General features: G+C 38.3%; 17 protein-coding genes across 26 annotated transcripts; 9 read left to right on the forward strand and 8 right to left on the reverse strand.

The window, feature by feature from the left end:
• Positions 1-4,276: 4,276 nt before the first annotated feature.
• Positions 4,277-8,922, reverse strand: LOC126793374 (uncharacterized). Of its 2 annotated transcripts, XR_007672057.1 has the most exons (11): positions 8,641-8,922; positions 8,443-8,563; positions 8,081-8,208; positions 7,717-7,856; positions 7,516-7,584; positions 7,269-7,404; positions 7,055-7,117; positions 6,934-6,977; positions 6,449-6,550; positions 6,313-6,366; positions 4,277-5,325 (listed from the first exon to the last, which is right to left on the reverse strand). XR_007672057.1 is itself a non-coding variant. In XM_050519875.1 (10 exons), exons 1-9 carry the CDS (start codon positions 8,738-8,740, stop codon positions 6,464-6,466), a joined length of 897 nt encoding a protein of 298 aa, XP_050375832.1. In that variant the 5' UTR covers positions 8,741-8,922; the 3' UTR covers positions 4,277-4,478; positions 6,449-6,463. The 2 variants fall into 2 exon arrangements, 1 of the variants encoding a protein (XP_050375832.1); XM_050519875.1 differs by lacking the exon at positions 6,313-6,366 and having other exon boundaries at positions 4,277-4,478; positions 8,443-8,572.
• Positions 8,923-9,033: 111 nt separating this feature from the next.
• On the reverse strand, positions 9,034-11,913 carry LOC126793375 (uncharacterized). The gene is made up of 5 exons (XM_050519876.1): positions 11,800-11,913; positions 11,036-11,278; positions 10,154-10,285; positions 9,937-10,053; positions 9,034-9,577 (listed from the first exon to the last, which is right to left on the reverse strand). The coding sequence occupies exons 2-5, from the start codon at positions 11,276-11,278 to the stop codon at positions 9,236-9,238; spliced, it is 834 nt and encodes a 277-aa protein (XP_050375833.1). The 5' UTR covers positions 11,800-11,913; the 3' UTR covers positions 9,034-9,235.
• A 656-nt stretch (positions 11,914-12,569) lies between these two features.
• Positions 12,570-19,553, forward strand: LOC126794636 (methyl-CpG-binding domain-containing protein 13-like). 2 transcript variants are annotated; one of them, XM_050521398.1, is made up of 8 exons: positions 12,570-12,761; positions 13,622-13,759; positions 13,840-13,941; positions 14,383-14,490; positions 15,626-15,721; positions 15,840-15,986; positions 16,824-16,887; positions 17,008-19,553. In XM_050521398.1, the coding sequence occupies exons 1-8, from the start codon at positions 12,678-12,680 to the stop codon at positions 19,293-19,295; spliced, it is 3,027 nt and encodes a 1,008-aa protein (XP_050377355.1). In that variant the 5' UTR covers positions 12,570-12,677; the 3' UTR covers positions 19,296-19,553. The 2 variants fall into 2 exon arrangements, with proteins under 2 accessions (XP_050377355.1, XP_050377354.1); XM_050521397.1 differs by having other exon boundaries at positions 14,383-14,553; positions 17,008-19,552.
• A 561-nt stretch (positions 19,554-20,114) lies between these two features.
• On the forward strand, positions 20,115-22,141 carry LOC126794712 (cytochrome c oxidase assembly protein COX11, mitochondrial-like). Its single transcript, XM_050521482.1, has 2 exons — positions 20,115-20,219; positions 21,270-22,141. Exon 2 carries the CDS (start codon positions 21,317-21,319, stop codon positions 22,115-22,117), a length of 801 nt encoding a protein of 266 aa, XP_050377439.1. The 5' UTR covers positions 20,115-20,219; positions 21,270-21,316; the 3' UTR covers positions 22,118-22,141.
• Positions 22,142-30,432: 8,291 nt separating this feature from the next.
• Positions 30,433-46,878, reverse strand: LOC126795433 (uncharacterized). The gene is made up of 4 exons (XM_050522273.1): positions 46,689-46,878; positions 30,929-31,059; positions 30,573-30,743; positions 30,433-30,441 (listed from the first exon to the last, which is right to left on the reverse strand). The coding sequence occupies exons 1-4, from the start codon at positions 46,876-46,878 to the stop codon at positions 30,433-30,435; spliced, it is 501 nt and encodes a 166-aa protein (XP_050378230.1).
• Positions 46,879-48,859: 1,981 nt separating this feature from the next.
• LOC126795434 (elicitor-responsive protein 3-like) lies at positions 48,860-51,876 on the reverse strand. Its single transcript, XM_050522274.1, has 5 exons — positions 51,744-51,876; positions 51,529-51,655; positions 51,243-51,357; positions 49,073-49,144; positions 48,860-48,937 (listed from the first exon to the last, which is right to left on the reverse strand). The coding sequence occupies exons 1-5, from the start codon at positions 51,874-51,876 to the stop codon at positions 48,860-48,862; spliced, it is 525 nt and encodes a 174-aa protein (XP_050378231.1).
• Positions 51,877-52,810: 934 nt separating this feature from the next.
• LOC126794587 (thaumatin-like protein 1) lies at positions 52,811-53,744 on the reverse strand. Its single transcript, XM_050521343.1, has one exon. The coding sequence runs from the start codon at positions 53,694-53,696 to the stop codon at positions 52,953-52,955; it is 744 nt and encodes a 247-aa protein (XP_050377300.1). The 5' UTR covers positions 53,697-53,744; the 3' UTR covers positions 52,811-52,952.
• A 4,525-nt stretch (positions 53,745-58,269) lies between these two features.
• LOC126794625 (thaumatin-like protein) lies at positions 58,270-59,134 on the reverse strand. The gene has a single exon (XM_050521386.1). It carries the CDS (start codon positions 59,117-59,119, stop codon positions 58,430-58,432), a length of 690 nt encoding a protein of 229 aa, XP_050377343.1. The 5' UTR covers positions 59,120-59,134; the 3' UTR covers positions 58,270-58,429.
• Positions 59,135-68,491: 9,357 nt separating this feature from the next.
• On the forward strand, positions 68,492-71,139 carry LOC126795435 (transcription factor MYB3R-5-like). The gene is given in 7 exon segments (XM_050522275.1): positions 68,492-68,607; positions 68,771-68,822; positions 69,021-69,078; positions 69,548-69,642; positions 69,733-69,836; positions 70,026-70,154; positions 70,308-71,139. Coding segments are annotated over 7 exon segments (1,347 nt in total). The 3' UTR covers positions 71,101-71,139.
• Positions 71,140-72,202: 1,063 nt separating this feature from the next.
• Positions 72,203-74,941, forward strand: LOC126793582 (bifunctional UDP-glucose 4-epimerase and UDP-xylose 4-epimerase 1). The gene is made up of 9 exons (XM_050520143.1): positions 72,203-72,457; positions 72,829-72,878; positions 72,958-73,093; positions 73,363-73,464; positions 73,608-73,835; positions 74,038-74,119; positions 74,295-74,377; positions 74,459-74,550; positions 74,640-74,941. The coding sequence occupies exons 1-9, from the start codon at positions 72,263-72,265 to the stop codon at positions 74,728-74,730; spliced, it is 1,059 nt and encodes a 352-aa protein (XP_050376100.1). The 5' UTR covers positions 72,203-72,262; the 3' UTR covers positions 74,731-74,941.
• Positions 74,942-82,208: 7,267 nt separating this feature from the next.
• Positions 82,209-84,510, forward strand: LOC126793899 (heat stress transcription factor B-2b). Its single transcript, XM_050520530.1, has 3 exons — positions 82,209-82,537; positions 82,784-83,123; positions 83,202-84,510. Exons 2-3 carry the CDS (start codon positions 82,866-82,868, stop codon positions 83,988-83,990), a joined length of 1,047 nt encoding a protein of 348 aa, XP_050376487.1. The 5' UTR covers positions 82,209-82,537; positions 82,784-82,865; the 3' UTR covers positions 83,991-84,510.
• A 17,353-nt stretch (positions 84,511-101,863) lies between these two features.
• Positions 101,864-102,745, forward strand: LOC126795219 (uncharacterized). Its single transcript, XM_050522064.1, has one exon. It carries the CDS (start codon positions 102,058-102,060, stop codon positions 102,700-102,702), a length of 645 nt encoding a protein of 214 aa, XP_050378021.1. The 5' UTR covers positions 101,864-102,057; the 3' UTR covers positions 102,703-102,745.
• A 2,102-nt stretch (positions 102,746-104,847) lies between these two features.
• Positions 104,848-116,288, reverse strand: LOC126796329 (protein unc-13 homolog). 5 transcript variants are annotated; one of them, XM_050523128.1, is made up of 26 exons: positions 116,088-116,288; positions 115,931-115,991; positions 115,450-115,699; positions 115,194-115,260; positions 114,918-115,068; positions 114,636-114,803; positions 114,074-114,172; positions 113,763-113,969; positions 113,570-113,671; positions 112,089-112,319; positions 111,793-111,873; positions 111,418-111,501; positions 111,123-111,308; positions 110,890-111,030; positions 110,167-110,259; positions 109,695-109,766; positions 109,231-109,348; positions 108,479-108,651; positions 107,847-107,931; positions 107,394-107,516; positions 106,806-106,912; positions 106,624-106,701; positions 106,452-106,547; positions 106,143-106,238; positions 105,879-106,062; positions 104,848-105,270 (listed from the first exon to the last, which is right to left on the reverse strand). In XM_050523128.1, exons 1-26 carry the CDS (start codon positions 116,234-116,236, stop codon positions 105,104-105,106), a joined length of 3,369 nt encoding a protein of 1,122 aa, XP_050379085.1. In that variant the 5' UTR covers positions 116,237-116,288; the 3' UTR covers positions 104,848-105,103. The 5 variants fall into 5 exon arrangements, 4 of the variants coding, with proteins under 4 accessions (XP_050379085.1, XP_050379086.1, XP_050379087.1 ...); XM_050523129.1 differs by having other exon boundaries at positions 104,849-105,270; positions 115,931-115,995; positions 116,092-116,288; XM_050523130.1 differs by lacking the exon at positions 116,088-116,288 and having other exon boundaries at positions 104,849-105,270; positions 115,450-115,810; positions 115,931-115,974.
• A 446-nt stretch (positions 116,289-116,734) lies between these two features.
• LOC126796331 (E3 ubiquitin-protein ligase At1g12760) lies at positions 116,735-119,903 on the reverse strand. 4 transcript variants are annotated; one of them, XM_050523135.1, is made up of 5 exons: positions 119,140-119,903; positions 118,636-118,755; positions 118,411-118,543; positions 117,507-117,671; positions 116,735-117,312 (listed from the first exon to the last, which is right to left on the reverse strand). In XM_050523135.1, the coding sequence occupies exons 1-5, from the start codon at positions 119,697-119,699 to the stop codon at positions 117,139-117,141; spliced, it is 1,152 nt and encodes a 383-aa protein (XP_050379092.1). In that variant the 5' UTR covers positions 119,700-119,903; the 3' UTR covers positions 116,735-117,138. The 4 variants fall into 4 exon arrangements, with proteins under 4 accessions (XP_050379092.1, XP_050379093.1, XP_050379090.1 ...); XM_050523136.1 differs by having other exon boundaries at positions 117,507-117,668; positions 119,140-119,901; XM_050523133.1 differs by having other exon boundaries at positions 118,636-118,758; positions 119,140-119,901.
• Positions 119,904-122,640: 2,737 nt separating this feature from the next.
• On the forward strand, positions 122,641-125,876 carry LOC126796332 (replication factor C subunit 2). Its single transcript, XM_050523137.1, has 7 exons — positions 122,641-122,894; positions 123,721-123,827; positions 123,920-124,021; positions 124,173-124,368; positions 124,916-125,044; positions 125,155-125,349; positions 125,433-125,876. The coding sequence occupies exons 1-7, from the start codon at positions 122,736-122,738 to the stop codon at positions 125,541-125,543; spliced, it is 999 nt and encodes a 332-aa protein (XP_050379094.1). The 5' UTR covers positions 122,641-122,735; the 3' UTR covers positions 125,544-125,876.
• An 891-nt stretch (positions 125,877-126,767) lies between these two features.
• On the forward strand, positions 126,768-127,920 carry LOC126794299 (60S ribosomal protein L24). The gene is made up of 4 exons (XM_050520974.1): positions 126,768-126,935; positions 127,032-127,133; positions 127,231-127,379; positions 127,596-127,920. The coding sequence occupies exons 1-4, from the start codon at positions 126,849-126,851 to the stop codon at positions 127,747-127,749; spliced, it is 492 nt and encodes a 163-aa protein (XP_050376931.1). The 5' UTR covers positions 126,768-126,848; the 3' UTR covers positions 127,750-127,920.
• A 7,275-nt stretch (positions 127,921-135,195) lies between these two features.
• On the forward strand, positions 135,196-137,895 carry LOC126796459 (RHOMBOID-like protein 2). Its single transcript, XM_050523284.1, has 5 exons — positions 135,196-135,730; positions 136,193-136,356; positions 136,811-136,980; positions 137,064-137,314; positions 137,545-137,895. Exons 1-5 carry the CDS (start codon positions 135,441-135,443, stop codon positions 137,660-137,662), a joined length of 993 nt encoding a protein of 330 aa, XP_050379241.1. The 5' UTR covers positions 135,196-135,440; the 3' UTR covers positions 137,663-137,895.
• Positions 137,896-140,645: the final 2,750 nt, after the last annotated feature.

Raw genomic sequence — 140,645 nt, forward strand, 5'->3', positions numbered from 1 at the left:
GGTTCAGGGAGAGGCCGTCCTCAATGCGTCTACTGTGGAGAGCCTGGTCATTGGGTTCAGACATGTTTTGAACTGATTGGCTATCCCCCAGGTCACCCAAAGGCGAAGCAAAATCAGCAGACTTTCAATCCCAAGCCGAATTCCAACGCTGGTTTTAGAGTTCCCTATGCCAACAACGTTTCTAGTACTCATTCTGGACCTTCAGTCACTCTATCCGAAGCCCAATTCAATCAATTTCTGGCTGCCGTTAACGTTATGCCTACAAGCTCCAACTCTCAGGCCAATGCAACTTCTAAAGCTCATGCCGTAACTAAACCAGGTTTGTCCAAGGTTGTTTCCCGCAATTGGATCATCGATAGCGGGGCCACTGATCATATTTCATCATCCACTGCATTATTTCATGCTGATAATCGATGTTCCTTGCCTCCGGTCTTATTACCAAGTGGGGATAAAGTTGCTATTGTTGCAAAAGGATCACTACCATTAAGTTTCAATTTTTACCTTCATGATGTGTTATATGTGCCAAAGTTTAAAGTTGATTTGATGTCAGTTAGTCGTTTGACAAGAGGTATGAATTGTTCAGTGACATTTTATCCTTATTGGTGCGTATTGCAGGATCTGGCTACGAGAAGGATGATTGGTTTGGGTGAACAACGTGATGGATTATACTATTTGGTGGCATTAGCGACGGAGAAGTCAACAAACCAAACTACCTCCACCACCAAACGGCCTACCTGCAACCTCTCCATTTCCTCAACTGATCTCTGGCACAATAGGCTCGGACATGTGTCTTCGCCATGCTTAGGTTTCATTGTTAAACATTTTCTGAATTTTCCCATTCAATCAAATAAAGCTTGCCATATCTGTCCTTTGGCAAAGCAGAGTCGCTTGCCTTTCTATAATAGCAAAATTTCCTCCAATAAACCTTTTGAAATTATTCATTGTGACATTTGGGGTCGTTATCAACATCCTTCACTTTCTGGTGCCCATTATTTTCTCACAATAGTTGATGACTATTCACGTTTTACTTGGATTTTTTTAATGCGACATAAGAATGAAGCACAACCTCTCATAAATCGTTTTTTCACCTATGCTCTTACACAATTTGACTCTCGCATTAAAATTTTTCGTAGTGACAATGGTGCTGAATTTATCTCACTCTGTTCTTTCTTTTCTGATAATGGAGTTGTTTTCCACCATTCTTGCGTTTACACGCCTCAACAGAATGGGGTTGTGGAACGTAAGCATCGTTATATCATCCAAGTTGCTCGGGCATTAAAATTTCAGGCTCATCTTCCCAAACAATTTTGGGGTGATTGTGCCCTTACAGCTGTTCACATCATCAATAGGTTACCCACACCACTTCTCTCTTGCAAAACTCCATTTGAACTACTTTACTTCAAACCTCCTTCCTTTTCTCATCTCCGTGTTTTTGGGTGTCTCGCTTATGCCACAAATGTTCATCCTTCCCATAAATTCGACCAACGCGCTACTCCATCCATTTTTATTGGGTATCCAGTCGGTCAAAAGGCTTTTAAACTATATGATTTGTCCACAAAAAAAGTTTTTACCAGTCGGGATGTCATATTCCATGAAGATATCTTTCCTTATGCAGCCAAGGACCCTCTGGGCCACCAACCAGGCCCGATTTTTTCCCCAGTGCCTGACCCCGCCCCAGTCATTTCTTCCTCTGATCTCGATGGCTTCACGTTCGATCTGTCCATGCCTGAGCCACCATCACCTCTTTCACCCCGACCCTTATCACCCCACTCATCACCACCTCCCTCTCCTCTCTGCCCCACCACGACAGCACTGCCCCTTCCATTCTCTTCCCCGCCATTACCTCCGCCTCCACCACCTCCGTTCCGCACATACTCTCGCCGTCCTCCACAACAATCCTCCACCCAGACTCAGCCAACAGATCCACTCGTTCCAGCCACACCAGTCGCCCCACCCACCACTGAACCCATCCCTCTTCGTCGCTCCAGCCGCCAGTCGAACCCACCGGACCGCCTCACTTACAATGTTCGCTCCGTTCACTCAGACCCATCGTCCTTCTTGTTGCCTGGTCCAACTAAAGGAACTCGTTACCCGTTGGCTGGCTATCTCTCTTACCATCGGTGCTTGCCCCCACATCAGGCTTTCTTGACTCAGATCAGTCATGTTACAGAGCCACGCACCTATTCTGAGGCAGTTGTTCATCCGGAATGGCAGCAAGCTATGTTTTCTGAGTTGCAAGCCCTCGAGGCTAATGGCACATGGACTCTAACCACACTTCCGGCCGGCAAAGTTCCCATTGGTTGTCGTTGGGTATATAAGATCAAACATAAAGCAGACGGTTCTGTTGAACGCTATAAAGCACGGCTGGTTGCAAAGGGTTTCACTCAGTTAGAAGGTGTGGATTATCAAGAGACTTTTTCCCCTACTGCTAAAATTACTACTGTTCGGTGTCTCTTAGCTTTAGCAGCTGCTCGTCATTGGAAATTACACCAACTGGATGTGAATAATGCTTTTCTTCATGGTGATTTATCAGAGGAAATCTATATGTCTCCTCCGCCGGGTCTTCGGCGACAGGGGGAGGAGAATCTGGTATGTCGGTTGTATAAGTCTCTATATGGTTTGAAGCAAGCTTCAAGGCAGTGGTTTGAAAAGTTTTCTGATGCAGTAAAGACAGCCGGGTATGTTCAATCTAAAGCTGATTATTCATTGTTCACTAAGAAGAAAGGGAATTCATTTACTACACTTTTGATTTACGTTGATGATATTGTGATTACTGGGAATTGACTTGGAGACAATTGTTGCACTTAAGACTTTCTTGCATAGTCAATTTCGTCTCAAGGATCTTGGAGACTTAAAGTATTTTCTTGGCATCGAAGTTTCAACTTCGAAACGTGGTATCTTTATCAGTCAACGTAAATATGCCTTGGAGATTATTGAAGATGCAGGATTGTAAGGGGCTGCTCCGACAGATACTCCCATGGAAAAAGGCTTGAAATTGTCGGAGCGTAGTGATCTGCTCAAAGATCCTGAAAAATACAGGAGGTTGATTGAGCGTCTCATATATCTCACTGTATCCCGTCCCGATATTACCTATGTTGTCCATGTCCTTAGTAGGTTCATGAATCAACCTAGAAAGACTCATTGGGAAGCAGCACTAAGGGTGGTACGTTACTTGAAAGGTGCTCCAGGTCAAGGTTTATTCTTCTCTTCCATCAGTGATTTAAGGTTGAGAGCCTATTGTGATTCTGATTGGGCAGGATGTCCAGTCACAAGGAGATCTACAACTGGATACTTTGTCTTCCTTGGTCTCTTGGAAGTCTAAGCGCCAAAAGACAGTGTCTTTATCTTCAGCAGAGGCTGAATATCGTGCTATGACATGCACATGTTGTGAGTTGACTTGGTTACGTTGTTTACTTAAGGATTTGAGCATTTTGCTTCATGAACCAACTTTGTTATTCTGTGACAACAAGGCTGCGCTCCACATTGCGGCCAATCCTGTTTTTCATGAGCGAACGAGACACATTGAGATAGACTGCCACTATATCAGAGACAAAATCTTAGATGGTTCTGTGGTCACAAGACATGTTAGTTCCGCCTATCAACTAGCTGATGTTCTCACTAAACCATTGGGGAAAAACATTTTTATTCCTATGATTCGCAAGTTGGGAGTGCAAGACATCCACTCTCCAACTTGAGGGGGAGTGTTGAGAAACATCTGTCATTGATGATGACTATGCTGTGTATAAGTTGTAAAGTTTCTTTATGTATATTATAGGATTTATAGCTGTAAAACAGATTCCTTCTCATGTATAAAGCTCTCATTGAGCAATATCAATCTATATCACTTTCAACCCATTCTCTTCTTCTTTTCTACAAATGGCAATCAACCATTAATGTTTCTGAGACTGGGAAATGGGAATAGTGTTTAGGTCCTCCTACCCATGATTGAAAGATTGAAGGAGTGATGAGGGATCAGTTGGTGCCCACATTTGGGTTTTACATGTTTGTGACTTAATTGTGTCTACATGCTACAACCTCAAATTATTGATAATCATGCAGGAAGATACTTAATCAATCATCTAATGGCCATCCCTTAACACCCAACTAGAACAATATCAATGGCTTAGAACAAGAACATGGGATGTGATGCATGCCAAAAATGAGTGCCACTTGTATGTGGGATCTCGCATCAAGTCTCAACCAATAATTATAGCACGTTCACAGTAAAATTATCAAGCTAATTGAGCATTAGAAAGAAACAAACCATTCCAAAGTCTAACTTTTAAACCGTTTTTCAAATGAGCACTCCATTGGGTGATAGTAATTCATGTAAAGGACCAGATTAGCCTCTAACTTCTGGTGTATTTGAAGCCTCAAATGTATAAGTAATTACAGAACTAAAACAAAAGAGCTGGATCAGAGAGTCAAATTCTGAAAGCTTTCTGAAGCATCCAAAGAGCATGATCCTGCATAATGACCTGCATCACAGATCAGTCTTAGTTCTTAACTGCAGGCGAAAAGCCGAAAATATCACCACTATGCATAAAGCTGCAGAATGGGTAGTAAGTGCAAGATAGTTTTCCTAAGGTTATGCAATCATTGCAATGTGAATAGTTAAATGATGCCTTCAGAAAATTTAGGGCGAAAACTGGGCATTTGTGTCATTTGATAGAATTAATTGTGAGTTTTGGCTCTATCTTTGCCACAAGTTTCCTGATTCCCCATATTAATAAGACTCCAAAACCTGCTTGCATATCAGAACTAAAACAATCTCAGTTTTCAATTTGCCCCCTTATTTCTCTGTAAGAATTTTAAAGTTTCATCATCTCATGGGACTTCAGAGTCTCACACTTCCACTTGTGATGTTCATGATCATGCTCATGATCAGTCAGCAATCGGATTCTCGTCAGCTCCACATAAAGATAAGTGAAGGAGAGAACCAAAGAGAGAAATCTGAATCCAATTCCGACTTTTCATGGCATTTCTCTGCACAAGCTCCAGAGGCATCCCACGGAGTTGAGATCGACCCGGTGGTTAGTAATGTTTCTCTACGCGCAGTTCCAGCAGGACCAAACCCACTTCACAACTGATTAGCTGTCTGGCTACTATGTATATTTAGTCATACAAAATTTTGCTTTAAATCATTTTCCCATTTGCTTTTCGTTTCTTTTACTCAAAGATATGTAGTAGTCTTACAGATACAGTCAAAAAATGTGTGCAACTAGCTTGTGAAGAAAGTGCAAGTCAGTACCAGTGTATTGAATGGTAGAATCTACAAAAGCTGCTCTGATACAATTGAACATCATGTGTTGATTTCCAGATAATCTGTATACCACAGCTGTTATGCATACACATGTTGTCTACTATCTTAGACGGTGACTATGTGAGTATATAGGAAATAGATTGATCTGAACAATCTCCGACTGGGATGATTTTGTGCAAGGAAAATTATTGAAAATAAATCAATTATCCAAACAATGAACAGTTTTGATGATTCTATATATAGTCAGCTGCTCGAATAAGGTGGTTCTCAGTTTCTTTTAATAGAATAAGGCATCCTCTCTAGATGGGAACTCTTACCTATTATATCCTAGACAATTAGAGATAGCAAAGAGTTCAAAATAAGGAAAAAGTTTCAGAATCTACAGAAAGATTTTGCTGGAAAGGATTAAGGTACAAAAAGATGAGCATTGGAGTACATCACCAACAAGAAGTATGCAACTTTAAAAAAGGAGCTGCAGGCTGTATGTAAACACTGAACAAGTCAAAACACATACGCATCTATTTGATTTTAGGCTTCATGGTGGGGGCCGAACTTTTGGCTCTTATGGGTATGGGGTATTAAATAATTATATATAAAATATTCATAGTCTGCTTGAACATTTATGTTTGTTTTAAAGTATTTGGCAATGAGGTCAAACAATACATTTGGAAGGTTTCTGTGATGTAACTCCCATGTGAATTAGGACAAATGAGAAGGTAGAACATGTTCGATATGCCAATGAAATATATGCAGAAAACAAGGTTTTTTATTCACAAAGAGAGAAAGAACTGTGGAAGCTTTTCAGTCAGATATGCCCTGTAAACAGATCACGATTACCATACAGAATTTTCACATCGATCTGCAAATAGTAGTCAATTTCCTCTTAGAATTACTAACAATTAGGTTGATTGTATTGCTTAAATTTCCTAGTATGGCATTCAAGAAACGGATTCGACATCTTTTCATTTAGACAAGAGAGAGAGTTTGTAAACAAGTATTTTATACAGATTACTTAAATCAATGCACTGAATAAAAGGAGATCAACTGACCTGCACATGCACGTTAATATCAGAAGAAAGTGAGCAAGAATGCCTGTTGAAACCCTGCATTGAATTTATGTATAATATAATACACAAGATTAAGCGATCTGTTCGAACATGGCAACAGAATATATAGTAAACAAACCTCATGAGATCCTCGCTACATGATTTCACTACCCACTGGTTGAATAAGAAAATGAACAGAAAGTGTTTTCTGAGTGATTTTCTCGAACTTTGACTTCCATAACTGTAATGTGATTGAATTTCAAATGGTTAAAAGGAATGTTGGTTTACTGATGTAACAGAGAAAAAATTCGGGAGCTATAATTAAAATGTATCTTAACCACAAATTATTCGGGAATTAGAAGATTTCTGGACTTAGAACTATAAGATGGTAAAACCGTATAAGAGAAGTGCTGAAAAAAAAAAAGCGAAGACCAGATAGCTTAAACTCTAGATACACAAATATTATAACGGAATCTCTATGTTTCTAGATAAGAATCTAACATATCAATATTGATTGTAAGTGCGAGATCCAAAAGCAAGGCCACAGTCAAGTTGATGGGTAGGAGGGGATAAGAAAATAGAATTTACATGAACAATTAGTAGGACAACACTTTGGCTACTTACGTCTTTGTATTCTGAGCTTCCAAAAAATATCCCAAAAGCATCAACTACAATATATTTCAAAGAATGACGGTCAACAAAATGAAAGCAGCATTTATCAGAATTTACACAATCGAGAGCTCACATGACCGAAATCTGATCACTACTCCATGTGTATACTCCTTGCTGCTCGTGTTAAAATTCATACCTGACAATGAAATACCAGTTATTTCATCTTCCTACCATACCATCAGATGAATAGTTATTGCTTAACTAGAGCGCCAAAGCAAAACAAGATAGAATACGGGAAATGTACTAATGAACTGTCAGTAGCACATTGGCATTTAGCTCAATCAAACCTCGAGTAGATTGGACAATCAAGGATGGGAATCCCATCAGCAGCCCTTCAAAAGAAACCAATGCATTTTCCGCCTGATCAGATGCATTATCGAGGAAGGAAATCAGAAGCACAAACTCCACACCAAAGTTGAATTCCTGAATGCAAGAATTATTCAGACCTTTAGAAATAACTTTGGAATTCCATCAGTCATATAGAAATATTAGAACCAGAAAGATATTTCAAATTAAAATGGAAGTTCCTCAAACCTCTCCTTTTCGAAATATAGGAAGGATATCATCTTCTACTTCAGATTCGTAATCTACATTAAGCAATTCCTGTTTTTGCACAAATACCAGTCCTTTAAGTTGAAAACTTATTTGCATTAATTAGGTTCAAAACAAAGCTGATCTAGCAGATAAGTATAAAAAGGAAGACAAGAGTGTCGGTGTTTACATGTCAGGGCATACATGGCAGTAAGGCGATATGTGATCCTTGAGAACTCCCAAGTAAAAAGGGTGCTGGTAAAACTTTACAACGTCTTCTTTTCTCTGGAAACGCAAGTAGAAAGCGTAGCTATACTTGTCCGGATTTTGATTACCAATACGCCCTTCAGAAGTGTTTGAGCATACAAATCAAAAGAAAGTCTATTAAGATATACATGTATAAATATAGCCAAGCATGAGCATATGGAACTTTTCTCAGTTTCTCAATAGGTTCAGTATATAATCCCATGCTTTGTGCAAATCAGACAACAGAAACAAGTGTTTGAGTCTTGCTGTTTTTTCCATTTACAAAAATTTATAAGGCTCAACGCATGCACATAAAGCTCACCTAATGATATTGCGACAATGCCTCTCATTTGATACTGAGTTGTATACAGATAATCCAGCATATCCTTCTCTTGCTCATCAGATAAATCCTCCCTCGATTTAAGCAAACATATGTGTTCGACGATCTTTCTATGTACAACAGAAATTACAGCAACATTATCACAGAACCATGTTTCATACAGAACTACAAACACAGACTAATGCTTGACGGATCACAGTGGTAAACACATAGCATCACATATCCTAAGTTCCTAACCCAATTTATACCAACATAATTTGGTGAAAAAATATCTATGATCCTAAACCCTCGGTCAGAAACAAGAAAAATCAAAAGAATTGATTTATGAGAAATGGAGTATTAACCTTCGCTTTGACAAACTGGGGCCTGAGCTCTGCTCCACAGAAGCAGAAACTATCGCTCCCTTATTCTTCTTCCTCCCCAACCACGAACTCCCACCTCCTATCTTCAATTGATAAACTGAACCTGAAACTCCTAAAAACATCAGAAACAAAACAAAGGAGCAGGGCAAGAAGATTGCACGTTTGAAATGCATAGTTTACCGTTGAAAGGAGCAGGGCGGGAGATGATGGGGAATTGGCGGTTGGGGTTTGCGAGAGAAATGGGAGAGAGTGGGGAGCAGAAAGCTTGAATGAGCATCATGTGAAGCTGTTCTGGGTTTCTTGGTGTATCTCTCTGTGAGTGTGTGTGCAGTGATTTATATCAGAATTTGGTGGACGATCTGCTCCGGTGTAAAATGGGTGGACAAGGAAAATAACCGACTTTTAAATTTGTGGGTTTAATTTGGCGCTTAACTCATTCAAATTACGGAATCACCCTTCGAATGGATTATAGTGTTTTGAACTTTTGATCTAGTGCATCAATTAGGATCTGTAGAGGTTACTGGGTCAAAAGCTCAGAGTTATCCAGAGGCTCGATGGGCCAAAACACGAGACTTCCAGTGAATTGTGCATTCGTGATACAAATATGTAAGCTGACACAGCAACTGTTCGCGATCTTCCTCAGTCAACAACATTTTCTGCTATACAAAGAAATAGGAAACATCAATTTCAACCGACAAAATCTGTCTCGACTTTGTTTCTCTCTTTCCAGATGGTCAAATTTCACATAAGAGTGTGCATGCATGATCAAATGGCTTCAGCCTTTCAAGTCCTTGAAGAGCTCCGGAAGATGAGCGTTTGTCAGTTTGGTCCTCTTGCTGATCTCATTCTTCTTCTTCTTGGGCTTGGATTTGGCCTGAATGCCTTGACTCTGGGCCACAGCCCTCCTCTTTGCAGTATCTGTGGCCGGCTTCATACCATTCTTCTGCAGATCCCTCTCGATGTCCAGCATATCACGAGGCAGTTCAATCTCCCTGAAGAAAGCTTTGAGCTCATCATCAACCTTTGTGGAAGGCAACCTGGGGTCATTTGGATAAGCAATGTCCTCTTGTGAATCGTAGTTCGAAAGTAGCCATATGTCACCCGAGGCCTTCAAAGCCTGGAAATAGTTGAAATTCAGAGCTTTTTTTTGTAAGACTAGTAATCCAAAAGAACACTTGTAACTCACACCAGTGTGGATGAAAAAAAGTTGCACGACATTTTCCTCCATAAACAAAAAGAAACTTTAATTGAGGAATAAACACAACAAGACAGCCTTACTGAGACGTCCCCATCTTCAAATATAACATTGGGAACATTTTTCACACTTATCTACTTGCACACACACGCACACAAGCACAGGCACCTAATCTTTTCTGATGCAATTTACTGAGATCCCCAACACTAAATGATATATAAGCTCTAATTGAAGTACTTCAATTTTCATGACAGTTGAATTATAATACAAATAACATATACCTGCAAGTCCTCCATCACAGTTGGATAAGAGTCCTTCAAATCAATGACAGGTATTCCCTCCATAAATTTCCGTACTAAGTTCCGCAGTTGAGTTTTATCCTTCAGAGCATGCTTGGACTGTACATATAACATACTAGTCAATTTAATTCTTATATCAAACATCCAAAAACCAATCTGGACTAGCTTTTACATGCAGGTGGATACAGTCCAACGTTACCTTATATGAAAAACGCTTCCCATCGTAGTGAACTTTGGGATTATTCCTCAGACTGTCAAAGACAGCTTTGTTGGCATTCACATCAACATAACACGCTTCATTAATTTGCTCTGGAGTAAAGGCATGCCTTGTCTACAAAAATCGTAAACATAACAACTCATAGTCATCAGATGGTGACCATTCTAAACTGGTTCTAGAAAACTACCGTATAACTTGCTGGAAAAAGCTCAAATCAAGAAAAATAAGACAAGAGGAAGAAAATGTCAGGAGAAGGGAGGGAGCAGAAAAGGTCTAAGCAGTTGAATGAGTTACCACCTCCTTTCATAATCTACCAATTCTAACACATTCCAAGAAATATTAGTATTATAATAGACCCCGAATTGCTTTATTACATAATATTCTTGAGGAATCTGTTTCCCTCCTAACACTTTATATAAAAGTAAAAAAGAATGTTAAAAACAAAAACTGAGATCTCAACTAGAGAAATACTCTATCATTTGGCCTCCATACCATATGAAAGAACATATACCTATCATAAGCATCTCTCAGATATGAAGCAACTTACATCTGTTTACAAAACATGTTATAAAGAAACATATGTGTAGGCAGTCATCTACAGTTCTATATCTATCATTGCATACATACCTTCAACAGAATATAATCAGTTTCTTCTACGGACCAGAAAATTACAATTTTATTCTGTTTCTAAGCCTAAGTGTGTGGTGTGGGGGATGGCAAGGGATGAGGCCTATCCCTACAGGTGGGACATACTACTGGATGTAGCAATTTATCAACAGAAAACGCACGGGAGAGTTGCAAATCAGATATAATACAAATCACTTGCATCAATAAAAAGAGAAAATATTTGGGTTTAATGTCAACCTCTAGAAGCAGATCTATCACACGTTTTATCTGAGCTCCAACAGGCCCCTTCCTGATGCTGTTAATGTGCTGGAGCCTCTCTGTGTCATTAGAGAACTTAACGGCAGGAGCGGGAGCTTTAGAAGCTGCTATGGGAACAGCTCTGGGGTTTGCTGCAGTCTTTTTATCGGAAATGCTTCTCAGGGTTGACTGGCATTTCTCTTGCTGCTTCTTAAATCTATCTAATTGCTCTTGCAATGCCATCTGCAATTACCAATGTCTAGTTAGAGGCCATATACAACCAATATGGATTTGTACTTAAAAAAAAAAACCAACCATTGTAAAGTAACAGGTACAACTTCAAAGATGCATTTTTATCCGACAATCTCCAAATCCACAACCTACTTCTAGAAACCTGTAAGATCACGACATCCCAGCCTCATCGACATTCTGTCAACAATAATGCATGATTATCTAGTTCCTTTTAGCCCAAATGAACATCATAATTCACCCGAATATCGAAAACTTGGATAACAAGTTCATCCTTTACTGAATTAGAATGCCACAATATCATCTTCTAACTCAAATAAGCATGAGAAATCAAGCAAGCACCATAATCCAAACCAAAATCGGTAAATTGAACCTAAAAAGATATAAATTTCAAAGCCGACGCTGATTCCCCAAGTTCAGGCTATACTTAAAAATCAATCAACGATAAAATTGAAGCCGGAAACCCTAACAAATTAAGAGCCGATTAAAAGAGACGGACATTTGGAAGCACTAACCTGGCGGGAGCAAGCCTTCGATGAAAGGAGAGAGAGGATTTAATATGGATTTAGGGTTTCGAACACAGTGAGTAAGAATTTGGGGAAGAATACAAGCTCCCTGATATTGGCTTCTTTATCTTTTATCGGCCCAAATAGACAAACTCGGTCTAAATAGCCAGAAAATGATGCCATTGACGAAAATCGCCTTATACGTTTGTATGTGTGACTTGTGTGTTAGTGTGTATGCAGCGTAACAATTCTTGAAGGGCTAATGTCGTAATTACAGTATATAGTTATGTGGAAAATAAACCGTATTTCTTATTTATGTTTTTGGAAATTATGGCACATGATTTATCCAAATTTTATGGATGCGACCTAAATATTCAGAACTCGGTTCACAAATACGTACACACATTCTTATCCGCGCATAATTCACGACGTGTAGTGTATATCTGTACGTGATAAGATTAAATTATTGGTTATGTCTCCGTATTAAATCTAAGCAAGTAAATGTGTTGCTCTTGTCGATTTGATATTCACGTGAACAGTACAACCGTACAACTTAATATTACGGTGATTACTAATATCTACATTTGAGATGTGGCATGTATAAAGTATAATACACCAAATAACCATACGGTTAAACTCCAAGTCCAAGTACACTTAACCACACCTGTGGTTAGTTCAAACCCTGTTGACTAATCCCAATCTGGATAAATGAACGCAAATTTACTAGTTAATATATTCCTATTTTGGCCTCCGTTTACTTGTTTCAGCCTCAGAGAGAGAAAAATAGAGCAGCTGAGAAAATAAAGACCCGAGCTTTAATCTCAGGCATAACTCCAACCGTTCGATTCTGGCGATTTCTCGCCGGCAAGGTTTAGATTCCGGCTGAAATGATGGCCGCGAGCTCGCCGGACTGGCTCCCCGCCGGCTGGACCGTCCAATTCCGAGCGCAGAACCGGGGTCGCAGTAGTGTGGTATGCGTTTGATGTTTCTGTCTTTGCTGCTTATTCTAGCTTTCTAGGGTTTCAATTACCAGCATTTGGTCTTGGATTTCAGTTGTTAAAGGTTAAAGTCTGGCTGTTTGAGTCGGTCAAGTGTTGCAGAGAGTCTGGGATTCAGTCTTTGAAATGCTCTGTGGTTTTTGATTGAGTTCGTCTTTGACTTTAGCACCGTGTGGTTTTTCTTAGCTAGCTGCATGTTGAATTGTGAGGATGAATCAGTGATGATCATGGTGACTTCTGTCGGTGTGGAAATGTGTGCTTGAGTGAAGAAATGGGATTGCATGTTGGTGAAACTGTCGGGTAGTTTCGACTTGGTAGATTTAGGTGTTTGAGGAGGTTGGTTGTTTCACAGTAATGAATGTGCGTTAGAATGGTGTTGATACAGTTACTTATGTGCTCGGGGACAAAAGCGTAGTTTGTGAAGGAAGAGTCTTGTTTTCAGGGTTTCGGAAGCTTTTGAATCTGTAGTAGTTCTGTGTGCATCAAGGCACTCATGGAACTGGTTTCGATAAGTGGAAAGAGTGCTGGGACTAAAGCTTTATCTTTTCGCCGTCTCATATTTTCCTTTTTCATTCAAACTCGCATATGCTAGTGTATATGATTATCTTTCAGATAAAGGGAAACAAGCAAAATTGGTGAATAATTTTATCCTCTATCTTGTCATTTCCAGTCTATGTGACGTATTAGGCTTTGCAATTTGCAAATAAAATAGGTGACATTAGAAATAGAAAAATCAATCACATTCCATAGTAAGTTGAAGCAAGAAAAATATTGTTGAACATCTATGGAAACTATCCTCTGGTGTTAACACCATGCACTCATATTATTTGCAGATTTACATCGATTTGGAAACTGGGAAAAAGTTATATTCCAAAGACGATGTTATACGCTATGCTAAAAAGGCCACCGATGGTGGGGAACAGCCTTGGCCTACAGATACCAAATCCCCCTCAAATAAAAGTCATTCGCAAGTAAGTCTTTAGTGGCCTTTTCGTCAAAAATCCAAATTTTTACTGAATCTATATAGTTGGTCATTATCTTCTATCAACAGCTGGCAGCAAACAGAGATGAATATCCTGAATGGTTGCCAAATGGATGGAAAGTCGAATTGAGAACTCGACAATCTGGCGTGCAAGCTGGAAGGGAGTACAAGGTAACATATTTGCATATTTGAAGTTACCACTTTGGGTATATTCCCATTGTTGTCTGCTGAAAATGTCTTATCATCAGTATTATTTTCGTTTTTGTTATATTGTTCTCATTAGCAGCCGTCTCTTTTAATTGACCATAGGACTCCTATAATCCATCTTGGAATATTGTACTTAGTTTGACCCCTAACTTTCTAGTTTCTAGTTTCATCATCCCTGCATTAAGTGCTTGTAATACTTTCTTTCTAAAATTTGGGGGTTCAATAATATTTTGTGTGATATTGCAAATGAAAGAAAGAGAAAAGGTGTGCCTATTTGATGCTGCTAAATACTATTTTACTATTAAGTTGATCGTGGCTTTTGAAGAAAGTTTGAGGATTCGCTCTAGTTATATGATGACTTAAGAAGTTAAGCATGACCCATATTCTCTTTGTTTCTAATTGCAGTGTTACATTGATCCGTCGACACAATGTACATTTTATTCCAAGCCAGAGGTATTTCGACACCTGAGAACTGTAAAATGCAAGAGCTGCAAATCCAGAAGTCACAAAATGGTAAACCGCAAGAGATGTATAATCAAAACGAAGACTGTCACTCCCATGCAGTTCCCAAGCAAAGTTTGTTCCCTTTGATATTATGGTTATTAGCGTGTTTACTTCATTGTTTGAATGAAAAATAATAATTTAAAACACAAGGATTAATAAGTTATCCACAAGAAGATATTTTTACCATGCAAGAATTATGAATTAGGATACTGCATCTGAAAGAAAAATAAGAAATAGCTGATCTAAGCAGTTTTCTTTGAACGCATGTTAGTGAAGAACAAGTGTAAGTAGTAAACACTTGCATTCTATGTGATATATTTTAAGGATATTTTAAAAGTATATGCAAGGCTTGATTAAATAATCTGCATTTTTCTTTGCTGCAATATCATTTCACACTTTGATGGATATAAAGTTTACACGTTGAAACTAGAAAATAAATCATTCGAAGTTTATCCTATTCTAACTTCTCATATGATTAAGTTCTTTGCTCAAGCTATTAGAGCTTGGTCCTCAAATGTATATAAACCAAAAGCAAATGTTATAGAAAAGTCATAAGTGGATTGAGACGGGTATCTGATGAACTACTAGCTTTACGAGATTGCTGGAGATAGATATATGCGTTTTGAGAATTTACGTCATCTTCCACCCTTCTGCGGTTATCCTGAACACTAGTCCAACATGCTACTTCACAATTAGAGCCTACTAGTGATTTTGGTGATTGATTTCAGAGTCCATCATCTCAAGCATCCAATTGCTGCAATTGGTCCATCTCCTTGTTCCTACATAGATTTGTTTTGTAGCACTTCTGTTTCAATCAGGAAGTCCTGTACACTGAGAATGCTTTAGTTGGTCAACTTATGGGTTGTTTTCTGCAAGCAAGTTTTAGATATTCCATGCCAATTGACTATATACATACATATACCTTTTTTTTTAACTGAGACGATAAATTTGGAAACTCTATTTAGAAATCTTAAACTGGCCTTTAATTGACGACAAATCACTTTCATAACATATGTAGGTATTAGTGTTAGGGCATCACTTGATTGCAAATGTTTCTACCATGCTGATGCTTCAAAATATATAATTTCTGTATGTAGAAATTTTTAGATTAGGTGTCATATTCTGATTATTAATGTTTATTTAGGTTGTTGTTGAGAAGCATAATGTGGAAGATTTACCGCCAGGATGGATTTTGGAGATCAAAGTTAGAAAGGTTTCAAATCGAATTAGAAGGGATCCGGTATTATATAGTTACTCTGATACATATTACAGTTAACTTTAATTATGCTCCTGCTATGTTGATTTATTTGTCAGTTAACAATTACATATTAATTTTTGTTGGTCCATTGCGTATACAGTATTACACTGATCCAGTGCATGGATATGTCTTCCGTTCCAAAAAGGACGTTATCCGCTACCTACAAACTGGAAAGACTAGTAAACATACAATCAAACCAAAGGGCATATGCACCAATGATCCAAAGTTGACAGAAGATGAAATTGCAGTAAGTGCAAATTTCTTTTTCTAGTATCTTTAGTGTTCTCTTTGATCTAGCTTACTGTTCACTAATAACATCACCAGTATGTTCTCTACTGGTTTTCTGAATGTATCAGTTTTGGAAGTTACACCGTGGCGGCAATCAGAATAGGATTATTGTATTCCTTGACAACCTATGTTGAAAAACATATGAACATGTAATTACTTGAATGACTAAAATGTCTTGAAACATTTGAAAACCTGCTATAAGACAAAATAGAGTGCTGTTAGAAAGTTGGTTGCATAATGAGTTCTCTATATATTATTCTGATATTCATGGTTCTCTAGACTATTAGTTATGATGCTGAACATATAAAACTCTTCATCTACTGCAAAGTTGGCGCTGACAATTTCTTACATTCTGGGGCTTTCTATGTGCTGATCCTGCTGCAAACATATATACTTATCAGTTCTACTTTATTTAGGAACATTGGTCCTGCTTTCCTAACACTGTTTGATGTTTACAGGGTCAAGTTCATACATGCATACTTATCAGCCCTACACGAAAGAATTACGACAACCATAATTAAACCTATTGGGCTACCTTTTAATTCACACTTTTTTTTCATTTCCTTCGGGATCCATAGAATAATTTTGGTAAATGTCCTCAATAAATACCCTTAATGAATGAAATAATGACCTCATCACCATAACTGTCTCTATAACCAGATTAATGTGGCAGCTTCAGAGAATGTTCTTTTGTTGGTTCTCATTAAATTGTGCACTTGGTAAATGACTTTAAATGGCACTTGGTTGGCTTTGCATCATTTTTTACTATTTTATTTCTTCTTTGTTATTATTTTAGCTGTCGTCTGCAACTAAAAGGCGAAAATTGGAGAACCCTGTCACCAGGCGGCAGCATGCTGAAGGTGAGATGTCAACAGATAACGTAATGTGGAAAAAATTGTCTCATCATGCTTGACTCCCATAAAAAGGGAAATATTACAATCCCCTGATATCTAACTATAGTTGTGAACTTATCACTGCAGCTAAAAGGAGTTCTGAATTAAGTGGCCTAGACTTACAAGAGATAAAAAGCTCCAAATTGCAAGAAAAGAGACCGACTGAAATCGTATGTGCTTTGGCTTCAATTACTGCAGTGTTCCCAAAGAAGCAATCTACTGAGAATCTGGTTGAAGAATGTGTAGAAACTAAGGGAGAATGTTCCCCAAGCGGGTCGTCACATCCAAAAGCTGAAGCCTCTAGCAAACATGTGGGCAAAAGGTCATCACAACGACTAGCTGCACTCTCTAACAAACATGAGGCTAAAAGGTCCAAGTTGCAAGACAAGAAGGTAGATGTTGCTTCGGCTCCGACAGCTGAGGCCATCCCACATAAGCATCTAAGTGAGATTGTGGTTGTAAATTGTTCCAAAACCAAGGACGATTATTCTCCAATCAAGTTATTGCAGCCAAATGCTAAAATCTCCAACAAGTGTGAAGAAAAAACTGCATTGAATGATGGTTCCTTGTCAGATCCTGGCAAAGTGATTATTTCGGAAGATGACCCTGCTTTGACTCCTGCTGCTAACTCCTTAGATAAGGAGAACTCACATATGAGTCGGATAGAAAGGAGCAGCTCTGGGAGGTCCCAAACAGATGGAAGAAGATCAAGAAAGAAGGAAAACCTCAATTTGCCTCGTCGGTCCTCAAAACGACTTGCTGGGCTTGAACCAGAGCCAGTAAAAAGTCTGGTTTCCACTGTAAAGGCTCTTCAAGTTGCAACTAGAAAGTCTTGTAAAGGTGATGGCAGTCCAGATGCAGGTTTGGCTTCAGATTATTTTGTAAATATAGCATCTCAGCAGCTTGGGGATACATCAGAAACACAGGTTGCACATCATACTATGACCAAGATAATATCTACCGTACAAGAGGAATCAGTGAGCAAGGTCAAGAGGACATTTGATGGTCTTGAGCTGCCTGCAGATTCCTTGTTTTCCAGTGAACAAACTCTTCACTTTGCACCTAGGAAGACTAGTGAAGGTGATGGCAGTCGAGATGTGGGTTTGGCTTCAGATGTTTGTATCAATGCGGTTATGATGCCGGATATTGCATCAGAACCGGAGGCTGCACATGGTACGTTTACTGATACCAACTCTACATCACAAGGAGAGTCATTAAACAAGGGCAAGACAACTCTTGATGACGAAGCAGTTCCTAAAGAGCAACATCATAAGCTGGAACCTGAGACAATGAATCCTGAGAAGCCTGGACCAGAGCTCTGCTTTCTGTTTGGATCAGACCCATGCTTAGAATTTGCCTTCAAAACCCTTACTGGGGAATTGCCAATAGCTGAAGCTGAAAATAATGAACCTATCATGAAACATGCATCTGATATGGTGCCAAAGGAGAACTCACTGGAAACTGGGAGCTGCAGTAGCAAAACAAGGGCAATTTCAAACAAATCTAAGAATGCTAAACAGCTTAAGTTGCCTTGTCGGACTTCAAAACGGCTGGCTGGGGTTGAACCTGAGCTGCTGGTCAAGCCTATGTCCAGTGAAAGAGGTCTTCAAAATGCAAAAGCAAAGTCCTGTAGATGTAAGACCCTCCCGGCTGTAGATTCTGCACATGAAGCATCTCAGCAGTTTCAGGCAGGCCAAGAGAACAAGGTTGCTCTAGCAACGTGTACTATTTTAGACCCTTCACTTCATGAGGAACCCTCGAAGAAGATTGAGAAATCTCTCAATGACCAAGTCGTTCCTGAGGATAAACCCCAGAAGTTGGAGACTGAGAAGGCAGCTGTCGAGAATCCAGTGTCACAGTTTTCATTCCCTTTCCTGGATACTTGGTCTGATCCCTGCCTTGAATTTGCATTCAAGACCCTTACAGGTGAAATTCCAATCTCGGATGATTTCTTTCAGGGTTACTTTCAGGAAAACCTTGTCACCTCTCACAACCAGAGAGATAGCTCGACACTGCCAGATTTTGGCTCGCCTAACTTTTTCCAAAGTGACGTATCACCTCAGTTCAATGCGCCAGAACAATCTATTTTGGGTCGATTTCCCACAAATACTTCATTGCCACCTGCCGGAAATGTGAGCTTGCCAGATTGCAATGGGGTGGGATTCGGCCAACAATTGTCCATGAGTTCTTCATTTCTGCCTGTGGGAAATATGAGAATTTCAAGTGGCAATGGGGTTGGTTCCAGCCAACATTCATCTGTAAATTCGTCGTTCGCGCCTGCCGGAAATGTGGGCGTGCCAAATTGGAGTAGGGTTGGTACACAGAACCCTTGTATAGGAGCCAAAAAGGATTTTCATGGAAAGGTGAAGTCCTAAATGAAAGGTAGCTCCTGTCAGCTTCTAATCCTTATACCTTTAGAAACTTGTTAGTTGTATGTCTCCACTCTTTTGTGATGTAGTTTATAAGCTCAGATCAGAATGTAACTCTATTTTGTAGTATGTGTCGGTACCGGGTTTTGCTATGCATGTAAAACTGAACTGATGTAGGTACTGACTGATAGATGAATCCTGGTGCTGTTGATCAAAACCTTTTATAACTGTTGGGAGTATCTGATCAAATGCTAGTTATATGCTACCATCCTTAGCCCACCTCTACAAACTGAAATCATGTCATTCTAATCTGAAGGGTCTTGGCACAAATTGCATTTCTGAATTGGTGCAAAGATCCAAATTTTCAAATTTGAAGTTCAGCACCTATGGAACATTTCCCTTTTTCTCAGCTTCTTCGTTGTTGTTACTTTTAGTAGCAGCAGGGTGCCATTTATCAAGAACAGAATAAGGTCTGAATGACATATGATTGAGAACCAAATCAACCAATACAAAAATGCACGGTCCTTGCTCCTCGTTCTCATCAATCTTCTGGCGAGGTGTTCTCTCTTCTCTCACCGTTCCTTCGCTAAGCCAAATCAAGATGTTGAATCATAACAACTACAAGTGCTCGAGTTTGTAAGAGATTCATCTTCCCGCAATGCTAGTTAGTTAGAGTCAAATCTTAATTTATTTTCAGTAAAAATTAGTATCAGTCTTTTAAATATCGTCATTGATTTTTATACATGAAGTCAGACAAACAAATAACTCTATATATAAAGGAAAAAAAAAAAAAACAAAGAGTGAATCAGCCACTAACTCTATATAAACGAAGTCGTTTTGAACAAGTATATATTGGAACCACCAGTCTCCCAACCTTCCTCGACTCTCTGCTGCCCGCGTCTCCAGGATTCAAGCTCTCATCTTCATCAGGTACTCCATTTCCCCGATCCCAAATTCATAATCGTTCCTCGAAATTCTGAACTCTTCATGGGTCTAGATCAATATGATGTTGGAATAGTAAAAGCTCGTGTATGTATGTCATTTGAAATCCCAAGAGGGCTCTAGACTGCTCTCAGCATTCTCGGTGTAGCTTAATCTGATCCACTGTCTGCCATCACAGTTGTTGCCTTGATTAAATATCTCCATGATTTTGATAGTCGTTGATTGTGTGCTCGTATGAGCTTCTGTTTGTTGCACTAGGTTGTTATAGTTGTTGTTTCTACTAGGTATAAGTGGATTGGTAGTTCACAGAATATCCTGATGTCGGGGAAGTTAGTGTCCCTAGAACCGTGTTAATGATGGCGAAGCTGTCTGAGTGAATTCAGTGAATGTTAAGTTCGATAGTTGGTAGTATTCAACAGTGAAAGTGAATCTAGTTCAGAGAGGAATTTCACAAGAAAGCAGGAACTGGAAATTTTATTCTTTGTACTGAGGCTCGTTGCACTTGCACTATCCGCAGGCACTTTTCGTAATCATTGCGATGAGCGAACTATATTGTCTGCAGTCCTTGCGTATGCTAGGCTTTTTGGTTCCTAAACAATTCGATTTTGTTTACTTAATATGCCTGTGTTTTGGTGACTTGGTAGTGGTTATTGATATAAGTGTTCTATGCTTTAACTATGATTATTAGACACCGGCAATTCGTGTTTATGATCGATGAGGGATGTTTGGCATAGGCTGTGCAGACATCAACCTTTGGCTAATATTTGGTTTTGACAATAAATTTGCTTCTTCTTTTTTTGTCAATGGCATTGCTTAAAACCCTCTTTGTATATATTCATATATTACTTTCATACTTGTAACCAGGAATCACATAGGTTGCAGGAAAGCATTAAAAATTTGGGTTTTGTTTAGTAGTATTTACCTTAGTTTGGATGGTATCTAAAGATTCTTTTTCTTGGTTCATGAAATTACCAATTTTTATTTAGCTTAAAGGTTGTGTTTAATGATGGTTGTCTACTGCTTCTGTGGTCATTGCAGTTATGCTGCCGGTACTGAATGTGAACTGACTTCTTCTCTCTTCAAACATGTCATTATCACGGCTTTGTAGAAGAGCCATTCCTTTGCTCAAGAGCTCACAGCATTTACCTCTCGAGTCCAGATGCATTACCCAGTATCATTTAAATTGCAGTAGTACTGTATACCAGAGGCATTTTGGCCATGATGGCATGTCACACCCCAAATTAGGCTCAATTAACAAGCGTGCTCAGCATCAATCCTTTGCTGCTCAATCTCTGTTGAAAATCCAGCGACTCTATTCTACTCAGGCCGCCACACAAGAGAAATCACGCAAAACGCTAGTGTACCTAATGGGATTGGTTTTTGCAATGGTTGCAGCCAGTTATGCAGCAGTTCCTCTCTACAGAAGATTCTGCCAAGCTACTGGGTATGGTGGCACTATACAACGCCGTGAGAGTGTTGAACAGAAGATCGCACGACATGCCAAGGATGGCACAGTCACCAAAAGAGAGATTGTGGTACAATTCAATGCTGATGTGGCTGATGGAATGCAATGGAAGTTTATTCCTACGCAAAGAGAGGTAAGGGTCAAACCTGGTGAAAGTGCACTAGCTTTTTACACCGCTGAAAATCGAAGTTCAACTCCAATAGTTGGCGTGTCTACATACAATGTTACACCCATGAAGGCCGCAGTTTACTTCAATAAAATACAGTGCTTTTGCTTTGAGGAGCAGCGCCTTCTTCCTGGGGAGCAGATTGATATGCCTGTGTTCTTTTATATCGACCCCGAGTTTGAAACAGATCCACGAATGGATGGTATCAATAACATAATTTTGTCCTATACCTTCTTCAAGGTTTCGGAGGGATAAAACTTAACATCCTTCATACTATTGTGAAGATGATTTGTAATAACCCTAAATTTCAAGCAATTTTAAGTTTGATTTGAATTCTATAAAATTTGGAATTTTAATATGAATGAATGTGATTGGTCGCGATGTTATAAAACGAGCGACGGATACGTTCTCGGAACGTTTAATTTGAAAAACGTTACGTTTCCGCAACGTATATATCGACTTTTATTCCGTCGATCGGTTGCGAAAACTTCCTTCACGAAAGTTGTAGAGCTCGTCAATACGAGTTCGAGAGTATGTGACACGTTATAATCGGACGACGTATGTAAAAGTTATTAACGACGGAAGTTAGTTTCCGATTTTGGTGGGAGATACCGCCGCCTAGAGGCGGCGCGTGAGGAGGCTAGGGATAGCCTAGGGGTAGGCGGAGGCCGTAGGAAGATAGAGGAGGAGGAGGGGGAGAGTTTAGGCACGGCGGTGGCATCACACGCGCCTTGGTTGGCGTCGGCGCGTGGGCCCCACGCGCGGCCGGCCGGAGGCGGCGCGTGTGCCACACACGCCGTCGTGTGCGGCGGTGTGCTCAGTTTTGACAGAAGGGTATTTTTGTAATTTACTTAAATGTAAATTTTATTTACGACGGTAAATGTAATTAAATTTTACCTTCGGTAAATGTAAATATAAATTACTTTCAGTAAATGTAAAAAGTAATTTGTAAAAGGGTAATTTAGTAAATTTTATTTACTGAGATTGTATTTACTTTTAAACAGTACGTATACGTACAGAAATACGTATATAATATTTATACGTACAGAAATACGTATATAAAATTTATACGTACAGAAATACATATATAATATTTATACATACAGAAATACGTACATAATATTTATACGCACAGAAATACGTATATAATATTTATACGCACAGAAATACGTATATAATATTTATACGTACAGAAATACGTATTAATGGTATATTTGTGCAGTAACTGTGAATAGTAACAGTGAACAGTAACCCTGAACAGTAACTTCGTAAAACCAAACATTTGCTGAACAGTAACCGATTATTACTGTTTTGGCATTTAAAGGTTTACGAAACGATTCTAAATTCTTTTCTTATCTTTTCAAGGTGATCGTTAAATCGAGGAAATGAATTATCATCGGGAATTGTGGAATTACGCTCGAGTCAATAAGGTGAGTAAAATCTCACATATTTACGAATCTACCCCGCGGTGATTCAAGATTTTGCAAGAGTATTAATTAATGAATTACAACATGTATACAATTTAGTGGATTACATATATACTGTATAATGGTAATAAGTACATATATATATATAATTCATTATATTATATACTGTTATTAATTCATTAGAAATGGTCATTCGATGACGGAAGTTTGTGTATTGAGCATGTGTGGTGAAATATGACATGTATAAGATATAGTGGACTATATATGTATTGTATAAATGGTAAATAAGTACGAATATATATAGTTTACTATATAATATACTGTTATGATTTTATTGTGATTATATTGAGCATGTGATTTGAATTGTACAATATGATGTGAGATTATTGTACGTGATTTTTAACATTGAGATTGTTAAAATGTGAATTGTCTTCGGACCTGATTTTTGGTACAATATGATGTGAGATTATTATACGTGTTTGGCAAGTCGAAACCTAGCCTTTGGCCGGGCGAAAGTTACGATACAGTTAGAGCTCTAGTCTGTCTGCCTTAGTACTGCATGTGAGGTAACGGGTGGTTATCTGCTCATGGGTACTCAGTTTATTTTGGATGTTGGGTAGCGGGTGGCTATCCAATATCAGCGGTGTATTACGAGAGGGGTAACAGATGTGTACCAGCGTTCTTGGTACCCGTATTATAAATGCATTGGGTAACCAGAAGGGTTACTTAATTTTCTCATGAGCGCTTCATTTCATTTTTCTTTGGGATAACCAGATGGGCTGTCCATTGACTCATGAGGGCATTTATATTTGTTGTTTTGTGATATTTCGTATATTTTGATATGCGAATTATATTTGATTTTTACTCATACGAGCTATAAGCTTACCGGGTTTGTGTTTACAATCCCGGTGCACCAACTCGATGGTGTAGGGGATAATTCCGCATGTGCTGATTAGTGGAGGTTGAGTGACGACTACAGAGGCTTGAAGTCGTTCGCATCCTACTGTGGTGAGGTTTTAGCGTGATTTGTGTGCGAGATTGTGTAATTTTATTTTGAGATTTGTGAGTGATTTGTGAGGATTATTACATTTCCATTTTATGTATGGATTATAAATTTTGGTTGTAATAATTGGTTTTCTGAGTTGTATTGAGAACTCAGAATTGATCCGCTGATACACTTAATGATTTCGATTTATTTGAGATTATTTTGTGTTTAACGACTTTAGAATTTGGAGTTTTTTTTTAGCTCGAAATTTTGGGGTCGTTACAGTTGGTATCAGAGCCTAAGTGCGTATTTGGCGATTATCAATATCATCCGGGAGCGATGATCCGACTGCAGGCGGGCACCCATCACATGCTCCTCGGTATTGATATGTCGTTGGGTACGCGAGAGTGTTTTAGGAGCCATACCTAATGGTTTGGTCCTCCGAGAAGTGTCGTGATGATACTTCGATGATTCATCTTATCCTGAAATTTCATGTTAATACCTATTGAATCTGTTTTAGTTGAATTCGAGATTTCACAAGTGTTGACTAAGTGTTTCGTTGTTTGAAGGTGATGAACGCTGATAAGGGCCGGGGACAGGGCCGAGGACGGGCGAGAAGCCGAGGTCGAGGTAGGACCACAGGCCGAGTCCGCAACGTGGAGAACCTTTATGAGGAGGCTGCTCCACAGGAAGAGCAGGTAAGCCGAGGTCGAGGTAGGACCACAGGTCGAGTCCGCAACGTGGAGAACCTTTATGAGGAGGCTGCTCCACAGGAGGAGCAGGTTGAGCCAGCTCCTGCGGTTAGAGATGACGGTCGAGTGTTGAAGCTGATCAAGGATATTAGTGCACTGTCAGCGCCGACCTTTCATGGGGGACTAGATCATATGGTAGCTGACCATTGGATCGAGGGTATGGAGACTTATTTTGAGATGATAGAGTGCACAGAGATTGAGAAGAGAAAGATAGCTACATTCTTTCTCAAGGGTGATGCTCTAGATTGGTGGAAGAGCATGAGACAGACTGTGGATGTGTCTACGTTCACATGGGGAGGTTTCACCACCATATTTCGAGAGAAGTATTTTCCAGCCTCAGTACAGGAGGACTTAGAGTTGGAGTTTCTGGCATTGGTACAGGGAGACATGACCATTAGAGAGTATGATGCTCGATTCTCGCAGCTGTATCGGTATGTCAAGCCTATGGGTACGACTGCTTTAGCTCAGAAGTATCTACGTGGGCTGAAACAAGAGTACAAGACCATGATATCAGTCCTTTGCTTGACTACTAGGGAGCAGATATTTGAGAGTGCTATGAGCTTGGAGCAAGCAGAGAAGACTCAAGCAGGTGATGTGGGGAACAGAGATGCAAAGGGGAAAGGCAAGGCAATCTATACAGGCAGCGAGCGCTCAGGGCCGAAGGATAGGTCAAGGAAGAGGCCAAGACCCCACTATCAGGCCCCGACCAGGGCACCACCCCTAGCTATCAGGGCAGCACCAGTCAGACCATTAGCAGCAGTGAGGTGTTATGGCTGCAATGAGATGGGACATTACGCCTCAGCATGTCCGAAACCGAAGAGAGCAGGCTGCCGCCGGTGCGGGCAGGTGGGACACATAGCTCGAGATTGTACTCGACCACTTCCGGTTAGACAGGAACGGCCGCAGAGACAGCTACCAGCGGGCCAAGCTAGAGTGTTCGCAGTGGGTCAGCGAGACACAGGGGTGGAAGGTACATTATCACTTTTTGACTACCTTGCTAGAGTATTGTTCGATACGGGAGCATCGCATTCATTCATTGCTAGTTCGGTAGTAGAGATGCTAGGATTGATCCCTACACCTCTTGGGGACGCCTTATGTGTCACTTCACCCCTTGGAGTGTCACTTGAGTTAGAGACAATCTGCGAAGCTTGTCCTATTTTGATTGGAAGTAGAGAGTTCTCTGCTTCGTTGATTGTGATTCCGGACCACACTTATGATGTGATCTTGGGGATTGATTGGTTGAGACCACAGCATGCTGTGATTGATTGTTTTGACATGGTGGTGTCCTTTCATAGACCCGGAGAGCCAGTGTTTCGTTATCGTTGCCTCAAGTCTGATAACGCCATGAGATCAGGAGTTTTGGCACATGTGGAGTCAGTGGATCAGAAAGTATCTATCGCAGACATTGTGGTAGTATCTGAGTTTGGTGAAGTGTTCCAAGAGATACCGGGGCTACCTCCTCGAAGAGTGGTAGATTTCTGCATTGATGTAGTACCCGGTACATCACCTGTGTCAAAGGCGCCATATAGAATGGGGCAGAATGAACTTAAGGAGCTGAAGGTGCAGATCGATGAGCTATTAGACCAAGGGTTCATTAGACCTAGTGTTTCACCTTGGGGAGCACCTGTTTTGTTCGTAAAGAAGAAAGATGGTTCTCTGCGGTTATGTGTGGACTACAGAGAGCTGAACAAGGTGACCATCAAGAATAGGTATCCCTTACCTAGGATTGATGACTTGTTCGATCAGCTCAAAGGTGCTACGGTGTTCTCTAAGATTGATTTGAGATCCGGTTATCATCAACTCAGAGTGAAGGAAGAAGATATATCGAAGACAGCCTTCAGGACCCGGTATGGACATTATGAGTTTGTCGTCATGCCATTTGGTCTAACGAATGCACCAGCTGTCTTCATGAGTTTGATGAACCAAGTGTTTAGTCCGTACTTGGATGAGTTCGTAGTGGTGTTTGTGGATGACATTCTGATATACTCCAAGACACAAGAAGAACATGTGGAGCATCTGAGAACAGTGTTGCAGACCTTAAAGGAGGCGAGACTGTATGCCAAGCTAGAGAAGTGTGAGTTCTGGAAAGAAGAGGTCAAATTCCTTGGTCATGTTGTCTCAAAAGATGGAGTACTAGTGGACCCATCAAAGGTAGAGGCAGTAAAGAATTGGAGTCGTCCAAAGAACCCTACAGAGATACGTAGTTTCCTCGGTTTGGCAGGATACTACAGGAGGTTTATCGAGGGGTTTTCTAGTATTGCATCTTCATTGACCAAGTTGACCAAGAAAGATACTCCGTTCGTGTGGACGGATGCATGTGAGGAAGCATTCAGCAAACTAAAGACTAAACTGACCACAGCTCCAGTGTTGACAATTCCTTCTAGTGGTGGTGGCTATGTCATTTACAGTGATGCTTCGCTCCAAGGTTTGGGTTGTGTGTTGATGCAGCATGGAGGAGTTGTTGCTTATGGCTCGAGACAATTGAAGATTCATGAGAGGAATTATCCGACACACGACCTAGAGCTTGCGGCAGTTGTATTTGCCCTGAAGATTTGGAGACATTACTTGTATGGTGAGAAATTTCAACTCTTTTCAGATCATAAGAGTTTGAAGTACTTGTTCTCACAGAAGGAGCTGAATATGAGGCAGAGGAGATGGATGGAACTCCTCAAGGACTATGACTTCACATTAGAGTACCACCCAGGGAAGGCAAATGTGGTGGCCGATGCCTTGAGCAGGAAACCGAGAGGCGTGGTGGCCTCACTTATGGTCTAGGAATGGTTCATGCTCGAAACTGCATCGGAGTTTGATTTAGTACCATCGGGAGGAGAACCAAGGGTTTTCCTTGGTAGTGTCACGGTGCAACCCACTTTGATCACGAGGATCATACAGGCTCAGGCTCGGGATCGACTCTCTCAAGCTAAGTTGGCAGATCTTGTACTTGATACGCTTGATGAGTGCCCTTCTGAGTGGTGAGTTGGACCCGATGGAGGGTTGAGGTTTGGGGCAAGATTGTGTGTTCCAGATTGTGATGATCTCCGGGAAGAGGTCCTTCGTACGGCACATCGATCACGTTATACCGTTCATCCATGGAACAACAAGATGTACAAGGACCTTTGCAGACAATTCTGGTGGAACGGTATGAAGAAGGATGTAGCGGAGTTTGTATCGAAGTGCCTTACATGTCAGCAAGTGAAAGCAGAACATCAACGACCAGCTGGCATGTTGAAACCACTGACTATTCCCCTTTGGAAGTGGGAGCAGATATCTATGGATTTTGTGACCGGATTGCCTAGATCGAAGAAGGGTCACGATGCCATATGGGTGATTGTCGATCGGTTGACGAAGTCGGCTCATTTTCTCCCAGTGTCGATGAAGTACTCAGTGGACGTGCTTGGGAAACTATATGTGGATGAGGTAGTGAGACTCACAGAAATACGTATATAATATTTATACGCACAGAAATACGTATATAATATTTATACGTACAGAAATACGTATTAATGGTATATTTGTGCAGTAACTGTGAATAGTAACAGTGAACAGTAACCCTGAACAGTAACTTCGTAAAATCAAAAATTTGCTGAACAGTAACCGATTATTACTGTTTTGGCACTTAAAGGTTTACGAAACGATTCTAAATTCTTTTCTTATCTTTTCAAGGTGATCGTTAAATCGAGGAAAGGAATTATCATCGGGAATTGTGGAATTACGCTCGAGTCGATAAGGTGAGTAAAATCTCACATATTTACGAATCTACCCCGCGGTGATTCAAGATTTTGCAAGAGTATTAATTAATGAATTACAACATGTATACAATTTAGTGGATTACATATATACTGTATAATGGTAATAAGTACATATATATATATATATAATTCATTATATTATATACTGTTATTAATTCATTAGAAATGGTCATTCGATGACGGAAGTTTGTGTATTGAGCATGTGTGGTGAAATATGACATGTATAAGATATAGTGGACTATATATGTATTGTATAAATGGTAAATAAGTACGAATATATAGTTTACTATATAATATACTGTTATGATTTTATTGTGATTATATTGAGCATGTGATTTGAATTGTACAATATGATGTGAGATTATTGTACGTGATTTTTAACATTGAGATTGTTAAAATGTGAATTGTCTTCGGACCTGATTTTTGGTACAATATGATGTGAGATTATTGTACGTGTTTGGCAAGTCGAAACCTAGCCTTTGGCCGGGCGAAAGTTACGATACAGTTAGAGCTCTAGTCTGTCTGCCTTAATACTGCATGTGAGGTAACGGGTGGTTATCTGCTCATGGGTACTCAGTTTATTTTGGATGTTGGGTAGTGGGTGGCTATCCAATATCAGCGGTGTATTACGAGAGGGGTAACAGATGTGTACCAGCGTTCTTGGTACCCGTATTATAAATGCATTGGGTAACCAGAAGGGTTACTTAATTTTCTCATGAGCGCTTCATTTCATTTTTCTTTGGGACAACCAGATGGGCTGTCCATTGACTCATGAGGTCATTTATATTTGTTGTTTTGTGATATTTCGTATATTTTGATATGCGAATTATATTTGATTTTTACTCATACGAGCTATAAGCTTACCGGGTTTGTGTTTACAATCCCGGTGCACCAACTCGATGGTGTAGGGGATAATTCCGCATGTGCTGATTAGTGGAGGTTGAGTGACGACTACAGAGGCTTGAAGTCGTTCGCATCCTACTGTGGTGAGGTTTTAACGTGATTTGTGTGCGAGATTGTGTAATTTTATTTTTGAGATTTGTGAGTGATTTGTGAGGATTATTACATTTCCATTTTATGTATGGATTATAAATTTTGGTTGTAATAATTGGTTTTCTGAGTTGTATTGAGAACTCAGAATTGATCCGCTGATACACTTAATGATTTCGATTTATTTGAGATTATTTTGTGTTTAACGACTTTAGAATTTGGAGTTTTTTTTTAGCTCGAAATTTTGGGGTCGTTACATGATTCTCATAAGATTGTTGTTAATGACTGAACTTGTAATAATTAACTGAATATTTGCCGAACTTTTTGACAATATGATAAAATGTCTGTATAATACGTACACGTATTATATATACACGTCAAGACGTCCGGCAGTTAACTGTGATAAATACAATGCTTAAGCACAGTGGAAGCTCAGAAAAGAATAATAGACTTGTTATTACAATGTATTGGTGATGCAACGCACAGCTGAATTCTCCAAAACCAGAAAAGCTGAAATCTTCATATATTAATCAGTGTTCTATTTTTCACTCCTTAGTTTTATTCCATTTCCATAACACATGCATATACTAGTAGTATCATCGGACCACGAAGTAATCAGTACTGGTCTGCATACTTATTTTTCCCATCCACCAGATCATGATTATCATTACTCGTCCTGAAAAACAAGGAGAATAAATATGTAAACTACTGCCATTGCCATAGCGAAATAGAGAATAGGAACTTAGGAAGTAAAGAAGCCGATTAATTAAGGACATGCTGATTGCTAAACCATCAATCCAAAATTACCGCTGAACGAAAAGAGAGGGCAACAATAATTTGTCCATAGGCTTCATCATTCCTCCATACATCATATTCAGTCGCTTCTATTTGCGCTTCGTCCCCCGTCTCAAGTTGACCCTCTAATGCATGATTTACTGCATTAATTGTTAAAACAAGAAACTTAGAATGAAAATCATTCTTTAATATTAAAGGAAAAAAAAAAGAGAGAGTTAAAATAACAACAGTATACACACACACATCTCTGCCGTTCAGTTTCTAGAACATAATGTATAAACAGTACTTCCTGCAAATTTTCAGCCTTAACATGCATATCGAAACAACATATATAAATATTTGTATGTATGTACGTGTAATTTATATACAACATACTCGCAAATTCCAACTTCCTCTTCTGTAACATAATCCCCGTCATGTACCCGAACCCGAAGATTTTCAATACCATCATCTATCTCCAACTGAAGTTGTTCATGCCACTCTGGATTAGGCCCATCACCTGCAGAAATGTTCTTTTATTTTGGATATACTCATATATCGTAGCAATAGGTCAATTACTGGTATTTATTCTCCAAACAAAAGGGAAAAGACGTACGAATATTATTAGTAAGTACAATTTTAGCAGGATGTGCTCGAGCTCACACGGTTTAATTTCCCCAAAGACGTTTTACACCCAGCAACTAATCATAGAATGAAAGAAACTAGCAGGAGAGACCTTTGTACGTAGTACAACACAAAGAGGATAACTTACAGTATACGGCTTTGGTCCTCTGCTGCTGATTTTTGTAGTAGACGATGACACATACTTTTCGTATCCCATATACAGAAGATGCATCATGTATATATGTTTTGTTCCCAAAATGGGTTAATTAAATATTATATATTAAAGATGAGCATGTGAAACAACATAACACACCAACAAATAAGTCACACCAATAATAACACACAATCCTTGACATACAAGCACAATACCACACAATTCTTGACATACAAGTCTACAAGTTTTTACCATTGACAAAACTATCAATGTGTTCAATGTATTAATAAATTCTCAATTGTATATTAGTAGAATAGTTGTACTATCATCTCTATATAAGAACATCACCATAAGTTTGTAATAGATAGTCAAATATCAAATATATACACCAATTCTGGTTTTAATCTCTCTTGATTTCATCTAGTTTAACTTAGTATCAGAGCAAAGATCCGAGAGGACTTTGTCTCTTGTCTCTCTTTTCTAATTTCCTGGAATTTAAGAAATCCAATCATTAGAGTTCATCATCGTCACCTGTTGGAATCCATCAACGTCGTATTCTATTACTAGAACGACGGTCCTCTCTCTCTCTCTCTCTCTCTCTCTCTCTCTCTCTCTCTCTCTCTCTCTCTCTCTCTCTCATGTCCGCAGTGCATCTCCAGTTCGGCATTCTCATTTCGGCATCTTCTGCGCATCTCCAGCACCTAGTCCCTCCTCCACTAGCGTCTCAAGCCCGGGTTCTTCATTCCGGCGTCACTCCGTTTACAAATCTAATGTCATCTTCAACAACCCGACCCGCATCGGTCACTCATCATTTCCGTAAATTTTAGTTTTTTTTTGATAGATTGTTAATTAAAACGTCTATAATTAACCCTGTAAAATGTTATCGTTAGTATAAAATAAGCAGGGATCATTCAGTCCGGGGAATTAAAGGGAACTCTAAACTTTTAGTGTTAACAAATAATGAGGGGGGGGTTTGAGATTAATTATTAACTACTAAAATAAAACCTAAATTACTATTTACATGATCGACTTATCTTTAACAAACTTAACCAAATTCACCACTACACCACATAATTACAAGTTCGAACCTATCATGCATTCTAATTCGACTAATTACATCCTTTTTAGACACCAACACAATTAGAGCCTTAAGAGATCATCTAATCATGCAAGAATTCAATTAACATTTAGATTGACTTAGGGCCTAATCTAAATTTGCATGCAATCGAATTCAATAACACTTAGAGTAGAAATCAAACAAGACTACATTTAAGCACTAAATCTTTGTTGGAGACATGCTTTATGTATGACGTCACCCACCATGGTTTCACATGCAAATTTCTAGAATTTTTACCACTTTTAATCAACACAAACCGAACCTACTTAGGGCATGATTTGATTTGTGTCAATATGGTTGATGAATCTAGCACTCAAACACAATCTTAGGGACTGCATCCAAGCACTAAATTCATATGCACATATCTGAAAATTATCTAAAAGTATGAGAAAGATGGTTAGAACACAACAATAGAAATACAAACTCATTAATTATAGGAAACCATCAATTTAGCAAAGATCCAAAAATCCAATTAAACAATCTAAAAATTTCGATTCTTAATACAAAACAATAATCCCACACAAACATCATACTACAATCTTCATAGACAAAGTATTGTAGAAAATCAAAAACGAACAAACTCATGGAGATGAGTTGCGGGAATCACACGTTGTAGGAACCTTGGAGGTGTGTCTTCAATGGTGATTTCAGTGGAGATGGAATTGAAATATGGGGGAGAACGGTTTGCTGTTTTGGTGAAGGATGTTTTGAGGTAGTATTTTGGCTCTTGAATGCAAATGAGAAGTGATGTTATTAGAGAGGTGAAACCATGTATATATAGAGGAAAAAGGGAGGGTTTAGACTTGCCTCTTTCTTCCTATAATAATGTCATGTTTTATCTCCTTAAATCATGTCATGCTTTATTGCCTAAATCATGCCATGCTTTATTCATTTAATAATCATTTTCTATTTAATTGTTGCATGACTTGTTGATGATAGGATTTCATGTGCATGGCTTCTCCTTGTTTTCCTATAGTATTATCTCTTAAATCCAATCTGAAAATAAGAAAATAAAATCATAAGTAAGAGATACTTAGTTTCAAAACCTAACAAGGATTCCTAGCGCAAGAAGGACTGTCAAAATATCGCCAATGCGACCAAAACCTAGAAAGATGAAGACTCCCAATCCAACAAGGCTTCCTAGTTCTACAAGGATTCCTACTCAAACTAGGACTCTAGACCAATTATGTGTTTTAAATTCACGTAAGCACAAAAATGCATCCAATACCGCCCAAGACTCTTACTACGACTCAATGACTTAATAGTACAACAATAAGAGCTAAACAAAGTACAAATTGAGGTAAAAAGATGTTAAGAACGTCGCACAAAGTGCTCTTACCAACTACCCCACACTTGGCTTTTGCTAGTCCCTTAGCAAAACTAAACAAAACATTATTGCCCCTAAATGATTGCCTCAGAATCTCAAAACACATAGCTTTCAAGTTTAAGCATTTGAATGTAAGCACATAAATTCCAAGTTGCATAAACATGCTTCATAGTATGAATAAGTTAGATACGAGACAATAAGCATTTAATATGTTTTGTCAATCTAATCCTCATCACAAGGCATACTCTCTTCTTTTCACTCAGATTCATGGTTATCATTCACACACAAGTATATGCAAGAGAAAGGATATTAAGGCATCAAATAACTTGCATATTTCAAAAAATGAAAGCACTTTGTGAATAACAGAGGAAAACCTCATTTAACAACTAAGTGCACAAATTGACCAAAACCATATGCTCAACTCTTGTGATCATCTCCACAAACAAGATTTGCTCATTTTAAAAATCATTAGGATCATTAGATAAGATAAATTTTTAGGCTTAGCTAAAGGCATGGAATATCAAGGAATCACAAAGGTAATCTTATAGACTTAACAGAGTAAACATCATCCTTATGACACCACACACCATTAAGGGCCGAATATAACAAGTTGGGCATAATCATCATTCTAACCACAAAGTGGACATGGACAAATGTCAAGTAAAAATTTTTAGACATTCAATTACAACTCAACTCCAAATCACAAATGGAAGACAACATATCATTTTTTTTCTTTTCTTACCGAGTTCATCATTCTTTTTATTTTCTTGTTTTTTTTTCTCGGCAATGCTTGCTTAAAAACTTGTTGATTTTTTTCAAATGTCTTCCACCCACACTTATTTTTTGCATCAACTCAACAAGAATTCTGCCAAGTTTATAGGACAAGGTAGATGTAACTATACTAAGCATGAAGATAACATAGGTGATGAAGAAAAAGCTCAATGTAGGCTCAAATGGGGTTCAATTAAGGGGTCCCAAACATGACACATAAAAGGATACATGACTGTTTGGCTAAAGTGGTGGTATTCTTAGAAATTATCCAAAAATTCTTTTCAAAATTAGAGCATTTTATGACTTAAAAGTTTCAACAATCACAAAAGTGAGTTCTAGTAAATTCTAGAGTCAATTAAAAGTTATAACACATAGTTATTGAATATGCAAAGAATAGTGAGTTTCATGAACAACCACGAAATTTCATATTACATTTCATGAATAAAGTACATATAGGCTCAAAAACTCACAGGTTGTTATGGACTTTAAACTGACCAAAACATGTATGTCATAATCAATCAATCCAAATCTCACATGTTCATACCAAATCCACATCATCAATGAAACTACAATTTAATTCATATGAAATGCAAAACCATCATCTATGCATTTAGAGACATAATCATCATAGACTTTAGGGGCATCCTAAGACTCAATAAAGCAATACAATTTTTTTTAATTTATTTTTTTTCTTTATATCATGACACAAACAATAAATCAAAGTAAAAGCAAACAATCAATGATCTTGCAACCCTACCCCACACTTAGAAAATTACATCGTCCTCAATATAAGCTCAATAGTAAGAATATAATTCACAAGCATAGAATAAGATCACATATTAACACATATACAATTCAACCATAAGAGTGAATGGATTAGAAAATTCAAACTCCCGTAAACGACTCATCCACAGATACGGTTGAAAAGAGTTGCCTCAGATGCAGCGCTTCAGTTTTATAGTCTCTCAGCCTATACTCTCTCATGTTCATTCTCCGTTAGGCGCATCTCTCACAATTGTTTCCTCATACGTGTGCTCCTCAAATGGCTCATAGTAGGGCTTAAGTCGATGCTCATTCACCTTGAATGTCTTCTCTATTGTATCACTTTGAATCTCAACTGCACCATGAGCAAATACGTTAGTAACAACAAATGGGTCAACTCAACGCGAACGAAGTTTCTCTGGAAACAACATAAGCATCGAATGGAATAACAGAACTTTCTCGCCTACTTGGAACTTCTTTCCTCTAATCATTTTGTCATGGTAAGCACGAGTTTTCTCCTTGTAAATCCACGAAGCATCGTAAGCCTCATTCCTAATCTCCTTAAGCTCATTGAGCTGCAACTTTCGATGTAGACCTGCTTCATCCAAGCTCATGTTGAACTTCTTCACCGCTCACCATGCTCTGTGTTCTAACTCCACTGGAAGGTGACATGCCTTCCCATACTCCAATCCTTCCTTGTTGGACCTACAGTTTTCTCCAGAATTCCCTTGATATCTCTGTTGGACACTTCTGCCATGCCATTTGTATGAGGATGATATGGTGTCGAAACTTTGTGGGTCACTTCATACTTCTTGAGCAACGCCTCAATTGTCCGGTTGCAGAAATGAGAACCCCCATCACTTATCAAAACACGTGGTACTCCAAACCTGCAAAATATGTTAGTTCTCAAGAAACCTGCAACAACTTTTGAATCATTAGTCCTGGTGGCCTTTGCCTCCACCCACTTTGACATATAATCAATAGCCAATAAGATATATAAGAAACCTCTAGATGAAGAAAATGGACCATGAAATCTATACCCCACACATCAAAAATTTAGACAGTAATAATAGGAGTAAGGGGCATTTGATCTCTCGGACCAATCTTACGTATCCGTTGATACCTATCACAAGAAACACAAAACATGTATGCATCCTTGAAAATAGTAGGCCAAATCCACATTCCAACACCTTCAAAGCTGTTCTACGATGCCCAAAATGACCTCCACATGCCTCATTATGACAGAAGTTAAGAATTGACCTATGCTCATTTTTTGGGACACATCTCCTAATGACTTGGTCACTACATTGTTTCCATAAATACGGTTTATCCCACATATAATGTCTAGCCATTTTCTTCAATTTAGCCTTATTAGCATGCAAAAGTGTACTAGAAAAATTCTTAGTAACTAAATAATTGACAATGTCTGCATACCAAGGCACACTTACCTTCATCCCAAAGAGTTGCTCATCTCGGAAAGTCTCACGTAGTGGCTCTCTATCCTCATCTCGCACGATCCTACTCAAATGATCAGCCACCACATTCTCACTTCCCTTCTTATCTCGAATCTCAAGGTCAAATTCTTGAATCAATAGTATCCACCGGATCAACCTGGGCTTAGCATCTTTTTTAGTCATCAAATATTTTAAGGCTGCATGGTCAGAATACACAATAACTTTATAATGCAAAAGATATGATCGAAATTTTTCTAAAGCAAAGATTACAGCCAAAAGCTCATTTTCCGTAGTCAAATAATTTATTTGGGCCTCATTAAGAGTCATAGATGCATAGTTAATCACTGCATGCTTCTTTTCTCTTCTTTGGCCCAACACTACCCCAATTACATAGTCTAAAGCATCACACATCAATTCGAAGGGCAAGTTCTAATCCGGAGGACAAATGATGGGTGCACTAGTCAACAACTCTTTCAATTTCACAAACGCTTTCTCACATGTATCATTCCATATGAACAACACCTCCTTCTGCAATATGAAAAATCCTTGATGAATCTCCTATAAAATCATGCATGACCAAGGAAAGAACGAACCTCTCTCACAGTTGTGGGAGAGAGTAAGTGACGCACAATATCAACCTTAGCCTTGTCTACCTCAATACCCTTAGCAGATACAATATGTCCCAAAACTATCCCTTGATCACCATGAAATGACACTTTTCCCAATTAAGCACAAGGTTAGTTTCTACACACCTTCTCAAGATTAACTCTAAGTTCTCTAAACATGCATCAAAGTCTTTGCCATAAATACTAAAACATCCATAAAGACCTCAATGATATTTTCGATAAAGTCGGAGAAAATAGCAAGTATACATCGTTGAAATGTACCTGGTGCGTTGCACAACCCAAAAGGCATGCGTCGATAGGCAAAAGTGCCAAATGGACATGTAAATGTCGTCTTAGCCTGATCCTCCGGATGAATGCATATCTGGTTGTACCCACTGTACCCATCTAGAAAACAATAGAACTCGTGTCCAGCTAATCTCTCCAACATTTTGTTCATGAACGGAAAAGGTATGTGATCCTTGCGTGTTGTAGCATTCAACTTCCTATAATCAATGCACATCCTATGACCGGTCACCAACCTCTGGGGTACCAACTCATTCGCCTCATTTTTCACAACAGACACTCCACTCTTCTTAGGCACAATTTGCACTGGTGAAATCCACCAACTGTCCACAGATGGTAACAATTTATTAGTGGAAATGAGAATCAACAAGAAAGAGGGATACCTTTTGTATGGTTGAACTTCAAGCTCATTCACTATTTCGAAAATTTTGGGCTCAAAATTAGCCCACTCCTCTCCTGGGACACGGTCCCCATGCTTGTCAAATCCAGCCCCTTGCTCCATAACTAATTATTATGCTTCCAACGTCTCTGAAATAATATGTGCAATAGAATCATCTACAGAAAAGCACGAGTTAAGGTTAGAAACTAGGTACTTCATTGCCTAAAAAATGTTGAAGCTGATAACATCTCCATCAAACTCCCATTTGAAACATCGATGCATGTCCTTGTAGTCCTCTAGAATGGTCTCCCCAAAAGCAGTGGAGTTATCTACAAGGGTGATACCTCCATGTCTAGCACATAAAAATCTGCAGGAAAAATCAAGTGACTGACCTGCATAATGACATCCTCAACATACCCCTTACGGTACTTATTATATTGATCTACTAATTGGATAATCACATTATCATTCTTCAAATGTCCTAATCCTAGTGATTAATAAACATTATATGGCATGACATTTATCGAAGCACCTAGATCAAGCATAACATTATCAAATAATGTGTTACCAATTTTACATGGGACAAAGAAACTTCCCGGATCCTTCATCTTAGGGGATAGCTTCCTTTGGAGGACAGCTAAAATTGTCTCATTCATCTTCACTACATTCTCTTCTCTAATTTGTCTTCTTAAAGTGCAAAGCTCTTTAAGAAATTTCGCATACTTTGAGATCTGCTTGATACACTCCAATAATGGAAGGTTAACTTGCACCTTCCTAAAGACCTCCAACACCTCCTCATCAGATTTATCCTTCTTGCTCTTTGCAAACCTAGAAGGGAAAGGTACATACGAAATATGATTAGTTTTAACTAATTCATTTGAGTTAGCATTTGTACCTTTGTGTGCTTCATGGATTGGGACACTCTCCTTCGTGGAGGTAGCTGGATCTTTCTCTAAGTCATTCATCATAGTCATCTCATCACCCTCCTCAAGAACATGGGCCGTTTGGGCCTTCCTAGCAACACTAGGCCGCTCCTTTAGCTCGAGCCCACTCCTTGTCATGATAGTTTGGGCTTGCTCATTCTTTGGATTAGGTATGACACCACTTGACAACTTCCCTTGCTCAGAAAAATGGCCCATGAAGTCTACTACCTGGGCCATATGCATTTTTAGCTCCTCATATTCACTTGTTGACCCACCACCAAAGTTTGAGTCACGGTATTCAATTGACTTTGTCCAGCAGCTAAAGATCTCAACATCTCATCATAATTAGGAGTATTGGCCACGTTGGGAGGTGGAACATTGAGTAGTGGAGCTTGTGGTCTAAACTTGCCCTCCTCTGGAACATGGTACGCTATGTTAGAGGATGATGTCCCCCCAACTGCTCCTTCTACTTGGCCATTCTGCTCTCTGATCGATGTCATTTCTGGTTTTGGAACTAGGTTTTCTTTGTTCGGCTTTGAACTGTGGGCACTAGATCAGGTAAATCGAAATTCAATTGGCCTAAAAGACACGGACTTGTCAACAATTCTAACTCTGGATCCTCAAAGAACAATGGATTGAGCTCACTGCAACTTGATGAACCTGGAAATGGCGAAATGAACCCAAAGTCTCTCTCTTCATGAAATAAATATGACTCAATGGAAACGTTATCAAACTGAGCTAAAGGCTGAAGTCTTTTCAGGCGTACATTAAACTCTTCGGACCAACCACTAATCTTGGACATTTATGAGCCTGAAAAGAACAATTATTAGTAACTTTACAAAGTATGAAATACTAGTATAAGTAAATACAAACTTTTCTTTCTTTCACTTTTTTTTTTCTTAGAGTAGAAATCAAACAAGATTATATTTAAGTATCAAATATTTGTTGGAGACATGTTTCATGTATGGCTTCACCTACCATGGTTTCACATGTAAATTTCCAGAATTTTTACCACTTTTAATCAACACAAACCGAACCTCTTAGGGCATGATTCGATTTGTGTCAATATGGTTGATGAATCTAGCACTCAAACACAATCTTAGGGACTGCATCTCAGCACTAAATTCATATGCATATATCTAAAAATTATCTAATAGTATGAGAAAGATGGTTAGAACACAACAATAGAAATACAAACTCATTAATTATAAGAAACCATCAATTCGGCCAAGATCCAAAAATCTAATAAAACAATCTGAAAATTTCGATTCATAATACAAAACAATAATCCCACACAAACATCATACTACAATCTTCATAGATAAGGTATTCTAGAAAATCAAAAACGAACAAACCCATGGAGATGAGTTTCGAGAATCACACGTTGTAGGAACCTTGGAGGTGTGTCTGCAATGGTGATTTCGGTGGAGATGGAATTCGTAGTATTTTGGTAGAGTTTTGGCTCTTGAATGCAAATGAGAAGTTATATTATTTGAGAGGTGAAGCCATGTATATATAGAGGTTTAGAGTGAGGGTTTGAACTTGCCTCTTTCTTCCTATAATAATGACATGCTTTGTCTCCCTAAATCATGCCATGTTTTATTCCTTTAATGATCATCTTCTATTTAATTGTTGCATGACTTGGCTCCATCTCTTTTTCTTTAATGATCTCTTCTATTTAATTGTTGCAGGACTTGTTGATGATAGGACTTCATGTGCATGGCTTCTCCTTGTTTTCCTCTAGTATTATCTTTTAAATCTAATATGAAAATAAGAAAATAAAATCATAAGTAAGAGATAATTAGTTTCGAAACCTAACAAAGATTCCTAGTGCAAGAAGAACTCTTAAAATATCACCAATGCGACCAAAACGTAGAAAGATGAAGACTCCTAATCCAACTAGGTTTCCTAGTCCTACAAGGATTCCTACTCAAACTAGGACTCTAGACCAATTATGCGTTTTTAACTCATGTAAGCACAAAAATGCATCCAATACCGCCCAAGACTCTTACTACGACACAATTGACTCAATAGTACAACAATAAGAGCTAAACAAAGTACAAATTGAAGTAAAAACATGTTAAGAACGTCGCATAACCAATTTCCGCTGCATAACTACTCATTTACTTATTATTTTACGATGGGCGATGGAATTGAAAACTCTAAACCCCATGAGGTCTAGAAGTTTGAAGTATCTGTTAAGAATTCTGAAAGTTGTTCATTTGGGGGAGTCAAACTCAATGGAACCAATTTCCGTAAATGAAAGAGAATGATGACAGCTCATCTCCGAGGAATGCACAAGATGGGGCATGTAACTGGGATAATTCAAGCCCCTAGTGAAGATGATGTTGATGCCTACACTATGTGGGAAAATGATGATGGTCTTGTAATGTCAGTCTTGTAGAAAGCCATTAATGAGGACATAGTAGACCTTGTGGAGCAATGTGATACTGTACGGGCAATCTGGAAGACATTGGAAGACCTATACACTAATGAGTATGGTTTCATATAAGTTCATGAGTTAATGTGCACAGCTTCAGCAATGCAACAAAATGGGTAGCCAATGGCGCAGTATTTCACCAAACTGAAAAATATTTGGGCTGAGATTGATATGAAGCGTCCTTGCAAGATCAAAAATCAAGAGGATATTGTTTGGTACCATAAAGAAAAAGAGCTTGAGAAAATTCACCATTTTCTGAGAGGTCTTGATGCAAAGCATAACAATGTTAAAGGAGAGCTGCTCAGAATGACACAACCCCCTAGCCTGACTACAACTTTCACATATATCTGTTCAGGATGAGTCTCAACTAGAAAGTCTAAACCAAGCACAAGTTGAAGTTTCTAGTCTTACTGTTCAAGCGAGATCTCTAGCACCACTTTTTCAGCAATCAAATTCAGTTCCAATTCATCAGCAAGGACCACCACCTGGTTTTGGGAATCGTCCCCGTCCTCATTGCTCTTACTGTGATGATTCATGCCATTTTCAAGAGACTTGTTGGAAGCTGCACCCGCATCTCAAACCGAAGAAACATGGTTATTATCCTAAGGCGAAAGCAGCTGTTCAGTTGGTCCAAGAACCATATTTCTATGGTGTAACCGATCAGGATCATCATACAGTAGGTGAAGCTACTCTTACAGCCTCTATAGCTGATCGTGGTAAGATTGGTATGACTTTAAATATTTCTAACTTTGTTGGTTATGATATATGAATTATTGATTCTGATGCTTCAGATCATATGACTTATGATAAATCTTATTTTGCTAAATTATCTCCTCCATCAGTATCATATGTTACTAATGTCAATGGTGAGGCATTTCCAGTTTTAGGAAAATGGTCAGGCCGTATCACTCCCACAATAAAGCTTCTTAATGTGTTATATGTGCTAGACTTGGCTCATCATTTGATATATGTTCCACAGTTGAATACTGAATCTAAATGCTCTGTGACTTTTATCCCATGTATGTGATCTTTCAGGATCTTCTCACCAGGAAGTTAATTGGTCGGGGGTATCTAAGGGGCAGGTTGTTCCATCTAGATCAAACATACGCATGAGAGAAACTAGGAGCACAGTCCCATGCTACCATGAAATTAACATCTAATAAGCTAAGTGAAGTTGGTTATGACATCGTCGTTTAAGGCATCCATCTTTTAGTCTTATAAAGAAATTCATGCCTACTTTGTTTAATGGTGTGGATGAGTCAGTTTTACGTTGTGAAACATGTGTTTTGGCCAAAAGCCACCGTACTACTTACTCTCATAGTATTTCCAATAAAAGTGTCATTCCTTTTTAGCTTATTCACTCTGATGTTTGGGGACCCTCTAGTGAACCTACTGTGTCGGGTATGAGATATTTTGTGTTGTTTATTGATGATTGTACGAGATTGTCATGGGTTGTCCTTCTTAAAACTAAAGATAAAGTTTTTTCAGCTTTTGTTGCTTTCTGTACTCTTGTTCAAACACAGTATAATAGTACAATTAAAGTTTTTCATTCAGACAACGGGGGAGAATATGTTAATCATGTTTTCCAAGAGTTTTTTAAATTCATGGGATAATTCATCAAACTACATGTCCACAAACACCTGAACAAAACGGAGTGTCAGAGAGGAAAAATCGTTATTTGATTGATATGGCTCGCTCTCTTCTCTTTAGTGATCATATGCCTAAATATCTTTGGGGCGATACTGTCTTAGCCTCTTCCCATCTCATCAATCGTCTTCTGTCTAATGTCCTATCAGGAAAAATTCCCTTTGAGGTACTTGCATCCCATGTTTCCTTATCTTCATTTCACAATCTTCTTGCACGTGTCTTTAATTGTGTTGCTTTTGTTCATGTATCTAAAAATCAAAGATCTAAGTTGGATGCTCGAGCACTCAAATGTGTGTTTGTTGGATATAGAGGACATCAGAAAGAGTAGAAGTGTTATCATCCTCCTACTAGAAAGTACTATGTCACTATAGATGTTACTTTGTTTGAGGATATGAGCTATTTTACCTCTTCTGATACAACTCTCCAGGGGGATCATTCATATTTCGAAGAGTTGTATCATGGAGAGGGGGAGGAATTAGAAGAATTCATTCAGGAGAGTGAACCTTTGACGAATACAGTTGAAATTATTAACTCATCAACTCTCAAAGAATATTCCGATTGCGAGCCTCCAAACATCCAGGTACCAGAACCGGCCCCTCATGTCATCACTCCTACCCTTGACTCACATCTCCCTGGTACTGAAGATCATACTTAAGAGGTTAGTCTGTCTACTGATATCAGTAGTAGTGAGTCTAACAGTGGTCAATATGTGTTACCAAATAGGTCTACTCGTGGTCAGTCAGCTAAAAGATATGAACATACTCTACAAGCCAAATCGAAGTATCCAGTAGCCAATTATATGTCCACTAGAAGATTATCCAAGTCATATGAATCATTTGTGAATCAAATTTTTGTTGTATTAGTACCTAACAAAGTGCAGGATGCATTGGATGACCCAAAATGGAAGAAAGCAATGAAGGAAGAGATGGAAGCGTTGCAGAAGAACAATACATGAGAACTTGTTCCTCTACCAGATGAAAAGAATGTTGTAGGTTGTCGCTGGGTGTTTACAGTAAAACATAATGTCGATGGATCAGTGAGCCGGTATAAAGCACGACTTGTAGCAAATGGGTTCACTCAGACATATGGTATAGACTATGATGAGACTTTTTCTCCCGTTGCTAAAATGAATACTATTCGGGTCCTGCTCTCATTGGATGCAAGTTCAAACTGACCACTTCGGCAATTTGATGTCAAGAACACATTTCTTCATGGAGAGTTGACCGAGGAGGTATACATGAGTCTTCCACCTGGATATGTAGTTGCATCACCTGGTAACTTTGTGTGCAAATTAAAAGAAAATCCATATATGGCCTCAAACAATCACCTCATGCTTGGCTTGTAAGATTCTCACAGTTCATGCGGAAGGTTGGTTACAAACAGAGTAATTCCAACCATACTTTGTTTCTCAAACATCAACAAGGAAAGATTACAACCTTGATTATCTATGTTGATGATATGGTAATAACTGGTGATGACACTGTGGAGATGGATAGATTACAGAAACAGTTAGCCTCGGAGTTTGAGATGAAAGACTTGGGTGAACTAAGGTACTTCTTAGGCATTGAGGTAGCCAGGGGAACTGAAGGGATCTACTTGTGTCAGAGAAAGTACATCCTTGATCTACTGGCAAAAACATGCATGTTAGATTGCACACCTGTTGACACTCATATTGAGCAAAATCATCATTTAGCACAATATCCAGATCAGATACCTACTGATCGAGCTCGTTATCATAGACTAGTTGGGCGATTGATTTACTTGACTCATACTAGACCAGATCTCGCATATGTAATAAGTGTGGTAAGTCAATTCATGCATAATCCGCGTGAGGATCACATGAATGGTGTTGTGAGAATTTTAAGGTACTTGAAGTCAGCTCCAGGGAGATGAGTGATGTTTTCTAAACACAACAATAATCTTGAAGTATGTGGCTTCACAGATGCAGATTGGGCTAGAAATATCACATACAGACGGTCAACATCAGGTTACTTCACATTTGTGGGAGGAAATTTGGTTACATGGAAGAGCAAGAAACAAACAGTTGTGGAACGATCCAGTGCGGAAACTGAGTACAGAGGTATGGCTCATGGTGTGTGTGAGTTACTATGGCTGAGAAACCTGTTGTTTGATTTGGGTGTCAAATTAAAAAGTACCATGAAATTGTACTGTGACAACCGGGCAGCAATTGATATCTCACAAAATTTAGTACAACATGATCACACTAAACATGTAGAGATAAAAGCTAGATGCCAATCCCATCAGCTTCCTTTTGTTCCCACACAAGAGAAGCTGTCAGATATATTAACAAAAGATGTTTCCAAAAAAGCTTTTTATGATTCACTTAGCAAGTTGGGCATGATTGATGTGTATGCACCAACTTGAGGGGGAATGTTAAAGATGAGCATGTGAAACAACATAGCACACCAACAAAGAAGTCACACCAACAATAACACACAATCTTTGACATACAAGTCTACAAATCTTTACCATTGACAAAACTACCAATGTGTTCAATGCATCAATAAATTCTCAATTGCATATTGGTAGAATAATTGTACTATCATCTCTATATAAGAACATCACCATAAGTTTGTAATAGATAGTTGAATATCAAGTATATACACAAATTCTGGTTTTATTTCTCTCTTGATTTCATCTACTTTAACTTTATACATACAAGATAAAATAGAACTAGCATTTAAAAAAATAGAACTAGAAGAGCATCGGACTTACCTTCTTTGTCCGGGCTACTCAGATTACTTCCACCACCAACAAAAACATTAAGCACCCCTCAAGCCATTTTTTTTCCTACAGAAATATGAAATGTACAAATCAATCTAAAGGTGAGTGAGGACAAAATTTAGAGAAGAATGAAATGTAAGAAATGGCGGTCAGATGCTGACCCTGACATACCTAGGTCACGCCAGATCCATGGACGCCTTAAACGCGCTAGTTAACCCATGTGCCTAGCCCCGGGGTCTTAGATCACTCTCTATGGCCACAGATAGACCGGCCCGAATCCCAAGTAATTTGAACTCGGATATTTGCGCCAGAGATGAAAATATGAAACTCCCCACCCAACCCACCTAAGGAATCTCCTCGACTGGGGACTTGTTAACGCTACCCCCTGAATAGGGTGATCTCTGGTTTAATCTCCTCCTGCTTCGGTCCCCAGACCGGCGACCGGAGACCTGGAAGACCCAGCATGCAGACATGCCGATCCCGCAACCCCTCTGCTTGCTCGAGTATTGCCATTAACGCCACCCACGGTGGTTCGCCTTCAGAGATAGATACAACATACTGGCACGCATTCCCACATCGAGAGAATGGCCATGCACATTCCCTAGTGCACCTATAAATAGGTTGTTTAAATGACCTAAAAGAGGTAACGTATTCCTATTAAACTTATTTCGCACCGGATATTAACTTAAGCTTCAGATGGTCGAAGGCCGGCGCACCGCTGACCCTTTGACTTAGACTTATTGTGTGAAGGTCTCACTGAGTTGACACACCAGAATACAATGCTACGAGAAGTTCGGTCCCCCGGATTTTGCTCCCGTAACAGAGAGAGTTCTATGAATATATATCATACCAAAAAATAAGGGATATTAAAAAAAAGGAAAAAAGAAGGATAACTTACGGTATATGGCGTCGGTCCTCTTCTGCTGATCTTTGTAGTAGACGATGCAACATATCTTACCTGTCTCATAAACAGCAGAAGTTACTATAAGAGAAGATAAAAAGGAAAAGATGAGCAAAGAGGCCTCTTTCTCCGGGTTACTGAGATTTCTTCCATTATGATTTGTAACCTCAAGGACCCCTCGAGCCATTTGTTTTCTTTTACAAAGATGAAAATGTACCAATCGATCAAAACTTGAGTGACGACAAAGTTTAAGGAGGACTATCGAGTCTCAGACAAGGATGGAATGTAAGAGATGAATGACTAGCTTATATAATTGTAATAACGTACAGAATGATTTTGTAGCCATGAAAGATTGATCGCCAAGTCAAAGTAACCCCCAAATTAAGTTCCAGGTAGCGAGGAAGTCGGAAAAATGCTAAGAGCAAGATAGACTGATCTAATTCGTGGTTTCCATATACTGATTGCCAAGTCAAAGTGGACACAATAAAATGAATAACTGGCATGGCTTGTAGGGAAGAAAATCTTCTGTCCCAAATTTTTAGTCTCCTTCCCTTCCCCTTCAATGCCTCCATTGATTGATTGACATTTATCATTTCAGTCCAACTCATCTAACAGATATCTAACTAAAATAAAAATTTGAGTTAACAAAGATAAAAATCAGAAGTTGAGACCTATCACAGTTATGCATACATTTAGTGAAAATATTAGGTCCTTTTATTACGTAAACTGTATAGGGAATTGTGATTCGTGCTATTTTTATATGGGATATTAGAGAAGAATTGATCGTGGAACGTCGACTATTATGTTTGTTGCATCAAATCTATCTATTACATCGGTGAACGTCTTTTTGCATGTACATATTGATATAACTCCACTCCCTCACGTCTTATTGTATAAGTGGTACTGCCGTACTGTGATAAGGAGTTCCCAATTACGTACTTGATCGATAACGATCATGAAAATTAAGTTCCTCAGAAGCTCTACACAAACAATAACTTCATTTTTGTACGGACATATAAAAATTTCAGTTCTTTACTGCATGTGGAGAGTGTGTATATATATATATATATATATATATATATATATATATATATATATATATATATATATATATATCAATGTTCTAAAAATCCCCGTCTAGGACCGCCTAGGCGCCCGAAGATCCTTGGTCGCCTCGATTTTGGGCCGATTAATCCACGATTAATCCCCGATTAATCCTCTGGGCGCTGGTTTTTAGCTGTCCGCCCGATTAACGCCTAGCGTTTTTTAGAACCTTGATATATATATATATATATATATATATATATTTCACATGTGTGGATTCGGCGATTCCGGCGACTCGCAACGACATCGGCGATGGTGTTGGCTGTACTTCCCCCTCCCGGTGCGCCTGACTGTGACGGCTGGAGTTGTAGCGCCGCCCCACGTTGGCCAGAATATTGAAATTTCAAATTTCTAGGTGCTACATAGGGCTGTAAACGGTTCTAAAATAGCCAAAAATAGTGGAACCGTAAACCGAACCGTGTTATTTAAACGGTTCGGTTTTTGTATTTTTTAGAATAGAACCGTTTGGTTCGGTTCCTAACGGTTCCATTACGATTCCGGTCCCAAAACGGTTCTAAACGGTTCCAAAAAAACATGTTTGCAAAAGTAATTAAACCCAATAGCATCAGTATAACTAAACAGAAGCTCATCAACAACAATCATCTAAAACATATATTATGAATTCAGAAAAGCTTATGAGTATTGGCCACACACACAAAAACAACAAAAAAACTCACAATCTGCATTTGGTAAAAACAAATTATATTAAGAGGATGAAATAAAAATGTTTTTAAACAAAATGCTATGTTATATTTGAGCTCAACCATGTACTTTTTTGTTCCACCATTTGAAGGAAACATCAAAGTTCATAAAAACAAGCCAAGCAATAAAACATCTATAAAGATTGCCTTTATTTTGAAGCATTAAAAGATTGGAGCTCAGACTGCTGCTTTGAAGAAGAATAGTTATTATCTAACTTGAACATCTTATGGGATAACATTTGTTATGGGATAGTACAGACTACATACATTAAGGTTTTATCAAAGACCACATTATATTTTAGTAAATTTACCATACAATTCAACACTATTCCGTATAAACTGATTTCATACAACACTACTCCATTATAAACAAACAGAGGAGTGGGAAACAATACCAATGATGCGAACCAGAGTTTCCCTCCCAGAAAAATCAGTCACATGCTGCAATTACAATCAAACAAAACATATTTACATCTCCAACCTCCATAATCTCGACAACAATAACATTCAAGAAGACACACAACTTATAATGAAGGTATCATTGAAGGAGGCAAAGATGTGAGCGACACCAAAAACATGCTCTCTGTCACGGACAGCAGGTCCAAGAGTAACAGTCTCCTCCTTGGTATCCCTAACCTTCCTCTTTGACTATAAAACACAATCTGACAGACAACAATTAAATAAGCCAATGGCTACTTGCAATAATCAGTGATCATAAAGCAACTAATAGATCAAACATATTGGAAATCAAATTCGGTAAAAGAACACCGATTATTGGCTAAGAAACCAAATCCGATTACCATAGAGTAAACTAAATCTCTAAAGATTATACAGTGTATTGAAATTACATAATACATACCAATCTGAATACCAAAGATCGAACTAGACTTTAATGAATTCGGAAATATGAGTAGTGAGTACCTCTAAAGTTGCAGCTTTCCAACTTTCGTGGTTGTAAGGGGTGGAGGCGGATGAGGGAACTATACTTAAAATCCAACGGTTCCTATGCATTTTAGATTTTAGAACCGAACCGAACCGAACTGTTTTAAAACGGTTCGGTTTTACTATATAACTTCATTTTTTTTCTAGGAACCGACCCGAACTGCTGTTAAACGGTTCGGTTCCAACGGTTCTTTCAGGAACCGGAACCGATTAACAGCCATAGCGCTACAGCTCCGGCCAGCACAGACAAGAGCGCCGAAAGAGGAGGAATGCGGTCGGCAGCTTCTGCGCCGGCAGTCGGCGGAATCGCCTAATCCACACGATGAAAACGTCCACAGTCATATATATATATATATTTGTTGTAATATCCATGAAAAGTTCATTTATGTCCTCTCGCAAATTACAAAAACTTTCATTTCTTCATTTTCTCTCTTTTCCATCGGATTATAACTGTCGTTTGATAAACAATAATCGTTCAAGTCTAGATTGATCAGACACAAAACTTATATGGCAGAATAAATGTGTTCTTCCTCTTGGAGTTGGAAAACAGTACGTACGTACATTAATTAGTAATGGAACCTTGCATGAATTGAAATACTCTAAACCAAGAGTATTAATTTGTTACCATCAAAAAGCTATATAAAACGTACTACTAGATCGAAGACTCTTTCCATCCGCCAAAAGATTCATCATGACCTTCGCGGTGTACCTAAGAAATAACTCAAATAAGCACCGGCATTAATAAGCAAGTCGAAAAGTACGTTAGTATATTACCAACTTCAATAACACACGCACTCAAGTTTTTAAACATAAAATAGAGATTTAGTGTACGTGTGGCTGCTTTGTCTAGCATTTATATGAACAATCGACTCAATATGCTATTTACATTTGGTCCTTAATTAATTTACTTAGCATTCTAGTGGATATATATATATATATATAGTACATATATATATATTTTATTATTAATCTTGCAAAGTTTCATCTAATTTAATGATCGTGAAGGTGTTGAAGCATTACTAAATCACGGAATGAACTGAACTTATTCAACATGAACCATTTGAATAAATCACGATTGCAAAAGGTCAAAACAACCATTAAATTGTATGAAATTTTATAGGAGTGATGTATACATCATGTTCTAAAATCTATACGGTGAAAATGTGAAAATATGACCGAAAGTGATTTAATTAAATAAGAAGCTTTACTGTGTAACTTCAAAGTAAACATTCACTTTAGATAGAGAATATGTATATATATATATATATATCAGTTGCCTTCCAAAACGGAGCCCGGCTTTGAATTAAATTGCAGAGGTCCTTATTTGACTAGTTTTTCGGTTATTTTTTTATATCTCCACCATTCAGTAGTTAGATATGTATGTGTAAGTCATCCACATAAATTTTCACCCAATTTGGTGACCATTTGAGTTTTCACAATTATGATTTACAAGAACGGTTCTAGTTGGACAGATTAAGTTGGTTCATAGATTTAATAGTGTTTCGATATCTTAATGATCACTAAATTGGGTAAAATTTTGTATGGACATTCTACATATACATATCAAACTACTGAATAGTGAAGATGTGAAAAAATGACCGAAAAATAAATCAAATAAGGACTTCCACACTTTAATTTTAAAGCCGGGTTCCGCTCTGGAATGGGACTATATATATATATATATATATATCATGCAATTTTTCTAGATAGTATTTTCCAAGAAATTTATTGCCTCATGGCCTCAATATTTATCTGCAGAAAAGTAATTACTGTCTACTGAGGATTGGAAAGAACAAGCACTTACAAAAGGAGTGAAGCTAAGGCCAACTTTAATCTCTCCGTGGTACTTATTGTTCCTTAATACATTGTATTTCATTGGTGGGAATTTTCCTTCTTGGAACAATGTTTTTAGTGGAATGCTGCAATCATCATAAACTCATAATAATTCATAAGAGAAAAATAAGTTGTTCGACAAACAATAAGAAATGAATCGAAGATAACAGAATGAAATATAGATATTTTGAGAAATTAACGGTATAAAATTTATAATTAATTTAATTTTGTATGAACAAAGAAATATATTAACTTACCTTAATTCTCCTACAAAATCATCTCTGGTACCCGTGTCCTTATCCATGATCGTCAATTTGAGTTCAGTAATACCCTCAGTTACTCGGAAAACAAACTTCTCATTCCATTCTGATTTAGTCCCCTGCGCTACACAAGTTATTTTTATTTTATATCAGATGTAGAGCGATCGACCAACATAGACTAAATTTAAATCATTTCACGCATTGTTACTCACATGCTGCCACTTTGCTCCTTTTCTCCTGGTTTTTGCACCGGAGGATGACGTACGGGTCCATCTTACCAAAGAACTCTGTGTTCTTTAGACCCTTGGCATTGATAAGTTGAACATCTAGGGTTCCTTGAGGCATCTTTTCTTTTCAGAGAGGCAAAAATCCCAAAAGAATTTCGAAAGAGATCGCAACGGAATTTCGGGTTCCTGACTTCTACTCCTGTTTTCCGTTGGATATCTTTCTGTTTTGGCGAGTTCTACAAGAAAAATCATGTCTCAAAATGGTTTATATATTGAGCGATCTTAGGGGAAACTAACTCTGATCTTTAAGCTGATAATCGTTACAGCTATTGGCCTCGGACATATACAGCTCTTTAAACCAAGTCAAAGGACCTGGTGGGTGGATGAGGACACACTGCCGCAAGTGTAGGCTCAGGTGCTCTATGTACCGTTGAAATTATTAATCTAAAAATAACAAGAACGTCGTTAGACCTTTAAATTATTTAGCATGCATGTGTTGATGTAAGTTCTATGAAGAAACCCTAGAATTCAACTTAACTAATAGTAATACTAAAGCATATATATATTGGATTCATCCAATCGTGGATGGCAATTGAAACTTAAGATCGAAATCAGGCACAAAGTGAATACTTTTGAATATCAAACTTGCATGAGTAACATCGATTTCTTTGAAACTTCAACACGGACTAGCTAGTAGCACTTACTAGTCAAATTCATTGTATTGAACCAGTACTGTAGGAAACCCAGCCATCATCATGGAATTTCACTTTCTTTCTCTTTATCGTAAGGTTTGGCAGAAAGTCGCGAGTAAGAACTAAATATGGAGATGTTAAGTTATGCCTAGCTACCAATATTATATCTGATTTGAGCTTCAGCGTGCGTAGACAAAAGGAGTCGACGAGTTTGGAAAGTTAAACGAGCAAGCTAGCTAGGAATATCTCTTATCAATTAGACATTTCAACATTTACGTAGAATTGACCCAAAAAAAACATTTACGTAGAAAAAGTTTTAGCTAGATTTGGTAAGTAGTTAACAGAATCAAAACTCGTAGAAGATGAATGCTTATTTTGTTACACAGTACAAGTAAGTACCACAAGTCCACAACACACAACAGGAACAAGAAAGAAGAAAGATACATGCATTATCATCCAAACAGAAACTGAATAGAACAATAGGCTAAAACATTGACCGTGATTACTCCTCGCTCTTGTCACCCACCATCTTCAAAGGGAAATTACCAGGGGTTCCTAAAGGGCAAAACACAACCCTATAGTTCGTCCCACCAGGGCATGTAAATGTGCTAGTAGGATCATCTTGAGGATAACTATAAGCATCCGGGCACCTAGCCTTGAAAAACTTTGACAAATTGGTCGGTCCACAGGTCCCCTGCCCATTTGTACAGCAATATTCATTGGTCTTATATACAGTGCAAGGGTTATTGCACCCACCAGGTACCCTCAACTCTCCAGGACACTGCCCGTTGATGTCCGCTGTGCACCGGATTCCCCTACACCGGCCTGTGGTTGGGCTAAAGTCCATCGGAATGTTGAAGCCATCGACTAAGGAGATGTCAATGAAGTCCATGTTGCCGAATTGGTTAAGGGCATATTCTGCCAAGGTGTTGGGAGGGACTCCCCATCCGTTGCACACCAAGGCACCACAATCTCCCGTGGCACAACGGCCACGGCCACTACCATCAAAATTGCAACCTGTACGTCCCCATATGCGAGCCATGCTCGTCCCTGCGGCAACGTTTAGTATCCAGCTCTGGCCACGCTCCAGGCGGCGTCCTCCACCGGGAGAAGCGGCTGCCCAGACAGTGTAAGGGCACTCGTTACGGATTTCAAAAGTGGCTGCATTGGAGGAGATGAAGAAGAAGGAACTTAAGAAAAAGAAGATCAAGATGAGAGGCATTTGGAAAATGGCCAAGAACTTCATATTTGGTGGCCACTACAAGATCGATCGAGCTTCGTGTTTTGATGAATATGCCTGCGAAAGGGGTTTTTATAGATAAATGAAGTGGATGAGGTTCTATAAAAGTGTATTGATCTAGATAATCACAAGTGGACGTTTACGTACAGTGAAAGGGGGAGGCGGCTACGTGATATATAATTGCCTACCTACGCATGTAGTAATCGATCATTATGTAGAGAGGACAAAATCTTCTTTGCTTCGTTATACATAATTAAGCACACCAGCCCGCTGTTCCCGACTTCGTGATGACACAGAGACTAGCCAGTTTGATGATGACAGTAAGAAAGGCAGAAAGCCATCCGTTATTATTAATCTTCTACATTTTTATCCCATAAAAGGATGTCTGGACCTCCCAAGTTCATATCTTTTGGGACTTAATTCTTTCATTCTTTTTCTCAATTCCTTAATTATTTAGGTATAGATGTGTTTGTTACTGGAAGCATGCGCGCATGGCGTTTAGGAGGCAAATTAATACCATATAAATGTATATCTAGAATTCCTGATCAATTATATATATCAACAAATTAAATATTGCTCTGTTTATCAAAATGTAGCGCGCACGAGTTCAAGGCTATGTATTATGTCTCCTCGTTGCAAAATCATATTTATAATTGAATAAATGAAATCGGGCATGGAAGTCTCCCAGTTAGATTGGGTTACAAACTCTTTATATATATATATATATATATATATATATATGAATTCTCAGGTGCGGATTCACTGTTTCCAGCGACGACAGGCCGCAACGGCGGGGCGGACCACGACAGCCACACTCTCCACCTCCCGATGGTCCCATATGTGCCGGTCGGAACTTTATCGGTAACACACGTCAGCCGGAATGAGTCAATCGCCGGAATCTGCCCATAAATTTAAATTTTGCAGATTCTGCCTACCGTAGGTTGCCGATTGAGTTCCGGCCGACACAGTCCGTCGAATCCGCACTGTGCAGACATCCGTAGCCAAGAACGTCTATATATATATATCAATAAATCATTAAAGATTTAAAAGTTTATATCACCCCGGATTATAATTATATACACACGGGGATTGGAGCACATCCATCCATACCCTACAGGCCTACACATGATAAAACTGGAAGAGAAGAGGAACATTATCCTCCCAAAAAAGGTTAGGCCCAATGAATTAATCATATCAATATATCCTCTTTTAGTACGTACGTACTACTTACGAAGGGAGTGTTTAGACATTTTACATTGTAGAATTGTACGTGTATATGTATGATTATGGTATTTCATTGTCAAAAAATTGTTGTACACTGTATCCAATGGGCATGTATACTGTAGAATACTGCATTTATGACGTGGAAGTGGATAATTAATTTGATTGTAAATGGGGGATAAAGTTAATTACAGAGAAATGACATACAGTAAAGGCAGGCCCATGCCAGATGCAGACTTTATAGTTTATATATACAGCTTGCTAAACTAGTAATGACCGTGGTCAACACCAGAGATTAGATCACTAGCCTAATTACTTTTAGTGTAGTATTGTTTCAATAAACTATAATTAGAGTTTACTGATACGAAAGTTAGGCTAGTCTCCACTCTTAAAGAAAATCAGAGTGGTATGAAATCAATCAAAGTCACCAAACAGACTACACGTATATAAACGTGCCGTACAGTGGAAGTAACTATAATTGTTTTCAAATTAAGGTTACCATAGGTTTTGTAGGAGTAAAGCTAGTCTACAAATTAAATTTTTGAGAATTAAGCCAAGTCTGCTAGAAATAGTTAATTTTTCAATCTTTTTAAAATATATGTGTGTGCACTACTAGCAAAAAGTGTTCTCACACTGATTTTAATCAGTGAGAATTAAAGGTATTTCACACGGATGTCAGTGTCGGAAAGCTATTAACCACGGTGCGCATACGAAATGTCTATCGGTGTACTTTGGAGGGGGGCTAATAGCTATTAGACACGGATTTTAAAGTCCGTGCAAGTTATTGACGTGGGCCCCATGAATATTCACAACCATACTCAATTTGTCCAACAAGATTTATTCACACTGATATCTGTGTGTCATATTACAATACACACTGATATCAGTGTGAGTAGTTATAATAGATTTAAAAAAAACATCAATATTGGCCTAATATATATTACCACACATGTACATTAGGCTTAAGATCAAATCATCACCAGAGTTCAACTTTCAAGCACAGGATACAAATATCATATGATAAGTGACCACTACTTTATAACACAAACCACTCAAAGAGATTGTTCAACTAAGAAGTGCAGGATTAAACTAAATTTGTACCCTAGATGCATGTAATGGGACTATAAATGCCTAGCAAATGACATCTTATGTTTTAAGTTGAAATCAGATTACTGAAATTTAACAAAATAACAACTCCCTTTCATATCAAACTTGCGAGATGCAGTTTCTTTAACCAATGAAGAAACTTTTCCCTGAGAGTTCTCATTACTGGTGAATACCTGGCACATATGAAACAACTTTCCAAATACGCATTTGCTTTAAAAGAATCTCACCTGAACGTATTCCTCTATGTTTTCTGGTATGATGTAATGAATCATCTCAAACAATATGCAACATATGACTACAGAAATCTAAAAATAATGACGAAATAAAGCCAGAAAACAGACTGCTCCCTAGCTAGGCCATTTTATAAATTGAAGTGAAGGCCTTGTTTTTCCCTTTTATTGTTTCTATCAAAATACATGTGATAATAGAAGAAAGAGCAACTTGCAAGCTTTAATATTATTCTTCCTTCCTCTTTCTCCAATTAACAACGGGCATAATATCATAAATAAGCCATACTCACCTTAAAAAAGAACATTGATGCAATTAAACCAGTCTATGTGTAATCCAGGACCGTGTTTGTACCACTGAGCAATGCTCCCTGTATTGCCTGTGTATGAAAAATTATGTCACATAACCAGAAATGAGAACCCAAAGACAGTTGAACTGCTGTCATTTCACATGTGATATATCAATGAAATAAAATCAGAATAGTTGATCAATCGCACAACTAAGGTCTGTTGTGATTTAAATCAAGATAACTATGAATAAGCTATATACTATAGACTAGTCTTTATTGCAGTTCACAAATAAATACAATACATAATAAGTTGGATTGAGATGTTAACCAAATAGATGAAGTTATACCTTCAACCAAGAGGACCACGAAGTCTCTCACGTTCACGGCTTCTTGTTTTTGAAATTCTAAAAGAAGTATCCATCTAGCTTGACACCAAAATAACATATTTCAACCATTGCACAAAATAAATCATGAGCAATTCACTCTCATAAACTGTATCTAAAACCACAGATAGAAGCATATCCAAACCCGTCCAAAACAATAACTACAAATAAAGCTTATTCCTTTCATCACAAACCCAACAAGCTCACCCCTCATTCCATCCCCAAACCCCACTCGAATTGGGTATCACCCAACTGAGAAATAACACCAAATTATCAAATGGGTAAGATTAAATTCAATAAAGATGGTACCTTTCTGGTGAGATGTTCACCAGGGATGTCGAAGACTCGCCGGGGCGGTACTTGACCAAAGCGGAGATCTGAATTGGAGAGGAGAAATTGGAAAGTATGGAGGCAGCAGGTCAAGTTGTTGAGGTCGAGGCGTGAACGAGGTCGTCGCGGTAGGAGATCAGCTTCTGGAAGTCGACGGTTCCAGAAGAACTCGCCATTATTGATCTGAGATTCGCCAGCAGTGGAGAGGTTGATCTTGATTAACTCATGGAGAATAACAAAACTCGAACCCTAAAATTGAAATCGAGTAAAAACCTAGTGTTGAGAAATCAAGAACTGTTATTTACCTTGTTAGCAAACTGAGGAATGGATTGAAGATGAGGTCGTGAAATTGGGGTCGGAGAGCAGCGTCATAGGAGAGTAGCATCGTCGACCTCGTTGTGGGTGGAGCTTTTCAATTGGCTTTTTTTTAGCAGCGCTAGAATGAAACCCAAATTTTCTATTTGGCGCTTAAAGATTGGAGTTGGCGCATTTGGAAAGGATTTGCTATGGTTTTGATTACACACTGAATTTTATGGGTAATTCTTTCGGAAAATTCAGTATTACACACGGATTTATGTGAAATATAAGTTATATTGCACACTGAAATTTATGGGTAATTCTTTCGAAAAATTCGTAGATTTTTGTGTTAGTTTTTTATTACACACAGATAAATGTGTGTGTTATATCACGCACGGACAACAGTGAGCATAATATAGATATAACACACGGAACTCTGTGTGTATTCTTATTACACACGGAACTCTGTGTGTATTCTTATATAACACTGATTTTAGTGGTTATTGTAAGTTATATAATTTCTGGTGGACCCATATTAGTTTATTTCACACGGTTAATTGTGTGAATTAGTATATGTCACTGATTTATAATGGTCAGTGTGAGTAAAATCAGTGTAAGAGCTATTTTTGTTAGTAGTGGTGTGTGCGAGCCCTCTTAAAAAAATGCTAAATGGCATGGCTATAAGCGGGCAATAAAAGTAGCTAGTTTGATTAATGCCAACAGATCGATGAAAGGAAACATATATATATATAATTTGCTTGGTTGATTATTGTAACATACTAATGCACATTATTAGATGTGCTGATTACAGAGCTATAAGCCCTCAAACACTTATTGCATCACAAACTTATAACTATGCTTCCCTGATCGACCTCATACTTGCTTCAAGGGCAGAACACAACCTTATAGTTTGTACCACCAGGGCAAGTAAATGTGCTTGTTGGATCATCCTTAGGGTAACTATATGCGTCCTGGCAGCGACTTTTGAAAAACCTAGAGAGGTCTGTAGGACCACAGGGTCCAGTATTACAACAATACTCATTGGTTTTGAACACGGTGCACGGATTGTTACATCCACCGGGAGCCTTCAACTGCGCCGGACACTGTCCATTAATATCCGCCGTGCATCTGATACCCCTGGTGCAGCCGTTAGAGGTGGGACTAAAGTCCATTGCAACATTGAACCCATCAATCAGAGAGATATCAAAGAAATCCAAGTTGTTGAATTGGTTGAGTGCATATTCGGCGAGGGTGTTTGGGGGTTGGCCAAAGGCTTGGCATTGGAGGAGACCGCCACAGTCACCGGTCTGGCATCTTCCACGTCCGGCTCCATCAAAGTTGCAACCTGTTCGGGGCCAAATGCGAGCTCCTTGAGTTCCGGCATTTACGTTTAGAATCCATGTTTGACCAGAGTTAAGTTGTCTGCCACCGCCTGGCACTGCGCCAGCCCAAACAGTGAAGGGGCAGTTGTTTAGGATTGTGAAGGTCGCTGCATTAACGGTTGACGCAGAAAAGTAGAGGGTGATCATCCATTGGATGGACAAAACAGTAAGGAGGTCTTTGAGAAGGCTCATGGTTTTTGTGATAGATTCTCGGTGTGTTTGTGTTTCTTTTAAAGAGGTTCATGAGGTTATATATATATAGAGCTGGGGGATGGCACCAAACGACGTAATTCACTCATTTTCCACCAAGATGACATCAGGTTCATGGAAATAATACCCCTCAAACAGGAGTCATTTCGTCGTCTTCTTCGTTTTTATCCACAAGACGAGCTAGTTAGGTGTAGCACTAGCCGAACAAGGCTTGGAATTCTGTGGCATGAATGTAAGATTGATGGCTATGATCAGTGAGCCTTAATATGGACCTCATAATGGCATAAGGGACCTAGAACAGTCAAGAAAATATATCGAGAAGATCGAGAAGAAAATTGTGGCATTATTCCACATTAATTTCCACCTACACTATCACCATATCGCTTCAAAAAGTGCCCTCTCCCCGCGCAATTTAGAGGCAAACATGAATATGATGTCAAGATGAAGCTACATATGGACCTCCTAATTAGGCTGGTCTTAATTAAGCCTAGTTTTTCACGGACGTGTACACTACTCCAAACTTATGTAAGTGTATTATTCGGATAAAAAAATGAATGTACATAGGTTAAATATAACCAACTTAATCACATTTTGATATTAAAGAACACAATTGCAAAGAAGATTGTCACTCGATAGCGACGTCGTGATGAAACAAAAGTCATTGAATGAATGAATCTGATGTAGAGTGTTTGGCGGAGGAGATTGAGGAGCTGATTGATCGCAACAAGGTAAAATCAAGTTTGTTACAAATATGACTATCAATGGCAGAACTGTAATTAAAGTTGTAGAATTGACATTTAGTATCTGATCGACTATTATTATACATTTATAAGAAGAGAACGACGCTATGAGTCAAACTTGTCACCTTGCCACGATGTGTGGGTTTTTTCGGGCTTCCGAATTTATTTAGGGCCTTAAACCAACAGTTTTATATATTTCTAGAATTTATATTTTCTAATTTGTTTTGGATATGTTTGGTTTTATTCATTGAGCTTTTAGGTTTAGTTGTTAGTTGCTTTAGGGTTTTTTATCAGTATTTAAGCATCCTTAAATGGGGGTAGACGATCTATCTTATTATTATTCAATCAAACAAGAATTTTCTCTTATTTTTTAGTAAATTCCGGAATTTATATTTAAGGTTCTTCACTTGAGAACCATGTGTTACCATTCGGGTTTATCGCTTGAAAACGCTCCATACTTCTTATACTTCTACTGCGTCAGAATCTGATCACAAAACCCTGAAGCTGTTTGTATTATTATCACTAATCCCGGCAACAGTAAAACTATGTGTTACAAGGCAACTCAAACTATATATGTATCACTAATCGCAAAGCACACCATTACGTACGTACATGCGTGTACTCCCAAGAACTCAATTTAAATTTATTCAATCCCAGCAAACATGTATACATCCTAGTCTTAGTTATTGATGTAGCTAGCTTAACTACCAGGGCAAGTAAAAATGCTGGCTGCATGATCATCCTTTGGGTAACTGTAAGCATCCGGGATTCCGGGCACAGCTACAGCTCCCCGAATTACTGCATTACTCATCAGTTTTGATTTTTGAACACAGTATCCCTCTCATTAATCCTTTGGTAACAAAAATCAAGTTGTTTGTTACAGCCATCATGCCAGGAGGCACTGCCCGTTGATATCCGCCGTTCCCACGGTCGTCGGGAGAAGAGGGAGTGATCGAAGTCCATGGCAACATATATCGAACCCATCGACGAGAAAGCGAGCTCGAGATGTAATATATGTCAGCTCAAGCTAGAAGTAATCTATTCATTATTCATTCAATGCCTACTTTTGTAGTGTTTCGTGATCACATGCTTTTCAAGGCCAGGAATGTGAGTATGCATATAGTAGTCTTCCCAATCTATGCATTTCGGATCAAAATTAAAGTTTCCTGAATCTGTATAGTTCTCACTTGCTATCCTTCGCAACTCTTCTGCATTCGTGTCGTCAAAGCTACAAAGCGAAAATGTGAATTAATTGAACATCACATTGATGTAATTATAACCTTGATCGATGTACACATAACTAGACAATTTAAACTGTATCTAGTCATCAAAATACTAAACAAAGCATGTGTTTTTGTAGAGAAACAGTAGACTTCTTATTCTTCTCTTGCTAGGCATGTATTACTAGAACAGTTCAGGTTAGCAAACATGTTTGGTGTTACCAGACTATTCCACTCCGATGTTTTATCAGTCGATCGGTAAAAGTATTATATAATTGTAGATAGAGAGTCAGAATGACAATATCTCTCTCTGAAGGTATGAGCGGTGCATTTATAGCCCCTAAAAGAACCATTATTTAGGTTGTCTTTGATGTGGGTTGATGCCTAGCTGATATGGCACACTTGGGCCTCTTTGACACTACCTAACACCGCCTCTACCAATTGTTCTACCCAGCCTTATGGACTGGACCAACAATCAGTGTTGGTGGGTCGCACCCAGGCTTGTGGGTCGGACCTAGATGATCCAGTAGTGGCAATTATGCTACTATCAACAAGTCCCACAAGTTCCACAAGTTCCCGGTCAAAAACATTCTTAAGCGGGGACTTGATATGTTCTAGGATCATCTGGCGACCACCCCACAAGAGTAGCCCCCAGTATAGTCCCCAAGTTTGTGTTCAAGAGTGGAATTGATCATACTGATGCTTCCTGAAGTTATCTTGTTGACTTACAATATAAGTTAAGGTAGCGAGCATGTTTATTTCGATCGATATGTTACTTACTGAACTCAAGTAGCAAGGTGTTAGGCTTGTAGTACCACTACCTGGTTAGGAGCTTATGTGGGTTTAAGTGATAAGGGGATCAGCCTGAAATTATTGACCGGTATATCGGTCAATATTTATGATTGGTGGAATGCATGTTGGAATGCCTAGTCGAATGCGTTATTTTTACCGCTCAGTAGAACACGTGGTGTAATGCCTCAGATATTTGGTTCTGACAATCAGACTGCTTGATGTTATTGAGCCTTGGGTGTCATGCATGTGGATTACCATTCAGTGGAATGCCTAATGCCCGTGGATCGGATTAATGTTACCTTTAGGTGGAATGCCTTATGCATGTGGATGTGATCAATCGAGGGGTCATTGCATGAGGGCCACGTGGCTCACCTACCTTTGAGCATTCATAAATGAGGTAGTCAAATCGCCCATACGTGAAAGCAAAGAATGAGGTAATGGGACACGTGGCCAGATCTAACAGTGGGATCCAACGGTTTGGGATTTCTTGAGTACACCCTATGACATGATGACATTTTGAGAAGGAAACTGAAATGTTTCGCCTGTCATCTCTTCTTATAAAAGCAACACATTCTCTATGTTTCACCATTTTCGCCTAGAAGGAGCTTGAGAAAAATAGAGATCAGAGAGTTTGAGAGAGCACCACCAAAAATGATTCCTTTTCTCTTCCCTATGTCTGCCTATTTCAACTCTTATTTCCTCCTCAGCTAACTCGATTGCGAGGTGTTTCCATCTCTCGGTGTTCGGCTTTTCGACGTTCTGCTTGTCGAAGGTGGCGAATGCGAAATCGGGAAAAAACAGGTATGTTTCTCCCTCTATTCTTATACCATGTGGTGTGTTTGGTTGTTGCCTTGTCTTTCTTCTTTGTTGTTGGAAGTGAGGATGGTCTGAGATATGTGTTGTTGCGATTTGGTGTATGAATATGTCTTTCTGGGTAGAATTTTGAACAAATGATGATGGCTTATAGGTTTAGGTTTTGTTGCGGTTTTTTGTGTTGCTAGTTGAGGGTTATGCAGTTCTTAGACTTAAAATCACCGAGTTAGAATATCATGGAGGGTAGCATTCATACGATCGGTAGCAGTAGTTCTTTCAGCGAGTTGAGTCACAATATTGTACTGTGAGTGGACGCGCGGTTTCCCACTTCTCCGGATGATAGAGGGTCCTCAAGTTCAGCAACCTCTCCCCTCGAAGCATCTGGTGGTGCCGATACAGCTAGTGAAGGGGTCTTCGTGCCCCTGGCTAATATAAACTACAGTTATTTGTGATGAACCAGGGAAAAGCATGATTGTGGGATAAATAGCTGCTTTAGAGCAGAGTTGGGGCTGAGTGATGATATCGTACTACGACCGCTTCGTAGGGGAGAAAGTGTGTGTAATACATTGATTGATCAGTACACCTCAAAATTGTCTCAGTTGTCCTGATAATACCAGTTGACATTTTCCACCTCCCATTTCACACAGACATATTGTTGCAAATGTCCTTTCTTAATAAGGTCTTCTATTTAGTTTTTCAACGCGATGCAATTTTTTTTATGATGAGATGACTCATCATGATATGAATAGTACTTCCCGATATCTGCCCTCGTAAGATTGGATATAGGGAATCTCCTGACCGCAGGCTTTGAGATCATGTTCATGTTTTCATTCCATATACCCTCATATGAAGCGGTAAGGACTGTGAACACATCGTCTCGCGACCTGGATGAAACTATCGGGGCGTAGTCGCCTTAGTGGTGGCCTTTTCCTTTGTTTTTCCAGCTCATTCAACTTCCTTTATCATTCTTACAGTTTCCCCATTCTTTTGTCTTTTTAGGGCAAGTATCCCTGGTCACGCCCTTGGTTCCAAGTCCTCGCATCTTTCTGCTGGCATGTTGGTGACCGTTGTCGTACCTCTTCCACCTTCCTCTTCCTAGTTCTTAAATTGTAGGTGCCATGGTCAGCCAGGGCCATCAATTTTTCGTAACCTTGAGGCTCTTCTACATTTACCATGTACAAAAACTTCCTCGGGCGCAACTCCTGTAGGAACGCCATCTCAGCAGTCCCCTTATCCAAGTTCCTGACTTGGACCGTGGTGATTTGCCATCGGTTCACGAAAGCTCTTAACCATTCACTCTTCTCTTTGCCTACACTCGAACAGTACTGAAGAAAAGTGTGTCACATCATTTCTCAGAATGAATCTGCTCACGAACTGATCAGCTAATTGTACGAATGACTTTATTGAACCAGCCGGTAACTCATAGACCAGCGTGAGTGTGGCCTAGAATATATTACAGCTGACCGCATCGTTGTATCCTTTGGCACTAGTCTGTGACCTGAAACTGTCCAGGTGCTCAAAGGGACAACCCTTCCCATTGTAGTTCATCTTTAGTGGTTTCGCCAAAATGGCTCTTACAACTTCCGTTTTTTGTTTGGAAAACGGACCGGTTCTCTCATTGAATCTTGCACTTACCGGCGGCCTAATTGGTGTTCGGTCATTTTCTTCCATCTTGGCCCGTATGATATATTCCGGTCAATTCCCTCAAAGCCTTGGTCATCAGGTCCTCCAAGATATATTCCTCGTGTTGTTCTTATTCCTTGACGTACCGGGGTGGAGGGGGCGGTCACCTCTCCCTTATTGTGGTAGGGAATAACTCGGTGTTTATGTTGACCGATCTTCTCTCCATGGTTCGGTCAACAATGGCTCCGGTTGCTGTATTGTTTCTATTGCCATGGGCATGGTCCTCGGCTGAGAGGCCAATGCCCTACTGAAGGCGGCATTTTACGTCACCCGACACTTTAGAGCTGCTTATAAAGCCTCGTTCTCCTGCTCGATCTCCCAGTATCTTTCTGCTGCCTCTCGTTTTTCATGTTCTTTTTCTATTTTCATATGGTTAACCTATACTGTCATCCTTTTCATCTCTTCCACTACCTTGTCTCGACTGAGGTCGTCCAGAGATACCTCTTCCAATTGTTCTTCCTCTTCCCTGGTTGTTGCTCTTCTTGATTACGAGGTCTCAAGAGCAAAATCCAACGCTTTAGTAGTCGAATCAATGTTCCTTCCGTGAATCGGTACAGTCTCCTCCTCCGTCATGGTAGAATCGTAGCCTTTTGTATCTATTCCGATAGACGACACCAAATGTTTCTGTAGAGAAACCGTAGACTTTTTCTTGTTTTCTCCTGCTAGGCCTGTATTACTAGAACAGTTTGGGTTAGGAAACATGTCCGGTGTTACTGAACTATTCAACTCCAATGCTTTTGTCAATCGATTGGTAGAAGTATTATATACTTGTAGGTAGAGAGTCATAATGACATTACCTCTCTTCGAATGTATGAGCAGTGCCTTTATAGCCCCTAAAAGAACAACTCTTTGGGATGTCTTCGATGTGGGTTTGATGCCCAGCTAATATGGCACACTTGGGCCTCTTTGACATTTCTGTAACACCGCCCCTACCAATTGTTATGCCTAGCCTTACGGGCTGGACCAATAGTCGGTGTTGGTGGGTCACGCACGGGCCTGTGGGTTGGGCCCAGATGATCCAGTAGTGACAGTTATGTTACTGTCAACAGCATGCATAAGTACATGCCCTAAAATTGCAAAAGTGGCCTGCAGAGCTCAACCAACTGTTTTATTGATTTGATTTTCATGTTATAGTTAGTGTATACATCTTGGAAATATTGATCAAATTCCTTGCTCATGAAATATAATTCCTTTAGAAAAAGAAAGGAAACTAGTCAAAAATAGAGATCAAGATAAATTACCAACTGCAATGCTAATGAATCAGCAAATGTTGTGGACTTGTGGTAACAACAAACAAACATACATGCAATGATATACCATACTTGTAAAACCTTGCAATGCCTAATGTCACGGACCTAGCCATTCGGTCATCATATTGGGTCCATGCGGCGCTCCATTTTGTAGGAGTCATCCTTATCCAAAAGGGTAATACACTAGTTTCGCATTGTCTTGGATTCATCAGGGAATCGGCTCCCGATCCCAACCAGTTTGTGTAGGAATTGCCTAATTCCTTCTTCAACGTTAAGTCCTTGACTAGCAACAAGCTCCTTAATCTCACCCGGGCCAGTCTGCCTGAACTTCGAAGGGCAACACACATATGCTCTCACACTCCCCGATCCTGGAGCGATCCCACATATGCATTAAGCTCTTACAACCAACAACGCTCACAATAGACACTCCAAAAAATAGGGTGTGACACTAAGCTTTTCATTATACATACTTGTAATAACTTCTTCATTATCATATAATGAAGAATAAAAACACATATCCCACATTCACAACTTATTATTTTCTTCCACCACTAGTTTAAATGTTGTTTCTCCGACCAAACAAGCCTCACAACAGAGATAACCCCCCCCCCCCCCCCCCCCGCTCTTTAAAACCCTGAAAACTTTGGCCTCACCCACAGCAACCAAGTCACCATTCACGTCTTTTCCATCTTTGTTGGTGGCGCTCACTCCCCTTGCCTCAGCTTCTCCTACATATGCTCGCCGAGATCAAGCAAAACCTATCATACCTCTTTGATTTCGCTTCATGATCCCTTATGCCATCTTTGATCTCTCTCTCTCTCTCTCTCTCTCTCTCTCTCTCTCTCTCTCTCTCTCTCTCTCTCTCTCTCTTCACTTTAGTAATATGAGATTTGTCTCTTTCTACATGTTTTAACTGAAAAAAAAAAGTGAAGTGTAGACTGTAAAAATGTGGTGTGGGGATTTCACTTCTCAAATTTTTTTAATCGCTTAATGGAGTTGTCAAATATGCACTCTTTGCTAAATGATTATTGTTAGAATGCATAGGTTATGTTAGGTCTCTTGACATTTTCTTCGGTTGTTCTTACGTACATTATGAGGTTTAAGTTCAACATTGTATCTTTTGTTCCGGTAGAATTACTATTATACCCTTGTGTGTGTCTTAGCCTAATAGGTTTCCTGTTAAGAGATAGATTAACATCTTCGTAATAAATTAGGACTATGAATCCTACGAGATTGTGGTTTTGTAATGCCTATATATAAACCCTAATATTATTCAATAATACAAAATTATTTAATTCTTGTATTTTTTACAGTTTCATTAATAATAACGGCTGCCTTCCAAGCCCTCTTTAAAAAAAGGGAGTGAAATTTTCACTTGTTTTTGCAAACCACACTCCCATTTGTATTTTAATATTTTTGTTTCCATAACCTTAGCTACACCCACCTGCAAAATCTGATTATGGATCAATATGGCACCTTTTTCGATCAAACATATTTGGAGAATCGGAGATGAATAACGGGGTGGCTCCAACTAGCCGGAGAGAGAGAGAGAGAGAGAGAGAGAGAGAGAGAGAGAGAGTATCCATAAACAACCTATGTTTTTGCCTTCTCTTCTTCAATTTATTTTTCAATATCAGATTCAAGGGACTTTTCAAATCTTTGGTTCTTAAGTTTTTTAACTGAAAATTGTTGGAGTTGAGTTAATACCACCGGAAATCTCAGGCCATATGCCCATCGTTTCCCAAACCTCACAGTTAACAACACTAGATCTCTTGAAGCTATGTTGAGTTAGAATCCTAACCATCAAACACTGAAATATCTATCAAATGAGAACCCATTAATTTTAGATTTATCTAATAAAGATGCAGCAATAGGAATGTCTCAGTTCGGCGGAGGGGAAGAGAGAAACCAACGAGGGGAAACTGGAAAAGAGAGAAAACAAAGGAAGATGATGTAGAGGTCAAGGGTAAATTGGGAATTTCAATAATTAAGGAGTGTGGATTATAATTTTTGAAGTGTAAATTTTAGCTTCCTAAAAAAATTGATCGCTTATATCTTTTGGGCCTCGTTAAATCCCACGCCCAGAGCTTATGGCCTATATACGAAGCCTATAAAGCTAATTTGCTCGTTTTGAAAACGCCGCCGTTAGATTACGCGGTCCGTTGATTAGCTTCCAAAGAAAGCTACTCTTTCTCCAAAGACGACTAGCAGTAGCTTCTCCTCGACAACTGATAAGTATAAGAAGTCGGTTATCTATACCCGATTCACAGTTCACTTGCTCATTTCCCAAACTCTATCTCTTTTGCTCGAGCTCGCTTCCATTTCCGTTGTCTCTGTCTCTTGTTTCGACGGTTACATCTCACTTCCTACTCTCATTTTCAGGTTCGGATTTTTTTGATGCAATAATGTATTTGATATTGGATTCTGGACTATGTTTTCAATTCCTTGCTTTGCTCAATGCCTCAATGTGAGAAGCTTACTGTTGTGTAAACTGCCGAAGTTACTGGCTTTGGTAATTGGAGCTGTGAAAATATTACCTTCTATTCAGTGGAACGTTGGATGTCAGTTACTCAGTTTTAGTGTATGGTGAAGTTTAGTGTATGATGAAGTTTCTAGTACTGCGCATGATGTGTTGTGTGTGTTTATGAAACTATGTGGGTCATGAAAATTGATTTTTTGTGTTTGGGGTTTGATTATGAGACAGATTTATGCTTCTTCTTTTTTTTTGGTTAATGACATATTTATAGTGCTTACTAAATATACTGGCTTTGTTCTTGAAGTTGTGGGATTATTGGTTTCCTATTGCAATGAGTTACAGTCTGATTGGACTGAAATACTACTTTCAATTCTTAGATCATGCTGAATTTGGAAGAATCTGTTGTGCATGTAGACAAGATGTTTCGGGTGGAGTCGAGGCCATTATCTGAAGATAAGTGTGACTTGCCTGTTTCAGGGCCAAGCCCTCTTAGTTGGTATGTTGTTTTAATTATCTTCACTTGAAATTTGGGTACTTATGAGTTATGACGCAATTTGATCTTTAGTATAAGAAGATGAAACTCTTTGACATCTATACTTTTAAATGTCTTGCTCAGTTATATGCTTTCATTTGATATATGCTTACTTTTGCTCTTCTAGGAGAACAAGTGGTCCAACCAGGCGTTCATCAGGTTGTTGCACAGAGAAAGAGGTCAGTACTAAATACAATCCTATTTCAGTTTCTCAGTAATTAGCTACTCTTAGTTTGTTAAGCAATTAAGGGCATACAACTTACTTTTTCGAGTCATCCAAATTTAAATTCATTGTGCTGGTTTAGTTTCAATCTATGTTTTCTGTTGAAATTGAGTTTGAAGTTTCCATACGTAATCATAAGACATATGATGGACAGGATGAACTTCTGGTAGACCTTGTCAGAAAGTTCGATGGGAGTAGTTGGAAACAAATAGGTGAGGTTTCGAATCTCTTTCACTCTGCAGCCTCTTTTTACTAATTTAATCTCTGCACCGGAATGTTTTAGGATGTTGTCATGACTCATTAGAGGTGGATGTAGGGGACGATAAATGTTGCCTACTTACATGATTATAGGTCAATAGGTGTACGGTGGGCTGTGGACATGCTTATCTAGTTGATACTGGATTATAGGTCTTGTTTTTCAAAGTTATGCACCAGCCATTTCTTCTCTGAGCTTCAGTTAGTTTGATGGCACCTAACCCTTATGTTAATCTTCACTAAGTTTACTGGCACGCTCAAGATTGATGACTGTAGCCAGTGGTTTATTTCCATTTTTTTTCCTGGGGGACAGGAATCATCATGAAGATCATAATAGTTCATTGAATCTAAAGCAATAGGTTCATTTGTGTCATTATTTCATTATCTTATCTGGAGCTCTAATTTGATCGAATCACTACTCTGCAGCTGCGGGTATCCCTGGGCGTTCAGATGGTCAGTGCCAGCATCGTTGGCAAAAAGTTTTAAATCCTGAAATCATCAAGGGGTATTGGACAGAGGAGGTACTATTAACATATTCTCTGCAATGTTTAGTAGCAGTGAAGCTTTTACTATAGAATTTGATGCGTGACCATAGCTTGTGGTTATTTCAGGAGGATGTTTGTATAATCAAGCTAGTTGAAAAGTATGGTGCTAAAAGATGGTCTTTCATTGCCAAGTTTTTACCAGGTCGAATAGGAAAGCAATGCAGAGAAAGGTAGGGGACCATGATTTTAGTCAGTGCATCAGATTTTTGGCTTGAATTTATATAACTTCAGATATTGTCTATCCATCTATAGATCAGTAAGGTTACTGGTCTGTTCTATGTCAAAGTAGCTCTGTTGGCACAATTGTTTTTTAGTCTTGCAAAGAATTCAGTATACTTAAATTCTCTAATTGTTTTCAGGTGGTACAATCATTTAAGCCCGGCTATAAACAAAGACACATGGACAGGAGATGAGGAGAGAATTCTTGCTTTCTGCCACCAACAGTATGGTAACAAGTGGGCTGAAATAGCAAAGTATCTACCCGGAAGGTATGTAATGAGACTGATCAAGATTATATAGTCAGAATGCAAATGATGAGTGACATGAATTGTTCATACTTCTGCTGCCTGAATCAATCTGGGTAAAGTACACTATTAGTAACTTATGTTTATTACATAGTTATGTGTTGTTTAACATGACAGGACTGACAATGCTATTAAAAATCACTGGAATGGCGCGTGCAAAAGGAGGAAAGAAGATTCATACTCTCCTAATGGTAATGAATGGGACATGCTTCCAGATATCTGTATTGATGAACTAAGATCAGATCTTGTGGGGGTTGAAGCAGATACACAGAAGTTTGATAATGCATGTTCTACAGACTTGACACTTGGATGGCCATATGGTTCAGAAGGAAATTCCGTGAAAGCAAAGAAATGCAAGTCTGATGGCGGCACTGTTGTTACTCCTCTTGGTATCAGAAGTGGATCTTGCAAACAAATTGCTGATCATACACTTGAAGACCGCCCTTTCCCAAACTCTCTATTGGTTTTCATGGATTCATCCCCTTATACCAACTCAAACTGCCCTCCTGCAAGCATTCCTCTTTGCTATTCTACTCCCCCCAGTAATGTTCAGAATGTCTATAATAGCAGCACTAGTCCAAAATCTATATTGAAGAGCTTAGCAAGGACTTTCTAAAATACTCCTTCCATCATAAGAAAGAGAGTTTCCAGAACCGCAGATTATGACAATTTTTCTGGTGCCTGCTGCTCAACTGCACTGAAAATCATGAGTCTTGATGAAGCAGGTACCAATTGCATAGACTCGAACTCTTCAGACTATGTCAGAGGTTTATCTTCAATGCGCCGCAGACATGAAACTTCAGATGCTTATAAATCTGTTGGAAGATGCCTGGAACACGAGTTTCAGGACGAAAATGACTCGAGTGTTGCTAACTGTGGCAAAGTATTCTCTTCATATGTTCGTGGATAATCTGCAAGTCTCAGGAGGCAAAATTTTCAGAAGTATCAGCAGAAAAATGAGGGTACTTTCCATTCTATCATGCAGACTTGGTTTTGGCCCAAAATAGGTGGTGACCTGTATAGTTGTACCAAAGTGTGCTTTGCATTGTCGGGGCTGAAAGAAACTCAAAAGAGCCAAGTGCAAATTGTATCGCATCTTCTTTCTTGAATGCTTAATAGAACTATCCTCTGTCTTACTTGACAACAATAGGCCCCCATGGCCTTCGAAATCCATTTCATAGTTTGAGCAGGAACGTAGACACATGTTGTTATCATCACTTTTCTAATAAATTATTTATTTTCATAATTCATTTGAATTGTGTTTGAAATTTTGATAAAATAGACAAGTAACGTGAAAAAGAGAACTTAAACAAAACATGGGTTTATGTATGATGACAAATTGCCAAATCATTTAAGTCATCTTTCGTATCTCGATATTGACATAAGAGATATTTTCATATGTCACAAACTCACATTTAAACACGATAGAAAACAACTGGACTCGGAATCGCCACCAACTCTAACAAATCTCCTAATCCCATACTCTCCTATGATCCATAAACATGAATATAATGACCCTACTCAGTAACAAACTCATGTGACTAATTAGAGATGTCTCAAAATCAATAAATGTCTCTTTCATTAATCAAACATTCAAGATAAGCGTTTGTCTTTAATCCCAAAAATAGTGCAGCAATGATCTCAATAGTTTTTTTCGATGATAAGTAATTATCTCATAGTTGAAGATGAAGATAAGCATTCGACTCTAGAACGCACCACCAAATATTCCCCACAATCAGAAAAAAGAAAAATGTCTGACGTCATCATAACAGAACAAACAAAAAAAGAAAAAATGAAAACGCAGATAAGGATTCCCTCGGAGGCTCCAGTCACTCCACGACTCAAGTCCAACGCGTCCCACCCCAAAGGCCCAAATCCTCCGCCAAGTCCATCGGACCGTGTTCCCCACGCGCCAGCCCCCGCGTGTCTAACGATTCCCGCTTCCGCCAGCGCGCCAATCCTCACCGTAGTGTAAAAAAAGTATAAAAAGGCCGTGGCTTTTCTCAAAAATTCGTATCCCAAGTTTCTCTCAGCACTCCCGTGATTTTCTCTCTCGATCAAAATTTTTGGTGATGGGGTCGATAGAGCAGACGATTCTGGTGACCGGCGGCGCCGGGTTCATCGGGAGCCACACGGCGGTGCAGCTGCTCAACGAGGGCTTCAGAGTCGTCGTATTTGATAATCTTGATAATTCTTGTATTGAAGCTGTTCATCGGGTTCGCGACTTGGTCGGCCCCAAGCTCTCTCAGAAGCTTCAGTTTCATCTGGTACTGTATTCTCTGTTCATCATCATCATCCATTTTATTTACTGTTTTTTTTTTTGGATATTGAAATTGCTAAATTGGAGTGATTGAGGCTGGTTGATGTTGCTGTTTGTTAGTTGAATTTCGAGTTTGACTGTTTTGAGTGTGTATTGACCTCAGTTGGCGTATGACTTTATTAGTTTTTTAAAAAAAATTATAAATTGAATCGGTTTCTTGAATGTTGATGTTGTTCTTAGTTTATTGAAATCAAGTTGACTAATGAACATTAGTTTGAGAAATGTTTGAGCGTTTCAAATGTGAATTTTCTTGTAAGCCGTATGTTGTGTTTCGGATTTAAAGTCTGTCTCTTTTAATTGTGTCATTTGTGTGTGCAGGGTGATCTCAGAAATAAGGAGGAGTTGGACAAGCTGTTTTCTCAGACCAAGTGAGTGGTTTTTTGTCTACTGTACTTAACAAAGTTCTAGTGTTGGGGTATTGATTGGTTTGTTGGGTTGATGGTACAGGTTCGATGCTGTGATCCATTTTGCTGGCTTGAAAGCTGTAGGGGAGAGTGTGGCACACCCCCGCCGCTATTTCGACAACAATTTGATTGGCACTCTTAATCTTTATGATATCATGGCAAAATACAATTGCAAGAAGGTATTTTATTTTTTGGCTGTTTCCCTTGCTGCACTGTCTTTTATGTTCCTGTCGAAATTGATACTTAATATTAGCATGGTATATGAGCAGCAAAAAACTGCTGTTCTGAATGATGCTTGTTGAACTAAAAACAACCCGTGTACTTTCAGCATATATTTGCTATTGAAATCTTGTTCGTGCAATTGATTAACAGTGTCATGTGGCATTGGTTTTGCAAAGTGTTGTCTTAATTGTGTGGTCCTCCTAACTTATGAGGTTACACTGTGTAGATGGTTTTCTCTTCATCTGCAACTGTTTATGGCCAACCTGAAAAGATTCCTTGTGTTGAAGATTTTGACCTTGTAGCTCTGAATCCATATGGCCGTACCAAGGTACATACCAGTATGCTTTAATATTGAATTCATATATTCTACCGGAGCCAGCTTGATTTGGAATAGGCGGAATGCCCCCCCCCCCCCCTTTTCAAATGGCTGCTGGCTTTCTTATCTAACACATGATTCACTCTGTCTTCCAGCTTTTTCTGGAGGAAATTGCTCGAGATATTCACAGGGCAGAGCCGGATTGGGGAATTATTCTTCTGAGATATTTCAACCCTGTGGGGGCTCATGAGAGTGGTAAAATTGGTGAAGATCCTAAAGGCATACCAAACAATCTCATGCCTTACATACAGCAAGTAGCTGTTGGAAGATTGCCTGAGCTTAATGTTTATGGTCATGACTATCCCACCAGGGATGGTACTGCGGTATGTCAAATGACCCAAATCCATCAGATCATGTGTTTTATTGCTGATTTAGATCAACTAGTCTTGAAGTTCATGTGCATGACACTGTCGTGCATACTGTTTACATTCCGTTCATAAAACATCTTGAAGCATGTTATACGTCAATTTTTAGGTTGTATCAAACAATGTGGCTTCATTTTATGTACCATTTTATCCTTACCAGATCCGAGACTACATTCATGTGATGGACTTAGCAGATGGTCATATTGCTGCCCTTCAGAAGCTTTTTACTACAGAGAATACAGGTGCGTTTTTCCCTCTATGAGCATTTATGTGACTGAATTTGCTGTCACCTGACAATAACCTGAAAGGGCAACATTCAAGAGTTGCCTTGTCCCTAAAAAAATCTAACATTACAGGGGATGTTTAAGGAAATCTCTTTGATATTTGGGTATTCTAATGAAAAATATATGTTAATAGGTTGTATCGCCTACAACCTTGGAACTGGACAAGGTACATCAGTGCTTGAGATGGTCGCTGCCTTTGAAAAGGCTTCTGGCAAGGTGATTAGTCCATTCTGTTAATATTTTGTCTCTCTACCTATATGAAACTGCATTATTGAAGTGTATCTCTGTCTATCACAGAAAATCCCTATCAAACTATGTCCAAGAAGGCCAGGAGATGCTACTGCCGTTTATGCGTCAACTGAGAAAGCTAGAAGGGAACTTGGGTGGAAGTATGTACAGTTAATCTGCTTTGATACGTGATGCAATTTGATGTGTGTACAATTTTTTTATACTCTTCAAATTTTATTATGTTTCTCAGGGAAAAATATGGAGTGGAGGAGATGTGCAGAGACCAATGGAACTGGGTGGTAAACAATCCATGGGGTTATGCTGGCCAGTCCAAACCGTGAGTAATTGCATGTGTATATATGCGCAGCACATAGAAGTAGGACAAACCTGCTTCACTGCCTGAATGAATAAAGCATACTAGGTTTCCTGCTCCATATGTTGAAAAACATAAATTTTTTCATTTTCCTTAATTTAGGAATTGTCACTATGAGAATAAAAGTCCTCTACAAATATAGAAAAGAAAATCAAGTCGTTTTTCGTTTAATGGTTCCAGTAGTTGGTGCATATTCTAATCGGCATTCATAGACTCCTCTATCAGGTTTGATTCTTGGCTGTGGAAACTAAACACCAGCAACATGCGTGATCAGTCTGAGTGGCTTGACTGGCTTCGCATGTGTTTCAGGTGTGAATGTGATGTTGAAGCTAAGAATCTTAGATTGGATTAGATTAGGAATTTAATTTTGTTAATGTTGGACGATAGTAAGATACTTGATTGGAAGCGTGTGGTTGCAAGATTGAACGTAAAAAGATAGAACGCCATATGCTAGAACGTTAAACTCGCATAACGTAGTAGCTCAAACTCTTGGGCTTCTCGTAAAGTAGATATTCATTTCTTAACCAAAGGAGACTAAAATATTTCTTCTAGGAAGAGAAAATAGGGGATAGTTGTTCTCTGACTTCTATCGAAAATTAATGGAATGCTGGTTTTTTTTTTAACAAAGTACTCAAATATTACAACAATTCTATTATGAGTCGAATTTAGAATCTCATACTTACAAAAAAAAGACTGACGTCGTTAGACCAATCGGTATTGGGTTATTTATATGTTTGTACTTATTATTACTCTAAATACATATTTTGCTAATATGTATGATTAATTTTTTAACACGGAATGGAAAGTTATGGAAATGTCACATGTTAGTATGCTCAAGTCGCCTATTGTAGACTCCGTGGATTCTGAATTCAAAGGATGAAGAACAAGTTTCCAGAATAGGCAGAAAGCATGGCATGCAGTTATCCTGGGCATTTTTGGTGGCAGCAAACTCATACCCCCTTGCTATATTCCTGGCCATTAAAGTGATTTCATTCTTTCATTTGGGGCAGGTAAGAAGTTGGCATGTGAATTAGATGCAGTGCAGCTGTGGGGTCTGTATAATCCAACATGAGAAGGAAATGTCCATGATATTTTTTTTTTATAAGCGTAAAGAGAACTAACATTCTCCTATGAAAATTTATTGAAATGAGAAAAGATAGAAAGAGGAATAAAGAATATCAAACACAATTATCTTTCAACCAATTAAGAAACAGCTAACGAAAACGAAAATTAGGAATTCCTAATCGATTTCTATTACAATGACTCACTAGAAAATCTGGAACTGAATCCCACCAAGTAAAACTATCTGAAGAAGTACCGAAATTAGCAAGAGCATCAGCAGCTTGATTGCCCTCACGAAAAATATGGCTCCATCTAAAATACATTTGGGAGATTCGATGCAAGCAATTGGACCACTCCACACGAAGTATCCAAGGAACTAGATGATGAAACTGTAGATAAAGAATAATAAGAAAATAGTCCACCTCTAACCATATAAACTTCAAGTCTCTAACCCAAGCTAGTTCAATAACCATAATGACCTCCATAACTTCTGCAGCAACTGAGTTAGGGATATCAAAAGTAGAAGAGAAAACAACTAAAATCGTACCTATGTAGTCTCTATAAACACCACCATAGTCTGCCTTATTAGAACTAATTTTTCATGCTCCATCAGTATTAACTTTGATCAAACCAAAAGGAGAGGTTAACCAGTTCAGCTCAATCACTCGAGGTGCCCGGCGAGACTTGCAACTAGCACCCATACTTTTAATTACACAAAGCTCTTGAATATTATTAAACATGGAAGACAACTTACTAGAGGCCGCAACATTACCCGTAATTAAACGGCAAACTTGAGAAACAGTAACTTCAATACCATTATATCGGGCTCGATTTCTACAATGCCAAATGAACCAAAGAGCTGAGGCAAAACATGCAACTCAAAGATCATGTAATTGAGAACTCCGACTAGCCGACAACCCCATATTCAAAAGATCAACAATAGAACTCGAGACACCATGAAGCTCAAACTTCCCTAGCATAATAGACCAAGTAGCTGCTGAGAAAAAACAATGAAGAAAAATATGATCTAATGATTCTCTATGGCAGCGACAAAGCACACACATTGAAGCTAGAGATATGTCTTTTCTCTGTAAACAATCTTCTGATAGAACCCGCCCTCGTAGAACTTTCCAAGCCAATAGAGAAATGCGAGGAGGAATATACTTTGTCCAAATTATCTTACCCCATATCAATGGAGGAGTTGTAGATTTTAAAAAACTATACGCATCTTTAGCAGTGAGCTCCCCTAATGAAGAATGAGACCAAATAAGTTTGTCTTCAGCGGGAGTAGTGATAGAGATTGAAACTTTGTTCACAAGAGCACATAACGCTGGAAAGTGAAAGTGCAAAAGGAAGAGAAAATTCCAACTTCCATCATGGACATAATCAAGGACTTTGACCTCCATTTGATGAGATAACCCCTCATGCAGGTTAAAAAAAATTAATGAGAGACATACCCATGAAATTATCATGCCAAAAAAAAACCTTTGAACAATCTCCAAGAATCCATTGTCTATTTGCAATGACAATGTCCCATGACAATGTCCCAATATTTTTTTATACCTGGCCATATCGAAGAGTCCATGGTATTTCATTTTGTGCGAGAGTCTTATCCTTAGAGGCTACTGCTGTAGCCAATTTTCAATGAGTTTCAACCTTTGGTTTTATGCAAAGTTTGATGGAAAACCTGCTTTTCTAGAACATTTGAATGATTGTAGTGTAAGGAGTTTAAGAATATTTCTGGTTCTGTATTTCCTTGACCAAAAGTAAGAAATGAGATAACTATATATTTCACATACGACTCTTAGGAAAATAGATTGATGAACCGGTTACCTCGTATATATTTCACTTCCATGAGTATTAATCATGTTGATTGCCAAACTATTTATAGTGTCTGTGTTTTGTTTTTAGAAGAATAGTGCTTCTGTTTTACTACATGTTTTCGGCTGAAAAAAAATATCTCGAGTTTTATCCTATATAGAGGGCAAAATGGGAAGAAATGTTTTTGTTCCATTTCATCTTTCTCCTTTCCTCTCTCTCATTTAAATTTAGACGCGTGTCTTTCACATCATCTTCTATAACAACCAAATAAGATTATTAATATTTGTAAATAAGTAAATAAAACTTAAATAAATAAAACCAAATTCTTAAGTGAAAAAAACATATGCGAAGCCCAGAATGATTAAAGAGATGATGAGGCCTGAAATCTGGGAAGTCTGCAACGGAAAGTTGGAAAACAGAATCATAGAGCAGCGCCTATTCTAGCAAATAAAAACACTAGATTTGGATATCTACCATCGATATTCGATAGTAAACTCTTTAAGAAAGATCGGTCTCACCTTATAGCTTTGATTCATTTGAAGATTCATAATATAAAGCTTAATTAGATTGGGTGCTAAGCCGAGGTTGTCCATGCCTCTAGAGAGAGCTTCAAAATTACTCATGAACCCAGAACTTATTCACAATCAATCACAACAAACTAATATCTTTCATGAAGCGAATTGAAGTTTGAAACCACACCCAATTTCTTCTAAATCACCAATTTGACGGTAAATGCAATTATATTGAACAGAGGATTGCCCGTATGACGTTGACAAATGAAAAGCAAACCAATATCTACTTCTCTGGCTACTCGTCTGATTTCCAAGCTTGAGTCGTATTGCCACGTTTTAATTATCTACTTTATTAAAATTATTTAGCAGTATTAATTAATATTTGACTTAACAAAAAACTCATCTTCTATATTTATTATATAAATTAGGACGTAAGTCCAGATCCAAAAATAAGTTGACCCAAACTTGATTAATTAATTCATGCTCAAATGTCCAAATTATTACTTTCACCAAATTTACCAACATGACATTCTTATATCTAATAAGTTTATCTCTCCTTATTTTTTTAGTTTTTTTTTCAGACAATTTTAATTTTTCCAGCCAAACTACCGGCAATTTAGAGGTGAGTCAAGATATAAAGTTGTTCTTTACGTTATGAGCTTTCATTTAACTATCATATTACATATTTTTTTGATAACTTAGAAATTTTAAATTTTAGTCATCAAAAACCATAGTAGAAACTAGTTTTCCAGTTGACAGTAACAGCTAGAATCATAGTCGACAATAGTAGATATTTTCCCAGTCGACATATCACATTTCAAGTCGGCAATAGCATTTAGTTTCATACTCAACAGTAGTATGCAACTCCATTTTGATAATAACAGCTAGTTTCATAGTCGACATTAGTAAATAGCATCTCAGTCAACAGTAACACATTTCTAGTCGACAGTATCAGTTATTTTCTTAATCGACAATAGCATATAACTTCTTAATCGACAGTAACAAGTACCTATGTAGATGTGACATGTGGTAGTGAGAATGAATTTTGAATTATATCAAATATGATGGACTAAATATGGGTAAAAACGTAAAATATCATATAACATATATCAGTTTATCATTTTGTGGTCTTTATTTATAAATTTTTATCTCTAATTTGCTCTATCAAGTTAAGAAATGAGTTTTTGTGAACCAAAATGTTATCTGACATTTATTCGTAATTTGTTAAAAATTAATTCTTGAATTAAAAATTAACAGAGTTAAGTGAAAAGGAAAAGAAAGGGAAGGACATGGAAGGAGACAAATAAAATGGAGAAATGGAACAGAAGATTTTCTTCCGTCAAAATGTTATCTGACTTCTTGTGTGGCACCAATGTTTGTTTGTATTTGTGGGGATGTGCTTAATCCACCAACCAAAATTATAAATGATTTTCGACTCCTTCCAAAAGGTTCTATACACTCATTTTGTATTTGCAATCTTTAAAAACAGAAGACCAGTCGCAAGCTGTTTCGATCTCATTTGAGAAATTATCAATGGAGTACAAGAAACTTCAAAAGACAAAAATGCCGCTAAGTTAGACTGGTTTTGTGTAGAATCCTCTACATATTTGTCAATTCAAAGTTTCAAATAAAGAATATTACTAGCTAGTTATCCAGAAATTACTTTTGTTATTAAACCAGAAGCACTAGTTATGACAAATGAAACGAGTTTGTGCTGAGGTTAGTCTGGTAATTCTGCATTGAACCCTCATGTCCAGCTTAAGTCACAATTTTCACCATTTATTTAAAAGAGATGTACCATATCTGAACATATATGCTAGAAAATTTAAGTCTTTACCCAAATAATTTGGTTTAGGGCATCTCCAACGGTAAAAGTTATTTTAGTAGTTAAATATATGTAAGAATGAACTATAGCTAGCTTATTAATGAGTTATGTTTTAATAGATACCTAAACTCAAATTGAATTATAAATTGAACGTTAGAAAATTAAGCAAAAAATAATTTTTTCTCTCAATCCTAGCTAAATTTAGCTATATATTTTAACTGAAACTAAAATTATGTACATTTTAGTTATTCTGTTGGAGATAAAAGTTAGTAAAAATCTAGCCAAATTTTAATTTTTTTTTTGAAATAGTTAATCTTTTGGAGATACCCTGTAATTTGTTTGATGACTGAAAAAGATGAAGTTAATTTTCTCTCTACTACAACAAGTGTAGATTTTTTTTTAAATGAGAATATCCATCTGCTATCACGTTTTCAAGATAGACAAAGATCATGGTACAATTACCAAAGGAATACATAGGATATACGGAGGTGCTCTCGTCGCTGACAAGGAATCTTCAATCTGGGAGGCTGGTGTGCGAGATATGGGCATGGGCTTTCGAGGCTAGGTATGGGCCTGAGCTTGGTTTTTAGGCTTGGGTCTATACTCAATTTTGGGTTTGCCTTCTAATTTCTTTTGGCTTGTTCTACATGTATGTTTTTGTCGTCGTTTTTGTTTTTCAGTTTTTTAGACTTGTTTTTTTTCTTTCCTTGTTTTGCTGTCCTATGTTGATCATGGAGTTGGTTTGTTTCCTTTACAGGCCATTCATCAATGAAACTGTCAAATATAAGATTAATGTGAAACTTGAACTCTTGACAGAATGACCTCAAATAATATTAGGAGAACGTACAAACAAATATTCAGCAAAAACACCAACTAACAAAGAGTAATGCTCTAATGGGGTCTCTATTTACTTTAAAAATGCGATGTGTTGGGTAGTTGGGTACACTACCCTGATTTCTTAACCTGATGTTAGCGACCACTTAACAAACTAAGGAATTCACCACCTATTTAAAGTTGATATATTAGGAGAATTTTGTATATGCTACTGTAGTACCACGTGACAATACCTAATGGTATTCCTTAATGGTGGATTTATTACACCAAAATTACAATTTAACATATTTTTATTATTTGTGAAATGACTTTCATGGGTATTTATAATTTTGAACTAGGATTTCGGGTTTAGAGTTTAGAGTTTAGGGTTTGGGGTTTAGGGTTTAGGGTGAAACTTAAAATAGTTTTTGACAAAATAGCTTAAATATAATTTTTCTAATTAAATCTTGCATGTCAAATTGTGATTGAAATGATATACCACTAGACATTGCCACGTGGTGTTACGGTAGCACTAAAAAGTTCCTTATATATTAGAGCAACACCTACATCTTTTTGAAAACAATAAATCATTAGAAACCATATATGTAAACAAATTAATTAGAGCATTTCCAAAAACTCCTTTAAAACCTAAATAATTTATATTATATAGGAAAAACATCAATTTTTAGCTCAAACATTTTCTCTAAACCATCTTTATAATATAGAAAGTGAGAAAAGAGAGAAACAAGATCTCTAGATTTGTAGAATTGTCAAAATCTGTATAATTTTGAAAACAATATCTAAATTTTATTTCTTACAAACAAAAATTCACTCTCCATATAAAAAAAATACCCAAAAAAAGTAATAATTTATCATTTATTCTCTAGTTTTGATATAAATTATGACATTATGAGATTTACTTTGATTTTCATTTAAATATACACATTTGTATTTAATTTTATACAATATAATAGATGATTTTTTAGAAATTTAGTGTTTACATCGTCTATAAAAAAGAGTTTTATGAGAAACTTTTGGAAATGCTATTTTACGATTATACCAATATTATCAATAGTAATGATCCAAACGTATGAATGAAAAAAGTCTACCCCACATTTATCATCACTAGACAACCATTTGACCAGATTTTATTTTCTATTCCATTTCAGTTCGACCCGTCCAAATTCATTACCTTTGAATCAAATTCATGTATTCGACATCAATAATTTGTTCCAAGCAAGGAAATAATGTAGTGAAGAATAAGATGAGGTCTTAAATGGAGGATTGGCTCACACACGTTCAAACCCATTGAAGGAATGTAATTGGAGGAAGGGGAGAACCTTCTGGAAAAGACGTTAGAAGAAGAAAGAGTGGGCTCACACACGTTCAGCCCTTCTTCTTCTTCTTCTTCTCGCGCTTTCCTTTCACTTTTGCCCTTTTCCCGTCTATTCCTATCCACCCACCATTGTCAAGGCCACGTGGCCCCCACACCCCTTGCCCTTTTCCAAATCCATTTTTCCCTTTTTCTTAAAATAAAAATAAAATAAAATAATTCCGTCGGCCTTTTCTCTTTCCTTCTCGAACTCACGATTCCTCTCTCTTCTCCGAAGTATCGCCCCTTCCCCTCTATCATCCATCTCCACATCCCAGAACCTTCTAGAAACAACAAACCTCCTCCCTCCCGGCTCTCCGCCTCTCGTCGCCACTCGCCGGTGAAGCGTTTTTCGGAGCAGCCCCACACTGTAAGCAGCTTTAAATTTTCTTCCTTCAAGTTGGTTTTGATTCAGTTCCGACCTTTATCTATCATCTATGTCCATACATGCTCCCCTGATTCAATCGATTTGTGTAATTCCCTGCCCTAATCCACAGCCTATGGGAGTTGAAATTAAATCGATATAGGACGTTTAGTTCTAGATTAAATTGTGATGCAGTTACCCATTTGTTTTTGTCTGTTTATTCTAATATGATACGGATTGTGATTATAATAGAGCCAAGGACTCTGATTATTTTCTTCGCGGAAGTTCTCTGTGGATCTGAGAGAGAGAGACAAGGTAGGGGCGAAAGAGGGCCATGGCTTCCTTGCCGGACCAGAACGGCGACTCGGGACCGAGCAGCGGCGGGAGGGAGTCGCAGAGAACAATACCGACGCCGTTCCTGACGAAAACGTATGAGCTAGTGGACGATCCGGAAGCCGACGAGTTGATTTCGTGGAGCGAAGGCGGATCCACTTTCGTCGTGTGGCGGCCGGCCGAGTTCGCCAGAGATATTCTTCCCAAGTATTTCAAACACAACAACTTCTCCAGCTTTGTTCGCCAGCTCAACACTTATGTGAGTCTCTCTAGATTCTTCTAATCCCGTCTATTCAATCGGATATTTGATTTTCTTTAATGTGTGCTTGGATTTTAGGGATTTCGGAAGGTTGTGCCGGATCGGTGGGAGTTTGCTAACGACTGCTTCAAAAGAGGGGAGAAAGGCCTGCTCCGTGATATTCAGCGCCGGAAAATTTCCCCGGCTGCGTCCAATTCCGCCGCGACGGTGGCGGCGGCAGCGGCAGCGGCGGTTACAGCGGCGGCTCTGCCTACTGCGGCGGTTTCGGTGTCTCCGGCAAACTCCGGGGACGAGCAGGTGATCTCGTCGAACTCTTCGCCGATGGCTGTTCCGATGCCGACGCCGACTCCGGTGGTGACGATGCTGCAGCGGACGAGGAGCTGCAACACCACGGCGGAGATATTAGAGGAGAATGAGCGGTTGAGGAAAGAGAACATGCAGCTAAGCAATGAACTGACTCAGCTTAGGGGGCTGTGTAACAATATACTGGCAATGATGACCAACTACGCCTCGGGGCAGTTGGCGAGAGGCGGCGGAGATGTGGCCGAAGATAACCGGCTTTCTCCACCGTCTCTTGCTGTAAAAATTTCCCATCAGGGTGAAAACGCCGCCGGTCCAGGCGGAGACAAGGCGGAGGAGGAGGATATGGAAGAGGATCAGGAGGAGGAGACGCCGTTGCCGCCGCAGCCGATTACGACGCCGAAGCTGTTTGGGGTGGCAATCGGGGTGAAGCGCGTTAGGAGAGAAGAGGAGGGGGAAGATCAGGAGCGTAGAAAGCAAGTGTGTGATAAGGTGGTGAAGCAGGAGCCGTCGGATGGGAGCTCCAAGCACGATAAGGAGAGTACGTGGCTGGAGCTGAGGAAGTGATGTGCGGGGGGTAGACATTTGTATCGTGATGTTGAAAATGAGTCAGAGCTTCACCGCACGAAAGCGGAGGCGCACACGTGCCAAAGGGTGTGGAGAATCTTTAATTTTTTCTGGTACATTCTGGAAAGCTGCGAATGCGGTGTCGTTTCTGTGTCCATTTTTTCGGCTGAAAGAAGCGCCAAAAAAGGAAACAGTAAAACGTAGCATCTCCCTCCTGAAAGGTAAAAAATGCGAAGGTCCAGTCAAAGTTTCGGAATTTACCCTTCACTTTTGTTAATTATGATGATGATGATGATGAAAATTTATAAGGGGTTTCTGGATTATGAGCAGAAATACAACAGTTTTGACCAGCACTGTACTAATATGTGTTAGGGATGCTGATTTATGTTTGAAGATTAGAAATTTAATTATCAAATTAGTCAAATGAATTTGCGGGTTTAGAAGGGTACCTGGTCAAATACTCAAATGTAGCTTGTTGGTTGTTTATGACTTTATGTAATAGAAAACAATATGTTGGTTTAATGGTTTGTTTTGTAGTTTTATCATGCGAGTTGTGTTCAGGGCGGATCCAGTCCAGGCTTGACAGGGGCGGATTCAGCTCAGGTTTGACTGGGCTGGAGTCCAGGTAAGATTTCAGTCGAGAAAAAAAAATCCAACCCTCTATTAAAAAAAATAAATTAAACCAATCGATTATAAGAAGTCTCTCTCACTCTCTCTCACTCTCTCTCATACGTCTTTCTTTTGTTCTTCAGCTCTTCTCTCTACTCGACTACTTTTCTTTTAAATCATTGAAGCCCGTCACCACCACGATTCTATTAAAAAAAAGAATTAAACCAATTGATTGGACGAAGTCTCTCTCACTCTCTCAAATGTATTTCTTATGTTCTTCAGCTCTTCCCTCTACCCGATTATTTTTCTTTTAAATCATTGAAGCCCGTCACCACCACTCCCTGCCGTCGCGTTACCGAATGCCCGACCGCCCGAAGTTCTCTCTGCTCTCATCTACACTTCTACCCTTCTACTGTAGAACGACATGTTTAATTAACCTTTAATTATATGAACTTCATACACTCTATGTTGTAAACCTGAAAAAAAAAATTTTGCCTTCGGCTAAAGTTATAGTTCACTTCATAAAATCCTATGTCCATCCTTGAAATTAGCCCAGATAACATTTCAATCCTGAATCCGCCACTGGTTGTGTTTCCTGAGATTTGATTGGCGTTCAATTGTGTTCCGTCACCTGTCGCCTTGGCATAGTGTCTGGACCTTATGTTAAGCTTCCTTATCAATTATCATTATGGATATGTGAAAATGCGGGAAGAACAATCATTGTCCTGGTTTCTGTAACGGACTAACAGGATTGGATATCGTTCTTTGGTATAAACAAATGTACAAGGGTATCTATTTATTTGCAAAGGATTTACTGGAGATCATGGTGATTGATGCCTTGATGATCTGATCTGATCTGATCTGATCTGGAGTAGTTTGGGACTTGGAAATTACCAGAATTGAACAAAACAATCCAATGTTGGGTGAGGATTAGTCAAACCGAAACATCGGCACCTTGAGCTTTGATATACGAATTAAAAGAGATATGGTGGATAAATCTGATGTGGATGCACCAGAAAACAGACTACACCTGCTGCTAAGAAGCTGAAATGAAAAGAAGCCGAATTTGCCTTGAAAAAAGGGTAAGTAGAATACGTTTGAATGTTATGGTGTCGTCACATCTAACAGAGTGAACCCAAAGATCTTTGACGTGTGATAAACTGGTAATACTATCGCTGTGAGCAATTGCACTTGTAAATCCGTTATAGAACGCCATATCAAATATTGTAATTTAATTTCGTAAACTACAAGTCTACACCGTGTAAATTTAATGGAGAAGTAACTTACTAAGAGTGATATATAAATTTCAAGTATGCACCAACAGCTAGAAGTTAATTAGAATTTATTATAGAAAAATGACAGCGAGAGAAAACCAAATCACTGAACATTGGCTTCGTGTCTGTGTTCTAGTTTTTCCCTATTAATGGTCCGTGTCCGAGCGTGTTTGTGTCCGTGTCCGAGGCCAAATAAACCATTACATATCTACCCGCTACAACTCTAGGAATAGACATGGCTTTATGGAACACGTATTACTACATATAATAGACCTAACTATTAAATCTACTTCCGCATCATACAAGGCATTGTTCTAATTTTCCCTTCTGATCGACCATGTTAACAATATTTCAAATGCGTGTTTTTCGTCATCTATAAGTAAAATATGTCTAAACGTATTAATTATGTATAATAACTTTAATTAAATGCTCTCGTGGGGCCAAAACCTTCTTAGTATGTCCTCAAATTCACATTAGCAACCAAAAGTTCAATTGAAAAAGAGAACGTAATTAAATCAGTGTGTATCAGCCCTAGGCCGATACAGGTCTGCCAGTGTTTGTAGATAGTGATCTAGAAGTTTCTAAAACTAGTTCATAAAAAATGTTTATATTTATTATTTTGCTATTTGATGTACTTTTCCTTGTACATTATAAATTATATTCATGTTTTCTTATCCCTGCTTTGACTGACAAAGTGGGCTAATTTTACCTTCAGGCGTTTGACTGATAAATTTAGTATACGAAGCAAAAATCGTGTCATTTTTTTTTCTTCAAGAACCATCACCTACAAGGCTACAAGACATATGATAGGGAAACTTAACGTGACATTCATGCGTTACACAACTTATTTTACATTGTGAAGGGTAATTAGGTCATTTAAACATTAGAGTGAGACCCAACACAAGTCACTCTTAAACGACAATGATATAGGCTGAGATGTACGGACACGCTCCTAAAATGCCGTATCGCGTATCCGACACAGACACCGACACGCTCGGATACGTGCTAATACGGTCGGACACGCGCACTCAATTTGGACACGGCTCAGACACAATTCAATACGCGAGGGACACGGCCATGTCCAATTCGAACACGCAATTATGGAGGACACGAGTATTTTTGCAAAGCACCCTCTGCGTGCTGAGATTGAACAAACCCAGAACTTGATCTATCTGGAATAAAAATCAAAGCTTTGAGAAGGAAAGTGAATATATGGGTTGATTGGATTTCTTAATTGATCTTTGATTCTTCATTGAATTCAAATAAAAAAAAGTCTGGGCTCACCAATTCGAATTTGAAAGAAGTGATTGGAGCTTTGATTCTTCACTGAAATCACAAGAATCGAAGGTATCTGAGGCCGTAAGCTTGGTTGCATGTGTAGTCACTTTATATAGACTGAAGGAAGAGAGGATTAGAGAGAAGCTCTTGATGTCTACATGGGCTAGCTCTGCTGATCGGTGGAATCGATGGGGGTGTAGGTGTGCATACGAGAAGAGAGGCGGAGAGATCTGCTCATTGTGGTTGCAAAGAAGAAAGAAAAAGGAGGAGTTCGGTGAATTGGTGGAGAAGAAGAATGGTTGTGTTCGTAAGGTTTATTAAATGGATGATTCATATCAAACAATGTTAGATCTAATGGTTAGAATTAGTTCATGTAAAAAAAATTAAAATAAACAATTTCTTCAAAATGTAAAATGTTAGTAAAATTGTAAAAATAACAGAGCATCAGAACAACAAAGTGTTAAGCCGTTAACTTGACATTTTAAGAAAATGTCGGAAAAGTGTTGGTCCTAATTGGTGGAAAGTAAAGAAATTTTGGGGATTATATATATATTACTTATTTTTTTCCTTAATTAGATATATATATATTTAAATAATATTTAATTAACGTGTCCGTGTTCAATAAAAATTTCATTTGGCGTGTCCGCATATTGAATCGTGTCTAATACGGACACTCGTATCCGTATCCGTGCTACGTTAAAAATTAGAAACTGGTATTTGAGTGAACATAAGCGTAAGTAGAAGTAGGAAGAAATATTTTCTTTCGGCCACCAGTTTTGACGGTTGTGAGAAAGAGTACAGAAGTCGAGCCCTAGCTAAGTATACAACATACGTCGTGAAAGATGATGTCCAAGAATCAGCGTCGTGAAAATACATCTGTTGCTGCTATTAATTACCAAAGAGGATGCCGATTCGAGCAGTTTATTTGCTCCATGTTTGGAGACGAGTCGGAGATGAGCTCGGGTGTGGTTCAAGAATTCCTTGGTCAATGTTAGGGTACAGACCCTAACTGAGAAGAAAAATGAGAGAGAAGAAAAATAGAGAAGAAAATACTTATATATTCCAAGATGATCAAAGAGTTGTACAGCTCTGGCTTATATAGCCGAAATAGAAAAGCCACGTATCAATCAGATAGTGATTGATCAATAGCAACCCTAATTGCTGATTAATTCAACTATAACGGTAATTAACTTCTAACAATTAATTAAAGATAGGTAAGGCATACAATCATCACGTGCATAGTCTTCTTCTCCTAATAAGACTAGGACCAGACAATTCTTGTAACAATCCATCCCTCTCAGATTAAGCTTGACCTCAAACTTGAAAATCTGGAAACTGACGTTGGATCTCCTCAGCTTCAACCCAAGTAGCTTCCTCTTCTGCTGCTCCCAGCCATTGAATCAACCATTTTGTAACAGCTACATTACCTTTTTTGAATATTCCTCTCTCCAAAACCTTAACAGGGTACCATCTGGGATTATGTGGATCAGTATATGGAGGCAAATGAGCTGCAACCAGTCAACCACTGCAGCATTTCCAATTCGTTTCTTGAGCAATGAAACATGAAACAATGGATGGATTTTTGCCCCTGTAGGTAGCTTCAATTTGTAGGCAACAACACCAATCTTCTCTTCAATTTCATAAGGGCCATAAAACCTGGGAGCTAACATGTGGTTCTTCCTCTTATGGACTGACTGCTACTTATAAGGCTGTAGCTTTAAGTACACAAAGTCTCCAACATCAAAAGACTTCTCCACATGCTTCTTATCATAGTGGTGTTTCATCCGGGCTTGAACAATGTTTAAATTCCGCTTCAGGATTGCAATCAGTTCATCCCTGTCTCTCAACTGATTATCCACAGCTTGCACATCTGTAGAGCCATGAACATACATATGCACAGGAGAAGGATCATAGCCATAAAGAGCTTTGAATGGTGACATACCTATGACTGAATGGTATGTAGTGTTGTACCAATATTCTGCCCAAGGTAGAGCTTCAACCCAAGTATGAGGTTTCTCTCCCACCACACATCGCAGGTATTGTTCCACAGTTCTGTTCAAATTTTCCGTTTGCCCATCTGTCTGTGCATGATATGCCGAGCTTTTATGTAGGGCGGTTCCTTGAGTCTTGAAAAATGCTTCCCAAAAGTGGCTTAGAAAGACAAGGTCTCTATCAGAAATTATTGTCTGAGGCATCCCATGCAACTTATAGACATTCTCAATGAATAACTTAACCACTGATGAAGCTGTATAGGGATGAGCAAATGGAATGAAATGCCCATACTTAGTAAATATATCCACCATTACAAGTAGCACTGATTTACCTGAGGCTGTTGGTAACCCTTCTACAAAGTCCATGAAGATGTCTTTCCAAGCTTCTTCAGGAATAGGGTTGGGCTGCAACAAACCTCGAGGTAGAATAGTTTCATAATGGTTATGTTGACATGTATGACAACTAGCCAGATATGCCTTCACATCTCTATGTATACCAGGCCAAGCAAATGATCTCACCCTCTTTTCTGATCTATGCACCCCAACATGACCACCTTGATAGCCATTATGGAACTCAGCAATTATTTTCGACCTCCAATCTCCCTCTTTGGGCACATACACCTTATCATGATAGTATAAAATTGAGTTGCGCAAAGTATAGGCTGGATCAGTGTTAGTACCTCTCTGCAACTTGCTTACAATGGTGCTAGATTTAGAATCTTGTACACAGGCTGCTTGCATTTCATGCATAAAGGTATGCACATGAGAAGACACTCCTTGCAATACATGTATTGCCCCATACTTGGTGATGACTTCAGTAGCAGGGCTGTGCAAATTCTCCTTTCTTGATAAAGCATCAGAAGCAGCATTGTTCTTTCCAGATTTGAACTTAATTGAGTAGTCATATCCTGCAAGTTTAAGTAACCACTTTTGTTGGGTGGGAGTAGTAATTTTCTGATCTAGGAAGTATTGTAATGTTCTATGATCTGTAAAGATGATGAAATGCTTTCCTAACCAATAAGGTCTCCAATGTTGAACAGCAAATACCAAAGCCAACATCTCTTTATCATACACTGAAAGAGCCATGTGCCTAGGTGCCAAAGCTTTGCTCAAATATGCAATTGGATGACCCTCTTGAGATAATATAGCTCAAATTCCCATCCTTGAAGCATCAGATTCTATGACAAACTCCTTGTTAAAATCTGGAAGAGCGAGCAATGGTGTATTCATCAAAGCATGTTTGAGTTGTTCAAAAGCTAGATCAGACCTTGCAGTCCACACAAAATCTTTAATTTTCAACATGTCAGTCAATGGTTTAGCTATGCACCCAAAATTCTTGACATACATCCTATAATAACCAGCTAAACCAAGGAACCCTCTCAAACCCTTTAAAGTCTTTGGCCTATCCCATTTCCTGATGCACTCTATTTTTGCTGGATCAACTGACACACCTTGTGCATTGATGACATGTCCTAAATACTCAACTTGAGGAACACCAAAACTGCACTTACTAAGCTTGACCTTAAATGAGTTCTCCTCCAATTTCTTAAAAACCAATTCTAGATGCTTTAAATGATCCTCCAATGTTGCACTGTAAATCAATATGTCATCAAAAAAGACTAAACAACATTTCTCAATAAGTCTCTTAAAGCTTCATTCATCACACACTGAAACATAGAAGGGGCATTAGTCAGCCCAAATGGCATGACTAAAACTCATAGTGTCCACTATGTGTTCTGAAAGCTGTCTTGTTGATATCTCCCTCACTCATCCTGATCTAATGGTAGCCAGATCTAAGATCCAACTTTGAAAAGATGGTAGCTCCTTGCACTTCATCTAACAGTTCATCAACAACATGTATAGGATACTTGTCATTCACAGTAACTGCATTTAAGGCCCTGTAATCAACACACATTCTCCATGTTCTATCTTTCTTTTTCACCAAGAGTACATGTGAAGAAAAAGGACTCCTGCTTGTCTTTAGTACACCAGTATCTAAAAGCTCCTTCACAATTGACTCAATTTCATTTTTCTGAAAATGCGGCCTGACACTTACATGTGGTGTATTAGGCAGCAGTTCAATGGTATGGTCTTGTTCTCTTTTTGGTGGCAAACCTATGGGAGATTTAAAAAGGTCTGCATAAGTGTCCAACAATTTCTGGATTTGTGGTGCAGGCTACTCCACTGTCTGAGACTGCAAGGCTGGTTGAACTTGTACCATTACAGCTTCTTTTTCTTTCTTCAATAACCTAGACATAACCTTGCAGGTAACAACTTTAGTTTCAGCTTCTGTTTCCCCCTGCAACTTATATTTGACACCTCCCACCTTGAATCTCATTCTCATTGTTTCAAAGTTCCACATGATGTTACCTAAAGACTTCAACCAACAGGAACCTAAGACAATCTCACACCCACTAACAGGCAAAATATAATAATCATGGGTAAATTCATACCCCTGCAAGTTCAAAGTAATTGTTATATCCCCCTTAGTTTTTACTTTAGCACCACTAATTGAGAGGTGGAAAACTGTTCACTGGGATCTTAGTACCTTTCAATAATTCAGGATGAATGAAATTGTGAGTGGCGCCAGAATCAATCAATATGTGTACCTGTTTGCTGCAAAAAATACCCTTAAGTTGCATAGTCTCAGATGTACCCCCATTCATTGCTTGCAACCTTATTAATGGCTCGTCAATATCAATAATATGAGGTACCTCAACCAACTGTCTATCTTCTTCCTCAACTTGGCCTGCAGCCACCTCATTGAACTCATTATCATATGGGATAATAGACATGGACATCAATTGACCCTTCTTTCTACAGTTATGTTCCTTCCCAAACGGTTGATCATACCCACCAACACTCCTTGTTAGCTTTTTTGGCAGCAAATTCTGTTGGAGTTAACCTTCTATGGAAACTAGTAACATTGCCATGATTGTTGGAAGGCCTAGGTTGTTGTTGAGTACCAAAAACTTGTGAGCTGTTCCCTCTGCTTGAACTGCCTGAATTAGTACTCATTTTACTTTGTGTCTTACTTTGATAGGTTGTAGTTTTCCTAGTAAAGTTCCTCAAGCCATCATTACAAGCCTCAAACACTCTTGCCAACTTGCAAGCGTCATACAACGATTTAGGGTTCAAAGCTGCAACATCTCCCTTAATGTCTTCCTTTAAACACCAATAAAAAACTGTACCAATATTTCAGTCGAAAAACCAAGAGCTCGATGAGATAATCTAGTGAACTCTTCCATATATTGTTCCACCCTACATGTTTGGTTCAATCTTCCCAATGCAGCTTGATACTCCACCTTGTTATAACAACTAAATTCCCTCATAAGCAAATCTGCTAAGCCTTGTCATGTTGGTGGGAACTCATTTTTGAAAGTGAACCACCTATCAGATGCCATATCAGTTAAGTGCATTGTAGCAAGTGGCAGCTTCCTCTCATCTGGTATTTGATAGAATGCAAAATACTGTTCAGCCTTGTTGAGCCATTCTATCGGATCCCCTCCACTGTAAGTAGTAAATTCCAACCTCATTTGTTTCATGGTAGGAAGGTTATGATCAATGTTGTGATATTGATTGTGGTGACGGTGATGTTGTTGGTGTTGATGTGTATTATGATTATAGAAATGATGTTGAGGAGGTGGGGGTTGGTATTGTTGTTGATGATTATGAGTTCCAATGGTGGTGTAAGCAGGCAAGGAGTAAGGGATTGTGGGTTGTGGCATAGTGCTAACATTAGGTGGGGGTTTAGGCCATGCCTGGCCAGGGGTAGTTGTTGTGATAGTAGCATTGGTTGGTGATGCAGAACTGAATAAATGGGTACTCATTTGTGTTTGACTTGTGTATGGTGGAGGGTTAGGCAACAACCCTGCATTACTTAGACCAACATCAAATATAGTAGCTGAACAAGGTCTTGAATAAGTAAATGAAAATGGAGCCAGCTGACCAACTCCCAATGAGCTCCCTGCAGAGCAACCCATACCAGTAGGACTATGCAACATTTGTTGGTTAAACAAATTAAAACAATCTCCAACATAGGTATTACCAAAAATTGGAGCACAACCACAAGGTAGCTGACCAAAAGAGTTTCCTCGACTCAGAGTTGCAGTATTAGGCACATTAGTCAATATATCCTTAGATGTACCAGCATGACTAACCACAGATGCAACAGTATTGGTACTAAAAGTATTACACTACATAGCCTCAGTAAAATCATTCAAATCTGTATCAATAGACGAGTTTGGTGGAATGTTCTTACCCACATAACTGAGCACCAAAGATGAAGAACCCTCATATCTAGCCAATACCGACGACGCAGACTCTTCCAACTGTATAGTAGTACGAATCGAAGGCAACGAAGGACTCACAGCCCCAAATAGAACCGGACCTTCAAGTTGAGAGGTATTGGTTGGTAAGGGAAGCTGCTCCTGAACAAAGGATGTGAGTTGTTGCTTAAAATCGCTCAAGAGCAACGATCTGAAGTCAGCGAGTGCCGTGGACATATCCCCACGCAGAGAAGTCGTGATCGACTCCAACCGAGCAGTAGTCTCAGCCCGATGAGCTTGAAACTCAGCCTCCAAAGAAGTGAGTTCAGCTGCAGAAACCACCGGCGCATCGGAACCCGACGGAGAGAGGGGTTTCCCACCCCGGCCTCGGCCCATGAACGAGAGGCTCTAGATACCACTTGTTAGGGTACATACCCTCACTGAGAAGAAAAATATAGAAGAAAATACTGATATATTCCAAGATGATCAAAGAGTGGCACAACTCTGGCTTATTAGCCGAAATAGAAAAGCCACGTATCAATCAGATAGTGATTGATCAATAGCAACCCTAATTGCTAATTAATTCAACTATAACGGTAATTAACTTCTAACAATTAATTAAAGATAGATAAGGCATGCAATCATCAACTTGCAGAGTCTTCTTCTCCTAATAAGACCAGGACCAGACAATTCGTGTAACAGTCAGTGCGGGTATGAGGTTGAAAAGGCCTTGGATGCCTTGCTCGAATTATCTTCTTCCTCAAGAAATAGACGGTGCTCTTCAGAACATACCCGCATGAACAATGTCGAGGTTTTTTGTTGGATCTCCTCAATCTCATAGGAATACGAGTGCAAATCTTTCTCAGATGGTGATGGAATCTTTGTTTAGCTACTCCAAGAGAAATGCTCAGAATCAAGAACCAACAACTATGCATTCTTGGAAGAAAAGTGTCAAGAAAGTGCAAGAATCTTTGGGTCCCGAGTTTGGTGTTGCTAAGGGAACTGAATATTATGCATGTAGAAGTACTGCAAAGCAGCATTGGGATTCAATGAAGTCCTACCATGAGATAGCTGCGACCGCGTATTCCGATAGAGACTACTTCAAATCTGCGGACAGGGGTGTGCAATTTAGTTTATGTTCAGTCAGTTGATACGTAAGGATCGGAAAACAAATATAATTTTAGGGTTGTAAATTAAAGCTTTTAATGGATTCTGTTTACAGTACGTCTATATAAACTGGAATCCCTTCTATGCACCATTCCCCCCTATGAACCATGCTTACAATAATCTCAAGTTGTTTGAGTTCAAAATCGATCTTCTCTGAACTTGAACTAATGATCAAAAGTTCGACAAAGATGTTGGCAGTACGTGTTCTTTGTAGCATTACGTACTCTTTAATTGGGTTATGTAGGTGGAGAAATCCCAACTGCAATGGCAAAATTCCACCAGCTAGTTTCAATCGGAATGCCACTTAACTAATGGAGCGACCTTGCAGTTACCTCGCTCCCGACACCTCTTCTAATGTTCCTTACCACGACATGTTTGTTCAATGGGTCTGGCTCTAATAATAGGATCGGAGAGACCATAGACCTTCTGTCCCAGCACCTCTTTTGATATTCCCCAATTTTTTCATCAGATCATAGCACTTACATGCAAGATAAGATTTACCTTTATTGAAATAGTCTCACTACTTCTTGTTTTTTTCCCTAATTAGTTGGAGCTTCTATTCAAACTTCACAAAAGCATTTAAACCTTTTTTTTCTTCTTCAAATTAGTGTTGATTTTGTCAACATTTGTAAAATTATCAATACTATACATATAAATATAAGAATAAACAAAAAAATAAAGATTTCAATATAATACATTTGAAATCTCAAGCTTGAAAGACTCGATATAGTTATAATTAGGGCTGTAAACGGTTCCAAAACAGCTAAAAATAGGTGAAACCGTAAACCGAACCGTATTATTTAAACGGTTCGGTTCTTGTATTTTTCAGAATAGGAACCGTTTGGTTCGGTTCCTAACGGTTCCATGACGGTTCCGGTTCCAAAACAGTTCCAAATGGTTCCAAAAAAATTTGTCTTAAATTCAAGACTGATGTTAGTTTGAGCATATCATACTTATATCTGGTGACAAGAAATATGGGAAGATTGATAATTCGAAACAAGATTATTCTAAACCAGGACATAGTCTTTGTCCTCCACCAAATGGAGTATAGCTAGTACTTTAGCTTAAAGCAATTTCTCCCTTTTGCAAACGGTTCCAAACGGTTCCTATACATTTTAGATTCACTACTACACATAGTACCTTTAATGACATTTTAGAGATGACGTTTTTTTAAAAAGGTCATTGAAAGTAGATTCAATGGCATTTTTTTTAAAAAATGTCATTGAATTTTCAAGTCACTATTTTAAAATTATATTTATGGCGTTTGGAAACGTTATAAAATTTACGGCATTTCAAAAACGCTATTATAATTGCATTTGATGGCGTTTGGCAAACGCCTTTGCCAAATGAAAGTTTGATGGCGTTTCTAAACGTCATATATATTAGATATGCTTGCTCTTATTTTCACTTATTTGCATCGATTCCATCGAGACCCTATATCCATCCCCAAACAAGTATTTACTTCTCTATCTCTCTCTCTCCCTGACCTCAAACACTTGGTTTCTTCAAACCCAAATCTTAAGCATCTGAATCTCTCCGCTTCAACTTCCTCGATCTTCATTCCTACTCTTCCGCCATGACCGATAAAATTGATTCATCTTCACCCGTAAAACCCAGAAAGGCCAATAGACATGTTAATAGTTGTTCCCCCCACCCGACTCCATTGCTTCTGATTTTTACACTGCAACTCGAACTTCGCGGATACACACTTCAGCTCTCATTCTTTCTTACTCCCCAGAAATTAGGGTTTTCAATTTCCATGGATCCCCATCCTCGCCTCGATGACGTAAGCCTCTCAGCTCAATCCTCATTCCATTTATATCAGCTCAATTTCTCTTTGTGATTAATTTCGATTCCGTTAAATTTAGGATGATGATTACGGAGTTGAGTTCCCGAGAACCAGCGGTGCCCCCTGGTCAGGTAAGCTTCGCTCTCGTCGTCAAGCTGTTAATGCGTGATTGGTTTTTTGGTTGTTGATTTCATGATGTGTGTAAATTTTAGGGAATAAGAGAAGTTTTTGGGAGATTGATGACGAAGATGACTTCTTTGGCTCAAAACAGGTATCTTCATATTCGTTCATATCGAAATTTCGAAGAATGGTGTTTGAATTTGTAGGAGTCTATTTGTCGATTTACAACGAAACTTGATCAATTCAGCAAATGAAGCTTTAAGAGGCTTTAAAGATTATATTACACCTCATACTATCAGACATTACAAAATTTTTCGTCATCTGATGTCACTATATGATGATAAAGTGTAGGGTTTATGGTGCATATGAATTCAAATACATTCTGATAGGTTTCATAGGAAGAAAATGCTTTGACAAGTTACATCTGATATATATGCATTGTTTTCTGTTAAGTTATTTGTCCTTTTAAAAGAAAGATACTGATATATTTACAATGTACGCTAAAGCAAAAGTCGAAGAAAATGCTCCTGGTGTTGCAACATGAATGATTTTGTCCCTGCATGAGAGGGATGCTGGAATTTAGAATGGTTTATAGTTTACTGATTAAACCTTTATACTTTGGGTAGTTGGTTTTGCGTTGAATTTTCTTTCGGTCCTGAATTGATTTTGACTATGAACTTTTCTTTTTGCAGTCTCCAGACGTGTAAGGTAAGATCTAATTGTTAAATTTGCACTTGATTTCCCTTTTATTGTGCTTCATTATAGTAATATCCTCTTAATATTATTTGTATGAACAATTGTTGAATTGTATGTTACTGTAGTAAACTCATTATTATCAATCTGTTTGAGTCATTGCCTCTCTCTTGCATATGGGTAGGTAGTTTCTCTCTATTCTTGTAGCTTGAGATATTTGGTACATAATTTCTGAATTTGATGTTCAAATATGTAAGAACCAATGTCATTTGAGTTTCTGTTGATCTACCTTCAGAGCTTGATGTTCTTAAAGAAGTGAAACATAAGCTTGACCTCAGATCAGTTAAATTTGAGGTATGACTACCAATAAAATGTTGATTTGTTTGATTACACTTTGTGAGAAAATTTAGAAGTATCTTTTGTCTACCATTCTAACTATATATACATACCACTCAGCTTGGTATGATACTATATGGCCAAAGTATCTATGCTGCAACTAGTTTAATGATATAGATGCTATCTTTGCACTATATGTTTACATCTTTATCCTTATGTTTTCTTGTTTTCTGTCCAGCATATGTGTTTATCCTTCTGATGGAGGCCATTCTTTCTAACTCAAAGGAAGTATGAGACGTATTTAAAGGAAAATGAGGATCTTCAAAGGCTAAAGGACGACCTATAAAGGCATTGTCACGAGTACCGACCTTCAAAGATAGAGAAAACCATACTAGTCTTTATCCCTTATTGTAATGTTCTCCATTCACTCATTGGTTTATAATTAACAGTTGCATGTGTTATAATTGGACATGAAAGTATTGTAGAATTAATAGTTCTTCTTTGATTAAATTACAGAATCTATGAGATGTGTGTTAGTTGATTTTCTGTAATTAATCAGAAAATCAATATATAATTTTTTTTAAAGTTTGAAACGCCATGGATCTGGCTCTAAAAGCACGGCGTCGGTTTCTACGGCGTCTGACGATCGCGTCGGAAAACGCTATGGAAGACTTTTGATGGCGTTTTTCAAACGCCGTGGAAGTCTCTGTGTGTAGTAGTGATTTTAGAACCGAACCGAACCGAACTGTTTTAAAAACGGTTCGGTTCTACTGTATAACTTCATTTTTTTTCTAAGAACCGAACCGAACTGATGTTAAACGGTTCGGTTCCAACGGTTCCTTCAGGAACTGGAACCGATTAACAACCCTAGTTATAATAGGTTTGAATCAATTAAATGAATTTTTTAAGTAAAATATAGAGTTTTAATGATTTTATTGGACTATGGGCATTTTGGGAAAATTTGGGAGGTTTAAATAGCATTTTAGTTGTTTATCAAAAAAATTGGAGGTCTAATTAGTAGGAATGTTTAAATATCATTTTTGGAGATATGAATAGAAGCTTCCTAAACTAAATTACATAGAAGAACCGGTTGTAACAGATCTGTAGTTGACCAAGGTTGTGAGCAGAGGATGCCCTGGGAGGGCATAGCACACCAAATCTCAGTGTCACTAAACTCATGTACCCTAAATTAGCTAGGGCATCGATCTGTAGCCACAGCATGGGCTTCTCTAAAGACATGTTTGAAAGAGATAACATCAAAGTTCAATGGCTAGTAATTAACTTGATATTCTGAAGCCTAGTCTTGATTCGCCTGCAGGGAGGAAGTGAAGTGTTGTTGATGCAGTTGATTAGGATCTTTGATCGAGTCTCCCTTAATGAGGATTTGTTTGTATCCTGCTTGAACAGCTGCTCTTAAACCTGCTTCTAAGTTCTAACCCTGATGCTTCAACTTGCCTTTGAGTGATGGCAAAGGCCACACTCATTAGAGGTATGTCATTTGGGAAACAGAACCTACCTTGTTCATCGATGGCAGAACTACTAGTGTATCAACTGATACAGGATCCAACAACTCTAAAATGCAAAGCCAATTGCATATATATGCTTCATGCATCTGAGTATGAATGATATGAATTGAAAGGTGGGAAATTCGAATCACAACTAAGAAAAATACCTAAAACTATGAATCACCGTCTCTTCATTCAGCCGAGTTTCTAGGTATGGTTCTCCTTTGGTCGTTCAATATAGAAGATCGAAAGGTCAAGGCATACTTGCCCAAATCTCCTTGTTTGCCAACTCTCTAGCTAGTATAGTTCTTTAATTTGTTTGAGGCCATTTGCCTTTGTTCCACGGCGTTGATGGATTCCACCACCTCTATATCTTTGTCAAATAGCTAGTATATCAAATTACTTCATATCAGCATTAAAGAACATTATTACTCCTTAATGTAGAGTTTATTGAGGAGACTCAGGAGAGTATATGTGTGTTCTTTTAGGTGGGAAATCAATTGTGTTGTATACATATGGTACCATTTTTAGCTTTTGCTGTATGATAATGTCAGCAGTATGTATATGCAAGTAACTATATGACACAATTTTAACCCGGCTATATGATTTGCCAGGTCGATATTCAAGTGAGCGAAACTCGCACATCACCGACTACATTTCCATGGTTTAGACTATGGAGTTTAGACTAACATTTTTGCTATTCTAATGTTGGGCTTACTTTCACGTCACAAGATATATATAAACGTGAATATTTTGTAACTCATAGTGCATGCATGGTTCTGGATGCGACTTTTCTTATTTGTGAACAAGTGCTATAAGCCTATAACTTTTCAACCTGCAGAAAGGTCTTCAATATTCCCTACTCACAAGCATATAATGCACGTGAACCATTGTAAGCTACAATTTTGATCTGCAGCTAGCTGCGACCAATTTACGTACATATATAGACGCTACCCTGATGTAGAGTAAGTTCTAGTAAACAACTACATGAGCATTCATGAAGTGAGTGCAGGCGTAATAAAAGGCACATTCTAAAATTGAATTCTTATGAGCGTAAAAATGTACGAAATTATCTTATACATGTGATTTGCCGGTAGACGAAGACTTTATATTCAACAGAACTAAACGAAATATCAACGAACTTGGGCTTTCCTGTGGTACTTTTCTACAATTTTTGTACATATCCCACTTCCCTGTATTTGCTTTGTAATTCCGTAGCAAATTTGCATGGAAAAATTCAACATGAATTGGCAGTGACCTTGCCTAAACCCTATCCAACATTTTCTATAATGTCAATGGCAAATTGATCGACTTCCACATCCGCAGAACAACTTCGTTGCACCTTCTCTACTAGACGGGTAGTAGTGTACGTCATTCGAAAGCCATTTCATGGAAACTCTGCGTCATCAACAGTTCGACACATACAACTAGTTGAAACTAAACTGGAAACTAATCGATCGATGAGAAGAATGTACGTCCTGAATATTTCTCCCAACACCATCGCTGTTTGGTAGCCGGTATTCTGAGTCTCACTTTTGCCGGCCTTTATTTCTCGCCTTCTGTTAACTGGAAATTTACACGTGAAAAAAATGGATATGTGGATCCGAATCTATGGCTTCTAGTTAGTCAATTAAGCAGGAGTGCTTTCACTTTTGATCCTGCAGAAAGGTCAGCAGTATTTACTATCTGTAAAGCACATAATGTGTTATCATATACATGCAGAATTTTCTGCAGCTGGGACCAATCTACCTATTTGCTACCATGATTGATCAAATGAGCTAGGAAAGCAATAAAGACTTACAACCATAATCGATGAGAAGTTCAAATTTACTTATTGATACGTACGTATAATTTCTTACAACTTGCTATACCTGATTGAAGACTTTGTAGTCAGCAATTTAACTGAAACACGGACGAAACTGGTCGGCTTGGAAGTCCTGGTTAAATTTTCTACAAGTGGGATAGTGTGGAACTGTTTATTTTCTCCTTTCTCTGTGTTTACTATGTACAGTATGTAGTTATCGTGTCCCGGCCAGAAAAACAAAAATCCATGAAATCATTCAAGGAAAAATTGCGTCGCAAATATCATAGAAAAACGCTTGCAGACCACAGACGGCAGTGACAGAATTGATCAAATCTGTAGAAAACTTGACATACTGAAAGAAACAAAAGTATGTCATTGCAAAAAGACTTCGACGCCCGCCGTATGCTGCCGGACAACTTCCTAGGAAATTCAAGAAAAGATATAATGAAAGCAAAGAACACAAAGCTAGGTCCCAAACTTTGCCACAAGGGGCACGTTATCTACTTGCCATTGTTATTAAGTATTGCCATTTGGCACATTTTCGACCCCGCTGAATAAGTGCTGGAGTTAATCTAGAGAACATTTGATGTGGAATTGGAATGTTGTCTAGCGATCGAGTAGGATCCAAGAAATGTCCCAATACGATCAAGTTTCTGAGGTATTTTATCGAATACATTATGTATAAAGGATAGTGAGATGGTTTCTTTGTTTAAAAGAAAAAAAGATAGTTAGTTGATTGTTTGTGCACCGTCTTATTAAAATTTGAAGATATTTTCTGAGTTTGTAGAAATTCGAAGCTTGCCAAAATTTTGAATGAGCAACATGTATGTATTTTAGTCCTTGTAGTGTTCAGAAGTTTATATCTATCCGTGTCATAAAATGGACCTGAAAACATTAGAAGTGAAGAAGACAGATTGAGTGAGTTTGAGTGAGCTGTGACATGTATATATATCTAGAAGAAGAAAACAAGGCACAAAAGAAGGACGACGTCCTACTTAAAGCTGACTTAGTAAGAGGGTAAGGAAATGGAAAATAGTCACACATAGCTGCTATATTCCAGCCGCTTAATTTCCATAATCTTTCCCGTGCATAATTCCACAACGAAGCTCCCAAGAAAAGTGTCTCAACTCTCAACTAGATCGTCTCCCCCATCTTCCCCAAATTGACTGCTGCATATAAATATAAATATACATCAGTCCAACTCCAGCTTCATGTTACCAAACTCGCAAAGCTATGAAGCACAATAATCAACCAGTAATGGAGATCACGGTGATATCAGCTCAGGGCCTCAAGAACTCCTCTCACTTCTCCCAGAAGATTAGACCGTTCATCACCCTCACCACTTCTCCACCGGCTGCCACACCGTGCCGACCCTCCGGCAACGAGGAAGTCCAAGTGTACAAAACGAGGGTAGACGATGAAGGAGGAATCAACCCAACATGGGGCGACAAGTTCATGGTTCCTCTAGACGCTTGTTTCTTGAGCAACAGGTATTCTTGCATACATCTCCAGCTCCACACTAAGCGGCTCATAATGGGCCGGGTGCAGCTCGGCTGGTGTCAAATCCCGGCCTATGATATTGTCGGGTTCCCGTCGACGGGATCAGTCCGGTACCTGAGTTACCGGCTACGGGCTAGGGACGGTACGAGGACTAATGGGGTCGTGAACGTTGCTATTAAGTTGGAGAATTTGGCGCCAGTGAGCAGTCAGAGGGTGGAGTCAATTAACTCGATCTCACCGACATTTGACACGTGCGGTACTGTTATTGGTACTCCGGTGGCACAGCTGCCACCTTTGGCCGGTGAATGCTCGGTTACATGTCCGGGGCAGATTTTTGGTTTTGGTTGTAAAGAGGGAAATAGATGGAACCATGTGTAAATGGCATTTTGGTTCAATTTCTTTGCAATTGAGATGTGTCTAGTGTGTATACTACCAAAGGAAAGTATTTGTTTGGTTTGCGGAATTGAATTTAAGAGTTTTCTTCTCAATGCAAGTGTACAAATATGTGTTCACATATTATGAGTATTCAAAACTCGAAATAAAGTTATAAACTGATATACTTGTTACTTTTTTTTTTGAGAAAAAATATATAAATATATATATCAATATCAAAAGTTCCAATCCGAGGGAGATCATATTGATGAACACAAGTTGTCACACACACACACACCTCCCTACATAAACCAGAAGTTACATCTCGTTACTTATTGAAACAAGAATGCAAAACTTCATACATGCATTTCTTATTCATGTTCAATCATCACAAAAGTTAACAGAAGAATATAATAGAATCTCTGAGATTTTAATCTGATCCCCGTAACTCCAAAACCATGAATAGGATGGTTAAGGTAAGAATCCAGACCAAGACATGCTCGCCGCACCTAATGAGAGGCTCGAATCTTAATGAAATGTAAGGCTATCTACTAAGAATTTGCCGTTTGTTTTTTTTTAAGGAAAATGGATATATTTCATCGGGCAAGTTACCCATATGGCCGAAGTCTACAACTACCAGTAGTTATGCAGGAGGTTAACTCCAATACAAAACCATGCACTTGGTCGAGTGGGAGACTAAACTCCTATTCAAGCGTAAACTGTACTACTAACAGGGCCGAGACCCATTATACTACTACTCACCAAAAAGTTAGCATTATTAGGAAAATAAAAGACTTTAACAAAATAAAAGCTACAGACTAAGCCTAGACCCAAAAAGACCTAAGCCCAGCCCAACCATACCCACGATCCATGAATGCAGGCAGCCCAGGTCACTGCCCAACAGAGAACACCAGTTGCTTCGCCCCGAGCCGCGCCACGCTGCCGCCAAACTCCACCCCGCCGACAACCTGCGGCCGAAGCCCAGTAGAGCGTCGTCGTTCGTCAACCGCGTTAGCAACAAGGGAAACCTTCAAGATGCTCATCAACCCGAGCACAGAAAACACCCAAATCGAAAAGGCGATCAAGGTGGAACTCCGCCACGGACTCCCCATCTCATCGCACCACCACCCTTCCTCTTCTTACCACTGACCGACTCAAACCACCGCACTTGTACGACGAGAAGGAGACCCCACTAGAGGACGCCACACGATACCAAAACAAAAGGCAACTCCCTGGACAAAACCCAAGCAAAACGCATCCAGCAGCTTTACAGGGAAAGGCCCATGTCCGGCCGCGCTCAAATCTCGTTCGACATCGTCAATAGACGCCCGTTTTGAAACCCTAAAGGAGAGGCTTTGAGAAAGAGGGAGAGAAAAGGTTTGTCACACTCCCAAGAATTTGCCGTTTGTTAATCATATTTTAAGTGGATAAATGGGACACATCTGCTAATCTTAACGTAAGGGAAATGCAACAATGATTTATCTGGTGTATTCACACCTTGTCGTTTGAGTTGTTAATTGTGATTAGTCATCCAAATCTTGCCACGTACAAAAAAAACTATCACTCAGAAAATAACATTTCATCACTCGTGAATCATTACTTTCTACATTTCTTTTTGAAGTGTAAATCCAAGCAACTCCAAGCTCAATGATTTGTGGATGCACCCTTTCCCTACAATCAGTATATAAAAAAATCCACCATTGTTCGAGTGAAGTTTCCTTCGATTGTGATCGGCCATCTAACTCACCAATCAAGGGCCCATGTTTGCCTGTCACATGCGTTTAAATTTTATATATTCAATATCACTGAGTGCTTTTGGCACCAAGGATATAGATGGCTAAACTGTCGGGACTCTTTTAATCGAGAGCAGATTTGTTCCATCAATGATTGTAAGATAAAATGGAAGCCGAAACAACAGATGGCACAACAACAAAAAACGCATAAACAGGTCACGGTTTAAATCATTTGACATATGCCCTATTGTATTTATGTTATCCCAGGTCCATCTGACGGCCGTCCTTCCAATGATGACCACTTGATCCCAGAAAAGGGTTGTATACACCTGTCCCACACAACAGTCTCTCCAATACAAAGGCTCTAAATCATCTTCTTAAGCATATAGTGTTGCATCTAACTTTTTATGTGATCAACAAGAGATGATGAATGCTAACAGTAATTGTGAGCAGCAGTGCAAAATGTTGAAGTTGGTGTGATACGACATAATATTGAAGATATCAAAATATAGGATTCTACCAAGTCCTGCAGAGACAATACTTTTTGATACACCTATACAAGTACGGGAACACAAGTTTTTGCCTCGTTTTACTTGTCAAGGGAGTCTACCCTGTGCAGTCTAGGAATCTAAATGAGAATGCAAGGTGCCTTACAGTGGATTGTTTCGTCTGCCCTACCATCCCACATTCCTGAGTTCAGATGTTGCTTCTTGAAGTTTCTTCCTAAACGAGGTAAATGTGCTATGAGTACTATCCCAACGAAAAGACGTGGTTCGCTTTGCTAGATCTGATCTGAGAGGTGATTGGGAAATTGGATCTGTTGATGGAGTGTCTTCATATTCTGCAATTGAAAGAAAAACATATAAAACACACACCAAATTACTGAAAATCCTTCAAAGTTATGGTGATCGATTATTGGTGTACTGAAGTGTCAAATTTGTATAAAAAAATGACCAATGGCCGACCCAATAACATAGCAATAACTAACTACAACTGCAGCATGAGAGATGAAATACTGAAATACTTCTTTCCTACCCAGTTTTCTCAGAACTAATGCCCCTACCCCTTTTTTCTCATTCTGAAATCCGAAAATTTGACAAAATTTTCAAAGAGCGATTTAATAAAAAAAAAATTCAGGCGAAACTGACCACAAAGGTTTCCATGACTAAAGATAACAAAATTTATCATTCCTAGAGTATTATTAATTCTATAGCAACATATTAGTTGCTGATGGAAAGACAAGATCTAAAAGGACACACAATCTTATTGAAAAGTGGCTTGGTTGTCTTTACAATGCAGAAACAATTACAGGTACCTACATCAAAACTAGCTCCAAGTTCGGGGACAACATTAAGCAAACCTCCATCCCCCATAGAATCATAAGAATGTTACCCAACTGAATAACAAAATCATGTCATATCAGATGTCATAGGTAGAGAGGATGATTACCTGAAGACATAGGGAGCTGATATTGCCTTTTCAAGAATTTAGAGGCTTCTCTATCTTTTCTGTGGCATAAAACCCGCACAAAAGTGTGGGCATTATTTAAGCGCATGTTGTTATGATCATGTGAATCTAGCCCCAATGAAATTTGTTCACTTGCAGCCATCAGCTTTTGGATGATAGTCTCAGTCTACAAAAATAATAGTGTGATATAGCTAGTTTCAGCCATTTAGATATGAGGTCATACAATTCTGATTAGAGGAGCCAAACCTGTAGTGAATATAAGTTCAATATTTGCTCAGGAAACTTTGCTTCTTGCTCCACTACTGATCGAGGAAGGCCTTCACCATCAGCTACAAAAAAATCCTGTGAAGTTGCAGTATAGCTCCATCAATATTATACTAATCAGATGTAATTATTATTATGAGCTTCACCAACCACAAGGTTACTCATATGTTGCAGATATTTGTTTATTTGCTCTGGTTCATGGATGCACGTACATATGTAGGTTAGCATTTCCATAGTAACAACCACATTTAAATCAACAGTGTCAATGATAGTTAGGAAAGAGTACAGTACCTTTAACGCAGATAGGTCATCTTCTATTAGTACAATATCTGAATCACAAAATGCACGGGAAGGTCCACCATCAAGCAAAACCCACGCAAAGCCTTCCTAAACCACATAAGGTGAAACATTAGTTCTAGCTAACGTGGAAAGCGAAAGATTAATTTCCAACAATGAGTCATACCAGTGATGCTCGACAAATGCTGAAAACAACAGCATCTCTAAGTGATTCATCAATAAAGTTGCATACATGGTCAAGTACCTACAACAATGTCCGTAAGATGAATATAATCCACTTGAAAATCTATGAAAGAAATCATGAACTCCAGTTAAGCAAGGGAGGGATGAGGGGAGGGAGGGACTTACAGTATCAATGCGTGTGAGAACACCATCTAAACGAGAAGCTTCAACGCTACCACAATATAAACAAAAGAGGAATGCATGTCTCAGATCCCAGAACACTGCTTTTGCACCTTGAAATTGAATTTAACAAGAACGATTCAGCCAAATTAATTTTCTTCAAATTGAACAATCACAGTTAAATCCTTTTATTTAAGGAAAAGTTCAAACTAAATTTAGAAATCTCAGACATTAAATCGAGAATAATGTGTGGACCATCAAGTACTACAATAATCACATATAGAATGATGCTGGCATGATGGTAGATGTGTTCAGTAAAGCCACAATAATTGGTAACTTTGACATAACCAGATTATCAGTATAGCTATTGAACGAGCCTGTAGATAAAGCTTCACAGTGAAGTCAAGACATGAATCAGAAAAAAAAAATTGCATATGAGGGGACCTCACTATTATAACCATTTTGGCCAAATCTGTACATGCTTATCAAAGAATAACAACAGAACTGATGCATAAATATGTAAATAAATTAGCTATCATTTTATGAGACGTCCCATTGACGAGTTGAAGATAATTCACAGGTGAATCTGCTCACCAGTAAAGTCACAAATTTTGCTGATGGTATTTGCTGCAGTATCCCTGATGATGTCAAAGGTGGTGTTGAAGAGCTCATCAATTTGGTCACTGCATGTTGAAGTTCCCAAAAGTTGTTTTTTGCCTGACCAAACGAAAAATAGATATAAGCATGCAAAAATGAAACAATTCAGTTCTGCTATTTTTAAGGGAAGTTGTCACCTAACTCTGATTTTCTTCAAGGAAATTTCCAATTAAACGAAAAAGAAAAAGGTTTACTGAACTAACTGTTTCATATGATATTCTATGCATTTATAACTTCCACGACATCATAATCTATTATAAGCTTGGCCAGAGCTTCTAAAAGAATATATCCTTGCAAAGCCAAACAATAACTGAAGAGGTGAGCAACTGTCATGTAGAAAAATTGACAGGTAACACATCTGAGTAACAATATTATAATAATGCTACTAACCTCCTGTGTTATCAATGGATTGTCTGACAAGTGCCCAAGAATTTCTGATACCATCTTCTAGTATGTCAATTTGTTTTTGAATATACTGCAACAAGAAACTATATCAGAATACTATATTCAGTGAATACTAAACATAGCACCATCAAAAAGAGAGGAAGAAACAATGCAGCGTGCAGAATCTTAAAACAGCTACGTTCTTAAGCTGTCATAAAAAGGTTCAGCTGTCGAACTGAATATTTCTCCCAGTTAATGATCATATTGAATACATTGACTAAAACTTTTCATGTTAGATTTCTGACAGATGTAAACTGTTTTTTTAGAAGATAATATGATGCCATGATGGTACATGAGGTGAAATATGACATTGACCACCAGGCTCTAAGTTCCTCCTTTTCTGTTCTGACAATATATATATAACAAGATTGTTTCGTCAGACTACCCCATTCACAATTAAAGTACACATTTGTAATCTTCCTCTTTCTCTAACTATCAAAGTTCATATATATGAATGAAGATTTTTGAACATGATCTTAGGCACATGATCCATTTGAAACTGCGAGCATCAGAAGAGGAGATACACTTGCGGAAAAAGAAAATGAATTGACCATCAATACATCATTATATACACTTACTTTTAATGTGTTCATTCTGATACAGAGTTTGGGTATTGTCAGATTATTCAACTTGTCATGCACATTGCCGTCCAAAGGCATACACTCAAGGAACTTCTTTTTAAGCACTGGAATAGTCGTCTCCTTGTAGCGGGTCAATGGCGGGGCCGATGGATATAAGTATCTTTTCTCAACTGCATAGGAATGCATTATGAAGTGAGGTGCACTTCTTACAGTAATAAAAGAGATCATCCCAAGAAAGTAAAGTAAGAAGTCTTTTTAATCTCACTCCTAGATTGAGCAAACAATGTAAAAGGCCTCATCATGTCATCCATCTATTCAGTGCAAACTAACATTTTTATTAACATATCACATCATATCTCTAGCACTAACTTACCCACTTTGTAACGGAAATTTTTCAAAAATAAATTGTCTAGAAGCATCCTATAAACTTCTTTATTTTTGCTTGATCATACAGAAGAATTGTGTTACAAGAGAGTGATGCTGCAAAACTCTGCCCATAATCCATAAGTAATTTTTATTGGTTATGTCCATATCTGCTTTCAATCTTTTAGATCACAGGGAGCCTAATAATAAATGTATCAGGCAGATTAACAGATTCAGTAATATACAGGCTTTCACACATTGATCCGGCTTAAAAAGAAAAACAATTAAAAAGTACCAAAATATATTCCACTTGTATATAAAGCTTGAACTTATCAAGTGAAAACAGTAACAAATGTGATGTATAGTAGCAGGGTAATATACAATACCTATCTGATCGAGCAATTTCAGCAAATAGGCATCCAAGGTATGGAAGACAACAGAGACCAGAGCTTGTAAATGAGTAATATCCATAGGGAGATGGAAACCAAATAATTGATCCACTGTCTGCAAGGAAATTAACAAAAACAAATGGTCTAAGATACATATGAGATACAAGTAGAACAGTAGTCTTCATATAAACTGTTACAAGACAACTAATACTGAAATGTAAGCATTCTTTGTTGCTTCGTCCTGTCTGATCTTCTTGTATAAAATTTCCATATAATAAAGACAATTTAATGTTCATCAGACACTTCAGGGGTGATATCTAAGCAACAGAGACATATAAAAATGCAGAGACCAACTCCCATCTATTTGTCTCTTTCGCAATTCACACATTATAAAACAAACATTCCAATCTTAAATTCTCAATTTCCTATATGTACACTCATGTTTCAGCTATCAAACATACCTCCTCAATTATTCTAAAAACTTCAACTATTGATGCTGCCTGTTTTTGCTGAGATGACAAAGGCTCCCACTTCTGCATATGCAACAAAAGTAACAAGTTACAGTACTCGGCGAGTATTGAGGCAAGTTGGACCTCTTACCAAAGCATATCCATTTATCAAGTGATTTCTAAATAGTTAAAAAAGGACCACACCTATATGGCTATATCCATATCAGTCTTGTCTAGGACTGAAAACATGAAATGATGTAACAACCAAAACCACAAAACTGGGATAGACTTTTTTTCTTCATTCTTGTGCCAAAGTCATGGCTTATCACTCAGTGCAACAAGTAACTCCTAGCCAATTATGAGGGTCGATGACACTTTCTCAGTTATCTTTTTCAGTTACTCTAGCGCACTTGCTAAGTCAGAAAGATTGGAAGGATAGAATTAGCACTTTTAATAACACAACTCAAGTCCCCTTAGAACCAACCTCGAGATCAAAAGCACGTCCAGTCCATTCCAAGATGCGTTCATGCTGAGCAATCACCCAATCAAGAATGATAGGTTTAGCAACTTCCCCAATCTGCGCCAAAAAGAGAATGCAAGGAGCTAAATATTGACTTGTCATCTACAAAAAATATTAAAATAATGGACACAACACGATTTAATATTTTACTCTACTTAACAGAAGATATAATATTGATCACAATTGACAATCTTTAAATGCATGCATGTTGTGCATCGTTCAAAGTTGAAGTCTTCAGTTGTGCGGTTGTTCATTACATAGTACTCAACACCAAACTAAACCAAAGCATAAAAGTTTATTTATTGCTTTCAGGCTAAAAAAAATATCCCTGAAACACAGCAATTTTTTTACAAGCAATAACTAAAAAGAAGAACAGACTCCAACCCTTGTTAACCCCCCAAAGCAGAATAATCATAAAACCAGCAATAAAGTAATATCAAATGCAAGCAGAAAATAAAGCACAGATGGATAAAAGGATTGAGAAAGTAAGGAACAGGCTACAGAGTTGAAACATCAACTTCTGAGAGACCTCTGTGAAGTCTAAGCTACTAATTTGCCAATCACATTCCTTACCAAATTTGACATTATATAACATCATAGCTCTCAGATGCAATAAAAGAAACATGAATACAATAGCCATATTTGAAAGGCCATTAAATTAATGGAGTATAGCTTCATTAAACTAACCGGGTAATGGTGCAAATCTGCCCTTTTTTCTCCATAACCAGTATTGTATAGCTGAGTTAGGACATGATCCAACAAATCAGCAGCTGGAAGCACCGATTTAACATCTTCAGAAAGAGATGATACTCCATCCAGAAAGGGTTTCTACATATTGATATAAGAAATGAAGAGAGATCCACAAAAGACCAGCTTTAAGAAGAGTAGTTATTATTCAATACAAAGGAGTAAAAACATACAAGTCTTTCCCAATAAATCTGGTGCAACATCATTGCCGCGATCATCCCAGAATTAGGACACCATTTGCATAATTCTCGGTGGAACCCATTTAGTTCTCTCTCAGCAATCAACCTCAGTTCATCTGCAAGGACGCCCAAAGGATGTTTCTTTTCCACTTCTGATAAGTGATTTATGTCACTTGCTGCCTAATAAATAAACACATAAGCTTTACCTCAAACTGAAACGACAACTGAATTTGTAAGAAAACAGAAAGAATTGAGTTGAATAAAACTGATTATCAATAACATGTCTTACCCGCCTATATGCAGCTTCAATCGACCTTTTCACATACGACTCAAGTATTTCTGCAGCCTCCGTATTGAGATTGAACCTCCTCAACTGCATGTATGGTAACTTCTGTCAGATGATTTTATTCGTTTTTTATTTAAATGTTCGTTCCAGTTACGCCCAGGACCTGGTTGACTTTGATTGCAAAGCAATGTCACCAGGCCAAAAAGGGATCGACAACTGAAATGCGATGATTCAGTATGAGAAGAAGTAAATATCAAAGTCATAATATAAGGAAACCTTTCAACTGTCAACTGGAATAACACCAATTGAAACCATATTGGACCATGAAAGTACTATGCTACATCTAAAAGACTAATTATAGAGTGAAACAACACTAACCTTCATATGACCATTATCACTGAAATTCAGAACCCCAACTGCTGACACTAAGCTCATCACCCTCTTTAAGTGACTATGTTGCTGAAATGAAAATTTCAACATTAGAAAGACAAAATGTGGAATGCAAATACATTCTACAAGTTCATTAAAAGAGATGAGCAAATGTAAAACAAAATCTTCATAAGTTGCACACATTTGGACTATTGTCATTTTCCTTCTAAAGAAAAGAAAGAAAGAAAGAAAAAAAGAAAAAAAAAAAGAGATAGTGAACAACCAGTTGAAAAAAGAGAAAGAACCTGACTGAAATGCAGATGATAGTCTTGTAGTTTACTCTCACACCAGATGCTTAAAGAGTAGAAGACAGCATCAATCAAACTTAATTTTATCTCGATAGTGTTGAAGTGGATTGAACATATCAGGCTATTGATATATAGCCTTACGTTCTCATCATCAGCTTTAGCTGATATAAGTTCTTGCAACTCCACCGTTGCATATTCTAATAGCAGAGCATCATCTGTTCCAACAAACTATGCACATACGTATTTCTTAGACAAATTGATAAAAGATAGTTCTAAGGATAAATGTATGAAGGTTCAATATTTCATCTATTATTCCCAAGATTAAGAAAGTCTTTGATCACATCGGTACTTAATGTATTCAGTTAGGGACTACTGAAATAAATTTATTCAGCCACAAAATAAAAAAATATATATATATATAGAGGGAGGTTCTGAAGAGGACGTCCGCAGTGCCCTTAAAGTGTGGACGTCCCTTGTTTTTGCCACAATCCGTCGCCGGCCCTTCTCTTATCAAATGGAGGCCAGACCTCAATCTTGAGCTTCTGATTGCTGGTCGAGTTGCTAGCTATAAGTTTCCACCCAACCTTGATTGGTGCTTGAAGTTTCAGGTGATTGTTGCTTAAACCTTTACTAGTTTCGAGGACATCGATCAAGGTGGCTTCATCTTCATGGAAAATGCAGCTTAGGATGCCTCTGCTGTATGTTCCATAAGAGAAGAGCCGTCAGCGGCAGCTGATTGTGGCAAAACAATGGACCTCCGCACGTTAAGAGCACTGTGAACGTCCTCTTCAAAACCTATATATATATATATATGCGGACAGTCCGCACCGTGCGGATTCGGCGATTCCGGCCACGCGCAACAACGGCGCCGACCAGCACAGTCGCACTCCCCTCCTCCCGGCACTCATGTCTGTGCCAGCCAAAGCTGCAGCGCCGGCCTACTAAAGCCAAAATCTCGAAATCTCCACACGGTGCCCAGAAACTTGAAATTTCGAGATTCTGGCCGCCGTGGATCGGCGCTGCAGCTCCGGCCAGCACAGACATGAGCACCGAGAGGGAAGTGCGGTTGTGTTGGTCGGCGCCGTCGTTGCGCGTCGCTGGTGGCCAAAATCGCCGAATCCGCACGGTGCAGACCGTCTTGACGTCTGTAGCAGAGACGGACTGTACACACACAGACACCTGGTGTCATACTATAATCTCATCTAGGGCACTAAATATTGATATATTTCACAAGTTAACAAAGTGTAAATCACTGCCATGAAGATAGGGACTACTAAAATATATTTATTCAGCCACGACATATATACTTGTTTTCATATTATAATCTCATCTAGGGTAAATACTGATATATTTCACATCTTCACTAGTGAACAATGTGCAAATCATTGCCATGATTTGATGATGATTAAAGCATCAATAAAAGAGTTAAAACTTACATCACGAATTCCTAATATTCAGCATCAAACCATTGTGCATACCTGTTGGAAAAGGACCCACAAATATAATGCATCATGCATTTTTTGAGTGATGCCTAAAGTAGACCAAGTCAATTTCAAGAGCATCAGGAACTCATCAGCTTCCTAAAAGAATTAAAATGCACAAAAAGTGAATAGTGTAGCCATATACACAAACATAAATTACTTAACTGACACTTAGAAAGGATAAATGTACCGCTATCACTTGGCCTTCATCAAGGACATCAAATACGCCAAGAAGTAATTTCTCATAAAGCCTAATATTTAAGTGATACCCACAAGTCCAATAGTACGTCTCATTTTGGAGATCAAAGCGTCCTGGAAGAGATGATAGCGTTGAAGCTACCTGCTTGATAACCGAAACAACCTCTGCCCTTCCAGAAGTAGACATAAAGTCCCATTCCTGGCACATTTAGAAATGAAACAATTAGAAAAAGACAAAGCAAGAAATTGTTGAACTATCCAGATTCGGTGTCGCATAATACTAAAAACTCACAAATGGCACACCTTTGCATTCCTAATCATAGCAAGAGAACGTTTGAGAGTTATATGATCTTGTGTCACAAGGTTGGGAGAAAGGCAGAGAAGTTCTTCTAAGATGCTTGCCTACAAAATAGTTGCAAAGCATCCTGTTAAGACAAAGCTCAAAATTATCCTTATATATTGGCAACTAGATAACTGAAGTGATGCCCTTCAATAATGAATAAACATGACTGAATAATCAAGAATATATATGTTATGTCAGTTATCTATTCCCAAAACCACTCACTAATCACTATGACCTACATTTTAGACTACAATTGACCAGCTGTAAAAATTTGACAGGACACAACAAACATATTCAGCTTTTACTAAACAACCCTTAAGGTTGCTATGACTGTGTGATACGACTAGACGCCAATGTCAAATGATGCTTGATACAAAAACAATAGTAAGACAAGTCCAGCTCTAAAATTATGACCATTTTATAGGGGTAAAAAAATGAGAACGACCGCATGCTTACGCAAAGTTTGGCAATGTTCTGACATGAAAAGGACTTCAAATATAGATAGTCTAAAGATGAAAATACCTGTCTATTCTTCCATTGCGTATAAGACTTTTCACTCAAAAAATCAGACTTAAAAGTGAAATTCAAAAGCCCCAACACAATTTGAGGAGTATCAATTTGCACCCGCGTTTTGCCAGGCGATAACATCATCATCTTCTGTCGGGTGCACTCATCCATTGCTTCAGAAATCTAGCAAGGAAATAATAATAGAATTTTGATAGTGAATTTCCTTGATGTCTCACACTACACCTCAAGCACATAAAATTATAGCTCAGAACTGAAAAGAAAAAAAATTACAATTACCTGCATCTGCTCACGGATAGTGCGGAGCAGCCGTAAGTTTTTATCAAGAGGCAGTGACTGCACATTTGGTTTATCCTTTCTACTCTTTAAACTTGAAAGCAACTTGGAAGTCCTATGTTTCCTTTGATCTTCAACAGAACAGATTACAATCCTGGTTACATGAAAACAAGTATAAGACAATTAGAGAGCAAGCACAATTGAGAAATTGTAAATGTCTTCTGTGAAACCGTGGTTTCACCACACACGCATGCAAGGAAATAGGGAAACGAAACTTACCCAGATGTTGCCATAGATGCAAGCAATACCTCGTAGGCTGATTCCCGCAAGTCATCATCAGATAACCCTTCAAAATTTCTGAAGCTAAATTACAGTTTACTCAAAGGCCAGAAATTCGTGATACATAAAATGCATCATTGAACAAATGACCATATATATAGTAAAACAAATACTTCTATCTAAGATGTACCCTCTCATTTCGTACAATTTCTTACACAGAAAACAAAACAAAAAACATATGCTAAGAAACTGGTACCTGTTTTCAGACTCGGCAATCCCAAGGAAGCAATCTTAAAGTTCTCAACAGGCTTTGGACGTGAGCTTGGTGAGGCTCTATATTTAAAACTCTCGTCATCACCATTCTCAATGTTCTGAATCTTGAATGATCCCAGCTTTCTAGACGAACTTGATGCATTCGTAGTGGTAGGCGGTGGACGGCGCGGAGGTGATCCTGATGCTTCTGGATCAGTGTGTAGCAAAAACGAATCCCCTAATTTCGAATGAGTCTGCCGAAACATAAAGTGAATCACAATGGATATGAATTCTGATGCAGAAATGAACATTTCAAGCTTCTACGACTTCCGGCGCAGTAATCTATATAGCTATGACCTAATTATCTAACAAAATTAAACAAATAATCACCAAAAAAAACTTGAAGCTAGTTCAAACCGTTACCAAATCACAATTTCACAACTCAAACAAAATCAATCAACCAAGAGACGACATGTCATTTTTACCATGGGAGGAAACGAAGATTCATGGAAGAACTGCTTAGTAGCTTCAGATATATCCACCACTCTACCTGAGCAAAATTTTCAGAAATTCAAAAGCGAAAGATGTAATCGGTGACATTACTGAGCTCAATTTTTAGCGCAGGGAGAAGGAAAAAACGACTTGCCGGATTTGACGCAATCGATGACATAATCGGCGCTGAGAGTATCGAAATCGATGTGAGAGAGCGAGGAGGCGGAGGAGGAGGAAGAAGAAGACAAGAGAAACTGTAGGAGGTTACGGCGGTCACGGCGGTAGCGGTGCTCCTCCATCGTCGACGTCAGCTTATCGGAGGAGGAGAGTAAGAAATGGAGGAGAGAGAGGAGGGAGGGAGGGAGCGCGAAAAAGCCCACGGAGTGTGTCGCTTTCGGCGGACGGTGCTTTTCTAATTCTTTGCTTTTCTGTCATGGCTTTTGGGTTTAATTACATTTGCGCCACTAAGTTTTCGGTCATTTGGCCCCGCCCTTGCTTTTGGTGTTCTATTTATTTTTGGAATTTTTGAAGTCGGTACTATTCGCCTACGTACCCCCAGCGTTGGTTAAATGGAAGCAACTCAAGCAAGATACATGCTAGATTTTAAGTAGGACAGAAGGTGCTGCAGAAATCGTTTTAGTAACATCAGGTTTCCAACAGAAGGCCCAACTTGTAGCCTCGTGGAAGATTTTCTCACTCCAGCGGCTAGTTTTGATTCAATTTCCTTTAAACATGTATTTAGCGAAGTGACTTTTGTCGTTGATGTTGTAGCAAACCTTAGTCATTCTATCCTCGTGGAACAATCATTCTTATTAACTTTTATTAACAAATTTCTATGGCACCAAATGAACACAAAGATCCTGAGCAGCCAGCACTACAATGAGACCGGTTATATGTGTATATATAATTACTACGGAGATGCCCTGGCAAGACCCATGTACAAATGACACTCAAATATGCCAGAGCAAAGATTAATACCCAGTGCCATTCTGTCTACTACGAAAACAAGATCGACGACAACTGCTTCAACTACCCTACAGCAACGACAATGTCGGTAATAAAACTGTGGTATGTCGATACCAAGCTTGTTTCAGATTACCCTCCACCTGGACTTGTAAAGCCTGCATTGAGTTGTGTGCCGAGCTTTGCATTCATTACACTCAAACGTGCTGAGCACAATCCTGCACAATCCTGTAACCCTCTAAACTTCGCCTTGCTCATTGCTGCCACTCTTCAAAATATTGTACTTGCAGAGAGGACAGGTGGCATTAATGAAAAGCCACTTATCTATGCAGGAACAGTGAAAATGGTGACCACAAGGAAGCTGCCTTAGCTCTGCACCATCATCATAAGAAGAGAGGCAGATGCAACACTCCTAAATCACAATAATGACACTTGTATGTTAATATAATGACCAGATGAGAACAATTTGTTTATACAATAACTCACTGGGAACTGTTTATGATTACAAACAAAAAAAGAAAACAACTACATAATAGGGCATGTAGACAATATGCTATAAAAGGTGATTCTGTAAGTAAGAACAGGTACACCAATAATGGCACTTACCGCATCTTCTGGTGAAAGAACATGCTCAATGGGTGAATCTGTTCCACATTCGGTCATTACACCTCCATGAGGTCCTTGTGCATCGGCTGCAACTTTCTCATTACTAACTCGTCGGAACTTGAATTTTGACAGTTGTTCAATATCTTCCTTAGATGCGCCGTCCTGCTTCAATAACATGCCACACCAAAATAAGGAGGGCAGCAAATAGAAAACCCATTACAATAATATAATTTCACTGGAAAAAGTCAACCAAATTTGGATCAAATGAAATAAATACTAAAACAATAATTCATTTTCATCCTTGACTGCTTCAAGCACAGCTACGATATATCAGTGTTTGCACCATAAATTATCACCACAAAAGAAGAGTTTTATGGAATCAATCATTCATAATAAGTTGCTTCAGTACTTTTTAAAGAGACCAGGATATGCAACTGTCAATAATGAGAATCAGATGTAGTAAATATAAAGTAAAGAACTCTAAGAATGAGAGCTTAGCAGAAATAAAGGACAAGCATTAACAATAGCCAGTACTTAGCATTTAGCACTGTGCGACGTCCCCCATTTACATGAGTGTCAACTCCCTGACTTGTTGAGATTGAAAGTATACTGAACAGGAACCAAGCTCATTGGTACTCAGATTTTTAGACTAACAAGAGTTAACTATCTGTCTATTAATTAGTGGGAAAACAAATCTTACTTCCATGGAGCCAAATAGATAAAGGCAGTATCCATATTAAGTTTTAGTGATTTATATGCAAGTCTGCTGCTACTTTCCGTTGTTGCAGTAATCTAAACATAACCCAGGGATTACTCTGAGATAGATATACTATGAGAAGACACGGATAGAAAAGAAAAAGGATCATTCCCCAACACACAGCAGAGAAGAATACAAGAGAACTACCTGGTCTGCTACAGCATATAGAAGTGCAATAATACATGGAAGACAGCAACAAACAGCAATCCCGATGATACAAGCCAGTGCAACACAGAAAACGACAAAAAACACGTCAAAACCCAGGAATATTATGCACAACCTGCAGAACAAAGCAATACTCCCATAGTTAACACCAGAAAAATGCCACGGGTTTCACTTAAATGAATGAAGAAACAGCAATAGAATGCAAACCAGTAAAGCTGAGGGGACACACGAGCCAGAGATTGACCACCTGCTGATACCCAGTAGAATCCAATGATCCACCAGATGAACGAAAACATTGTATTTGCAGATTCCAGATGCTTAGCAACACTCCTGAGAAATAAAAGCAAAACAAACATGTTTTTTCTCTTTCAGAATTACGAAACTTGCACAGCGCATACTAACTGCATTGATTCATATAAGCAGTGCCATAAAAAAAAAACCAGGGTTTCGAGTCTTTGAAATGATTGTACTTTATTAAGCTAGTGCTATCATTCCTATCAATAAGCCTTGAAAGCAAAGAAGATCACACCAAACTCATCCTCTACATCACCGAAAATCGTACCGTGGTGCACCATTGCCCCATAAACATTTGTAAGATCAGAGTAAAAAATTTCATCTACTAAACAATAACACTTGAACAAACATCACCAAAAAAAAGATGAGACATTCTGACAAGATCACAAAATCAAAGCTTTCCGAAAACGAACGTACCCGGTGCCCTCCTCATTCAAGTGATCAGCCAAAGACACGTACTGCGACGAGTTGTCTCGGGACCTAGGGCTCGTATTCCCGCCGCTCCCAATCCCTCCGTCGCCGGAATTCAGCCCCGGAAACCGCCGGCTCTGCCTTCGCCGGAACTCGACGCAAACGCAGACCATATGCAGCACGCATTGGAGCGCGTAGCCGACGATCCAAAGCCTCAACGGAATCTCCGGTGACTCCAGCCGGCTGAGAACGAGGACCGTAGCGGCGACGACGACGAAGGCGAAGTTCCAGATGATGTCCAGAACGACGATGGGCTTGGAGTAGGCCCAATCGCTCTGGCGCTCCTCCAGTTGCTCCGCGGCGGTCTCGCGCACCAGCATCGACGGCTCGCGCATGAGGCGGCGGCTGCTGGCCTGGCGGAGGAACCGCGCGGCCTGGCGGAGGCTCTGCTGGCGCAGGAAGCGGCGGCCGGAGTTGCTCTCGTCGGAAGACCCGCCGGAATTGTTGAGCAGCGGCGTCGTGTCGACGATGTCCTCGGCGGATCGGTTGGGTGAATAAGAAGCCATTTCGGTGAAATCGAAAAACGAACGACGATGATTTTTTACCCTAAGCTGATTAGCTCTGGTGAGCTCAATTGGCTAAAGCCATTTGGGGATCGCGAAACGGTGCGTTTTAGGGGAGATCGAATAGGCGGAGGTTTTGTGGCGGGGACGAATTGGAGAGATTAAAGAGACGCGGGTGTTGGATAAGACAACGGCGACGATGAAGACAGTGTCCGTTCGGCTGGAGACTTTTTGCTTGTTTTTTTTGTTGGTTACCATGAAAGCTGGACACGCTTCGTTCGGTAATTTACAGTTAGTTACTGCTGACGAGTTTGATTGGGTGCTAATTTGTGGCCCCAGTGTGTGAGTTACGATGATTCATGAGTTATCGGAAGCTAGGGGAGAAGTGGAGAACAGACAGCCGGACGGTTGTGATTTTACTTGCTGAGCCGAATTGATTAGATCAATCATATATGAATAAAGGGCCAACTCGTGAAGTTTGAAAATTAGGTATGAATATAAAATAAGTTGAATAAAATGTTTGAGAGTACGTTATAAAAACCATTACTCAAAAATATGCCCGTCATGAAAAATATCATAATAAAACTCCAAATTTGGATAGGATAATAATAGTCATTTATGACCAAACCTAGCGACTAAAAAGTAAGAAGCGGATAAAACCACTTCTTAATTTGAGGCCAATTCCCCGTATCATTTAGTTGAGTTATATAAATTGCTCTTTATAAAACAAGTGGCCCTAAGTTTGACTTATGATAAACTAATAGTTGGGAGGCCCTGAGTTTGACTCACGATAAGTTAATAATTGTATTTGATATCATATTAAATTTAAAATATATATATATATATATATATAAATGTCATATAACTAACCAATTAGTTTCGCGAACAACTTGAGAAATTAAACTGTTTTGTTAGATGACACTAGTCATAACATGCATGTGTAAGAATAATTTATTTAAAAAAATAGAAAAAAATGATAATGAGCGGTTATCATTTAGATAATGATAATTTCTTTAATTGTTTTATTTTATCATTTACCTTTTAAGCTTTGAATTATTAAAATAAATTTCAAATTAACCTATAGTGCGATAGTGTTAATGTAATTTCACATGCGTTTGTTTGACAAAACGTGTTTGAGTTATTAAAAGTATAGATTTTCTCATGATCATACACCACCACATCTTCATTTATAGAAGTAGCTTGTTATAAAAAAACATTCTAGCCAAATTAAATAATATCTTTTGTTCATACACCACCACATCTTCATTTATAGAAGTAGCTTGTTATAAAAAAACATTCTAGCCAAATTAAATAATTTCTTTTGTTCATTGATAAAATAGGTCGCGTACTTGCATAATACTAATTAATTTAGCGACATGAGTCTCTCATTTGTAATTGAGAAATCGTGAATTTGACTACTAACAAAAATTTGTTATAGCAAACTTATTTGATAAAAAGAAAAAAGTATGTCAATTATTAAGATAGTTTCATTTATGGGTGTATTGTATATAGATTTGTGTGGAATTATTTTAATTGACGGACTTTTAAGAAACTCCACGGACTCTTTAAAAAGTACACATATTTTTATAAAATTATCAAAATCACTGATTTCAACCACATACTTTAGGCTGATATCTACAGACTTTTATTGATTCGTGAAATCCAGATAATTGACATTTATCGACTCTTATAGATTTCTCAATACTCACAAAAAAGTTGAAAATAATTTTTTTGTTAGTTATGAAAATAATGCATGGTAATTGAATAATATGCATACCGTGTCTCTAAAATACAAATCCACGGTTCCGTGATAATTTGCTTAATTCTCATGTGTCCGAGTGTGTCCTAATTATGTAGGTTGACCCGATGGGTTCTTTGACGTCTCGTGGGTGTTATTAGACAGAGAATAATGCATCCTAGAAAATTTAAATTTTATACGAAATAATTTGTTTTTAAGTAAATTTATTGGTTGTGTCTATTACAAACATACAAAATCATTAGAAAATCTCAATTATTTAAGAAAATTTAAAAGAAACCCTTAAAATTAATCTATCGACAAAGAGGTACTAAATAAATGGAAGTAAATAAATTGTTTATAAAGTTTTAAACTAAAGAAGTCGGTGTTCATGACACATTGATATGATTATTATTCTTTTTTCTTCTTATGTACTTGTTTTATCGTTATTGTTTTTATTGTTAGAATTGAAAATGTGTTCACATATGAGAATAGAGTTTTAATAAGTGTAAATATACAAGGTAAGAACATAACATAAAGAAGAAGAAAAACAATCATAGGAATAAACATGGGCATAAATATGTTAGATTGTAGGAAAAATAATCGGTAAAAAAAAGACAAAAAGAAAATAAAGAAAATTGTGGATAATGAACGTCTTTAAATACAATGATAAAATCCATGAGAAAGTATATGAAAATCTTTAGTCTAGAGGCTAGACAATTTTTGAATTGTAGTGTGTATAATTAACACTACAAAGTTCATGAGATTTCATGAATTTATAATTCTATAAGTATGAATGATATTTTGAATATTTACAGAATTCTATTCATTGTTTGAAATATGGATTGAATACCTCCAGACTTTCATCGATTTTATAATGACTTTTAAAAATCTTAATTGAATACAGCTAAACTTGTATTTAACAATTAAAAATCTATATTAAATACACCTAAAAATTTAAATTCTATATATTTATTTAAAACTCTCGTTAATTTCATATACTATACACTTTCTTAATTTCTTTAGTCTATTGTTCAGATAGCTTGGATACCTAAATGATTATATATTTTTGTGCTGCTGCATAGAAATGTAATTACGAAAAGCACCGGGGGCTTAAAATAAACATCAACAAAACTACATAATTACACCTTCTCGAGCCCGTTCGGCATAAAACAATTTTCCCTCCAAATCAAAGCGGAGCGGTAAAGAGGGCTACTCGCGAGGGTTTAACACAGTCCGTCTTGTACCTTTCCAGCCTTCCGATCTCGAAGTTTTCTGATACCCAGCGGAAAACGATACCAGCAATGTCGTCCTCATCTTCGTCTTCGGCATCGGCCTACGACATGCCGTGGGTGGAGAAGTATAGGCCCACCAAGGTCGCCGACATCGTCGGCAACGACGACGCCATCTCTCGCCTCCAGGTCATCGCCCGCGAAGGAAACTTGCCCAATCTCATCTTAGCCGTACGTCACTCTCTCACAAAACCCAGCGCAGTCAATTTCATTAAACCCTAAACCCTAGAGTATGTGGATTTGTTGTTCCAATTTTGGTATTGTGGTGTGTATCGTCTCATATATTTTTTTTTGTAGTAAACCCTAATTATGCTTTTTTCTAGAGATTAAGTATCAGAGTGTGGGCTCAGTTTGTTTTTGAATATGCCCAGATGAAGGAATTTACTAATTTTTTTTATGAAAGTTAATTTTTAACAGAGTTTAAAACTTTAGTATGGAAGATATATATATATATATATTTATTTATTTATTTATTTAAAGGGGTAGATTGATGAAAGACTTTGCATTGTGTAAGAGAGTGAGTTTGTTATACTAGGATTGTTGGGATTGAAAATCGGAAAAACAAAATGTGTTGCTTGTTTCGAAACCAGGCATTCTGGTGAAATTTCAATGCCACTTTATTAGAATTGTGATCAATTTGATAGCTTTGAGGAATGGAAATGTCTCATCCGTTGAAGCAAATACAGCTTAGTTTTCAAAATTTTGTTCCACACAAGATTTGGTCATTCATAAAGATTTCTTAAAAGGTAGATTATAGGATAAAAGATATGGTCTTGTCAATATGTTGTTTGGGTAGATGAAGAATGAAATCATGCCTCAATACAGTAGCTATCAGTTAGAGATGGTGTTTTTGGTTTTGAGATATAGATTCTTATGATAACAGAATGTCCTAAGAAAATTAATGATTGGATTACAAATGCACGTTTTCGGAGGGAGATAATGCTTCTTATTGGCTTATGATGCTAGGGTGCTACTGATCATTGTATACTGTTTGCAGGGTCCTCCTGGAACTGGAAATACTACTAGCATTCTTGCTCTTGCAAACGAGCTTTTGGGACCACATTATAGGGAGGCTGTTTTAGAGCTGAATGCATCTGATGACAGGTGAGAATGTTTATGGTTGTGATGGAATTTAAATTTTGAGTCCTTGTTTTTTGTATTCATCATGTACTAATTATCTTTGGTTTCTTGTTTAGGGGAATAGATGTGGTGAGGAACAGGATTAAAATGTTTGCCCACACAAAAGTAACGCTACCTGCTGGGCGCCATAAAATTGTCATCTTGGATGAAGCTGACAGGTGAGCACTTATGATTCTTTCTTCTGGGAACAGTTTTAGCCTAATATCTATCTATATTATTTGTTGCTACAAGTTTCATATTTGCATAGCCTATCTAATGTATTTGTTGTTGGGGGATGGAAATTCTGGCTGTGTTCTATACAAAATTCAGCATGACATCTGGAGCACAACAAGCTTTGAGGCGGACAATGGAAATATATTCAAATTCCACGAGATTCGCTCTTGCTTGCAATACTTCGTCCAAAATCATTGAGCCTATTCAGAGTAGATGTGCCCTAGTCCGGTTTTCTAGATTATCTGATCAGGAGATACTTGGTCGTCTTATGGTAGTCGTCCAAGCTGAAAAGGTAAATAACTATGGTTGTGTTGTATTCTCTGAATTCTGTGTACTTTTATCTATTGTCTTTACGGAAATAACACACATATTGATATGCTGCTGAGCTTATAAGTCACAATAAATTCTTATGTTTATGTCAAAGCTGAGTGTCTTAATATTTCATCTTTCAGTGTATCACATAACCACCACAACGTGTGTTTTATTGCCTGGTCTGAACATTTCAATAGAAAAAACTTGCAACTTTAAATATCCTCTGGTGCTTAAATGTGAGTTTGTAGGTTGACTGACCTCTTAGTTGATGTCATAGGAATCACTGACGCTGAATATAGATAAGACTTGGTGGTTCTACCTATTTTTTATTACATACATCTACTTTGATGAGCTTCACTTTACTGAGTCTTGCATTGAGTTGTTGGTTATAGGAATAAGATCCAGAAGTGATCAAAACTCACAAGGAAGTTGCTTCCCTTATTTACCATTACCTGTTAACATACATGGATTTTTTTTCTTCAATTCTTGGTCCACTTATAATTGATTGATGTTTGCCATAAATGAAGGTTCCTTATGTTCCAGAAGGTCTGGAAGCCATCATTTTTACTGCTGATGGTGATATGAGGCAGGCATTGAATAACTTGCAAGCTACCAACAGTGGTTTCCGGTTTGTCAATCAAGAAAATGTTTTCAAGGTACTTTTGAAGTACCTAAGTTGTTTCTATTGGTGTCGAAACTTGAAAGTTACCTTTTCATGTGTTTTCTATGTTCTTTGGTACTTCAAAAGATGTGTTTTGTTTTTTAGGTCTGTGACCAGCCTCACCCATTGCATGTGAAGAATATGGTTCGTAACATACTTGAAGGCAAATTTGATGATGCTTGTTCAGGTCTCAAGCAGCTTTATGATTTGGGCTACTCACCCACTGACATAATTACAACATTTTTCCGTATCATTAAAAATTATGATATGGCTGAGTTTTTGAAACTGGAATTCATGAAGGTAAATCGAATCTCCAGAATGTTTCCCTTCGTTCTCTTTGAGATGTTGTTTGTTGCAAGTACTTTACTCGTTTGAGTTTGCAGGAAACTGGGTTTGCTCACATGAGAATCTGTGATGGAGTTGGTTCATATCTTCAGCTGTGTGGTCTTCTGGCTAAGCTTTCCCTAGTTCGTGACACAGCCAAAGCGACATAAGAAATAACTACTGGAATCTGCAATATGCTAATGGTTGGGAACATTTTATCGTTCTGTTGTTGAGGTAGTTCATGAATGCTTTCTGCTTTGTTTTCTCATGAGAGCTAGATCCTTATGCTGGTGTTAATGAATGGAAATTTTACGTTGGATCAGTGATCAAATTAGAAAATGAATGTCTTGTACTTAAGTTAAAAGTAAGTTTTTCAACTCCTGTTTAGGATTATTATCTCTGGACTAAATCTGTGCTCCATATTGATATATTGTGACAGAAACCATATGGGCCATGTAGAAATGTTGTTGATAAAATGAATGAATCACATACAGTGGGAATTGGAGAAATGGAGCATCTTTTTAATTGTAAAATAGATTTTGATTCTTTGTATTGTAAACACAAAATGAATGAATAATCTAATCTCTGAAAATGAAACCTAGCAAAAGCCCCTCTGCTAGAGTTGGGAGAAACGACGCTCCTTTGGCATGGAACTGTCTCTTCTCCTTGATAAATCACTTACGATTAACTGTCTCTTCACCTTTACTATTTTAAGCGGGTTAAAACTATGTCTGCTTCCGTGCCGTGCTCAGACCGATTTATTTATTTTTCGTGTCAGGTCAACTTATTTGCGTAAATATTAAGCCTACCCTGGTCCACGACCCAAGCTTATGTCGGGCCTAGCTAAGGCTCGTGCCGGGCCAAGAAGTGGGCCGACTTGGTCCATTAGTATTATAAAACACAATTAATATAAAAATATTTGTGTAATTAAAATATTTATTTTATATAACTATTTAAAATAGTAAAATAAATAAAATACTATAACATATTTGATAATCTTATTTCTAAAACATTACATATGTCAAAAAATTATGATTTTTTATCACTATTTTGATGATATTTGTGACATAATATAATTAAAATAATAAAATAATCAAGAAATTTATATATAAAATGTCTAATATTCAATTATTATAATTATAATTATTTTAAATATATATATAAATAATATAAAATTATGTGTTTAACGGGTTACATATTATTTTAATTAAAAAAACAAACTAAAAATAAAAAATAAAAAACAAACTACCAATTTCCTTGGATTGGGCCGAGAGGCCCGAGACTATAAGAGCCCCTAAGCAATCCATTGCTCGCAACACCAAAAACGACGTCGCGTTACATCGCGCTGCATCTGTTATTAAATTGGTAACCTGAGGGCTTTAGGGTTTGGACTTTGGACAGATCGAGGATTTATAAAGAAAGCATCAGAGCGGCGGTAGCAAAATTAGGGTTTTGAGTGAGCAGCAAAAGCAGCCATGGTTCTCAAGACTGAGCTTTGCCGCTTCAGTGGCGCCAAGATCTACCCCGGTAGGGGCATCCGTTTCATCCGCTCCGATTCTCAGGTATAATAACCTCAGCACCTTTCTCCCTGTTACCAATTCCAACACTTACTCATCGTCTTCATCGCTAACGATACTGGCCATTGTTGCTCCGATTAGGTTTTCCTGTTCCTGAATTCCAAGTGCAAGAGGTACTTCCACAACCGCCTCAAGCCCTCCAAGATCACATGGACTGCTATGTTCAGGAAGCAGCACAAGAAGGTTAGCCTTCTTCGTCTTCAATCGCTCTCTGTATTTGTTTTTGTTTTATTTCGATTTGATCATGGAGATTTGATTGTGTGTGTGTGTGTTACTGTAGGACTCTGCTCAAGAGTCTGTGAAGAAGAAGCGCCGCTCCACCAAGAAGCCTTACTCAAGGTCCATTGTCGGTGCCACTCTGGAGGTCATCCAGAAGCGCAGGACCGAGAAGCCTGAGGTCCGTGACGCCGCTCGCGAGGCCGCTCTCCGGTATGTCATCGATTCAACTTCAGCCGTCGTTTTCAACTTATTGTTGTGTATCGATTGCTGTCGATTTCGTTTGAGTTTGTATTGTGTTGATACTAGTTAAATATTTGATGATGTCGGTGATTTGGAGTGTGATTGATATTGTATCTGAATTTGAAGGGTGTATGGGGCAAGAGTTGTGTTTTGCATATCTGATGGTTGTGTGTGTGCGTTTTTCAGTGAAATTAAGGAGAGGATCAAGAAGACCAAGGATGAGAAGAAGGCAAAGAAAGCTGAGGTTACAGCCAAGGCACACAAGGGTACCAAGGGTAATCTGCCCAAGGCTGCAGCTCCCAAGGGCCCCAAGCTTGGTGGTGGAGGTGGAAAGCGATGAATGTTCATCTTCCTATGTACACCGTTTATTTACGCTAGTTGCAGTTTTACTTGGACAGTTGACCCTTTTCTGGTCTTGAGTTTTGTTCGTTTGTCGGCCTTGTTTGACCAGATTAATATTTGCTTGTTTATGGATTTCCAATTGCACTAGTAAAAGCTATCTTTATATCTCTATTCCCACCATCACTTAATACTTGCATTTCTCCGGCCTGTTGTGTTTATTTTGTTTATCAATGCATACAATTGGTACAGGTTTCTTTGGATGAGGTAATCTAGATTTAGTGTGGAGATTGTATAGGCTGGTTGTGTATGTGGTGGGCGCAGATGTGACCGGCAGTGTCCTATTAAAACAATATCATATGAAAACAAGGGGCGGGGGGGTTGTTTTTGAACTGTTAGATATCTAAACAGTTCTTGGGCAGCTCTATTCTTATTCTGCATGACCATATGTTTTCCAGTTATACTGTGCTGTAAGAATGCTTTGTGTCCTGCAGCATGCCTTGATCTCTTTTTTCCTCTGAGTCACAAAAAAAAAAATTTCATGCGTTTCATGGTCCTGTCCCTTGTCTTAACACACTGTTGAATTGCAGCGGTATGTACATATTGCTTTTATGTTGGCATATGCAGCGAAGGAGCTTCAATTTCTAATAACCTTGCATTTTCTGTATAGTATCAGTTGCTCCATTCCCATCAGTCGATTGCTCGACCTTTCCTATGGTATTAGGTCTTCATTCCCATCAGTCCATCACTCGACCTTATAAGGATTTTAACACTGAGTTGGTCGGCAGTAGTGTATATCCTAGCTCCTCTAAATTGTAAGCGTGTTTAGCAAATGTCGTCTATTTCAGTCCAGTCCATTCTTCTGTTATCATGTGATCATGTCAATGAGGCTCTGTCCTATCTGTTATGTTCCTGTAATCCTGTTGTAATCTTGTTACTAGGTGTTTTTGCCTGGTCTAGGAAACCTCGAGCAAAACTATTTCGTACACTATTTCCTCTTTCATACAGCGGCAACAGAGCATCTGAGCATAATATATGAACCATTGGACAACGAAGTTAAATGTTCACTATCTAATGGATCACCTACAGTTGCGTCTCAATCACCTCAGTTCTTGATAGTGAGTTTCATTCATGACCCCCATTCATATTTAAAGCCTCTACAATTACCTCTCTTCTGTCCCATATTTAAAGGCAACACTTTCGAACAGGTTGAGTGATTAGAAAGGTGAGGTGTAACCACCGGTCTTGATCCAAATAAGATTAATATTTCTGAGGCATCAGCTTCTGCCTTTATTAGAACTAGAAATACTTTCTGAAAATATTTATGTTGATTAAAACTCTTGATTGTTTGTATGCCAATGTGAGATGTGAAATGATATTTTTGGAAGTTCGTAATTTAGTAGTATTTGGAGTATTGGTTTTATAGTAGTAGAGATGTGTGTTTAAGTCCGACCTAACTGGTGCAAATTTTACCCGTTAAAAAAAACACGGCAAGTCGCGGCGAAAGGATGCGTCGATTGAGATTTGGGATATCGTCGATCACCCACACGTGGAGTCGATTTCCTTAAACAACACGAATGAAACGTACCACTTCACTTTTATTCTCTCAGTTCCATTTCCATTTACTGGAAACTGCCCATATCCATAGGAGTATGAAAAAATGGGCGGTTATTATTATGAAGATGTGATTTTCTGAAAATATTTATGTTTTGATTATAAAATCCTTATTTGTTTGTATGTCAATGTGAGATATGAAATGGTATTTTTGGAAGTTCGTATTTTGGTAGTACTTGGGGTATTAGTTTTATAGTAGTAGAGATTTACGAACGGTTAATTTTGATAAAGAGGAGTTGAAACGCATATGTTACACCTATTCGGATTACTAATTTTGGGGTCAAATTGGGGCAAGTTTCACTCTTTAGCTAAAGAATTCAAGGTTGGTATGCAAAAGCGTTTGTTAGAGAGTAGCAACTGAGTTTGGTAACGACCTGTCCATTTTTGTATTTTATCCAGTAAGTTAGGAACATGCTAAACCATTCTGATTTAGAATATCAATTCACCAGGTTAGTTCTTCTCATATATTTTTCTCACGTCATTTCCATATCAATGAGTGTGTTCGTGGCATATTTAAGTTGTATTATAATTATTATGGATGAAAAAGCACCAGCCCCAAATCTAATCACAGAATTATTCCAGATTCTCTAGACTAAAAAACTTTAAAGCATATATACTTGAGTTGAAGAGAAGCGCACAAATGGCGAAGAACCGGAAACTATTTCCATTCCAACAAACCGTGCAAACAGGCTCCAGCTTTGCCGTACTCTGTTCATTTCTGCCGAACCGTACACACGCATATGAGAATATGAGTCACCAGAAACGCGTAGCTTCGTTCATATTGAGTGTCCCATCTCTGTCTCAATCCCCCATTCGATTCCTTCACGTTTTCCACACTATGGTTAAACACATCCACCCACATATATCTTGAACTTGAATTATATATAGACATATAATTTGCGATTTTATGTTAGGTCGATTACTCGATCGTACGTATTGTGTTATGTAAAATTATCTCTTCATGAACTAGAAATGGAAGTGTACGTCCATATGAGGATGATATTAGGATTACATAGTATATTAGAGAAGGGTAGCCATGTAATTTCATTATTTCAGTCCTATATGTACTCTTGTAATCCTACACTTTCCAATCAATTTTGTCCACAATGTAGTTCATAAGTCTCTCTGCGTTTCCTTCGTTCTTCTTCGTTTGCTTTTCAATTTCAATAAATCCATGAATGTTATCATGGTATCAAAGCCCATGGTCATGATCTATGGCCTTGTGGTTTCTGTATCGTATTGCTTCCGCACTTTTCAATTTCTAGTAGCTTTCAATTCTGGTTTTTCCCAAACTGTAAAACCCTAGCCTTAATCCTCTCAATAGAGTGCCCGATCTTGTTGAATCTAAGTCAAGCAGCCCCAAATCGAAGAAGCCCATTCATTGCCTTCCGATTTTTGTTTTTCGGTAGTTGAATTCGGCACTCTCCGTCCCCTTCTTCTTCGCTCTTGGCTGAAACTTCTAGAACCAACTCAGAGCAGAATCCATCACCGGAGAGCTTCCCAGTTATTCTCTTCCTTTAATTCCAGTTTGAGATTTTGGGATCTGCCATCGCCTTTCTATGATGGAATTGTACCGTCGCTTTCACCAGTTTCACTCCTCCATCACCAGCGCTGCCATCTTCGCCAGAGCTACTAGTGGTTGATGTAACCTACGTTGGAATCGAAAATCTCTGATTCAACTTTGCTTCTGTGCTTAGTTGCGAAGTGGTTATTTGCGCCTTCTACTTTGGTACTCTCTACCCTCTTTCTTAATTTTTGGCTATGTGAATTTGGAATTGGTTGAAGTACTTGACGGATGAAGTTGAAAATGGTGGACTGACGGTTGCATACTAAGATGGAATTCGGTATTCTTGAGTGCTATATATGTTTAATTCAGTAGCCCCTAATTCTTAATTGTCAAACTGTGGTCTGAGCACAACTTGTGTCAATCTGGTCTGTTCTCGTCCTGCTCACCCCTGCTTACATCAACTTCTTCAATTTGGTAATCTCTTCCCAATTTTATGCTTCTAGTACTTGAATTGTGGAATTGGAGGTGCAATGATGTCAATTTCAGTTTGATGCTATGATTTCCTTTGCTAGTTGCGTATCCATATTTGGGAGATATTTCCAATCTCATCTCTCTGTATTCTCGCCACATTACTTGTTAAGTGATGAATTTTTGGGTGATGGCATAAGGTTGTTTGTTGTTGATTAGTATATTCCTACTGCTACATTGTTGTTTACTGGCTTCTGTATGACAAAAATATGTGGATTGAGGGAGTATTGCCTCTGTGTAGATGTGGATGAGGTAGTATAGCCTCTGTAGATGTGGATGGAGGTAGTACAGCCTCTAAGTAAATGTGGATGGAGGGAGTATTGCCTCTGTGTAGATGTAGATGGAGGTAGTAACCTCTTTATTAAAAAAAAAATCACAGTAAGTCAAAATCTAAATAAGATGTAGATGGAGACATTAACTGCAGCAGCTATGTTGTTTATGCAATGTGGTACAAGGGTTGAAGACTAGTTGTTGGTAATCTGGGTTATGGAATAATGCTTTCTTAATTGGTTGTATTGGTACCCGTGGTGAATGAGGGATTGAGTGAGAGATTGGTAGTCTGGTGCTTATTGGAAACTATGTATCTGGCATATTTCTCAATGTTGTGCAGCTGTGTTAGGATTCATGGGTCTGTGCTAGTTCTTGCTGTTTGGGAGATGGTATCAAATTTAGTTGTTCTGTTGGTCGAGCAATGAAGGATTTGGCAAGTTGCAGACTGATTTCTTATCCAAGTATTCTCAGTAAAGCGATGTTGTTGTTGTTGGTTATCAGTTAATTTTCATTCTTGCCTGAAGAATTAGTGCTTGAAATTTGTGGTAAAACTATATGGTTGCAACAATATGTTTGCAGTTGGCTTCAGCAGTGTGCAGTCAAATTGAGAAAGATCAGTTTCTAGCAAATACACAGAGATTATCTGAATTCCCAGTATTTTAGTTGATTTCTATGCTGCTCTTCTGCCATGGATTCTCTCTTCTCTGTTATATGATGTTGGTAGAGTCCTCTTGAATCATTGTGAAGTACAGTTTTAGCAGCCTTAATCATGCATTGCTTCTTGCTAATGGTAGCAGTTGAATTGAATATCTACCTTGATCTATGGCTTTCAAGAGATTGAAAAAAGGTGTCAGTATATATATAGATCTTGGTTTCCTGATGTGTGTGCCAGAAATGATACATTACTAGTATCCTACATGCTCTGCTAGGTGTATGGTGCTATATTGTACTCTGTTGCCTTTCAATTCCAACTTCATTAACTAATTAGTGTTGTTTGCATGATCACTGCTTGGTCACAATACTCCTAGTATGACTAGGCTACTGATGTTGAATATGTTGTGAGCACTGAAGAAGTATCAGTTTTGATGCATGTGGGATTTATATGTTGGTCATCCCTTTTGCTAATTGCCATTTTCTGGAAAGCTAATGCCGACAAGATTTGTGGATGTGCTCATATTGTTACATGGATGTTGGGTTTTGATTTTGGGATTATGTTATTGTTATGTTTTCTTGGTTATTAGCGTTTAGTTGTTCATTGATGCAACCATTATGCTTGATACCCAAGCATATGGTTGAGGGGAAGTATTAGGATTACATAGTATATTAGAGAAGGGTAGCCATGTAATTTCATTATTTCAGTCCTATATGTACTCTTGTAATCCTACACTTTCCAATCAATTTTGTCCACAATGTAGTTCATAAGTCTCTCTGCGTTTCCTTCGTTCTTCTTCGTTTGCTTTTCAATTTCAATAAATCCATGAATGTTATCAGATGATTCACAGAAAACGCGTTAGCTTAGCTTCAATCATATGGACTCATGGAGTGTACGTCTTAATCTGTCTCAATCCTCCATTCCTTCACGTTTCCCACATTAGAGTTGGACACGTACATCCACCCAAAACATACTATTTATGGACTTATGCTTATTCGCTACGTACTCGATCACCTCTCACCAAATTACCAACTAAAGTCGTTATCAGCACATATATCTTGTATCATATATCGACATACCTTGTGTGATTTTATGTTAGGTCGCATTTTGTTATGTAAAATTATCTCTTCAACTCAAATGCAACACCAACAACTCAAATTTTCAAAGGTTAATCAAATGTGATTATTTTCACGTTCATGTAATAATGTGTATGAAGTTCATATCATTTGGATCAAGAAGCAAGCTAGAGTCGATCATCCAAAAGCCATTTGTCCAGCTAGTTAATAGATGTGGTTAGATAGATAAAATTGATAAGTGTCTCAAACATCAACGTATGACCAAGATTAAATAATTTGCTAACGTAATTGGCCGGTTTTTAGTGATGTCAAGGATTTTCGGATTGACATTTGTTGGGTTTATGTTCCTGTTCTTCATATTTTATGTCGATTAACAATGAATAATGACAGCTTAATTTATACAGTTGCTGGCAGCTGAGGATTAGTTGGTAGCCTGTTCATATTTTGCTGATGGTATGTTCTTGTCATTTCGACCGAGCACTCTGTGAGAAAAGAGCCAAAGGGATATAGAGTGATTTGGCTTTTGGCGTTGTAAACCTTTCTACAACTTGCAACAAACCAAGTCATTTTCTTAATCATTCAGAGAATTGGTCATCGATCTTTAATAAACATATATTCTTACTACACTAAACAACTCAAAAGAGACAGCAATGCAGCAACCTGCTTATTCCCTAGCCTGGTTAAGTGGTTATACATATAGTTGACATGCATGCATAGAATAGCTTGTTGATTATAAAGTCATATATAATATCTTGAACCAATGTAGAGAGCAAATTAAAGAAACTCTCACTGTATTTTTTCCTCTTTTTTTTCATTAAGATTCTCACTGATTAATTTATCTGTTGGCATATTCCCTCTACGCTTGATGCTGGTGTGCTTTGTTACTTTTTAAGAAAGATACTGCAATCAAATGTGCGTAAACAAAATGATTAAAGTTGCTACATACGTATACGTATAGAACCAAGCATAGCTGTATAGGTTTTCAACTCTGTAAGAATTTACTTGTTTATCTGTGGCGTTGCATAACTGGGTGAGTCATCATATATCTGCAATATACACATTTTGCTTATTGCTACATTTGAAACACATGTAGTAGTCGATCATTATCCGTTTCAACCGTATTTTTGGGACGGTTAAACTAGTTTTTCCGGCGTACAAAACTAGAAATAACTTAAACTCCCAAGTCTTGTTCTAACTTCAAATTTAAGGGTTACATTCCTGAACCAAATAGTTGTAATCTAGGTTAAGTCTTTTTTTGAGTAATAATCTAGGTTAAGTCAATCAGTCATTTGATTATCGGGGATTCTATCTTATTTCAGGAACAAATGAATCTCACATCTCATAATCTTTCCTGATATATTATTGAAGAGAAAATTAAGTAATAAGTTGAGATTATTGACAGATTTGTTATGATTAACAAATTAATTAAGCATCGTAAGATTCTGAACACGTGTTTCGACTACCGTAATAAATATCATAAGTGTTATATTTTACTTTTCTATCTATAAGTTCAATCTTAAAACATGTGATTACGAAATATCTAATCCAAATTGGGTAAATCTTGGTTAACAAAAGCTAAGGTAATTAGAGAAATATTAGCAAGAAATAAGCGGTTTTATCTAGATCTAGTTCTGCAACAGTAATCATTCAGAAACTCAAAACAATAACTTGATTGTTTTTTCTTCAGAATAATTAAAGTTAATTAAGATATTGACCAGCACCGCCGAAGCAAAACATAAAATATAAGCACCAAAGAAGAAAACTCCCACACATTTCTACGATTCCGACTGTCAAATCCATTGCTTTCCCAACCAACCTACCCATCTTCTCCTTCTCCTTCTCCTTCTTCTCCCAATTTCTAAACCCTTCGTTTCTACACGTCTTCAACTCGCTTCCAAGTCACTTCTCGACCCCTCTTCCCATTCTCTCATATACTTATTGCTTTTGGCACCCAAAAACCACAAAGATCGCCTTTCTCATCTCAGTGAAACAAAGCTCGAGTCCTTGAGACTTCAGAGTCAGAGAGGAGCATAACCAATCAAACAATGGCTGATCTAGAAGGAGGAGGGCCGCCAAAAGCCAGAAGCAGCAACGGTTACAACAACAACAACTACCCGAACCAGTACTATGTTGGAACTTCCGAGTCTTCGTGGACATCGTGGTTGGTTCCTATGTTTGTAGTGGCCAATGTTGCTGTCTTTATTGTGACCATGTTCGTGAACAACTGTCCGAAGAACAACTTGGGTTTTGATGGCAAGTGTGTGGCCAGATTTCTTGGCAGGCTCTCGTTTGAGCCTTTGAAAGAGAACCCTCTGTTTGGTCCTTCTTCTGATACGTGAGTAGTTCTCTAACGTTGCCCAGTTTCTCAATTTGTGATCTTTCGTGGTTATTGTTGATATTGTGATTAAATATTTGAGCTTTAATTTCAAGAGTGCTTGATTTGAGGATCATAATTGTTTGAGTTGCTTAAATTTCTGTAATTCTGTTTCTTTAGACCGAATTGAAAGTTTAGGCTGCAGTTTGACGTGTTTTGATTTGGTCGAATTTCAATTTTGGAGCATCTTAAGTGAAATTTTGATTGTTTATGACTCAGTATGAGTAATGACCATGTCTTGTTAGTCTTTACCAGGAAGAGATGGCCTTTTTTGTGATTCGGACCATCAATATTATTAAAAATTTACGAAAAAGTTTATCTTTCTGTGCTATAAGCCTATGATTCAAGGACTGATGCTTTTTTTACTCGGTGGAAATTTGTTTGCCGTCTGCTTGATCTGATTAGTTTGTTTTGCTTTTGCAGATTGGAAAAAATGGGAGGCCTGCAGTGGTACAAGGTTGTACATGGGAATGAAGCATGGAGGCTTTTCACTTGTATGTGGTTGCATGCCGGTGTCATTCATGTGCTTGCAAACATGCTGAGCTTGGTCTTCATTGGCATCCGTCTGGAACAGCAATTTGGCTTTGGTAAGCCTTGTTTCTTCCTGTAATTTTTTTATTTGGTGAAATTATTTTTCCTGTATTTTGATGAAGGTTTTCTGCCAAGTACATTAGATAATGTATAACATTTCTAATACTTGATGGCTCTGTACATTACAAATAAGCCTATCCTTAGTACTTATAAAAGCTGAAGTTTGGAATCATCCATATATATTGTCATTTAGACCTTAGATATAGTCAACATGCTGTCTCATTCCAACCCTTGTCTGAAGTTGTTTCTATCAATAGTTTTTGGATTCTGGTTACCCTGGCAGATGCATTTGTCCATTGAATTGGAGTAATATATAAATTATATATCTGTTATGGTTCAATAACAATAATTGTATACTTACTCTAAGTTTTATTTGGGTCTAATTGATGTGTTCTCTTCTACATCATCTTGTAATGATTGATATTAATTCTTGTTCGAATGATCCGGCAGTTCGTGTGGGGATAATCTACATATTGTCTGGACTCGGCGGAAGCATTCTGTCTGCCCTTTTCCTTCAAAGTAATAATAATATTTCTGTTGGTGCTTCTGGCGCTTTGTTTGGGCTTCTTGGAGCAATGTTATCAGAGCTTCTCACCAACTGGAGTATCTATACCAACAAGGTATGCAGCTCACCGACTATACAATTCTAACAAGTTAGTTTTGTGTTACTGATTTATAACCCATCCTCTTCTCGTCCTCACAGGCTGCAGCACTTTTCACTCTTATAATCATCATTGCCATCAACTTAGCAGTTGGAATTCTTCCGCACGTTGACAACTTTGCTCACATTGGAGGATTTATGTCCGGGTTTCTCCTTGGTTTTGTACTGCTATTTCGTCCCCAGTTTGGATGGATGGAGAGTCGGAATCTACCAGCTGGTGCTCGTGTCAAATCTAAGTACAAGGCCTACCAATTGGGTCTTTGTGTGCTTGCGCTTGCTTTCGTGATTGCTGGGTAAGCTTCTTATAGACTTTTAATCAGTGGAATCTTGAATGGACATGTCTCAACAGTGTTTGCATGAGTCCTGCTTGATGATTTAAATGGCTTACAACAGTTGTCAGGCCTCTAATCCAGGATTGGATGTAGTACCATACTTTTTAGTCAGTGTCGCAAGCTGTAGCATTCACATTAGCGTAAATGTCATTTCATAAAAATTAACGGTTCAATTATCTTCTTAATTGCAGATATACTGTGGGACTGGTGATGCTGTTCAGAGGAGAGAACGGAAACGAGCACTGCAGCTGGTGCCATTATCTCAGTTGTGTGCCAACCAAACATTGGAAATGTAACAACACAAGCTGATGAACTCTCCCACATCTACAATTTAACTTCCATACCTCGACCTTGATGTCCTGCCCTCTATTCTTTCTTTTTTTGTTCGTTGATGTGTTATAATTTCATTGGCAGACTTTCACTGATGTACATGCATAGTTTGTGAGCACATGAGATATTCTAGTTTGCGTGGAACCAATAGTAATGTATATTAGGTACAAGACATCTTTACCATATATACTTATGTTTTGCTCTTTATACGAGATGGATTTCTTCATTCTTTATATGATAATGATTATTTTCCAATTGAAGAACAGAGGATTGTTCAAGATTAAGAAATCTTAGAACAACAACCACATATATGTGGATTTCCAAATCTAACAGATATCTGTAGTGGTTGTGTTCTAAGATTAATACTCAAGCACCAAGTTTTCACCGTCAAGTTGACATCATAAGTGTTGTGATTTTTTGTTCGTCTGTGGTAAGTACACTAGCTATAAGGCTGGAGTAAAAAGTCAGCTCATAAATGTCCACAAAGTGAAACGAGAATGAGAACATATGTGTAACTTAAAACACCATGAAATGGATGCTGGCCGGCACCAGACAATGCTTTTCCATAGTAGCATTGAGAACACCTGAGCACGTATGTAACACTAGACATCATGAAACGAATGCCGCCCGGCAGTCTTTGACACGCACCTGCGGCCACCAGCTGACCAGCACATTCGTATGAGAACAAACGCAGCTTCATTTCCATGAACTGGGAACAAATTTATGATGATGTTATGGTTTTACAGTAATACATGAATGTGGGAGATCCTACTACGGCAAGGATAGAAGTGACAACGTACCATCTCAATTACCGGAGAGCTGGAAAAACACGTATAAATTCCAGACCTACAAGTATATTTCATGAATGTTTTCTGGTGTGTACATAGATCATGGGGATTTAACAAAAACAATTGTGACGAGTTAAACATAATTAACGAAATATTTATAGTAACATTGAGAATAGAGGTAGCAAACGGGCCGGGTTGGGTCGCCCATTTTAAACGGGCCAAAACCATGATTGTGTCATGTTTGGGCTGACTAATTTATTTTTCGTATCGGGCTCGGGCCACCTTATTTGCTTAAATATTAATAGTGGCCCGGCCCATGGTCTAAGCTCATTGTTGGCCGAGCCCGGCCAGCTGGCCCAGCCTATCAACATTATAAGACATAATTAACATAAAAAACTTATGTAATTAGAATATTTGTTTTATATAACTATTTATAACAGTAAAATAAATAAAATACTACAACACATTTGATAATCTTATTTCTAAAATGTTACATATGTCAAAACGATAACTTTTTTATCACTACTTTGATGAAATTTGTGAAATAATGTAGTTAAAATAATGAAATAATCAAGAGATTTTGATTTAAAAAGTTAATATTCAATTCTCATTATTATAATTATTTAAATATTTATATAAATAATATAAAATTATGTGTTTAACGGCCTGGCCCATGAGCAAATATATTTAAGCTCAGCCCGGCCCATTAAAATAACGGGCTCGAGCTTGGCCTGACGGCCTGGCCCACTTGTCACATTTTCCTGAGATTATCTCAATTAGGCCAATACATGGATAAAACTACTTAACTGGTTAGCACTTATGGGCCCTTAAACAACCCAAAATGAGTTCCCAGCATGGTTAGCCTGATTTTAAGGGTATGGCTATAAGCATGGTTTTAGCCTTTTAGGTAGATATGTTGTTCCCAACATGGGCTCTTGCTGGTTAGTTTAGTTTTGCTTCTCTATAAATAGTTGTATCTTTGTACATTGAGATTCATAATACATGAAATATTTCTTCATCTATTTCTTCACAGTATCAGAGCATGACCGCTTGGCCTGACTCTTTAATCTTCTTGTAATTCTTATTTTTCAATCATGACTTAATCTCATGAAATTAGAAGCCGTTCCCTCTTCTCTTCCTTAAACCCACCCATTCCTGAAGTAGATCTAAAATCCAAATCAATGTTTGACTTCTATTCTTCTAAATGAGTTCAATTATCTTTTTTGGTTTAGAGTTGTGACTCTTACTCTCGGTGGTAGATCCAAAGTTGGATTTATCACTGGTAGTGTTCAAATCCCTAAACCTTTATCTCCTGAGTATGAATCATGGCTCAGCAAAGACGAACTGGTCATGTCATGGCTTATCAATTCTATGGATCCATCGATTGTAGAGATCTTCAATTCCTCTGAATCTTCAACCCATCTATGGAAGGCTGGAAAAGAGATGTATAGTTAGCAAAACAACGTTGCCAGAATTTTTCAACTTCAGAGAGACTTAACTTGCACCAAGCAAGGGTCGAGCAATCCAACATCTCGCCAACATGAAGAACATGTGGAATGAGATTAATCTTTATCGACCTCATACTACATATTCCACCATCCTACTGAAGAGGGCTGAATAGGATAAGGTGTTTCAACTTCTAGCCACTCTTGGCTTGGAGTATGATGACATACGCAGTCATATCCTCATGAGTTCTAAGTTGTCATCCTTGATAAGCGTTTGCACTACTATACAACGAGAAGAGGTACGAAGGAGAGTGATGAATGAGGAGTCAAAATTTGATATCTCTAAAGCACGAGCTTTTGCATCTCATAAACCAATTAAGAAGAAGGTATACAGAGGAAGGCATCCAGAGCTCTTTTGCACTCACTGTGAGTCCCAAGGACATCTGAAAGAGACTTGTTGGGTGTGGCATCCTAAAATGAAACCTAAGTTTGACAAGTTCAACAAAAAATCCAGGGTCTACTCCAACACTTCTGCTCGTAAGGCTAATATGCTTCTATTGATGGGTTGTTGAACTTCACCGTAAATCCTTCAAAGCTGATAAATGAATCCACAACTTACCTCAGGACCAAGCAAGGAAATAGTGAAGATACTGACAGTGGTGATGCTACTGCACTACTTGGACAACTTGCAAGGTTTATGGTAGAGATAGATGGAATAGCTGAATAAGA

Source organism: Argentina anserina, chromosome 5 (assembly GCF_933775445.1).
Source record: "Argentina anserina chromosome 5, drPotAnse1.1, whole genome shotgun sequence".
NCBI lineage: Eukaryota > Viridiplantae > Streptophyta > Magnoliopsida > Rosales > Rosaceae > Argentina > Argentina anserina.

What these genes read in the sequence shown, in the direction of transcription:
- LOC126794625 (XM_050521386.1), bottom strand. Translation starts at nt 59,119, where the DNA reads ATGAGCCTTCTCAAAGACCTCCTTACTGTTTTGTCCATCCAATGGATG.
- LOC126793374 (XM_050519875.1), bottom strand. Translation starts at nt 8,740, where the DNA reads ATGATGCTCATTCAAGCTTTCTGCTCCCCACTCTCTCCCATTTCTCTC. An exon ending in CCGCCCTGCTCCTTTCAACG is followed by an intron (nt 8,573 to 8,640) that starts GTAAACTATGCA and finishes TGATGTTTTTAG; the next exon opens with GAGTTTCAGGTTCAGTTTAT. An exon ending in AGTGATCAGATTTCGGTCAT is followed by an intron (nt 6,978 to 7,054) that starts GTGAGCTCTCGA and finishes AATATATTGTAG; the next exon opens with TTGATGCTTTTGGGATATTT.
- LOC126794712 (XM_050521482.1), top strand. Translation starts at nt 21,317, where the DNA reads ATGTCATTATCACGGCTTTGTAGAAGAGCCATTCCTTTGCTCAAGAGC.
- LOC126793375 (XM_050519876.1), bottom strand. Translation starts at nt 11,278, where the DNA reads ATGGCATTGCAAGAGCAATTAGATAGATTTAAGAAGCAGCAAGAGAAA. An exon ending in TGATAGATCTGCTTCTAGAG is followed by an intron (nt 10,286 to 11,035) that starts GTTGACATTAAA and finishes CGATTTTTGTAG; the next exon opens with ACAAGGCATGCCTTTACTCC. An exon ending in CTGTGATGGAGGACTTGCAG is followed by an intron (nt 9,578 to 9,936) that starts GTATATGTTATT and finishes AACTATTTCCAG; the next exon opens with GCTTTGAAGGCCTCGGGTGA.
- LOC126793899 (XM_050520530.1), top strand. Translation starts at nt 82,866, where the DNA reads ATGGCTTCCTTGCCGGACCAGAACGGCGACTCGGGACCGAGCAGCGGC. An exon ending in TTCGCCAGCTCAACACTTAT is followed by an intron (nt 83,124 to 83,201) that starts GTGAGTCTCTCT and finishes CTTGGATTTTAG; the next exon opens with GGATTTCGGAAGGTTGTGCC.
- LOC126793582 (XM_050520143.1), top strand. Translation starts at nt 72,263, where the DNA reads ATGGGGTCGATAGAGCAGACGATTCTGGTGACCGGCGGCGCCGGGTTC. An exon ending in AAGCTGTTTTCTCAGACCAA is followed by an intron (nt 72,879 to 72,957) that starts GTGAGTGGTTTT and finishes TTGATGGTACAG; the next exon opens with GTTCGATGCTGTGATCCATT. An exon ending in TTGAAAAGGCTTCTGGCAAG is followed by an intron (nt 74,378 to 74,458) that starts GTGATTAGTCCA and finishes TGTCTATCACAG; the next exon opens with AAAATCCCTATCAAACTATG.
- LOC126796332 (XM_050523137.1), top strand. Translation starts at nt 122,736, where the DNA reads ATGTCGTCCTCATCTTCGTCTTCGGCATCGGCCTACGACATGCCGTGG. An exon ending in CTGAATGCATCTGATGACAG is followed by an intron (nt 123,828 to 123,919) that starts GTGAGAATGTTT and finishes TTTCTTGTTTAG; the next exon opens with GGGAATAGATGTGGTGAGGA. An exon ending in ATCAAGAAAATGTTTTCAAG is followed by an intron (nt 125,045 to 125,154) that starts GTACTTTTGAAG and finishes TTTGTTTTTTAG; the next exon opens with GTCTGTGACCAGCCTCACCC.
- LOC126795219 (XM_050522064.1), top strand. Translation starts at nt 102,058, where the DNA reads ATGAAGCACAATAATCAACCAGTAATGGAGATCACGGTGATATCAGCT.
- LOC126794299 (XM_050520974.1), top strand. Translation starts at nt 126,849, where the DNA reads ATGGTTCTCAAGACTGAGCTTTGCCGCTTCAGTGGCGCCAAGATCTAC. An exon ending in TCATCCGCTCCGATTCTCAG is followed by an intron (nt 126,936 to 127,031) that starts GTATAATAACCT and finishes TGCTCCGATTAG; the next exon opens with GTTTTCCTGTTCCTGAATTC. An exon ending in GCTCGCGAGGCCGCTCTCCG is followed by an intron (nt 127,380 to 127,595) that starts GTATGTCATCGA and finishes TGCGTTTTTCAG; the next exon opens with TGAAATTAAGGAGAGGATCA.
- LOC126796329 (XM_050523128.1), bottom strand. Translation starts at nt 116,236, where the DNA reads ATGGAGGAGCACCGCTACCGCCGTGACCGCCGTAACCTCCTACAGTTT. An exon ending in CTATCCGTGAGCAGATGCAG is followed by an intron (nt 114,804 to 114,917) that starts GTAATTGTAATT and finishes TTTCCTTGCTAG; the next exon opens with ATTTCTGAAGCAATGGATGA. An exon ending in GCATTTGTCGAGCATCACTG is followed by an intron (nt 106,548 to 106,623) that starts GTATGACTCATT and finishes TATGTGGTTTAG; the next exon opens with GAAGGCTTTGCGTGGGTTTT.
- LOC126794636 (XM_050521397.1), top strand. Translation starts at nt 12,678, where the DNA reads ATGATGGCCGCGAGCTCGCCGGACTGGCTCCCCGCCGGCTGGACCGTC. An exon ending in CCATGCAGTTCCCAAGCAAA is followed by an intron (nt 14,554 to 15,625) that starts GTTTGTTCCCTT and finishes ATGTTTATTTAG; the next exon opens with GTTGTTGTTGAGAAGCATAA. An exon ending in ATCGAATTAGAAGGGATCCG is followed by an intron (nt 15,722 to 15,839) that starts GTATTATATAGT and finishes TTGCGTATACAG; the next exon opens with TATTACACTGATCCAGTGCA.
- LOC126795434 (XM_050522274.1), bottom strand. Translation starts at nt 51,876, where the DNA reads ATGCCTCAAGGAACCCTAGATGTTCAACTTATCAATGCCAAGGGTCTA. An exon ending in GATTTTGTAGGAGAATTAAG is followed by an intron (nt 51,358 to 51,528) that starts GTAAGTTAATAT and finishes TGATGATTGCAG; the next exon opens with CATTCCACTAAAAACATTGT. An exon ending in GCCTTAGCTTCACTCCTTTT is followed by an intron (nt 49,145 to 51,242) that starts GTAAGTGCTTGT and finishes TGTGTTTTATAG; the next exon opens with TCAAAGAGGAAGGTTAGGGA.
- LOC126796459 (XM_050523284.1), top strand. Translation starts at nt 135,441, where the DNA reads ATGGCTGATCTAGAAGGAGGAGGGCCGCCAAAAGCCAGAAGCAGCAAC. An exon ending in GGAACAGCAATTTGGCTTTG is followed by an intron (nt 136,357 to 136,810) that starts GTAAGCCTTGTT and finishes ATGATCCGGCAG; the next exon opens with TTCGTGTGGGGATAATCTAC. An exon ending in CTTGCTTTCGTGATTGCTGG is followed by an intron (nt 137,315 to 137,544) that starts GTAAGCTTCTTA and finishes TCTTAATTGCAG; the next exon opens with ATATACTGTGGGACTGGTGA.
- LOC126794587 (XM_050521343.1), bottom strand. Translation starts at nt 53,696, where the DNA reads ATGAAGTTCTTGGCCATTTTCCAAATGCCTCTCATCTTGATCTTCTTT.
- LOC126796331 (XM_050523133.1), bottom strand. Translation starts at nt 119,699, where the DNA reads ATGGCTTCTTATTCACCCAACCGATCCGCCGAGGACATCGTCGACACG. An exon ending in GTGTCCCCTCAGCTTTACTG is followed by an intron (nt 118,544 to 118,635) that starts GTTTGCATTCTA and finishes TTTGTTCTGCAG; the next exon opens with GTTGTGCATAATATTCCTGG. An exon ending in TATATGCTGTAGCAGACCAG is followed by an intron (nt 117,672 to 118,410) that starts GTAGTTCTCTTG and finishes ATGTTATTGAAG; the next exon opens with CAGGACGGCGCATCTAAGGA.
- LOC126795433 (XM_050522273.1), bottom strand. Translation starts at nt 46,878, where the DNA reads ATGGCTCGAGGGGTCCTTGAGGTTACAAATCATAATGGAAGAAATCTC. An exon ending in GAGGACCGACGCCATATACC is followed by an intron (nt 31,060 to 46,688) that starts GTAAGTTATCCT and finishes ACATTTCTGCAG; the next exon opens with GTGATGGGCCTAATCCAGAG. An exon ending in TTGGAATTTGCGAGTATGTT is followed by an intron (nt 30,744 to 30,928) that starts GTATATAAATTA and finishes TTAATATTAAAG; the next exon opens with AATGATTTTCATTCTAAGTT.